Source organism: Anabrus simplex, chromosome 14 (assembly GCF_040414725.1).
Source record: "Anabrus simplex isolate iqAnaSimp1 chromosome 14, ASM4041472v1, whole genome shotgun sequence".
NCBI lineage: Eukaryota > Metazoa > Arthropoda > Insecta > Orthoptera > Tettigoniidae > Anabrus > Anabrus simplex.
In genome coordinates this window covers 78,791,900-78,936,078 of record NC_090278.1, presented here as the reverse complement: position 1 = coordinate 78,936,078, position 144,179 = coordinate 78,791,900, and the positions used below count along the sequence as shown (strand labels likewise).

Sequence of the window (144,179 nt, the reverse complement as noted above, 5' to 3'; positions counted from 1 at the left end):
GTGTATGTCTAACATAAAATTATTAAAATATCCTTGGTTAAAACCGTAGTATCAAGATGCATGTAACAAGTTCACAATATTACACTCTTCGGAGTGCTGAGCCAGTGCGCACAAAACCTTATGAGGGTGGAGCAATAAACAGCTCAGTCTTTATAATGGAGTAAAAATGTGTTTCCTTGAATACTCCTACTGGAGGATAAGGAAAAAGTAAAGCTGACAGACGTTTAGAGATGTTAATTTCGTATGTCTATAGTCGTATTTAACTGGCTTGAAGGAGAGAAAGTCGAATGTGTTAAGATAACAGTCCTCTTTAAGTAATTGTAGGAGCAAGGAAAGGTATTCGGCTGTCTATAGTCGTATTTATTTATCTTGCTTGAAGGAGCGAAAGTTGAAGGTATATTGATGTTGATTAGAGCTTTTTGGTGCAAAATCTGTAACAAGTGGAGAGTGAATGCTTAGGAAAAATATTTTTGAAGAGAAGGTGGGTTTAAAAAGAAAAATATGGAGAATGTATAATCACTTACCTTTTCATCTGTACTCTAAATCTTCTAACTGATATGTTGGTCCACACTGTGTAGCTCTGTTTTCCTTCGGTGTCATTTCATTACAAGATCAAGCTCCATGAGGTGCAGAATCTGTGACAACAAACATACCGGTATCTATTCTACACCAGGTGACTGAGATGGGTTCAGACAGCGATCCTTGATTCTGGACCTGACAAGTGCAGTGGCATAAATGTTTCTTAAAATGTTGCTAATTTCCTGCAGAATTCGGAACATTTCCTGCGGGATTCTGAACGTTTCCACATCATTGTTATCACAGTGCTGTCAAAGCCCTTCTTAAAGTCAATGAATACTATGTGACAAGTAGAGTTCTGTGGATTGTTCCATGACGATTTGCAAGGGTATTTATCTGGTCCATACATAAGTGGCCTTCTCTGAAACCACCTTGATCCCTTGTCAGCTTTTGGAACATATGCTGCTTGATGTATTTTAGGGCAACTTGTCATGGACCTTAATTGGGATGGGAAAGCGAGTGTTGTCTTGCCACTTGTTTCAGTTGGTTGGATTTCCTTTCTTCGGCACCTCGATCAGCAGAACTTTCTTCCGGACAACAAGTAGCTTTTTGTGGTTCCACTGAATATTGGAAACAGGATATCTGCAGAAGTTCCACATTGGTCTTCACTGGATCAGTAGTAATGTTATCTAACCGTAGAGCTTTACCATTTTAAATTTGTTCGATGACCTTGCTAATGATATAGCACACCTAGCTGGTGGAGTTAGGTGGAAAAATTATAATGTCCATTAACGGACCAACTATGTTGGTATTACATATTGATTAGTCGAGCAGTACTATGGGAATCAACATCTATATCATCTGATGGCCAGGCAGGCATCAATTTTTGAAAACGAGACAAAGTCTCTCATAGTGCACTGGCACTGCTGGTGGCTCCAAGTAGTCTACGCAGTGGCCTCCATGGTATGCAATAGCCATGCGTCCTGGTAGGTGTGATATTTACCAACTGATGAGTCCAATTTAGCACACTCAGGCAAAACGCTGTCAAACCAGGAATGAGTTAGCTGGAAAATGTATAATGTCCAATAATGGACCAACTATATTGATCTTACTAGTGAAGATGTAGCAGCATATGCCTATGCGGATGATATTGTGATTGGCTCAAAAAGCTTAAAGAAACTGCAGAACACTATAGACGAAGTGGAAAAATGGTGCATTGAACACAAGTTCGTAATTAACACTGAGAAGACGGAAATGATGGTGTTCAGATCAGGAGGGCAAATACCAAAATTGACAAGAATCACCTTAGAAGGGAAAATAATATCTATCACCAAAGAATACAAATATCTAGGGATAACACTCCAGCCGTCTGCAAAATGCTTCACTAAGCACACAATAGAGAAAGCGACACAGGCAATTAGAGCGATAAACAAAATAAGCATCATCAGAACACTAAATCTTGACACAGCAATGGCGCTCTTCAAATCAAAAATCGTTCCAATACTTACGTATGGGATTGAATTTTTTTTTTTTGGCATTCGGGTCGAAGCCCACTCAGCCAGTGAATTATGAGTGGAAGGGATTTTTATAGGAACTTATGTTTTAATTTATTTATTGCTCGGAGACAGGAGATATGGATTCGTCTTCTCATCATAAGGCCTATGAGGACATCCAGTGGTACGCGTGACTAGGCCGTGGATCAGAAGAAGGTAGGAGTGTTGTAGTACTATAGGGTAAGTTCGATGCTAGGTGAAGGACTTAGATTCGCAGTCCAATGTCAGAAAGAAATGCATATAACTCAAAGTAAGCAGATTGATCACTTTTGTGGAGAATTGACGGGATTGAAATTATATGGACACACCTGAATGAAAAGAACTTAGCAACACTGGAAAGAGTTAAAGCAACATTCATCATAAGAGCAATCGGAGTGGCAAAAACAACAAGATCCAGATTAGTCTACCTTCTCGCGTGGGAAACTTTCCTCATAGAGAATTTAAGGACAATGTACCCCCTACCTAACACAATGGCATCGGAGAACCTACTAAGAACAATAATAAGGAAAAGTGAAGAAGTACCCAAGGAATTCTATGGAACTGGGGCCATGATCGATCTTACATGGACAGCAGCAAATTTTGAGATGAGGCACGTGTTTACAAGACTTGCTGTGCGTGGATTCCACCATGTTATTTGCGAAAACCGAGCGATAAACGATAAACCACGAACCGTCAAATTCATGCAATTGTACATTATGTGGACAGTTATGTGAAGGACATCACTTAGAATTCTGCAACAAGAGGACTAGATCAGTCAGAGACTATGCGACCTATGGTGCAAGTGCTAAATTGTTATAACACCTTTCACTAATGTATGGCTACTTTGCTGCAATAAATGTTTTATTTTAATATCCTGTAAAATAAATTGGGAGATTTGTCTCCTTCACTATCTGTTTGAACGCTACATTAGTGATGTAGGGACCTTGTAAATAGGGAGCTGGAAGCTCGAATTTTGTACCTAACCTTTTCTAGGTTGTTCTGTTTTTCTATTTTGTACCAAACTAGCTCTGTACCTGAAATCTTGTTGTTTGTTAAAATTTAATATCTGAAAAGAAATATAACCTAATTTTTAAAGTTTTAAATGAATTTTTGACTGTCGTAGATAGACCCATTCAGACCAGTACCTTCTTTCAACTTTCTGTTCCACGGAAAACTCTGTAACACTCCTCTCCTTTTTTTTAAATTCTTTAAGCTCACCCTTTTTATTCATTGTCAGGCTCTCTGAAGCGTAGATACCCTTTGGCTTTACCACTGTGCATTAGTGTCTAAGTTTTGCCTTGTAAGATATTGCTCTTTTGTTGTATCTGGTCTGGGTTAACCTGTAAGCTAATTCTAGTTTTCTAATTCTTGCCTTATTCGCCTCTTTATCCAATCCGTTAGGTTCTATCCATTCCCCTCGATATTTACATTTCTTAGTTCTTTTTACAGTCCCATGCTTCACTTCTAAGTGTCTCTCCCCTTGATGTCCATATTTCATGTAGCCTATTACGTCTTCTCATATGAGACTCTGAGACCCATTTTCTCAGCGATCTCATGTAGAGTATTCAGCATAATTTGGGCATTTTCTCGGTTGTGAGCCAAGAGGCTAAGATCACCCGCGAAAGCCAAACACTTAATTTCTAAGTTCTGTCCTTTCTTCCCTAAATGTATTCCCCTTATTCCTTTCACTTCCAAGGCTTTTTCCTAGGTTCAAATGATTATTTCTAGAACAATGCTAAAGATAATTGGTGATAGGCAGTCCCCTTGCCTGATTTCTGTTTTTATTTTGTGACGATTTATAGCAACAACGTATAGGTTGATTAAGATTCTTTGACAAGACGTTCAAGGAGAAAAGAGCTGGGACCAATTGGAGGTTAGTGGATGTAATAATAAGAAGAAAAAAAAGTTAATCAAAACAGTATATTGTTTCTACAAAGGAAATCAATTTTAAATTTTACAACTCAATTTTGTAACCTGACACACACAAAAGAAAACACTCATCGTGAATGACGTACATTAGAATAGAATCCCTAGACCATTTACAAATTATAATATTTGACTAATCAAATGAACGCGGTAACCTATAAAGCCTCGGAAAATATGGACACAAATTTCCAAAAAGGTAAACAAAGAGAGAAGAAAGGCACGGGAAGGACCAAGGACGGGGATCACAATAATGGGAGTCGCCTGAGTATAAACATTGCCAAATGCAGGAACAGTTTTATGTGATAAGTTGTACCGTCCAGGCCACAAGTTCAATCACTCACCAACTCTTGAAATTGGATATTACTCAATGTTCATTTGTTAAGAAAAATATCACTCATATCATACTTAAAAGAAAACCGGCCACAACAATGAAGATAACTCCAAAATCCATAGGAGGAGAATAATAGTGGTAATTATAAAATAAATACTCTGTTGCTCACCCAATGCAGCAAATAAAAGAAGTGGAGCTTCCCAGCAAATACTGGGAAGTCCTCAGACGACCCTCCAACCACACTCGGAATCAGTGCTGGACTGAAGACCGAGTATGTGGGGGAAGCCTTTATACCGCTGCAGAAAGTTCCGGAAAAAAGTACACAAAACGTCGAGAAATATCGGACACTGACGTAGCAGATGACGTAACGCAGAGGAGACTCAGTGTGTAGTTAGCAGTTCACCAGGACGGATGCACGGCGCGGCAGCAGAGAAGGTCCAAGGCCGGTTAGATGAATGAAGTATCGGCGAGTATATGAACATAGATGAAGTTCCAGATGACGGTAGCCGAAAATAGGTGAGTGATCGTTACATATTCCCCCGCCGGCCAGGAATCCGAAGGATTCCGGAAATCAAGATGGACCCGACGAATGGCGACGGGCGAAGAGGAAGGAAGAAAAAGAGGAGCTGGAACAAAAGCAGACTCGGCAAGAAACAAAGTTTAAATAAACATAATAAAGGCACAAGGAAGGGAAGGGGGGGTATTAAAAATTTACAATAAACAAACACAGTATGGTCTAGGGTATTTAACATACATAATATATAAAAAAATAAAACAAAAGAAGGGGAACATTCCCCAATGTTCACCAAGATGGGAGAGTCCAGTTGACCCGGGTGGGGTTGAAGGGTCACTGGGTGGAGCAAAAGAGAAAAGAAAAAGAAAGAAATTACTGAAAATACTGTTTCAACTGCGAAACATGGGCCTTTTTAACAATGGAAGGATCATTTGCATCCTGTAATAAAACAGAAACCGGAGTAGAGAAGTGAATGATTGAAAAAGGGCCTGTCCAACGAGGGCAAAGTTTAGCAGATATATGATCATTCGCGGAACTTTGAGGATGATTCTTTAACAGTACTTTATCTAAAAGTTTAAATTTTGATGGACAGTGCCCACGGTCGTGAACCCGTCGATGGACCTCCCGTGCCTGGTGCAATTTAGTTAAGGCCCTTTTCCACTCCGCTTGAGTGACTTGATTAGGGGGGCAAAGAAGCAAAGAAGGTAGATCCCATGTTAAATCCAAAGGAGTTTGCAAATCTCTACCCAAAAACAATTTCGCCGGGGAAAAAGAGGTGGAGTTATTGATGGCAGAATTAAGTGCTAGGGCAAAGGCAGGTAATTCAGAATCCCAATGGCGTTGATCTTCGGAATGAAAAATGGACAATAGAACTTTCAAATTTCTATGATATCGTTCGACGAGATTGGCTTGAGGATGGTAGGGGGAGGTAAAGACCTTGTTAATACCATTCATAAAGCAAAAGTTGTAAAAGGATTGTGAGGTAAAAATGGTAGCGTTATCCGAAACTAGGTATTTCGGTAGACCAATAATAGGGAAAATTTGGTCATTCAAAAGCCGAATAATGGTCTGAGCAGAAAGCGTACGCAACGGACGCAAAATCAAAAATTTAGAGAAACCATCAAGCAGAGTAAAAATATATGCATTGCCGTGGGAGGATTTAGTGATAGGTCCGACAACATCAATATAATACCTCTCAGCAGGATAAGTAGAAGGTGTGGCGGAATGAGCACCAAAGGACAATGCGTTCCGGGGTTTGTGTTTTTGGCATAAAGTACAAGATTTAACCGAAGTGAAGACATCCTTACGCATATTGGGCCAAAAGAATTGAGATGCCAACCGAGAATAAGTTTTAGCGCGCCCAAAGTGTCCCCCTGTAGGAGATCCATGATAATACTGAAACAGCATCGAACGTAAAGGGGAAGGAATGACTACTCTAGGGGTTGATTTAGGAGTTGGTTTAAAAACCAGCAATTCATTATGGATCCGGAAAGGTCCGTCATAGTTAGTAGCAGAAAGAGAAATCTTAATATCTTTACAGTAAGAATCGGTAGATTGATGCTGATGACACGAGTCAAAAGATAATGGAAAATCAATAAGAGAAGAAATCGCATTGATTTCATAAGAAGGAAGTTGATCTAAAGTTGAAGAGGGAGATTGGTCAAAAAGGCGAGAAAGAGCATCAGCGACTGAATTTTGATAACCTGAAACGAATTTTACAGAAAACTTAAAACGAGAAAGGCGGAGCAGCCATCGACCGGTCCTGCCTATTTTAGGGGCATTGTTGAGTAGCCAGGATAAGGCCTGATTATCAGTTTGAACAAGAAATTGCCGATGGTCAAGGTATTCCGAAAAATGCTCAATAGTGAGGATTAACGCTAATGCTTCCCTTTCATAAACAGAATACTTACGTTCAGTAGGCGAGAGCAAGCGACTAAAATAAGCAATAGGAAGAAGTTTACCGTCTCGGTTTTGATGTAAGACTCCTCCAACCGCAACGTCAGAGGCGTCCGTAAAAACTTCAAAGGGTAAATCAAAGTCAGGTATTTGAAGAACAGGAGCTTTGGTTAAGGCAGATTTGAGAGAAATAAATGCAGTTTGTTGCTGTTTTCCCCAGTGAAATTTCATGCCTTTTCGTTTAAGTAAATTAAGTGGCTCAGATATGCGAGAATAGTGAGGGATAAATTTACTATAAAAACCAACCATACCTAAGAATGTTCGCAAGTGCTTCAAATTTTTCGGTGGAGGAATGCGATCAACTGCAGAAACCCGATCCGGATCAACAGAAATGCCATTATTGGACAGAATATGTCCCAAAAATTTAATGGAAGTCTGTGCTAAAATAATTTTAGAAGGATTGACGGTAAGATTAACAGAACGTAACCGAGAGAGTACTTCACGAAGATGTTTAATATGAGTGTCAAAATCAGGACTATAAATCAAAAGATCATCCACATATGGAAATAGATACTGATATTTTATATCAGAAAAAAGATTGTCAACAAATCTTTGCATGATTTGTGAGCCAAGGTTTAATCCGAAAGGTACTTTCGTGAATTGATACAGCCCAGTAGGAGTAATAAAGGCAGTATACTTAGAGCTACTATCATCTAAGGGTATCTGGTTATAGGCCGAATTGAAATCTAAAAGGGAAAAATACTGTGCATTGGAAAAATGTTGAAACGCAGTTTGAACTTTAGGCATGGGGTAAGCATCGTAGAGGATCTTAGAATTAATTTTACGATAATCAACTACAAAACGAAAGGACCCATCAGGTTTATCAACAACGAACGCGGGAGAGGCGTAGTCCGAAGTGGAAGGTACGATGGTATTATCAACCAGCATTTTCTCTACAAGTTGATTAAGAATTTTCATTCTGGGCGGACTCAAATGATACGGGGGAGATCGAACAGGCGTGGTATCAGTGAGATCAATATGAGCTTGAAAATTGGAAACTGTTCCAAGTTTAGAGGTGACGACATCAGAAAATTCAACTAACAAATTATCAAGTTGGGCAGATTGAGAACGATTACAATACACATGGTCCTTACGAACCGAAGGAAAATGTGAAAGAGGGAAATCAGAACAATTCACTAATGGAATCCTAATATCCGAAAAGGTGAAACGAATAGAGGAAGAAAATGAATCAAGTACCAAACCGGTATGACGAAAAAAATCATATCCTAGAATTAATGGATATGATAAATTTTCTACAACATTAAAAGAATAGGTCCACGAAAAATGTTGAATTTTTAAGTTGAGCTTGACTTGACCAAGAGTCTGAAGTAGATTATTTGATGCAGAAGTACAACGAAGGGAAGACTGAGAAAGTTGAAGACGAGAAAAAATAGTCTGAAGAGATTGGAAGAGTTCTAAACTAATTAACGAAGTCGTTGAACCAGAATCTAAAAGTGCAATAGTAGGAATATTGTGGAGCAAGACTACAATATGTGAAGTTTTGGGTAATGAGCAAAAAATGTGAGAATCATATTTGACGCTCGGTTGAGTGTAAGAAGATCGAAAAGGTTGCCGAGTGGTAAAGGTGTGATGAAAAGCAGGTATTTGATCAGGCAGATTTGCCCCGTGAACGCGTCCACTGCCTACGGACGAGGGTTGGGGGCGTTTCCCGAGATGGGGGAGGCACAAAATTTAGCTATATGTCCTGTACCTCTACAGCGGTAACAGATAATAGGTTTACTGACTGTAACAGAACGAGATATTGGTAATGATAATGACACCGGGGGAGAGGTAGTAGCAGAAGGTAAGACTGGTGGTGGTGGTGGGACACGAGCATAGTAGGAAATATCTGCATACGAGTAAGTCGTATGAGCTTGTGCTGCGGTATACAATTGTAGCAAAGAGGTAGGGGGGGAATGTATCTGAAGAAGTTGTCGGAAAGAAGGTACAGCATAAAATGTAACAATTGAAATTAATTCCGATGGATTATTAGCGATATTAAGAACATCACTAAAAGTAAGAAGTGAGTCTAAATAATCGTGTACAGGTTCGTCAGAACGTTGATGACGGCGGACAAATTCCAAACTCAATGTATGACGTACCTCATAAGGTAAAAAGTAATTATGGAGACATGTGCGAAATTGAGCCCAATCCTGAAAATGTGCCATATTTTCAAGCCAAAAATTCGTTAAATGTCCAGTAGTTTTAGACGTTAATAAACTAATGAGTTGGGAAAATGGGGCAAGGTTAATTTTAAGAAATTTACGGACAAAAAATAGCCATATAGTTAAATTTCGAGGATTTGTATCAGTTAAATGAGGCACTTGTGTTAATGACTGTTTAATAATCTCTAAATTTAATGTAGAAATGAGTGGATTTGGGGAGATAGGCGATGAGGTGAGTGGCCTAGAAAATTTAGGATGTAAATGATAAGCGGTACTTGGAAGTTTTGGTTTTAGGTCTTGATCAGATAAGTCTGAAGTGGAAGAATGCGAAGCCGAAGAAATGGTGGATGAAGGTTCTGAGGACGAAGTGTCATCAAAAGTAATTAAATCCGTATGAGGTGGATTAGGTAGAGACCGGGAAAACGGGGGTAAATATAAAGAATTATCAGAAGAGTTTAATGGAAAATTATCGGAAAAAGTTGTCATGTTGAAAAAGAGAGCACAGTAACAAAGAGTAAAAAAAGAGAAAAATTGAAAAAAAGACAACAGTAAATAAATCGGGTGAGTTACTCTGCTACCATTTTGTGACGATTTATAGCAACAACGTATAGGTTGATTAAGATTCTTTGACAAGACGTTCAAGGAGAAAAGAGCTGGGACCAATTGGAGGTTAGTGGATGTAATAATAAGAAGAAAAAAAAGTTAATCAAAACAGTATATTGTTTCTACAAAGGAAATCAATTTTAAATTTTACAACTCAATTTTGTAACCTGACACACACAAAAGAAAACACTCATCGTGAATGACGTACATTAGAATAGAATCCCTAGACCATTTACAAATTATAATATTTGACTAATCAAATGAACGCGGTAACCTATAAAGCCTCGGAAAATATGGACACAAATTTCCAAAAAGGTAAACAAAGAGAGAAGAAAGGCACGGGAAGGACCAAGGACGGGGATCACAATAATGGGAGTCGCCTGAGTATAAACATTGCCAAATGCAGGAACAGTTTTATGTGATAAGTTGTACCGTCCAGGCCACAAGTTCAATCACTCACCAACTCTTGAAATTGGATATTACTCAATGTTCATTTGTTAAGAAAAATATCACTCATATCATACTTAAAAGAAAACCGGCCACAACAATGAAGATAACTCCAAAATCCATAGGAGGAGAATAATAGTGGTAATTATAAAATAAATACTCTGTTGCTCACCCAATGCAGCAAATAAAAGAAGTGGAGCTTCCCAGCAAATACTGGGAAGTCCTCAGACGACCCTCCAACCACACTCGGAATCAGTGCTGGACTGAAGACCGAGTATGTGGGGGAAGCCTTTATACCGCTGCAGAAAGTTCCGGAAAAAAGTACACAAAACGTCGAGAAATATCGGACACTGACGTAGCAGATGACGTAACGCAGAGGAGACTCAGTGTGTAGTTAGCAGTTCACCAGGACGGATGCACGGCGCGGCAGCAGAGAAGGTCCAAGGCCGGTTAGATGAATGAAGTATCGGCGAGTATATGAACATAGATGAAGTTCCAGATGACGGTAGCCGAAAATAGGTGAGTGATCGTTACAATTTCAAATGGTTCAGAAATTTCACTGAAGAATTTGACTTTTGAGAAAGTTTCTATCAGGGTTTGTTTTATTAACATTCTTGTTTTCCTGTCAATTCCAAATTCCTCTAGGACGTTAAATAGAACCTGCCTGCCAATTGAATCATATGCTTTCTTAAAATCAACAAATATTACCACGGTGTTCTGGCTTCTCAAAGCTCTTATTCTAAGAATGCTTTTCGGGTTAAATATTTGCTCTGCGCATGATCTTCCTTTTCGAAAACCAGCTTGGTACTCACCAATGAGATGGTCTGCTTGTTCTTCATCTCTTCTCATTAGTACTTTAGAGAGTATCTTATATGCTATTGGGAGTAAAGTAATGCCTCTATCGGCTCAGTTATTGATGTTCATCCGGAGACCTTTCTTGTGAAGTGGGTGTATAAGAGCACACTTCCAATCACTGGGGATCTTTTCATCTCTCCAGATTTCTCCTATGATGGTGTGGATTGCTTTTGTTGCAGTTTCTCCTCCAAAGTTCCACATTTCTGCAATAGTTCCATCTTCACCTGGTGCTTTGTTGTTTTTAAGCTCATTATTCCTTGATCTCTTCTAGACTCGGTGGCTTGGAATCTTGGTTATCCTGAGATAGATTTTTCATAGCCAATCTTTCCACAGGTTCTGCACAATTCAGTAACATTTTGAAGTAATCTGCGAGAAACTGACAATTTTCTTTGTTGTTCGTTACTACACTACCATCCTCCCTCTTGAAACACAAACTTGATGGCTTGTATCCCTGAAGTTCTTCTCTAAAGGTTTTGTAAAATGCTCGAGTGTTGTTCTTTCAAAAATCATGTTCTATCTTATCCAACCTACTTCTATCATAATTTCTTTTCGTTGATCGCATGATCTTAGCTGTTTTCTTCCTCTCTTCTCTGAAAGTTTCCCCTCTCTTCTCGGTTTTGTTGGAATGCCACCTCTTCCATGCTTGTAGTCTTCTGTCCAAAGCTTCATCACACTTTTCATTCCACCACCTGTGTTTTCGTTTCCTTGCTGGATTCCCCAAATCTTCAGCTGCTTTAAACATGACATTTTGATCTCTTCCCAGCTGTTCATATTCAGCTTCGATAATTTTTCACAATATGTCTCTTTGTTTTGTTTCAGGGTATCTGTATCAGTTCTAAGCTTCCTCTTGGTTCTTTGTTTGGGTTTGTTTGGTTGGAATCGTACTTCAATCTCCGGGAGGTACCGGTAGTGGTCCAAATCTATGTTTAAGCTTTTTCCCACCTTGACATTCAAGATTTCGCTTTGCTTTCTGGTCGTAATAGCAACATGGTCGATCTGAAACTCTTCCAGCAACGTGTTAGGAGATGCCCATGTTTTCTTCTTGCTCAGGAGTGCCTTGAAGTGTGTAGACACAAGTTTCTAGTTAAAATGTCTGCAGAAACTGATTAACCATTTGCCATTTCTGTTCGTTCTGTTATGTGCTGGGTAGTCCCCCACAATTTTCCTGTACCTTCTTTCTTTACCTATCTGAGCATTGAAATCACCAATCAGAATTTTCACATGGTGTTGTGGAATTTAGGATGTTGTGTCTTCAAGAATTTCCCAAAAGTCATCTACCTTCTCCGGGTTTTTCATGTTATCGTCATTTATCGGCGCATGTACATTTATTGCCAAATCTAATGGACAGAAACGAGATCCTCTCTGTTGGTGAGGTGAAATTGATAATGGACTCCAGAATGTTACTTTTAACCATAAAGGCCGTACCTAGGATAATTATATTTGCGTTGTTTTTTGTTGTTGCTGGTTTCCCTTTGTAAATTCTATAACCACTAGATTCCATGTGATTTTCATCAAGGTATCTTGTCCCTTGAAGTGCAAGTATGTAAATATCTCTTTCTCTCAAAACATCAGTAAGTTTTTTAATTTTCTAACTTTTAAGAGCGTGTTGATATTCAGTGTTCCGAGCAGATTTTTTTGCTTGGTTCGTATCTTTCTTGAGGAGGTTCTGGGAAGCTGCATGATATCCCAGGCTCTTCAGAATCCAAATGCCTGGTTGTACCGCTCCCGGCGGAGGGGGATTTCCGTTTCTGGCTACCCCCTGGAGTAGTCTTTCCTGAAGGTGTTTCCATCATGCCTTACGTTGAAGTTAGTTGGGAGGGTAGGCATTGCCTGCTCCTCCGAATTAAAAATGAGGTTGTAAGCCCCAGAGTTTAGCACTTCCGCCCTTTAAACCGTTGGGAATCTTCCTCTTCTGCTTTAGAGACCATTGACACTTTTCTTTATGCAGAACTCCAATAGTTCGTTCTTTTGAATTCTCAACTCAAAGCCAGAGTACGCCGTTCAGAAATCTTCGGCGTGCTCCGGAAGGGTTCGGCCGTGCAGCCTGAGTACGTCCCGTCAGGGGCTAATGTCGAGTGAATTATGTACATACCTAACCTCAATTTTTATTGATAACTTTCATAATAATATATGCGTTCAACAAGTGGCCTATATTAATAGTACTATGTACACAATGTGTTTAATACTATATTATATAGTACACTATATTAACAGTACTATTGATTAACAAGAGTTATAATACTGATCAGGAGAACTGGTAGAAAGAGCCAGCTGTAAGCTACTTCATGTTATTTCAGTCCACTAGAAAATTAAACTCAGGAAAGCAAGGAATTTCAAGTTCACCAGTTGCAACAGTCAAGTTTCAGGGAGGAAGGGGGTCTGAGACTGCTCTTGGTAAACTGTCAAAGTGTAGTAAATAAGCAATTAAAATTTGGTGGATCGATGGAATCTCTTGAGACTGATGAGGTGATAGGAATGAAATCATGGTTGAGAGAAGGGGTGGGTAATAGACAGCTATTTCCAGAAGGGTATACAGTCTATCACAGAGACCGAGGAGATAAAATGGGAGGGGGGTATTTATTCTGGTGAAAGAAACTTATCCGGCCTACTCACATGAATGGTTTAGCGATGAAAGGGATGAAATATTAGGGGATAAAATTAATTTGTGATAATATGAAGGAAGGGGCTGTCTGGCCGAGGCGGAAAAGGCATGCTCGGTTCGCCCGGAAGGACGTGGGTTCGAATTCCTTTCAGGAAGTCGTAAAAATTAAGACACGAGATTTCCACTTCTGGAGGTGCACATGGCCCTGAGGTTTACTCAGCCTATACCAGAAACGAGTACCAAGTTAATTCCTGGGGGCAAAGGCGGCCGGGCATAGAGCTAACCACTCTACACCACCAAGTGCCGAGGTTATGGATAGTGGAAGCCTTTACTTCCACCCCTCCAAGGGCCTTCATGGGATAATATGAAGGAGGTGGGAATTATAGGAACATATAGGCCTAGAAAAGAGGAAAGGGACATGGAAATATTTGAGAAAATAATAGATTACACTCATAAAAACAATAATAATGATATGGAAATAATTGGAGAAGATCTAAACTTGCCTGAAGTTGAATGAATGGAGCTGCAAGTGAAGCCCATGAACAGAAACTGGCAAATAAGTTAATTTGGGAGGGAGGATTTACACAAGTAGTATAAGAACTGACTCGTCTCAATAACTTACTAGATGTATTCTTGGTTAAACCATGGGAAAATGTTGATAAAACTGAAGTAATTGAAGGAATAGGTGACCATAAGGCTGTAGGACCGGAACCAAACAGGCTTTATAAGAGGGTCACACACGACAAGAAATTGTACAGAAAAACTAAAATTGATGAATTTGGGACTTACCTTAAATCACAATTCAGTTGTTGGTTAAGTGAAGGGAGTAATGTGGATACACTTTGGGCAAAGTTTAAAGGAATAATTTGGGAAGGACAGAAGAGATTTTTACCTATTAAGAAGGATAAAATTACCTTACATCCTGTGTATTATACAAGGGAAATAAGAAAATTTTAAAAAATGTAGAATAGTAAACAGGAAAATCAAATAGGGTAGAGAGAATAGAAAAACTAGAAAACAACTAATGAGGGAACTGGGTAGAGTGAAAAAGGACCCAAAAGAGAATAACATGAATGGCATACTTCATGAGGGTAATGACCACAAAGGGAAATGGAAAAAGCTGTATTCATATATTAGGAATTAAAAGGAAAAAAGGAATCCAAATTCCCACAATGGTGGAAGAAGATGGTGAACGCTTTTTAACAGATACTGAGAAAGTACACCTATTTAGTAGGGATTCATTGATTCAGTAGAAGATTGTCAAGAGTTGGAGACTGAAGCAGAAGATAGAGAGGGAGAGACACATAAGGAAACAAGAAGCTTCTCATTCACAGATGAGGATATTTTCAGAGAAATCCAACTGTTTCAGTAAGGAAAAGCAGCAGGGAGTGATCAAATTACTGGGGAGGTATTAACGATAATGGGGTGGTACATAGTGCCTAATTTAAAATTTCCCTTTGACTATGTGATGTAATACTGTAATACCAAAGGAATGGAGGGAATCTATAATACCAATTTATAAAGGATAGGGTGAAAAAAGGAAATCTGAAAACTGCAGACCAGTCAGCCTGACCACTGTAGTTTGTAAAATACTGGAGAGTTTAATAGCAAAGTACATCAGAGTGGTATGTGAAGATAAAAGTTGGTTCATGGAGAGTCAGTATGGATTTAGAAAGACAGTTTTGTGTTGGGTGCAACTGGTGGGATTTCAGCAGGACTTATCAGATCAATTGGATTCAAGAGGCAAGTTGGATTGCATAGCCATAGACCTTTCCAAAGCATTTGACAGAGTGGAACATGGAATATTATTAAAGAAACTGGTGGGAATAGGATTGGACGTAAGGGTTATACGTTGGATAAGAACATTTCTAAATTCAAGTGTTCAGAAAGTCAAAGTAGGAAATCATGTATCACAGAAAGAGAAAGTCTGGAAGGGAATTGCACATGGTAGTATAATCACTCCCATTACTCTTATAAATATACACAAACGATTTAGGGAACAATATAACATCAGAAATAAGATTGTATGCAGATGACATAAACGTTTATAGGGAAATAAATAACACTGAGGCTTGTTTATAATTACAAAGGGACCTTGACCGTATCCAACAATGGGTTGAAGAGAATAATATGAAGGTTAATGGAGGCAAATCAACTGTTACAACATTCACAAACAGGAGGTTAAAAACTGAACTTAATTATACTTTACACCAGGTGAGCTGGCTATGCGGTTAGAAACTGTGAGCTTGCATCCGGGAGATAGTGGGTACGAATCCTACTGTCAGCAGCTCTGAAGATGGTTTTCCATGGTTTCCCTTTATCACACCAGGCAAATGCTGGGGCTGTACCTTAATTAAGGCCACGGCCGTTTCCTTCCTACTCCTAGGCTTTTCCTATCCCATCATCGCCATTAAGATCTATCTGTTTCTGTGTGACATAAAGCAAATTATATATATATATAAAAAGAACAAAAAATATTATACTTTGAATGAAGTAATTGACCCAAAAGATGGAAAATGCAGATACTTAGGTGTGAGATTTGAAAGTAATTTTCACTGGAAGGGTCATGTTGATGACATTGTTGGGAAAGCATGCAGATCGTTACATGTCACAATGAGGTAGTTAAAGGATGCAACAAGGAATTAAAAGAGAAAAGTTACTTAAATATGGTTCGTCCGTTATTGGAATTATGCAAACAGTGTTTGGCATCCTCACCAGGAATACCTAATAAAAGAAATAGATGGCATGCAGAGAAAAGCAGCAACATTTGTAACAGGGGATTTCAGGAGAAAAAGTAGTGTATTAGAAATGTCAGAGAAACTTGGGTGGGAAACTTTAGTAAGAGAAGGTAGAAAATTAGACTTATAGGATTATCTATAGCCTATACAGCAGAGGAAGTATTGTGGGAGATCCATGAGAGGCTTCAGTTAGAAAATAATTACATTGGCAGGGCTGATCACATGTATAAAATTAGAAGGGATTTTAGCAGAAGCGATTGGGGTAAATTTCCATTCATTGGGAGGAGCGTTAAGGACTGGAACAGTTTACCAGGCGAAGGGTTTGATCCTTTTCCAAAATCTTTACACAGATATTCAAGAAAAGAATAAACAGCAACAGAGAAAAGAAATGAAACAGTAGAGGGCATTTGACCTATGCAGATAGTTGTAAATAAAGAAATTTTGTGAAAAAATTAACTCCATCTCTGGTCTATGGATATTGAATAGTCGAAGTAGGGGACTGCCTGTTGGGGTGAAGTGCAGTGGGGATATCAAGGGTCTGGGACTGCTACGGTAGCTGTGAAGACCCTTCAGGAACTCTGAAAAGCAGTGGCAAAGGGGGCTCTGGTTAAAACGCAGCAGGTCGTTATGCTTGTTAGGTTGCAAAATGGGTTTAAAAAAATGCAACTAAGTTTTAATCTTATAGCAGTTTTATAGTATTATTTGAAGTAATTCCACATACTGTATATGAGTTGATCATGTTTGTAAGCACAGAAGATATTATTAGTAGAATTAAGTAAATAATATAAATTTATTAAGGAAGAGCTGTGTCATTAATAGAAAAATTGTTAGTGTAAGTTAAATATAATATTGTATTTTAGGAAAATCTCTTCTTCTCTTGTTAATTTAAAATTTTGTGCTTGATAATACTGGATTTGTCATTGAATTGAGTGTACGAGTTGGATAAAATATACGGTAATAATTAGGCAGAGGAGAAAATAACTTATATGGAAAGCTTAATCTTTTTCCAATGTCATCCTTAGTTATAAAAGGGGTCGTTATATTTATCGTATTCTCACAGTTGAACTAGATAACATAAAACTTATAAGTTATGGAACTTCTTGTATAATCTGCCTGCGGAAAAGTTTACATCAGGAGCTTATTGTATGGACTGATATTAATAGCCCACTTTTACAATGTAATGAAACATCCTAATTGTATATCACTAGGTACGCTTATGATATAGAGGAAAAATCAGTTTTGTTGTTCATAAGTTTTATTTGTAGCAGCATCTTTCACAACTTTCCCTAGTACCGGCAGTATTTTATATTTTCCTGCTTCATTTTCATATGTACAAATATAAAAATGCACTTTTACTGGTTTTTCTATGTTCTTGGCGGAACCTAGAGATGTCCATTCATTCCTAGGCTCTTTTTTCCCCCCTAAAAATGGCACTTATCACAAGCATTATAAATCCAGTATCAATTCACAGGGAGCACCCCGTTTATCCGATAACCCCAATTTTCAGATAAAAAGTACACGTAAGTTTTTGTTCAGTATAAATAAAATCACAAATCTTTCCAGATAAAGTAGTATTGAGCATTTAATAAATACGATGGAAATTAAACAACCGTAATATTGCAAAGCAGTCTCAGAGCCAATCATCTGCTACTATTAGCTCACAAATTGCAGAAACCAAAAGCAGACACAACCTCAAGCAGAGAGTCTCAGCTGCTCTGGCTCTATCAATGAGGGAACGAGACTGCTTCATGAAGCTCTTTCTTCTGCCTCGCTCATTCATGTCACCGAAAAGTTGTACATTCCCTAACAATATCCTTTTCGCCCTCACCGATGTTTTATTTTACATTACAATTTATCGATAGCAACTTTCATTAGAAACTGTTAACAGCTGATAGCAAACCAAAGAGTATATACAAATACAACCTATGGTACTAAAGTATTTGGTATATACCACAGAAAACATAGGATTATGTAAACAAATCCAAGGAGAATAATTTTAAAACTACCCTAATTGCAATAAAAAAAAAAAGAAAAAAAAAAAAGAAAAAAAGAGAGATAACTGGCTGGCAGCGGGATCCAGCCGGCCATGAGTTGGACCAATAGATGCTACCCACAGCAGCCTATGTGAGGCTGCCAACTTAGGAACTAGTTACAAAACTAGGCTTTGAGAAAAGATTTTTGGTCTGGCTTGCTTAGATCCAGCTTGTAACAAGACATCTGGGCAGAGGTCAACAAAGCGGTCAACAGGCCTCTAGTATCCCACACACTCCACAAAGTATGACACGATTAATCACCCTGTGACTAATTAAAACATATCTGGTGCACATCATGACTTTTAAAGTGCGCAATTTTCTCATTTTCAACGAAGTTGGCAGCCCTAGCCAGCCTATAGCAACACACAAAATGATGGCAAATTTGAGTTTTACAGTGCCTACGTTTTAATTCTTGTAAATAAGAATACTTCTCGGAGTCGGTTAGTGGGTCGAGGAGAAGTGTTGGCGCCAAGAGGCTTGTAGTGAGGTTGTGCGTGAATCATCTGCGCACAGCACTCCAGCCTACGAGATCCTTGCTCAAGACTAGCAACTCTGAATCGCTTGTACATTCTCGTGTAACAGGTTACCGCTCTTATACCCCAAGAGTATTGAACAGTCTCTCTAAATTAAAAAAACTTCAGCGTATATTTTTCTTCCGTACGATCGATCAATGCAGGAAAATTGTAGCCAAGGACAAATGAAATGGTATATGACTTTTAGTGCTGGGAGTGTCCGAGGACAAGTTTGACTCGCCAGATGCAGGTCTTTTGATTTGATGCCCGTAGGCCACCTGCGCTGTGATGAGGATGAAATGGCGATGAAGAGACACATACACCCAGCCCCTGTGCCAGCAAAATTAACCAAATAAGGTTAAAACTTCCGACCCTGCCAGGAATTGAACCCGGACCCCTGTGACCAAAGGCCAGCACGCTAACCATTTAGCCATGGAGCCGATCCCAAGGACAAATAATTTTTCTTGTGATATCATTTCTTATAATTTTGTTAAATACCACCTATTCAATACAATACAAACATAATAAAAACTTACATATTTATTAAGTTGTTGATATGGTACATGTTTCGCTCCTTTTTCGTGAGCATCATCAGCCAAATATCATTTACTTAAGGTTATATAAGATCATGAATCTATTCTATTCGATTAAATATGTACCATATCAACAACTTAATATGTAAGTTTTTATTACGTTTTTATTGTATTGAATAGGTGATATTTAAAAAAATTATAAGAATTTATATCACAAGTAGATCTTCAATACGGACAAAAATGAAATTTATAAACTGCAAAATAATTTTTCGATGATCGATGTGATAAAACGATAGTTCGAGGAACGATAAAAGCGGGGAAATTTAACATTGGTTCATATGGAACATTTTTGGGACCGAATAAGTTGAACGATGAATACGGGAAAACAATACTTCCAGGAATGATGCATTGAATGGGATTAGAAAATAAATTGACATTAGTTGGAATATTATGTAATTACGTAGAAGCCCATAGTCTGAAAAAGAATTAACTGGAGGATTAAAACATAATTATTTTTTGTCCAAGTAGGCCTAATATTTTAACAGGAGATGGTACCTGAATGGGCATTTCCTGTCCTGTGCAATATGCTGTATTGCAATTTCCCTCAGATCATCTTCTGTCCCAACATCTTCCCACACCATTTTTATTATCATACCTACAACTTCAAACTCACTACCATTGCATTCGTCAACATATTAATCCTCTTTACTCAACTGGTTATGTGTTTACATCCAATCAGCTGTCTGTTCTATCTAAGAAAATGTATTAAAAAACATATTTTAGCATTCCCTGCATGTTAGTTGTACCTAGGAAGCATAGGGAATTCACTGGTTCCAAGAAGTTATATGTTTAGCAGACAGATGGCAGAGGATGTGCGTTTGAAAGTTGAGTACGCTTTACTATGAAACTTGCGGGAAAGAGTTAATTAAAGCCATGGCTACTTCCTTCCTACTCCTAGGCCCTTCCCTTTGCTGGTGCCAAAAATTTTTGATGTGTTTTCAATCTTAAACACGCAGCAAGAAAAAAGTAGAAGCTGAACTCTAGTGATGTATAAAAGTGGACAAAAATGCTTATGTTTGCATACTTCAGCTGCTTTGCTTCTGAGACTCTATTTTATATCCTAGCTGGGTTTCCTCAAGATGGTGTGGGAGAAAAAATGGTCTGCTTGCAATGAACTACTGCCTGGACAAATGAATGTGGTGAAAACTCCTCTTGTTGACTTCAAAATTGTGTATCTACCTCCACTGCACATTAAATTTGGTGTAGTCAAAAATGTTGTGAAATCCAAGACAAAAGCATCACATGGATTCATATACATGTGAGAGAAGTTCCCAAGGATCAGTGAAGGAAGTGAACATTTCATTGGAATTGCAGGTTGCCTGTATATTTATTCTCGGAAATCCCTTTTGGTTACGTACTCAACCATATGCTCTCATTTTCGTTATATACACATGGGTACAATCAATTTTACCTATGGCAAAAGGAATATTTGCAGAACTGCAAACCAGGGAATTAATGACTGATGAACATTTCCTTGATTTGTTGAGTGACACTGAAAAAAATGGCAGGGCTGTCTTTCACAAGTGTCTACAAGAACTTTTTAGGGAAATACTATTATAGTCAGCACTGTGTATATTTTTACATTTTAAAACATTCTGCTGTCGTGCACACTTCCTGGCCACTGTGCATTTATGCTAGTGAACATTTCATTGGCATTGCAGGTTGCCTGTTAGGAAATCCCTTTCGGTTATGTACTCAACCATATGCTCTCATTTTTGGTATATACACATGGGCACAATCAATTATACCTATGGCAAATGGAAATACATTTGTTTGAGACCAGCTTTCTTGAGCTTCATTAAACTGCTCCAGTGAACTTGGAAATTTAATCCATATGTTGGCTTTATCCAGTATTTTACCAGTACCTTGTTTGATGACCTTGTATAATGCGCTCTGATGTACGCCAACTTCTACTCCCACTACTCTGCTAGCTGGGATTAGATACGTGCCTCAAAAATATTTCCATGCAGTCCTTGAAGGAAAGTGCACCACCATGCTTCTCTTCTTTTGCACCTAGGAAGTACTCTGTTCATTAAATCAATACCCTTCCCTGTAATCCTAAATTGCAGCATTTTGATGTGAATTGTACTCTTTCTTCTGTACCTTCAACTGTACAAATGGTGCAAGTAATGCACAACAACTGCATCGGCAGCATACAGACTCCTGTTGAAAGGACAGAACGGTTATGGACGAAAATGTAAAGGAGACAGAGAAAGCATATGGAAATAAGGTGATGAAGTTATTACTACTTGAAAATGATGTTGTGGTCTGGGGAATAAACAGCAAAGTATGAGAACAACTTGATGCACTGAATAAAAAAATGGAAAAGTATGGCATGAAAATCAGCACAGAGAAAAGCAAGACCATGGTGATATCAAGAGGAGAAAGACATTGTGAAAATTGGTGGTCAAAGCCTTGAAATTGTTGACAGTTTCAAATACCTAGGAAGTGAATTAATGCAGAATGCAAGGCTGAAGATGGAGAGGGTGCATTCTACCAGAGTGTAAGAAACCTTGTCTGGAATAAGGAAGTGTATAGAGATAATGTACTAAATGTACTGTGCACCCAGATTGACTCATGCAGCTGAGACCTGGACAGTAACAAGTAAGATTCAAACCAGCAAAATGAAATACCTAAGAAGGGTCAAAATAATGGAACAAGAATGGGGGAAATTGGAGAAGAGTCATAAATGCCCCGACCAGGAAGGAGCTGGATAAGGGGGAAAGGAGGATGAGAACAGTTTTCTTCTTGCAAATGTTCACAAAAGCAGCCATGCTGAACGGATGTTTAGTACTTCCAAGCTTCTAATGCCCTGGGTTAAGAAGTTTCAAGCAAAAGCTGGTTAGCAAAAGCTATTGCTTAGCAATTTATGCATGAACCTTTAAGAGGCTTACCAGCTTTTGCTTGCTATTCCAGCAATTACTTAAGGCTTTATTTATAAAATGTCAAGCAGTTGCTGAATGAAACTGAGCAAAAGCAGTTGATTTTTGTTCATCACCCTCACTATGTGTCAAGATATTCTGATGTTGAAAGTTCTTGTTGGGTGGGAATTTACTTTATTAATTGAGATCATTAATATTCTAAATCACCTATCATTATGCTTATTGGTTTAAAGGTAAGCTGTTTTGTGTTTTGCGTAAAATTTCACACAAATAGTACAATTTGATGCTTTGCAAAAAATAGTGCTTTTATGAATAACAAATATTATGAAAAAAGCGTGAACAACTACATGGATACTAAAAGCGACTGGAGGATGCAGATGTACAGGAGTGGAGCTGACTAAGTCCAGAAAACCTTTTTGAATTTACTATGGTGTTGGAATAGAGATTTGTAATATTCATCTCTGAAAATCGTAAAAGTAGTTAGCGGGACGTAAAGCAAATTTTTTCCAAGTTGTTTTATGTCGCACTGACACAAACAGGTCTTATGGGGACAATGGGAAAGAAAGGCCTAGGAGTGGGTAAGGATGCAGCCATGGCCTTAATTAAGGTACAGACTGGTGTGAAAATGGGTAACCACAGAAAACCATCTTCAGGGCTGCCGACAGTAGGGTTCGAACTCACTATTTCTTGGATGCAAGTTCACAGGTGCGCACCCCCAAAACGCATGGCCAACTTACCCGGTCGTAAAGCAAATAACATTATTATTTGTAGTATTGATATTCACAGGACACGTGCATTAGTATGTTTCGAAGAAATGATTAGCATTTTCATGGTTCATCATGTCGGCCCTCAGCTCTTGTTGTAGCTATAGGGACCGTGCGTATAGCGAGTGCTGCCATCTGGTGGCTTAATCTGAAGTAACTGGTAGGAGCATTTTTCAGCATCGAGTTATAGAATAGTGTTTTTTTTATTTTACTAGCTGTAAGTCTTTGACTGTTCACATTGCTTACTGAGGTAGCCTACATTTTGATTAGGTTCTTTCAGCATATTCTCTAAGCATGAACGATACTCACAGTACCGTACCAGTAAACGCAGGAAATGCCACGTGAACTGTTTCGTGTACGGTTGTAATTATACCTACTAAAACAGCCCACCGGGAACGATTTCTTTTTCCTTTTCCAGCCGCAGCTGCCCATAAAATCAGAAGGGAAGCATGGATAACTTCTTTAAAACGTTCAATACTGGATGGAAAACTGTGGGTTCCTTCCAGTAATTCCAGAATCTGCATCCGACACTTCACTGATGCAACACCTACCAGAGACCCTGATAGCCCTGGATATAAACCTACTTTGCATATGTTACCAAGAAGAACTAATGAGGATGAAATACAGAGGAATCTGACAATCAGGTACAAGAGGAGGAAAGGGAGACAAAGTGAAATGCAAGAAAACATGAATTCTGTTCCTGAATCACAATCTCCCCTAACTGTTTGTAGTATAGGTATTCAGACTGATAATTTACCATTTTCATATGACCAGGGAAATGTAAATGTACTATTTTGTAATTTATATTTGCCCAGTGATAATTCAAAATGTGATTCAGAAACGCTGACGATTTTACACACGAAAGTGTTAGACAAACAAAACATGTACGGAAGCGCTGCGACGTAGCAGAAAAAATAGTTGTAAGGTAGTAAAGTATGTATCCATATTACTCTCTTCAAGTAAAATATTTCGTACTTTTTCTTAATTTACCGCAGATTTTACACTTTATTTGAGTAAAAACAATAATTATCTTCCATTTGGGACAAATAATACCGTGACATTTCGTGGATCGGATTCGTTCATGTAAACAAAGGATCTAAATTAAGATTTTTTAAAATTCTTATCTTGATGTTAATATTATATGGGGTTCGACTAACATTTGTCTCTCTCAAACATAAACCAGATACTTCTTTTGAAAGTTTTTCTTCCACCTGATATATGTGATGGCTATCATTAAGCTCTCTTCCTTTCCTCAAAGTAGAATTCCTAAAATACTGAGAACTCCACATAATTTTCTGAAAACCCACAAGAATAACAACATTCGACATAGCTAATTCAAATTATACGTAATCACAACCCATTTCAATAAGTAAACAACGACAGCTGATGTTATTCTGGTGTTTCTCCTACCGATGAATAATCGTCTCCTCCGCTAGGGGCGCTGCGGTCGAAAATTTGTTGTTACGCACGGTCCCTATAAACCAAAGGTAATGGATCAGTGTGACTTGAGCAAATGTGCAGGATGATAATGCATTATGATGCATTAAGTATAACATGAGAAGCAGAAGACAGTGAACAGCGAACAGTGGATGCTTCACAGATGTATGCGAGAACCGTACCTTTAAATGAGTGAGTTTGAAAGAGGGCGCATTATTGGCATAAGAGAACGTGATGCATCCATTTGGGCATTTTGATGCTTATGTGGGATGAAGTGTGTCGGCAGTGCAACAGGTGTGTACAGAATGGTTTACAGAAGGCTGTAGAAGAAATGGGTCTGGTTGCACCACCCAGACCCCTCCCCCAAGAAGACTGACACCTCATCCGAATGGCATTGCAGTACAGATCTGCGTCCTCCTCAGCTCTGGGTGCAACAGTGGAACAGTGTAATACATCGTACACTATCAGGAGTGACAGTCCTTCGCCATTTATTACGGTCTAGGTTACCAGCACGTCGTCCACTTCTCTGCCTACCTTTGACTAATGTGCATAAACATGCTAGACTGCAATGGTGTATGGAATGACGTCACTGGAGACAAGAATGGCAGCAGATATTGTTTTCGGACTAATCCAGGTTGTTTGTTTGAAAATGATGGCTGCATTTTGGTTCGCCGCAGACAGGGGGAAGAGACATCACATTGACTGCATTCGCAAGACATACAGCACCAAATCAAAGCCTTCTGGTGTGGGGTGCTATTGGGTACAACCACAAATCACAGTTGGTGCATATCCAGGGCACTGTGACTAGTTTGACACAAATGCAATAAACTGATATAAACTGAAAACAATATTCTCTCACCCATGGGTAAATAATTCAAGTATCGAGCTTGAATTATTATTATTTTATGATAATCGTTATTATTACTTGTAATGTATAGCCATGAAGTATTTATACATCCATTTAGTGTTAGTATTATTATTACATCATATGTGCATATGATACGTTTGCGTTGTCTGTGGGGTTATGTCATGAAACGTGCACTGTATATAGACATTTATATGAGTTCAATTAATGTAAGAACCTGTTTATAATTTATTCTTACCTGTATATATAATTTGTAATCCACTACAAAATTATGAAACACAATGTAACTTCCAGAATGGTACTGTGTAGACGAGAACGATGGAGAATATTCTGTACTCTAGAATTTTCGAGAAGGTATTTTTTGTAACATATCTTTCTAGAAGCCTGGCCGGGCACTTATAGAAGGAGACGATCTTGATGGTAACGACGAGTTATTGTTTAGTAGAGTTATGGTGTAGCAGGAGTATACTTGTGACCTTGTGTTATTGTGACATGCAGTGCTTGCAGTCTCCATGTTGAAGTCATAGGCAGTTGTTAAAATGGCGGCTTTGTTAATGTGTGTATTTTGCTAGTGACAGCTGTGATTAAGATTATGTGGATGTTTAATTTGTAAATAGATGTGAATAAATAACTGTACCAACTGACAGCATTTCACCTATGTAAATGACATCCTGCGACTCACAGCCATACCCTTCCTGCACAACACCTCAGACGCCATATTTCAGCAGGACAATGCGCGACCAATTGTTGCTGCACGAACACGTGCCTTCTTGTTGTCTCAGGATGTCAGACTTATGATGGCCAGGCTTGTCGCCAATCGAAAATGTGTGGGATATGGTAAAACGATGGATGTAGCCCTGAGACCCAATGCCAATTACCAAGGATGAACTGTGGAACCAGGTGAATGCAGCATGGATGGCTATACCCCAGGACGCCATTCGTCCCGTACACGCGTTGATGCCATCACACATAGAACAAGTTATCAGTGCCCATGGAGGACCCAGTGCCTACTAGGCAAGAGGACACATGCCGAACCTAGGTGACTGAAAAGCTAATCGTTTCTGCACAACATACTAATGAACATATCCTGTGAATATGAACTTCTTATGTGTAGTCTTTGAAGGTGTTCTGTTTTTTATGAACATGAGTGTATTTGTTTACGCTTCTTCAGAATACCACCCAATCATAATGACAAGTTTGTGCAACTTAGACAATATTGTACAAAAATAGGAATGTTTTAAAATGATTTGACAGAAACTAAGGATGCTCTTGTGGAACAAAATATGTCATTCTGTTATTAATGTTTTCTTTTGCAAGTATGTTCATCATTATCATTTCCCTTCTTCTAGCTGACACCTGGTGAGGGCAAACACAGGAATGTTACAGTGTCATAAATATTACATTTTGCATTTCAACAGACTCAAAAATCTCAACCATATAAGGGCGAAGGTTTGGTTGTTACACAGATGACCAAGGGGTGGCTTTTAATGTCCATTATATATATATATATTGTGACGATTTATAGCAACAACGTATTGGTTGATTAAGATTCTTTGACAAGACGTTCAAAGAGAAAAGAGCTGGGACCAATGGGAGGTTAGTGGATGTAATAATAAGAAGATAAAAGGTTAATCAAAACAGTATATTGTTTCTACAAAGGGAATTAATTTTAAATTTTACAACTCAAAATTTTGTAACCTGACACACAAAAGAAAACACTCATCGTGAATGACGTACATTAGAATAGAATCCCTAGACCATTTACAAGTTATAATATGTGACTAATCAAATGAACATGGTAACCTATAAGCCTTGGAGAATATGGACACAGATTTCCAAAAAAGTAAACGAAGGGAGAAGAAAGGCACGGGAAGGACCAAGGACGGGGATCACAATAATGGGAGTCGCCTGAGTATAAACATTGCCAAATGCAGGAACAGTTTTATGTGATAAGTTGTACCGTCCAGGCCACAAGTTCAATCACTCACCAACTCTTGAAATTGCACATTACTCGATGTTCATTTGTTAAGGAACAATATCACTCATATCAGGCTTAAAAGAAAACCGGCCACAGAAATGAAGATAACTCCAAAATCCATAGGAGAAGAATAATAGTGGTAATTATAAAATAAATACTCTGTTGCTCACCCAATACAGCAAATAAAAGAAGTGGAGCTTCTCAGCAAATACTGGGAAGTCCTCAGACGACCCTCCAACCACACTCGGAATCAGTGCTGGACTGAAGACCGAGTATGTGGGGGAAGCCTTTATACCGCTGCAGAAAGTTCCGGAAAAACGTACACAAAACGTCGAGAAATATCGGACACTGACGTAGCGGATGACGTAACCCAGAGGAGACTCAGCGTGTAGTCAGTAGTTCACCAGGACGGATGCATGGCGAGGCAGCAGAGAAAGTCCAAGGCCGGTTAGATGAATGAAGTATCGGTGAGTATATGAACATAGATGGAGTTCCAGATGACGGTAGCCGAAAATAGGTGAGTGATCGTTACAATATATATATATATATATATAAACTGTATATATAAAGGAAGAGTTTTGTCTATACATTGCTCAGAATTTCTATATCGGTCTTGTCCACAGTAACAAGGAAATGCACTTTTTAATTTTCCGTCATTTCTGTCTGTCTGTCTGTCTGTATGTACGTACGTACGGGCATCACGAGAAAATGGCTCAAGAGAATTTAATGAAAATTGGTATGTAAAGTCGGGAAATGAGGCACTACAATCTAGGCTATATAAATTTTATTCACGCTGAACGAAATGGTAGCTTAGCGAAAGGCCTAACATTCCATTCTCAAATATCTATGTTATTAATGGTCCTATGGATAAATACTACATAATTAAAGTTATATAGAATTAAATTTCCAATCATTTATGTCCTTTACATTTTTTACCATACCGGGTATTATGACATGAGATATTCATAAATTTCAATTTTTGTTGCCAAGTCCATATCAAAATGGGTGAACAGAATTTAATGACAATCGGTATACTAAGTTAGGGACTAAATCAATATAGTATAGGCTATAAATAACTTTATTCACACTGGCTGAAATGGTAGTTTAGGGGAAGGCACCTAAAGTTTAATTTTCAAATACCTATATTATTATGAAATTTAATAAAATCTTATTCACAACGTGTACATGACTTTATCTAGAATTCTGTATAGAATTCTCTAACAAAGCTGGATTCTACTGCCATTACAAAATAAGCATTTAATGAATAATTTGTAAAGGAAAACTTCAGTGTAAAATATTAAATTGAAATTCAGTTCACCCAAATATTGGTCACAAACACGAATCAATCACAAATATCTTTTTTGTTGGTCAGCATTATTTTCGGGCTCATATTTTAAGCAGATTATGATTTCATTGCTTCTGACACAAAGTTATCTGTCAAGGAATGTCTCCCATCATCATAATAATTTTTATCATTAACATAATTTGACCCCAAAATTAAATTCACCCAAATATTCATCATAAATGCCAATCAGGCACAAATTTCTTCGTCTGAAGAATCAAAAATATTTTGCTCCACATTGTCCTCCTCTTCCAACATTCTGTTTATTTCTCAACCCACAATTTTTTTTTTGCTAGTTGCTTTACGTCGCACCGACACAGATAGGTCTTATGGCGACAATGGGACAGGGAAGGGTTAGGAGTGGGAAGGAAGCGGCCATGGCCTTAATTAGGGTACAGCCGCAGCATTTTCCTGGTGCGAAAATGGGAAACCACGGAAAACTATTTTCAGGGCTGCCAACAGTGGGGTTCGAACCTACTATCTCCCGAATACTGGATACTGGCCGCACTTAAGCGAATGCAGCTATCAAGCTCGGTCAACACTAAATTAATTTTGATTGATGTTGACTCACAGCTTAAGGAACAATATATAAAAAGAGTATTTTATCTGTAACATTACAATCACACACTAACTGCTAATCTAACAATAACCAGTATTGTTGCTTCTTGTTGTCATTCTTGATTTTATTACCTTTGTCATTATTTGTCCATTCCTAGAACCTACTAATAATAATAATACTTTTTTTTACGGTTTTCGGAGATGCTGAGCTGCCAGAATTTCTTTTATGCTCCTGTAAATCTAGTGACACAAGCCTAACATATCTGAGTGAAGCTATAAAATTGGGGTCAAAAGACCAGCACCTCAACAATCTGAGCCACACAGCCTGGCTGAAACATACTTGGGCAAGGCTGATGTGAAAATCAATGGTACTTATACGTAGACAAACTGGTCTTCACTTGGACCAAGGGTGGGCCTTGCAGGTGCATAGCAGTTTTGATTATCACTTTAAGATAAGAAAAAGGCTTCAAAATTATTTTATTATGGTACCGGTAGTTAACTTATGATTCAAATAAGAATATAATTCCTTACAACCATTGCAAAATGTATCTCATTACAAGAAGCAATTTATTCTGTGGGCCCTGGAGGTCCCCCCTTGGTCCTTGTAGGATTAAGGCCAATATGCTAAGGAGCCAGATTTTCCTGCTAAATATCATTACAATTTAAACATGGGGGGGATTGTAATAAATACACAGGCAGGTTTCTCAGAAACATGATTACAACATGCCAGCAGCATTTGCTTTTCTAGTCTCTAGATATATTGATACCAGAATACAGCATTACACAAAGTAGTTTGAATTAACTCTGAATGATCTGTAAGAAGTCAAATGTACTTTATTTCTCTTTATGCAAATCACTACAAAAGACAAAAGTTATCTAATGTCACTAATAATGATAGCATCACTGCTCACTACAATTAATTTCATTCTTGACATGATTCTATTTAAAGGGTACTAGATTCAAATAATACTTTTCTTGTACATTCCATCAGATTCTTCTAACAAAAATCTTAAAAGCAGACATTTCAACAGACAATCAGCATTCACTGACATATTATATACACGGCATTTTTTTTAAAAGTATGTACCGTTTTGATGAAAAAAAAGTAATGTAATTTTTTAAACAATTCTTTTTTTACATGTAATCCTGTGCCTTAAACTACTTCTCAACATAAGTTCCAGGCATTTCGTGAAGCCAGCTTCTAAATTCCATCCACACAGAAATCTGGTACCTGATGTGCCAGCCACTTCAGCACGGTCGTTTTTAGGTCATTATTGTCGTGGCGTTGACTTCCTAAATCTTTTTCAGGTGCAGGAACATGTGGTAAGTGGTAGTCACTAGACACTAGGTCATGACTGGGGGACACGAGAGAAACCTCCCAGTAGGGTGTATTTGCATGTGATATTGTTATACGTCCAGGTGTCTCCTGGGCAACGGACTAGGACTCTTCCTAGACGGCTGATTCTCTCACACCAGAAGCAGAACTAATCAATCTCAAAATGTATTTTAAGAAACGGCTCTTTTCAGAGCCATCCATGACAATAATATCCATAAATATTAAAGGCTTGTCAGCTGCCAAAGAACAACTCTTGCAAAAACTATGCCAAGATCAGAAATGTGACGTCTTGTGCATTTAGGAAACGCATAGGGATGAACATCAGAAATGTCCAAAGATTTCAGGAATGATTTTAGTTGCAGAAAGGCCACATGCGAAATATGGCAGTGCTGTATTTGTAAAGCCAGACCTCCAGATCAGCAGTACTCATCATACTGAAGATAACGACATCAAAATAATCACTGTGGAGCTATGCAACATTACCATTACATCTGTGTACAAGCCTCCAAATGACAAGTTCTCTTTCTCACCACCTGCAAATTTTGGTAATCAAACAAAGTCAATAGTAATCGGTGATTTTAACAGCCGCAGTCACGTCTGGGGATATGCTCAAGAAGATGAGAATGGAGAGATCGTCATTTCATGGGCTGAAACTCAGGAGCTGTCCCTTATTCACGACAGTAAGCTTCCCTCCTCCTTCAACAGTGGAAGATGGCACTGAGGGTATAACCCAGATCTTCTCATTGTGAGCAACTGCTTTGTGCAGCAATGTTCAAAAGAAATGGGTTCACAAATCCCAAGAACACAACACCGGCCACTAATATGTCACCTCTCTTCATCCATAAGACCACACGAAGTTCGGTTCAGACGGAGATATAACTTTCGAAAGGCTGACTGGAAAAGGTTTTCCAGTATGTTGGATGAGAGGATAAAAACTGTCTCTCCTATATCCCAAGATTATGACAAATTCATTGATATCGTGAAATTCTGTTCACAGGCATCAATTCCCAGAGGCTGCAGGACACGCTACCTTCAAGGTATAACTCGTGAAACAACTGCGCTGCTACACGATTACTCAGGCTTCACGAAGAAGACCCATTTAGTGAGCAAACGATTCAAGCAGCACAAAGTGCTCTATCTCCCAGGCAAAGAAGGAGACATGGATGAAGTTGATGTCTGAAGTCCATATGGGTAGGAGCAGTCAAGAAGCTTGGAGACTTTTAAAACGCTTGAGCAATGATCCTACGCAAGCTAGCACACATGCCAACGTGAGTGCAGATCAAATTGCTTAATGGAAAACCAACACTCTCCATGAAAGTAAGGAAGAATCCTATAGTCAGACAACTAGACGAGAGCAATGCGTTATCTAAGCATTTCACACTAACTGAACTGGAATTAGCTCTCAGTAAGTGTAAGATTGGGAAGTCAGCAGGACTCGATGACCTTCGAATGGAACAAATTAAGAACTTTGGTCCTACTGCGAAGTGCTGGTTGGTAGAACTCATGAACAACTGCATTCAGTCTTCCTTCATACCTAAAATATGGAGGAAGGCTAGGGTCATAGCCATTCTAAAACCAGGCAAAGATAAAAATGACCCTAGGAGCTACAGACCAATCTCCTTATTGTGTCATCTTTATAAGATTCTGGAGAGACTAATCCACAATAGGTTGACTGATAAAATCGAGCCACTTCTGATTCCAGAGCAAGCTGGTTTCAGGAGAGAGAAAAGCTGCACATCGCAGGTGTTGAAATTAAGTCAACACATAGATGGTTTTGAAAGCCGGAAAATCACAGGAACTGCATTTATAGATCTCTCGGCAGCATATGATACTGTTAATCACCGAATTCTTCTAGGAAAGGTATATAGCATGACAAAGGACTTTCATCTGACTTGTGCCATTAGAAACCTACTACAAGCTTCTTTGTTGAGTTCCAGGGAAAAAGAAGCAGGTGGAGGATACAGAAGAACGGACTACCTCAGGGAAGCGTGTTGGCACCAATGATCAGCCTCTTCCTGCCAGGATGAATAGTTTCATCTATGCTGATGATTGTGTCATCACTTCTCAGGGGGATAACTTTGAGGCGATTGAACAAACATTGTCCAAAGCTCTAGACACTCTTGCTGGCTATTACAAGAAGAATCAACTAACACCAAACCCAACTAAGACGCAAACCTGTGTTTTCCATCTAAAGAACAGAGAAGCTTCCCGAACTCTGAAGGTCACTTCGCAAGGCATAGTATTACAACACAATCCAACCCCGAAGTACCTCGGAGTCACTCTGGATCGTGCCTTAACCTACAGAAAACATTGTTTTAACATCAAGCAGAAAGTGGCTGCTAGAAACAATATTGTGCGGAAGCTGACTGGAACATCTTGGGGAGCACAACCAGACACAGTGAGGACATCTGCCCTTTCACTCTGCTATTCCGCCGCTGAATACGCATGCCCGGTGTGGTACAAATCTTGCCATGCCAAAGCAGTTGATGTAGCACTCAAAGAAACCTGCCGCATTATTACTGGATGTTCGAGACCTACACCTTTGGAAAAAGTGTATTGCCTTGCAGGGATAGCACCTCCCAATATCCGCCGTGAAGTGGCAGCCAAGAAAGAAAAGAGAAAGGTGTTGACATCAGAAGCCCACCCTTTGTTTGGATATGAGCCACCACGCCAATGGCTTAAGCCTAGGAAAAGCTTCTTGAGAGCAACCGAAACACTTGCAGGAACAACGCAGCAAGCAAGAATTCAAGAACGGCGCGTCAGGAGTCAACATACGAGGATCAGTCAATGGATGACCCCAAAAGAGGAACTCCCTCCTGGCCATGTCACAGATTGGGTGAATTGGAGAGCACTGAATAGACTGCGCTCTGGTGTTACGCGGTGCAGGGCAAACCAGAGGAAATGGGGTTTCGAAGTGGACAGTACCTTGTGAGTATGTGGAGAAGAGCAGACCACAGCCCATTTGTTGCAATGTAGTTCATGCCCATTCAGCTGCACAACAGAAGACCTGGTTAAAGCGAAGCCAAATGCACTTGATGTTGCAAGATTTTGGGCTCACATAGTTTAACGTGGGTCTTCGTCATTTAAGTATTTATATTGTTTTATGTTTTTTTCCTTATATTTAATTTTAAACTTGTGTATGCTTCTGACACGATATAAATAAATAAAGGTCATGACTATACGGAGGATGATCAAATTGTCCCCAACCAAATGAAGCAATGAAGTCTCTGGTTCGATTAGTCGTGTGAGGTCATACACTGTCATGAAGCAAGAGTCCTACTTGTGCATATGACAAGCTGTTTTTTTTTGGATTGCATGAGAACAACTTCCGATAATCTAAGCGTCCTGATACAATTTCATAAAGAACACTCCTTGAAATTTCAGGCAACTCATAACTTAATGGGAAATCATACAGCAACTGTTTTCTCAAACCTCTGCATCTACTTTTTGCACCAAGTCTTCAGTATTGACATATGGTCGGTCACTACGCTTCTCGTCGTAGACATTAGTATAGCCTTCATTAAATGCTCTAACCCCATTTTCTTACAGTTCTTTTGCTCATAGTGTATTCTTCATATACTTCACTAATCGGCCAATGAATTTCAACAGCTTTCATGCCTTTTCCATTTAACCCTTTCGCTCCCAGCATCCGTACATATGGACGTCAGCGGTATGTGCAAGATATCCCAATTTCTGTATATACGGACGTTTCGTAAATAATTTTTTGAACATATAATACACTCTCAAATATACGTGTAACATACATCAAATTAATTGGGTAGAAATGTTCTACTCATATCAACCACTTAAACAAACTTTAGTATAGTATACACTGCCAAAAGAAGCGAGCAAAATATAGAAGGCATTGATCTTGTGCGCCAGCTGACTACGTTGTTGGAGGGAAATGAATGGTAGTGATGCCAGTAGGCGGGATGTAGAGAAAGTTTTTTGAAAAACTACCTCTCAAAAAAGGAAAGAAACTGCTGTGTATGTAGTGCAGCTAGCACCAAATCTGGAGGCAAAAGGAAAAAATCTAATTTTATATGTTTAAAGTGCAAAGAGGGATTGTACTGTTTATGCTACCCTCTGCACAGATGTTAAAAGTTATCGGCACATATATGTTTGTACATATACTGTATACTGTAAATATCATCATCATCATCATTTCCCTTTATCCAGCTGTGGCCAGGTAGGTGCACTGTAAATATATGAACTGTAAATAGTAAAGTATAATTTAAAAAAGTTAAAATGTTATTTTCATGAAAAGTGACATTTTTGTGGGTTTTCCTTTTATTTACTATTGTTATTTTGAACATATGAAATTTATGTGCAGAGGAATACAAATTGCTGGTGAATGTTTAATCTTCAATAACTATGTTATTTCTTTAAATAAACTTTTGAAATTTAGTGGTTTTTGTTCATTTTTAAATGTTCTTTTAAGTGATATGGATGGTTGGAGGCCAGCTATGTTTTTGTATTTGAAATTCTGAAGAAATGTGAAAAAAATAAAAAACTTTCTGATTTGGTCAGTAAATTTTGGAAAATTATATATCTTTCTTGCATGACTATTTACCGTTTGCATTTAGTACCTTTTAGGGCCGATTGTATAAACATCACTGACTGGAGATCAGTTTTAGTCTAAGTTCAGAAAATGATCTGAGATCAGACCGGTATTGTGTTGTAAAACACTGATCTAAGATCAACTAATCGAAGTTCAATTTTGATCCCAGTTCATATGTGAGCGCTTTTGCAACAGCGCAAAAACAAGTCGAGTGTCGCGAGTCGCAGTTGAGCAGTGTGAATGTTTTCATTCGTATTTGTATTGTGTGCCGAGCGAAAGACAGAAATAAAGAAAAAATGATTGAAATATTTGTATTGAACAAGTAAGTAGAGAAATCATACATTAATCCTGTATTATGTAAGTTAAATTTGTCGGCAAGCAATAGGCCTACACTTCATTTCTTCTATTTCAGGCTCCTGCTTCCAAATCAGCTGATCTCAACACCTCGACCTCGAAAACAGCTGATGTGCTCACGAAGTCATGGTCGCCTAGCATAAAATGAAACTGAGACCTTAAAACTTGATAATGAAAATTAAAAAATGGAAATTTTAATGAAAAGGAGAAAGTCAGGCCTGGACAATAAGGAAAACTGGGTTTAATTGCATAGTACAGTGGCGTTATTAGACGCATAGAGTTGTAAAGTACATTATGTTTTTGGCTATTTTTGTTGCAGATATACTGCTCGTATAATTTAGTTTGAACCACTTTTCGTAACAGCCAACTGCAAATTTTTTGTAAATACAGTATTAATAATTGCTGCCCTTATAGCAGTGGTTTCTCTTCCATGAACGTAATTTGTAGCAGGTACTGGTTTCTTCGAATGCTCTTCTTACAGCGAACACAGCAAAACTAATGCTGCAACTATGTTTACTGGAACACGAGCTAACTTCACTCTTATTTCCATACTGAGACAAGGGAACCATCTTTTCACAACAACAAAGGTTCTTTCTATTGCTGACCTGGTTGCTTTATGGGCTCAATTATAAGCTACGATATTTAGGGACCTGAGCCTAGCATAACAAATAACTTGAACATTTTACGAAAACCACCCATGACGATTCCTACAAACTTCTGCGTTATTGCCCCCAGGAGATATTATAGATATGTGGGTACAATTTATAGCACCTATAACACCAGGGAAGTGTTTTACATCGAAAAAATCACGCATGATTTTCCTCACGTCATGTTGTTCGGAAGGCATTTTGATAAACTCGTGTTTCAGTGCAGCAATAAGATTAGATACGCGATGACTGGCTCTGCAGACTGTCACTGCATCTACATGCAGTAAGTCACCAACGACTAACTGAAAACTTCCCGTGGCAAAGAATCTCAAAGTTAGTAACAACATGTGCATTGGAATTAGTAGGTTTTAAGTAGAATATCACGGAACCTGAGTTCTAGCTGTTCCACGGTATCTTTTTCCATGTGATCCCTCAGTTTTAACTTCTTATAACTCAGTCCTCTCATTGAATTTCCTCTTTCACAGAACACACGAGGAGCCCGACGAAATTAATCATTTTCATCATCAGAAGAAATATCCGAGAAATCAGAGTAATCAGACATCTGTAAAATACGAACAAGATAAGACAATAACGTAAGCAATTTATCGATGTTATGTTATAGAATTATTACATTACACTGCGGAAAAAGAAGCGTAATATTGCCTATATACGGACAACTATAGCTAGCAATGTATGAAGTTAGACTTCAGTGTATTTTTTTAACCATTTATCGTAAAAACACAGGTAATATTTTATTAAGAATCAGCTGTTCTTGTATCTCAAGTAGGAAACAACTCCTTGAACTAAGATCAAAGAGTTTGATTGGAGAAATTTCTCCAATCAAAGTTGATCGTAGTTCAGTGTGAATTGATCTCAGAATAATGTTTATTCAATACAAATGTACGAGTCTTGCGTGAACCGAGATCAATTTTGTCTCTGATCTAAGATCAAACGGTTTATACAATCGACCCTTAGAGTATGTATTTACAAATAAAACATTAAAAAAATTCTTCAGTTTGGACAACAAATAAGTGAAATATGCATATTTTAGTAAATTACTACAATAAAGCAAAAAAAGGGCCTGGGATTTCTTGCACATTCCCTGCCAAAATGTCTGGGAGCAAAAGGGTTAAAAATCGAATCACAGCGTGTACCTCATACTCGGAGGGACCATTAATTGTCGGAGGCATTTTCAATATACACAAATACGGGCGAATGTTTTGTAATGGCGTTTTTGGCTAACCTTCAGATATGTGTACTGAGCGTGCATGCTCTGAACGACGATCGAAGGGCTGCAGTGGCCATATTTAAAAATGGTACTTACTTAAAAAACACCCTTTGTAATATTGACAGAGGTTTTTTCGACCTTTACTATATATACACACTTCCTCAATTTAGAGGCTGCCTAAAAGAGAAATGAGATAAATATTAAAAAAAATGTCCCTCCTTCAATAAGCATTACCACATATAATAGAAATATTAATATACAACAGCACAAGTTATGAAATTTATGCTGAAAGCTGTAAATAAGGCAAAATAACAAGGACAAAACAAATTAACTTAGAAATAGCATCTTTGCTAATTTTAGCCTCTACGATTGTGATACCCTTGCCCTTCAGACATTTCAATCTTCGCAACTCTGTCTGAAAATACTTCATTCATTATGGCTGAACTTCCTTTCCTGTATGACTAAAAAGATGCTGCCTAAGAGCCACAATCGAATCAAAGATTTTATCACAAATTTCACATGGGAATTTTGCCTTGCCTTCATGACACCGAAGATGAAGTCTCAGCGTGCGAATCTGTCTAAATGCCTTCTTGCATATAAAGCAAGAATAAGGTCGATCTGCAGTATGAACAATCATATGTGAGTCAAGATCTGATTGCTGCACATAAAGGGAACCACACACATTGCATTTAAAAGCCTGATCTCTATGATATGCCATATTATGTTTCTTATAGGTCTGTATGTTACTGAGAAAGATTCCACACTCTTTGCAAGAAAATTCTGGTCTTTCTTGTGTTGAGTCAGACTGTAAACTTGAAGCGTTTTTTCTTGTCCCACCATCAACAGATATTTTCTCATTAAGAGGCAAATTTCCACCTTCACAATTATTTGAATTAGTGTGCATTTGAACAAGTTTCTTTTCACTTGCCAAGGGTCTACTGCACTGTGGGGATGTAAAATGTTCTTTCCCTTTTTCAGTAATGTTCTGTCCTTCACCAGAAGATGACGTCTCACCCTCATTTCTAGAGTTGGGGTATGAAACTTCATCGATATCAGTATCCAGCTCAATAGTGGTTTCGATTCTTTTCTGAATGGCACGATTATCAATCGCTCTCATCTGAGCAGTAGCAAGAGACGGGGTCTGGTGTCTGAAAGAGTAAAGATTAAGATCAAAACAGAATGTCAATATGTTCATGTATTTGGTATATTTCACAGTCATGAAAGGCAGCAACAGATCAGTCACTTTTGAACACATAACAAGAGTCTGGGGATAAATTTACTTAATGAACGTTGACTATTGAATTTATGACATGTGGTACACATGGTAGACTGATCCAGTTCTCAATTAAAAGTTCAAAAATTACATACATACATACATACATACATACATACATACATACATACATACATACATACGTACGTACGTAAGATTTAAAATTTAGAAGAAGGATCGCATCCAGATATATGAGAAGTGTAAGAAAGATGGTGACACAGAATGTAGAAAAAACAAAATTCATAACAGAGACCTATTATTATATGAAGGGGAAGTAGAAATAAGGGGAAGGGATTTCATCTTAGGTCAGGAAAAACAGTGCTAGATCTATTTGTGAGCTACTTTTATATGAACAGAACGAGATTTAGGTTACGTTAGTTAGCAAAGCTTGGTTGCTTAAATTATCATACTGTAGTACTCTGAATATAGCACAAAAGAAAGATTGGGTTCTAAATAATGTGTGTTAGCCCATAAGTCAGTAATACATGTAGATCTGTAGTCAACCAATAAACAATCTAAAGCAAAAACATTGATCCAAACATGAATTTAAAAAAGCTAGCTAAAGCACAAAGATTAACCAGAGACAGCTTAAAAAACAAGAAAAAGTGCCTATCCTTACACACAAAACTAAAACACAATAACAGCTATAAAAACCAGAAGCAACATACACTGCAGAGACACTCCTTCACCTGAATGACCAATGAAAGACCGACAGACCCCAGAAGATTGAAAGAGGAGTGGGAAGAACCTGAATCAAAAAGAATAACAGAAAGTCAGAGAGTGGTGAATCGTATTTTAATGTGTATTTGTCTCTGTCTATTTTACGTATCTTACAAGTATTTCGGCTGATGATGTCCGCCAAGAAGGACAAAACATGTTCCGACATTTGTTAATTGCTAATTAAACAACAAACTTTTAGTATTGTAAAGGTGGAACCTTTGACTGTACCTTTAAAAAAGTGACTTGTGATGTCCGTAATCTTAGTTGGCTTTGGCCGTGAGTTATATAAGGGGCAGTACCAGGTCTTGTGATCTTCCATCCTTCCTCCTTTCTATTAAAGTTATTCAGATTTTTGTGTGTTTCAATAGATGGGAGTATGGAAGTGGGATGTTATATATCAGTATCCTCGTAACGGATCTCATGCTTTCGTCGCCATAAGACCTATCTGTGTCAGTGCGACGTAAAGCCCCTAGCGAAAAAAAAAAAAAAGATCTCATGCTTTTCGTCAAGCATTGCATGTTCCGCTACTGCTGATACTGCTGATTTGTCATACTGCATCAGGTGACAGTTCCTTTTCGTGTTCCGTCAGGCAAGTCTTAAGACACTTCTGCCAGTCGTGCCAATATAAATAGCTCCACAGCTGTACGCTATCCTATAGACTCCAGTAGATGTTAGAGGGTCACATGGATTTTTGGCAGAAGTAACAGCTACAAAATATGTTCTCAATCATATCAGAAAGTCTCTATTATTATCCCTAGAATTTATATAGTGGATGTAACAATACTGTAAGTGCCAAGGCTCAATAGTCTATTGTAACATCAACAAACACAAAAACACACTCGGATATAAATACAACTGCCTCCCCAGCAACCATCACAGTCGCCAGCGGGACACAGGAAAAAGTACATAGACGATGACTACGCAGGGGTAGTTGAAACATCTGGCAGGAATGACAGGAGTGGACAACAGCAGAATAGCCCAATTTTGATTATACTAATTTTGAGTAATAAAATTTATAAACTACCTGTAAGAAAACATATGGTGACAGTATTAAACATGAAAAAGAAACAATTAAAACAGAATAACATTTTGTTCTTAAAAGAACATCATGAGATTCTATCAAATCACATTCAAATATTTAGAAATGTGTCATATCCAAGGGAATGCATAGGTTGAGCACTAGTGTTCAAATATGAGATTGAACTAAATTAAAACAATTTCTGACACCATAAAAAATCTTACTCTAATTTATTCAAATAAATTCTAGAATATATCATCCATGCAATTGCACTTTGCAGCACTCCTGCAAAATATTCTCTTCTCAAAATTGGTTTGAATAATCAGTTTATTAGTCTCTGACACCTTTAGAGTACACACTAGTGATGGCTCGAACTAGCTCTTTTGAGGGAGCTAGCTCATTTGCTCCCGCTCCTAACTGAGAGTCGTTCAAAAGAGTCGACTCTTGGGAGCGGGAAGGTAGGAGCGAGCCAGGAAGTCAGAGGCCGCTCTCCGCTCCAGGTTCGTTCGTTCATTCGTTCATCCGGTTTAGGGCAGACGGCTCTTTATGACTTCCGGTCGCTCTGTATGACTTCCGGGAACGAACGATATAGCACAAATAGTTTATATTTTCCACAACAGATGGCAGCACAACGTCTAGTTCAGAAAGCTTCTCTTGAAATAAACAAATGCACTTCTGGCAACATTGGCAAATAATCTAACGATAAAGCTTTATATACAGTAACGAAGAAATGTTTAACAAATATGCAGTATTAATGGATAACATCTAATATTACTTGCCCATGTTCTTTTCTTCTTAAAATGATGCTTTTCAAGACTGAATGCACCGTGACGAGACGTATGTTCATGATATTGGCAATACTTACACGTTAATAAATAATTGTTTAAGAATGTAATGGGATGTAAGTTACTATAGTATACACTAAGCCATGAGTTTTTTATTCAGAAGCGCCCAAAATAGCGTGATTTTACATCTTCTAGATTAATCATGACTCCCGTCTTTATTTGAAGGAGCGAGATGGTGAGAGATAGTTCACCTTTTACACAACAGATGGCAACACAATGTACAGTTTGGTACGCTACTCTTGGAATGAAACAAATGTACATTGCTGCCAACATTCGCAATTAATCCGATGATAAAGTAACGAAGAAACGTGTCACAAATATACAGTGTTGATTGATGAAATCTAATATTACTTTGCCTAAGTTACATTCTCCTTAAAATGATGTCTTTCAAGATTGAATGCACCGTACGGGACGTATGTTCGACATATTGGCAATACTTCCGTTCGACCCCGGCAATCCAGATAAGCATAAGAAGAATCTCTATTCCTGTGCACGTAGTTTACATTTCACTCAAAAGATGTCATCAGAATATCCTCTTTTGACTGGAGCTGCAGAAAGTTTCTTACTTGACACTCCGCGTTGGGACAACAGATTCTTTCATTCATTAATGCAGCGTAGGAAACATAGCTGATTAAACGCGATCTTTAACGTGAGCTGATTAAACTACTATCAGCACAAATGTACATATAACCAAGTATACTAAAGTACGCATAGCATTTTGCCTATTTTTCGTGTACAGTATGGTCACACTCTCTTCTTTTTTTTTTTCAAGAACGATTAAACCGTATGAGTCGTATATGTTCGATATATTGGCATTCCTTACACTATCTAAACTTACTTCTTCTTCCTCTTCGACCACTTTTCCTACACTTGTGGGTTCGCGGGTGCGAACTGTTCCGCAAATGTGGATTTGGCCCAGTTTTATAATAAGTAATAATGTTACTGGCTTTACGTCCCACCAACTACATTTACGGTTTTCGGAGACGCCGAGGTGCCAGAATTTAGCCCCGCAGGGGTTCTTTTACGTGACAGTAAATCTACCGACACAAGGCTGACGTATTTGAGCACCTTCAAATACCACCGGACTGAGCCAGGATCGAACCTGCCAAGTTGGTGTCAGTAGGCCAGCGCCTCAACCGTTTGAGTCACTCAGCCCGGCTGGCCCTGTTTTATGACCCGATGTCCTTCCTGACGCTAACCTTATGCGGAGGGATGTAATCAATATTGCGTGTTTCTATGGTGGTTGGTATTGTGGTGTGTTGTCTGAATATGAAGAGGAAAGTGTTGGGACAAACACAAATACCCAGTTCCCCAGCCAGAAGAATTACATTCCCGACTTGGCCGAGAATCTAATCCGGGACCCTCTGCAGCGAGGGCCTCAATGCTGACCATCCAGCTGAGGAGTCGGACTTCTTACACGTCAATAAAAAATTATTTGAAAATGTACTGCGGTAGGTATGCACGTTGGTATGAGTTATTTAGCCTATATTTTAAAGCCAAAACTAGTGTTATTTTCTATTTGCCTTAATTCGATTTAAAACTACGGTATATTATTTTATCCACTGTACCGTAAAACCGAAAGATTTTGGCAATATGTTAATTCATAACTACGAACTCATTTAAGAAACAGATGAGGATTTATCAGAGTATTTCTTAATTATTTCAGACAGAATAAAACTACGCCGTTTCTACTTGCCGAGTGGTATATTCAGTATTCTGGATAGCGACTGTTTGTTCGTGCTTAGTTGAGGTTAGTTAACCCGAACTTCGTGTCGTTTATTTGCTCCTAACCTACTGGATCTATACTAGGCCCTACATCCTTCATAGATTATGAGTGCATACAGGAAGTGAACAGGTAAGTATTGCTCAATAACATGTTTATTTCATTTCATTGTTTCGTTACGTTGCAAGTTGCCAGAACAATGGCACAAAAACGTACCTAACAAACAACCCACAACCAGTGCACTCAGAGCACTGACTGAATGCGGGAAGAGGCTAGACTGGGCAGCCTATAAAAAAGAAAGCGGCTTCAGTACGTCACGTGATTATCTGAGGCATGGCATTGGCTAGAAATGAACGAGAGTCGATGTGACGAGCTAGCTCTTTCTTGGAGTCGCTGCTGATAAAAGAGTCGGCTCGTGCTAGCTCTCAGGGAGCAAGGAGGGAGCTAGCTCATACAAGAGTCGACTCGTAATTGAACGACTAGCTGTTGATAAAAGAGTCGGCTCGTGCTAGCTCTCAAGGAGCAAGGAGGGAGCTAGCTCTTACAAGAGTCGACTCTCAGTGAGTCGTTCAAAAGAGTCAGTTCGTTCATGAACGACCCATCACTAGTACACACTTATAAATTTCACTTTAAAACACTTAATTTTCCTTTAGTCTTTAAAGTCACTTAAAACTAGTAGATACTTAGCTTGGATAATGAAAGCTTCTTTCTTTTTGCTTCTCTCTTGATTTCCTTGCTGTAGGACTCCTCTGGCTTCCTCTCTGATGAGTTCAAGACTCGAACACAGAACTCTCTCTAAGGTTGATACGGACTGAAGCTACATTCCCCTTAAACACTCGGTGAGCTTTCTACATACTGTGTTAGTGCTTTACCCTGTAGGACATAGATAACCAATTCTACTGTTCGGCAGGCCCAACTGCTGCCTGTTCTGTCTAACTCCTCTGACTACTTCCTGCCAAGTGACTGCTCCTTGCCAAGTGGTTGCGTCCTAGTGACTACTCCCGAGTGACTCTGAGTCTCTCTTGTCACTCCCCTTTATCACTTCTCTGAGTTTCTACTGCAATGTTCTCTAACATCACTAACTTGTTAGCTTCCTATTGGTTACTTCAAGAGCGGCCCCACTCCTCTTCTGCACATACACGTGACCAGTAACCTTCCAATAAATCTTTCTAGAAGAAATTGTTGCACCACTAAGTGTGTTCATAGTTCATAAGGCACATGCCTACGTGCTTGTTTTCCACAGGTCCACAAAATTTGAGCCTCAAACCACGACCTTCTGGTCTGTTTACTACACTTCCTGAAAAATATCCTGATTGCTTAAGATTGCTTCACTCACTAGCTCACTGAACGTTCCAAGTTGAGACTAGCTTTAAGAATGCTTTTAATTATAATTTGTAATTCTACACTTATTCACTGCACTGATATTTAATTCACACTTGATCACTCACTTCCACTGTTTCTGCTATATCTTCTTTTCTTATATTATACTTTTTTTTTTTTTTGGCTATTGGCTTTACGTCGCACCGACACAGATACGTCTTATGGCGATGATCGGACAGGAAAGGGCTGGGAGTGGGAAGGAAGCGGCCGTGGCCTTAATTAAGGTACAGCTCCAGCATTTGCCTGGTGTGAAAATGGGAAACCACGAAAAACCATCTTCAGGACTGCCGACAGTGGGGTTCGAACCCACGATCTCCCGAATACTGGATAGTGGCCGCAATTAAGCTTATATTATACTTAACCTACTCATGATGATTAGGGATTTCTGTCTGGGAGGTTACGGATCGAACCCTGTTCGAAGCACTTGCTCCATAATTCCACACAAATGGACGTGTTGCAAATCAGCACTCGTGACAAACGTATAAACACTTACGTTTATTTCTGAATGCTGGAGTGGAAAGGAAACAGGACTTCATTAAGATGAGTTCCAGATTTGCAAGTTCAAAAGTATTTAAACAGAAATAAACATGAATGTTTATACATTCCTAAATATTTGAGTCTGATCTGATAGAATCTGATGATGTTCTTTTAAGAACGAAACATCATTCTATTTTAATTTTTTCTTTTTTAGGTTTAATACTGTTACCATATGTTTTCTTACAGGTAGTTCATAAATTTTATTACTCAAAATTAGTTTTGGCAGACTGAAGAACTTAACGGTTATAAAATAACTGATATAAGAAATAAATTGACAATACAATATATCAAACAAATAATATTACATCAGTCTTGGGTCTAGTTTCAGCCACTTAGTGGCCATTTTCAGCCAAAATAAAAATTAAACAGATCATGTGATAACTTAACCCACGAGTGGTCGCTAGCCGAAATGTAACGTGAGTGGTCGTGCATGAGACTTTCTCTCACATTAAAATAAATATGACATTTTTCACAGTTTTGTGGGGCATAAGGCTGAAATTTACTACTGAAATGAAATGCAAGTTCTACCTTATATATTTTAGATAAAAATGAAATGGGGTATGGCTTTTAGTGCCGGGAGTGTCCGAGGTCAAGTTCGGCTCACCAGATGCAGGTCTTTTGATTTAATGCCCGTATGCGACCTGCGCATCGTGATGAGGATGAAATGATGATGAAGACGACACATACATCCAGCCCCCGTGCCAGTGAAATTAACCAATTATGGTTAAAATTCCCGACCCTGCGGGGAATATAACCCGGGACCCCTGTGACCAAAGGCCAGCACGCTAACCATTTATCCATGGAGCCAGACATAAAAATGAAATGTTTATTAAAGACACAAATTACTACTTAAAATGACATATGCAATGTACATAAAAATAACTTTCATCCCGAAGTTGTAAAAAATCTCACACATGCATTATATCTAGTAATATTTACGTAAAAAGCAAGGTTTCTGGACACAATAACATTTTCAAAAACAAGAAGTGCTCATAATACAAATACTAACGCGTACAACAGGAGTAAGTTTCCCGCTCCACTTCAACATAACACTAACACCATTAGTCGCATGATGACAGAAACTCCCACGCAGCAAGCACGGACACATAAGAACCTTTGTTTTGACTAGGGGAAGGGGTGCCTACCCTTCAAATGTGAATCACTCTACTCATGACAGTCATAAACTCAGCTAGAAGAGGGAACACTCACCTCCCTTTCATCACTGTGAAGTAATATCCCAATAAAAAATAATGTGAGAGAAAATCTCATACAGCGACCACTCACGGGCTAAACATATGTATATAAGATGAAGTCAATATTGCAGGAATAATTAAAACATTAAAATACATAGAACAACAAAAATTATGCTTGCGATCTTCTTGTCATATATGATGTCCTTTTAAGTTGGGTTAAGACCTTAGGCAATGAAGTAAATCTTTTTTGTTTCTAAAGCTTGCCTGATTCCTCTAGCATGTCAGTGTTTTCTTCTACATCAGACACTACATGTACTGTATATTTCACTCTAGAGATTTACTTCATTGCCTGAGGTCCTAACTCAACTCAAAGACATCATCATAATATGACAAGAAGATCACAACCATAATTTTTGTTGTTCTATGTATTTTAATATTTTAATTATTCCTGCAACATTGTCTTCATCTTATATACATATGTTTTAGTTATCACATGATCTGTTTAATTTTTATTCTGGCTGAAGATGGCCATAAAGTGGCTGAAACTAGCGCCAAGACTTATGTAATATTATTTACTTTATATATTGTATTGAAAAGGTGGACCCTTTATTTCTTATAACTGCACTTCAATACGGAACAAAAACAAAATTTATAGCTTATAATAAAATAACCGACTTGAAACTGAAAGGAAATGGATTGAACACATGCCTGTCAGACAGCTGTTAAGAGCTATGGTTCAGAATGTTGGTCCCTTAAGAAACAACAGAAGCAGAAACTCCAACCAATATGTTTAAAGACAGAGAGTATATTAGAGGGGCCTTTCAACTGAAATGTTTCTGAGAAGTTATTCAAATCTTGCTTGCATTACAGTTTGGTCATGTTATGAAGATCTTATGTAGATATAGTCGATAAATCACAGCCTGCTACTTTGTCACCGATATTTTTCTGTCACCGATATATCAGAAGTATCTGTGACAAAATATCCTTTAAGCTCACAGGGCTATGTCATCTGCTGTAGCTCAAGACCTACATCCATTTTTCATTTACCAGTTACCTACTGCGATATTAAAGGCGTTAAATCAAACATTTCATCACAGTGTATTTATGAGCACAGTAGAGAGAATACCTATCTAGCAACTCTATACGTCAAGAGCTCTCTTATGTTTTATACGTAGCAAGAATCAAACAGATCAGTACTCAGCTGGTGAATGAGGCATGTTTGAATACATAATACTTTTTTGAGAAGTACTTGTCTGATTTTCAAAATAATTATGGTGCTGAATTTGTAATGCTTATAGATTTAAGGCTATGTGTACAAAATAGTGTGGTACCATTAAATAAAACGGTGAAGTTAGTACCATGATCTCAGAAAATATTAACATCATGACACAGTACTAAGTCCGATTATTAACCCTTTGGTACCATTACTGAACGTGAAAATAAAATGTCAATATCTTTAACCATTCACAAGTTATTTGAAATAGACAACTTTGCTGAATAACCCTGTATATGGGAAGAATCTCTGTATTAAGTTCATAAATTTATTATTTTTATTTTTAAAGCTACATTAAGTAGTGTATACAACTGGTATACCGGAGACACAACACGGCTAATCATAATGCATTATTAAAACTTCAAATTGTAAATGTGAATATTATTTTTCCCACTTCCAATGTCCCGTTTCTTCAGAAAAATACTATCCAACATTGTCATATCAACTAGAAATATTCTCATACTGACCGCCCGCGATCAAAGAGTGACCGTGACGATGATCATATGCTCGTGCTTCCTGTGATTGAATCAGAGATAAAAGTCACAGATATTTTTGTGTCGTGTCACAGATATCCTGAAAAATCGTCTATTATTATAACAGAGTCTATTCCCACAAAAATCAGGAAATGTGGTAGACTCTTCTTCACTTTGGGAGACTTTAACCAACAGAGAACTACCAACAGCACATCTTACAACAAAGTGATGCCAAACCATAAGCTCTGGAAACTGTTTCAGGAGAGTCAACCCCATATAATACAGGACGAGGAAGAGAATAAAGAATATTGAAAAAGCTGTGGGAAATCTGATGCATGCACTCATTACTTGACATACTCACATGTCTGAAGAACCTCTGTCAATATTGCTTTCAACTTCACCCATGTCCTAGAAAAAAGAAATGTAAACATGTCAGTATGGAAGTTTGACAACAGATATATTTCACAATTTAAATAGTTTTCAGTTTAAAGGGAGGTGGAGGGGTTACAATGTAAATATAGCAAAATTCAAATTCTCACCACCCAGAAATACTACTTGCACAAAATTTTGCACACTTATGTTCACTATCATTAATGAAATAAAGTTTAGATTTTTAAACTCCTAGAATATACCTGTAATTTTTTTTAAAATCTGCTTTACGTTGCACCAACACAGATAAGTCTTATGGTGGCAATGGGATAGGAAAGGGCTAGGAGTGGGAAGGAGCGGCCGTGGCCTTAATTAAGGTACAACTCCAGCATTTGCCTGGTGTGATAATGGGAAACTATGGAAAACCATCTTTAGGGCTTCCAACAGTGGAGTTTGAACCCACTATCTCCCAAATGCAAACTCAATGCTACGTGCCCTTAACCACATGTACAACTCTCTCAGTTGTAAAAATGTTAATAATAATAATAATATTGGTTTTACATCCTAATAACTACTTTTATGGTTTTTCGTAAACACCGAGGTGCAAAAAATTAACAGGAGTTATTTTACGTCCCAGGAAATCAACTGATATGAGGCTGATGTATTTGAGCACCTTCAAATACCACCAGACTGAGTCAGAATCGGACCTGCTAAGTTGGGGTCAGAAGGCCAGTGCCTCAAATGTCTGAACCACTCAGCCCAGCTGTAAAAATGTTATCCTGTCATATTCGTCATTTATGGTAACAGGAGATGGTTGGTACAGGAAAAAGTCAGATAATAAGGAAGAAACAAAAGTCTTTATCACAACACAGAGAGAAATGCAACATAGTTTTATAGTAATTAGAAACAAAATTACATGTAACAGAGTTAGTTACATATTTTTTTAAAAAAGTTCTTCCAAATGTCTTACAAAATGAACAGACAAAAAGAGTAGGTCATACACTACATCTGATAAAATAACTTTATAGACTCTAAATTATCTGTACTTGTATTTAGTGTCAAATTAGATATTCTTGACTTTGCAGAAACGTCTTTCCCTTTCTTTACCCACAACACATCCGTAGGTGTTGCCATAGGATGTTGCTCAACGTAATTCAGCACAACACTAAATGCTTCCTTGGCTGCAGAAGTGATAAATCATTTTAATCTCTATCTTTATTTCCAGGCAGACCCAAAAAGTCCTTTAACTTTTGATGGGGCAATACCCTATGGAATATTGGAGGTAGAGAGGTAATAATTGACACACACGATTGGCATGACATGGGGTTTTCATTGACACAAAAATAAAGTACACAAAGTGACCAATGGATGGCGCTTTATACGATATACAAGCAATAATTAGCATAACAATAGAGGTTTAGCAAAGACGATGTCTTCATAAAAACACACATGCTCAATATGTCGGCCATCATTCATCAACAATACCTGTAGTCGAGGGACAACGTTGTGAACAGCACTGTACAGCATATCTGTAGGTGTGGTGAGAAACTGCTGTCAGATGTTGTCCTTTAGCATCCCCAATGAGGCCAGACGATTGTGGTAGACTTGCGACTTCAGGTAACCCACAACCAATAATCACACTGATTGAGACCGGGATACTCTTTATATTGTATATTGTACAGTAGTATATTATAGTGTATATTGTATTGAATAGGAGGTTACAAATAAAATTGTACACAACTTTTATTTATACTAACTTCAATACAGTCACATTATAAGATTAACCACGTGTAATTGAGATCAGGATATCGAGGAGGCCAAGCATGACATGCCATGATTGCAGGCGCATCTGACAACCTCTCTCACGACAGCTCTTTTTATAATGTACACGGGTCTCGAGCGGCATCACTGACATGTTGCTGTCCAGCGCCATCTGAATGGGAATTATTACCTCTCTACCTCCAATATTCCAAGAAGTGTAGCCTCATCAAATGATAACAGACTTTTGGATCACCCTGAACATCACCAGGGTTGGCTAGAAAACAATAAGCAGCTCACTTTTACATTATGGCAAGCACAGCAGGCAGGAGGATGCACAAGGGCATACAGCACTAAATGGTCTTTGCTCTACAAGTATTACATTTCATTTAATATTTATATAAAACTTTTATTTCAATAGCATACTGTTCAACAGGGCTGCCAAAACTACAGCCTGAGGTCATATCTGGCCTGCTAAGGCTTTTCCTGTGGTTGCTCACACTGTAATTGAGGGATTGATATGGGAAAGTGCCAAAAGCAATTACAACATTCTCTGCACCAAGAGTATGGTTCTTGCCACAGGAACGATCTAATGGAAATGTTTTTCAGCTGTTCTAATTATGTGGTGTTGGCCTTGGTCTTTCTCAGGAAAGAGATGAAAAATCAATTTTTGACACCATCTTTCCCATGTCAATGTCTCAATTACTTTATATCAAGTATGTTGGAGTATAGTTTTCAGTGGTAATAAAAAAAATTCCAATTTCAACTGTAATAATTTAATTGCACTCTATCAGTAATTAATAAGATTATCTTTGCCTTGTAATACAAGGTTCAAGCAAATCAAATGTTTGATCATGTCTACTAGAATAACCATTTGGAGTCTCATATCAATTCACATGTATGATGACATTTCTTCTCTACAAATTTGCAGATTTCACTTCACAGAGCAAACATTCTAGCCAAGACGTGACCACATCTTAGCCATTGTATTGCATGGCAACTGAAGTCACCAAATTTCAGCATTTTATTAACACATTGTGGACGGAAGCCAAGTCTACTTGTATTTGGCTGGCCGAACATTGCAGACGAGTCCCAAGTTAACTCGTGTTCAACGATAAGGTATCTATTAGGTTCAACCATTTCAATACTAATTAGGTATGTGTTTATGTTACAAATACCTTTTATTCAACTTGGGGACCAGTTTCGACATATATAATGTCATCATCAGCCATAAAATGAATCACAAATATATAAGCAAAGACATAATAATCAAAACTATTGCGGATACATATTGAAATATGTTCATTAAAAATCTATAACTGTCCATTCACACCATGTGTTAAGATAAATCACTATAACAGAAGAGCAACAGCATAATAATTAAATCTGGCGCAGTGACACATTGAAGTAAGCATATAGTCTCTCACTATTCAAAGAATAAAAGAAGGTTCTTCAATATGTAGTCTTTGTGCATCCGTTCAATAGAAGGCTCCAACAGGCTTCCAAAGTAAAGAGTCATTTAAAACACTCTCACATGCTATGCATCAACCAGAGCATCGAGAACTTATTTGAATCACTTGGTATGTAATTTATTCCTACATACAACATACATTATCATTATAGACTGTTATGCCTTTCAGCGTTCAGTCTGCAAGCCTCTGAGAATTTACTAAACGTCGCCACAATCCTCGATTTGCAACTAGTGTTGTCGCTTCATTTAGTTCTATACCTCTTATCTTTAAATCGTTAGAAATCGAGTCTAACCATCGTCGTCTTGGTCTCCCTCTACTTCTCTTACCCTCCATAACAGAGTCCATTAATCTCCTAGGTAACCTATCCTCCTCCATTCGCCTCACATGACCCCACCACCGAAGCCGGTTTATGTGAACAGCTTCATCCATTGAGTTCATTCCGAAATTAGCCTTTATCTCCTCATTCCAAGTACCCTCCTACCATTGTTCCCACCTGTTTGTACCAGCAATCATTCTTGCTACTTTCATGTCTGTTACTTCTAACTTATGAATAAGATATCCTGAGTCCACCCAGCTTTCGCTCCCGTAAAGCAAAGTTGGTCTGAAAACAGACTGATGTAAAAATAGTTTCGTCTGGGAGCTGACTTTCTTCTTACAGAATACTGCTGATCGCAACTGCGAGCTCACTGCATTAGCTTTACTACACCTTGATTCAATCTCACTTACTATATTTTCATCCTGGGAGAACACACAACCTAAATACTTGAAATTATTGACCTGTTCTAGCTTTGTATCACCAATCTGACATTCAATTCTCTTGAATTTCTTACCTACTGACATCAATTTAGTCTTCGAAAGGCTAATTTTCATACCATACTCATTGCACCTATTTTTAGGTTCCAAGATATTAGACTGCAGGGTTTCGGCACAGTCTGCCATTAAGACCAAGTCGTCAGCATAGGCCAAACTGCTTACTACATTTCTACCTAACTGAATCCCTCCCTGCCATTTTATACCTTTCAGCAGATGATCCATGTAAACTACGAACAGCAAAGGTGAAAGATTACAGCCTTGTCTAACCCCTGTAAGTACCCTGAACCAAGAACTCATTCTACCATCAATTCTCACTGAAGCCCAATTGTCAACATAAATGCCTTTGATTGATTTTAATAATCTACCTTTAATTCCATAGTCCTCCAGTATAGTGAACATCTTTTCCCTCGGTACCCTGTCATATGCTTTCTCTAGATCTAAGAAACATAAACACAACTGCCTATTCCTCTCGTAGCATTTTTCAATTACCTGGCACATACTGAAAATCTGATCCTGACAGCCTCTCTGTGGTCTGAAACCATACTGGTTTTCATCCAACTTCCTCTCAACGACTGATTGCACCCTCCCTTCCAAGATGCCAGTGAACACTTTGCCTGGTATACTAATCAATGAGATACCTCGATAGTTGTTGCAATCCTTCCTGTTCCCTTGTTTATAGATAGGTGCAATTACTGCTTTTGTCCAGTCTGAAGGTACCTTACCAACACTCCACGCTAATTTTACTACTCTATAAAGCCATTTCATCCCTGCCTTCCCACTATATTTCACCATTTCAGGTCTAATTCCATCTATTCCTGCTGCCTTATGACAATGGAGTTTATTTACCATCCTTTCCACTTCCTCAAACATAATTTTACCAACATCATTTTCCTCCTCCCCATGAGCTTGGTTGTTTGCAACACCACCAGGATGATTTCCTTTTACACTGAGAAGCTGTTCAAAATATTCCCTCCACCTCTCCAGTGATTCCCTGGGATCTATTATGATTTCACCTGAATTACTCAAAAACATTGTTCATTTCCTTTTTCCCTCCCTTCCTAAGATTCTTTATTACTGTCCAGAAAGGTTTCCCTGCTGCTTGACCTAGCCTTTCCAGGTTATTACCAAAATCTTCCCACGACTTCTTTTTGGATTCAACAACTATTTGTTTTGTTCTGTTTCTTTCATCTACGTATAAATCCCTGTCTGCCATGGCCCTTGTTCGGAGCCATTTCTGATAAGCCTTCTTTTTACGTTTACAAGCTGCTCTCACTTCATCATTCCACCAAGATGTTTGCCTTTTCCCATCTTTACACACAGTTGTTCCTAGGCATTCCCTTGCTGTTTCTACTACAGCCATTCACTTTCTATATCCTGAATCTGCTTACTGTCTATTGTTCGAAACTTCTCACTAATCATATCCATGTACTTCTGTCTAATTTCCTCCTCCTGAAGATTTTCTACCCTTATTCGTTTGCAGACAGATTTCACTTTCTCTACCCTAGGCCTAGAGATACTTAGTTCACTTCAGATCAGATAGGGGTCTGTATCATAGAAAAATCCGTGAAAAACTCGTACATTCCTAACAGATTTCCTGAATTCAAAGTCTATTAAGATATAGTCTATTATGGATCTGGTACCCCTAGCCTCCCATGTGAATAGCCTTATGCTTGAAGAATGTATTCGTAACAGCTAAACCCATACTAGCACAGAAGTCCAGCAAACGCTTCCCATTCCCATTAGCTTCCATATCTTCCCCCACATTTACCAATCACCCTTTCGTATCCTTCAGTTCTATTTCCAACTCTCGCATTGAAATCGCCCATTAGCACTATTCTATCCTTGCTGTTGAACCTGACCACGATGTCACTCAGTGCTTCATAAAACTTGTCAACTTCATCCTCATCTGCACCCTCACATGGTGAATACACGGACACAATTCTTGTCCTAATTCCTCCAACTGACAAATCTACCCACATCATTCGCTCATTTACGTGCCTAACAGAAACTACGTTGCGTGCAATGGTATTCCTGATAAAGAGCCCTACCCCAGACTCTGCCCTTCCCTTTCTAACACCCGTCAAGTACACTTACCCCTTACTCAAATATCACTTACTCCTAGCACATCCAATGCATCCTCTGTGCTGACTCAGCCAGTTCTACCTTCTTTCTTCCATAAGCCCCATTAATATTGATAGCTCCCCATCGAATTCCGTTTTGTTTGCCAAGTTGTTTCCAAGGAGTCCCTCGCCTGTTAAATGGGAGTGGGACTCCATTACTCCCATAGGTCCGAGGCTTGCTTAAAATGTTCTGAGCTCGGTAAATTCATGAAGCAGGATGCTACCCTACTTGCACATAGTCCAAGTGAGGATCTCTCCTCTAACAGGTTATGGACCACTGGTGAATTGTATAGTCCTAGCCACCTGAACACAAGGAGGGCCACGACTCAGAATGTCCGAGATGCCCACTCCCATTCCATAGCAACTGGTATCCCGACTCTCAGGACCACTTACTAGGCCACTCAGCCGTTGCCCATGGTTCACGAACTAGGACGTGACTACAGTAACCCACAAACATGAACCACCTGATAAAATTTTAACACTGATGAATATGAAATCAGTCAGTAGTAAAAGACATTAGTCTTGTGAGAAGGAGATATAAAATGTTATATGTGGTAGGTCTGGAGGGGATGAAAATTTAGGGCCAGATTTGTGGATGACACACTTGTTATCCTTGACGAAGGAATTACTGATGCAGCTACCACTGTTAGCAATTTAAACAATATTGATACGCAGATAAAGTTTACTCTGGAATATAAGACAAACAGAAGCATAAATTTTCTGGATCTCAAGTTAAACAGATGTCCTTCATAAATAGAATACGAAATTAACAGAAAACCAACACAGAGAGCCACTACTATCAAGAAAAATTCTTTTCATCCCAAAAAATACAAGTATGCTACCTACAACAGTATGGTAGACAGGGCATTCAGTATACCACTTAATACAGTAAATCTAAATAAAGAATTGAATACAATCCACTTCATAGCCAAATATAACGGTTACGACAATACATTTATAGAGCGCATTATCAACAAACGAAAATTTCACCTAAGTTCAACTCTAACTAGAGAGAAAATTAAACCTGATTATTATTCAACCTTCACATTCAATGAAGATATTTACATTGTTACAAATATTCTGAAGAAACACAATACCAAAATCGCATATCGAACTAACAATAGAAATATGGATATCATATATAATACCAGCTCAATTAACAAGACTAACATTTATCAAAAATCGGGTGTCTACAGATTCCAATGTCAAAACTGTCAATCCTCGTACAATGGTCAAACAGGGAGGAACTTCAAAATCAGATACATGGAACATGTTAATTCTACAAAATATAATAGATACTCGGCAGTTGGCCAGCACATTCAAATTTCAAAGCGTAGCTTCAGTAACATACAACAAGATATAGAGGTGCTCATGAATATGGACAAAGGCCCTATTCTTGACATTGCAGAAAATTGCTTCATTCACTTAGACGAGTTCTTCAACTCCAATTTGAATCTGAACGAAATCTCAGAAAAAACTAACATTCTGTTTGATTTTTTAATTAAAGTATTTAAGTATTCTAATCTTCCAAATAGGAGGTCAATATTTACCGCGATACACAGTACCCTATCACGTTACAAACCCCCACCACATTGTTCACAAGACCCACCTTAAACTTACCATCTTCCTCCCCTCCAGACCTATCACATATAACATTTTATATCTCCTTCTCACAAGACTAACGTCTTTTACTACTGACTGATTTTATATTCATCAGTGTTAAAATTTTATCAGGTATAAATTACATACCAAGTGATTCAAATAACTTCTCGACCCTCTGGTTGACACATAGCACGTGTGAGTGTTTTAAATGACTCTTTACTTTGGAAGCCTATTGGAGCCTTATATTCAACGGATGCACAAAGACCACATATTGAAGAACCTTCTTTTATTCTTTGAATAGTGAGAGACTATATGCTTACTTCAATGTGTCACTGCGCCAGATTTAATTATTATGCCGTTGCTCTTCTGTTATGGCGATTTATCTTAACACATGGTGTGAATGGACAGTTATAGATTTTTAATGAACATATTTCAATATGTATCCGCAATAGTTTTGATTATTATGTCTTTGCTTATATATTTGTGATTCATTTTATGGCTGATGATGACATTATATATGTCGAAACCGGTCCCCAATTTGAATAAAAGGTATTTGTATCATAAACACGTACCTAATTAGTATTGAAAAGGTTGAACCTAACAGATATCTTATCATTGATATCAGTTCAATACGGAAACATTAATGAAGTTCATATCTTTGATTAACTCGTGTTCACGAGACTTGTACATTTGTTGACATCTGGTGGAACTTCTGAAATTAGCTAAGAGTCTTGGTTTATAGAATCTCGCTGAAGGTTTTTTTTTATTCCATGCTACCTTTACCTTTTGTTCTTCTGTTTAATGCTTCAATTACTTAAGTTTTCTGACCTACTGTTTGCGTCGTTTAAAGAGCCATGTGGTGGGTAAGATGGTGCTTGCCAGACTGAGCGCATTTTTAGATCAGGATGAAATATTTAACGAACTGTATGCAGATAATTTATTATATCAATACGTGTTCCCTCGTCACAAGACTTTTGCCACCCACGCGCACGCACGCACACACACACACACACAGACCTACACGTACATGTAGAACAACTGTGCTTTGCTTACTTCTTGTGGAGGACGCTGTTGGGCAGTGCACGAGGCTGCCAAACTCTCTACTTAAGAACTAAGGGGTGGTGGTGGTGGTGATTATCATTTTAATGGGAGCTATAGGATGTATGGGACTAGTGGTGGGAAGGTGAATTAAAACATTTTTGCCATGTGGATGATTAGGGTAGGGCCTGGATGAGACTAGTGATATGGGGACAAGCAAAGGGGGTCTGGGGGCGTAAGCTACCAGGTTAGAACCATGAAACGGTCCTAGGCCTCTGGTTTCTTGTGTTTCCACACCAGTGGTCTGGAATGGTTAGAGTAGGGCCTGGGCAAGATCATTGGTCATCCTTCACAAGTTCTATTTACTTGTCTTTTTATGTATTGGGGTTAGTAATGGAATCTCATTGTCATAACTGATGAGAATGACATCACGTGCCCCTTTATGTTGGCCAATAGGCTAGCTACTTTAGCAAGGAACAATGGTGGGTGCTGCTCTTCATTAGGTTATAAAAGTAAATGAAACGGTGGGTTATTGGACAGCGCAATGAACACATCTCTCCTCTGACACTCATTTCAAGTACGATTTCATTAATTTCTACATACTTATAATGTTACAAACATCTTGTGATGTTTTTACCTTATTCGGATTGCCCAAAAAACGATGAGGAACATGAGTTCGATACTGAAAGCTCATCTGATGGTGTGAGTAGTGATGGTGAAAATTCACACAGGTGAAATTTGTATAAGTTGCCATATGTGCCTTCACTGAGATACACCACGAATCTACTACACTGGCGTAGCAGGGGGAAAGGTGATACTACCACGTGGTGCGTCCCAGGTGGCGGATACGGGGGTCCTAACCGGCTTGCCTGTGGACTTGAGGGAAATAAAATACCTCTCGCAGACCAAACACACTACCCCCTGTGGGTGGGGGACACAGATGAAGAATATACCCACGGTATCCCCTGCCTGTCGTAAGAGGTGACTAAAAGGGGCCAAAGGGGCTCTCAACTTAGGAGTATGGATTGGCAACCACGGGGCCCTTAGCTGAGTCTTGGCATTGCTTCCACTTACTTATGCCAGGCTCCTCACGTTCATCTGCCCTGTCCGATCTCCCTTGGTCAACTCTTGTTCTTTTCCGACCCCGACGGTATTAGAGCATTCGAGGCCTAGGGAGTCCTTCATTTTCCGAAGTGACGGATCCCTTCTTCTTCTTTTTTCTCTCTCTCTCTCTACCGCCTGTGGATGGGGGACGCAGACGAAAAATACACCCACGGTCTCCCCTGCCTGTCGTGAGAGGGATGATCGTCACAGAACCATTTAACTACTTTTGATTGGTACCATCATGTGGGGAACACCATGGGTCGCCTTTACTTGCGAGTAGAGCCACTATATTAGGTACGAAATAGGTTTGTGATTAGTAGCAGCAGAGAATGGTTCCCCTGTGGGTTTCCAGTACCCGTGAGTCGTACCCATGTGAGCAACACCGCAGGGCTGGGCGTTGCCTGCGAGTTGTACCACTATGTGAGGAACACCACGGGAATACCGGCGCCCGTGACTAGTACACCTAGGTGAGGAACCTCATCGGTTTGCATTGGCTATGAGTGGCGCTATTGTGTGAGAAACACCATAGGTCTGCGTTACCTGTACGGCGTACAATACTTGTGAGTAGTACCATAATGTTTGGAACACCGTGAGTTTATGCTACCTTTGATTAGTACCGCAACTTGAGAAATACCATGGTTCTCCTTTACTAGCGTTAAGTACCATTTTGAGGGGCCGTTGATCTGGATTTGGACCCCTTTAGATATCAAGCATCCTCGATTCAGGGTTGTGCTTTATAAGTGGTCCCTTGGTCAGTAATACTATTATTTATGATCGTTTTTTGAGTCGGACCCACTGATTGTTTTGGGTTCATGTCCATCTATTCATTCTTCATGACTTTTTTTAATTATCATTTTGGTCAGTGGATGATTTTGAACTTTTTGTTTGTCATTTCATTTCGTACCATTAGGGACCAATGACCTCGATGTTAGGCCGCTTTAAACAACAATAATAATAATCATCATCATCATCACTGAGATACATGCTACACAACTTACCACACCAGAAAACATTACTAGGACTCCTTTAGAAGGTTTCCAGTAAATGTTATCACAATTGGTACAAGCTTAGTGAAGCCAGGCTCATTTGATTGTATGCAGTGTGTTTTCACATTAAGTTGCTCAGGAAATGGCCGGGCACTGGGGATGGGCAGTGTGACGAGCATCCGATCGACAATGTGTTAACTTAAGTTCCACACTTCTCATTACATATGTCATTTTGCATGTGCTTTTACACCAAGAGCATGAAGTCTTGTAAAACTGGTTAATACACCTGATAAATTCACTTGAAAGCACTGACTAAAAATAGCATTAGCCACTTTGACATTATTTACGTTATTACTGGCCTAGCACATAAGGTAGTCTAAGCAGCCCTGCACTAGGATATCAAAGACATTCCATTAAAAAATATATCTTCTTTAATTGCTACGTTTAATAACAATTTTATTATGTGTTGCACCACGAGATGGCCTTTTTTTCTTCATCTGCCTAGAATTTCAGGTGGCCATAAGGACTGAGAATACCAATGCAATGTATGTGCTACAAAGAGTTAATGAAATGTAAGGTGTATGACACTCACATACATACATCTTCATTTTGGAGTGTTATACATTTCAGCATTCAGTCTGCAAGCTTCTGTGAATTTACTAAATGCCTCCACAATTCTCTGTGACCTCATTTACTTCCACATCTCCCATCTTTAAATCAAACAAAACTGAGTACAACCATTGTTGTCTTCGTCTCCCTCTACTTCTCTTATCCTTCATGACTGAGACCATAACCAGGCAAGATGTCCGTGTGGTTAGGGGCACGCAGCTGTGAGCTTACATCCAGGAGATAGTGAGTTTGAACCCCACAGTCAGAAGCCCTGAAGATGGTTTTCCGTGGTTTCCCCATTTTCATACCAGGCAAATGATGGAGCTGTACCTTAATTAAGGCCACGGCCACTTCCTTCCCATTCCTAGGCCTTCCCTATCCCATCGTCCGGGAGGTTGTGGGTTCGGATCCCACTGGTGTCCGGCTGGCCATTTTTGTTCTGTACTTAACATCTTTTCAACATGTACTACATGTACGTAACACGACCTAATACGTTGAAAGTCTGTTTCGATTACAATGCGGTCGTGAAAATTCAATATTCATTAATATAACCTAGTTTGAAATAATGTAAATAATTCTTAACTGAGGTGTCAATAAGCTATTTACCACGTGGTTAAGTGGAATCTCGAATTTATTTTTGTAACAGAGGAAGTAGGAGAAAGTTATATGTCAATGAGATTGTAAATACCGGAATAAGTTAGGAAAGGTTCATCGTCATTTAATTTTCGATTTTGAAGCCTCTGAAGGCCTAATTTTTGGTTTGTTAACTTTTCAGAGCATAACCTTTTGCGTATGCAGAGGAAGAATTTATTCAGTTTTGCTGTACATTCAAATCAAATATATCAACACCATGAAAATGTTCAGTTTGAAAAGCAGCAAGAATATTTTGAGATTTATTTTCTTATGAGTGCTTATGGAATATGTCAGAAATTGTGTTTTGAATTTGTTCTTTTGTATGGAAGCCAATCCTATCCCTTTTAAATGCCTTTAATAGAAGGTCAGCCTGCGATCTCTCGTGCACAGGCTGGGCTAGTTTGGGAAAAAAGGGGCAATATTGTAGTCGCTTTTTGTTGCTATCGATAGATCGAAGATTTGTAATTTGTGTTTTTGCAGTCTTTTATTCCGTGGATAACTTGGTAAAACTGAATGAAATAAGTATTGTTTTGACAATCATGTAAACAAACATGGCGGTGGTGAATGAAGATATCCTAGTCTTTTTCAACAAAAGTGAAGATGAAAGTAATCTAGTGGCTTCTAAACATGAAGGAAGTGATTTTAGTACATCACAAAGTTCCAGTGATGATTCTGATGAAGATTCCAGCACACTTACACGAAAACCTACTGGAAATGGACTTGCATCTCCTGCCATAGCTGTAGCAGGTAGGCCTAATTCAAATAGCAAATGTATCTGGACTCATTCCAATAATCAGCCTCCTGATAATGTGCATAATAATGCTCTCTGCAAGATAAATTCTGTTTTAAAAGGACGTCTTGGTGAAAATACTAGTGAATTTGAGGTTATGAACGAATTTCTATACTAGAGTTAACTGTGTATTGAAAAATAATGGTGTTCTTGTGATAATCCTATTCCTAAACAACAGTGAAAGGGTTAATGGAAAAAAGACTAGGTATATGGAAGAGATGATGACATCCCTTGATTTAGAAAAAGGTTATAGTGTACCCAGAGCAAAGGTATGGGAAGCAATGCAACAGAAAGGATTTGGAAAACAAATGATACAATATGTGCAAGCCATTTAAAAAAAAAAATGTTGCAGCAATGTCCAGGAAGTTACCTGAAGAACAGGATATGACACTCCATCCTTTACATACAAAAAAAAAAAAAGTCTTCCCCCAAAGTTTGACGGAAGAACACTATGTAAAATTATGAGAAATCAATCCTTTCAGTCGTGGTGCCAGTTGCCACATAAAGGAAAGGCGTGTTATATTCAGACTGCCCAAAAGCAAACTTTTGGATGACTCATAAATCACCTCTGTCCTCTTCTGAATACATAAATGCAGTGTAGATGTCATGCAACTGCACCGCAGTCAGGTCGGTTCCTAGTAGGTCATTCAACACAACCCACTGCCACCAAAATGACTGCAACAAGACAGAATCCGTTGGATATGTGCTGGGATTCTGCCAAAGCACTGAGTTAATGCGTAACCACTGCCACCACTGTGTAAGAACGTCGACTGCCCAAGGCTGGAGACTGTGTGGATGGGAGCTGCACAAGGAGGTCACTGCATCTCTACCGATGACTCTAATCGGAGGGCTGACATCATAGCCATCAACAGAAAGGATATTAAAGCAATGGTCTTAGATCCCACCATTCGCTTTGAAAGATACCTAAATCAGGCTCAAGAAGTGGACCTAGAAAAGCAAGTTATTTCAGGGGAGGTGTTTAGCCCCACTGGGTGAAAAAAAATCAAAAAATAAAATTTGTGTGCTGTGTCCCTTATAACTCACTTACATGACCAAAGCAAAATTTTACATCTAGTGACCCTCTAGTAGATTAAATAGGCTTTTAATAAGCATGTGGCATTAGATGCCACACCCTCTTTTTCTTTCGCTCCTCAGTTATCTTGTATAATTCTGAAATGCTTCATTATTATTATGCTTTTGGTTGAGAGACATTTTATTTTCGGTGTAATACATGTTGGCTACTCTGTAAGTCATCTAGTACACTTGCGGACATCGCTATTCTTTTGTTCCTTTGTTACAAATTTTGTGGCGGTATCACTGTTTTGTGTTCTTACTTTTTCATATTGTGTGTTTCGTGCTTACTTCAAATGATAAAACCAAAGGTTATTTTTAAGAAGAGGAAAGATTTTGGAGGGAAAATAAATGTTGTCTAGTGCAAAAATAGAGGTCCACTTGAAAATGTGAGGCTAGATCCAACACCTGATAATGATACTAGAAATAAAACATCCAAATCCATTGGAAGTGCTTCTAGACGTAAACTATTATCATTTGACAACTCGTATGAAGATGACCCACACAACGTAAATATATTTGTATCATTGGATTTGCTTAATAATGCAATCAGTGATTTTGCTGGTTGTAAACAGTGCAAAGACAACAGAATAAAATGTGTTGAAGATTGTAAAAAGAGAGCTGCCCTGGCAAGAAATCTGATTTTCATGTATACAAACTGTATTGCTGAACATTCCTTTTCAACTTCCTCAGTACATAACTCAGTGCATGATATCAACATAAGACTTGTGTATGGACTGCGGTGCATAGGCAAGGGATTTGCCGCAGGGAGGATTTTGTGCGTGGTTTTCAATTTACTGAAGCCTCCAACACAATTTAGGAAGTACAATAAGGACATTACACTGAAGAAAACGGAAATTGCAACACCCAGAAGGAGTAGTGCTACATTGCTGCAATTGAACATGCAGGACGAGTGTTCAGTTGTGCTTCGAAGATTACACTTTCAGGTCCCTCCGATCGCAAGTTTGGACAACAATCAATACAGGATGTGCCCACCATGAGCTGCAATACATTGATGAATTCGTCCAGGCATGGAGTCAATAAGGCCCCAGATCGCTTCCTGAAGAATTGTGGCCCATGCTTGCTGTACTGCACGGGTCAGTTGGTCAAGAGTTGTGGGTGCCTGAGGACGGTTGGCCAGTTGTCGACCCATCATGTCCCACACATGCTCAATAGGACTGAGGTCTGGGGATCTGGCAGGCCATTCTAAGGTTGTGATGTTGTGGAGAGCTTCTCTGGAGATGCGTGCAGTGTGAACCCGGGCAATGTCCTGCTGAAACATCCCATTAGCAATGTTCAGCATCATAGGGACAACCACTGGATTGAGTACTCTATCAATGTACTGTCGAGCAGTCATAGTGCCCTCAACAAGCACTAATTGTGATTTCACATTAAAGCCAATAGTTCCCCAGACCATAATGCTTGGTGTTGGCCCTGTGTGCCTCTCAACCATAAGATCTGGGCGGCCCCTCTCTCTGGTACGTTGGTGCACACAATTCCGGCGATCACTGCGGGCAAGACAGAAGCGCGATTAATCACTAAAGACGACCTTATGCCATTCGTCGACCCACGTCGATCTTTCTCGACACCAGGCCAGCCTTACACGTCGCTGTTGTGGGGTCAGTGGATCACCTTCTGCAGGGACATGGGCTCGTAAGCCAGGTGCACGCAGGCAAATACCAACTGTTTGTTGTGTAACGTGGGGTGCCACAGCTGCTTGAATTTACGCTGCTGTTGCATGGGGTTCCATCCGGGCCATCCGAATGATGCGGCGATCCTATCTCACTGTTGTCTGTTGCGCTTGGCCTGTGCCAGGTCTACGAGTATGGGTACCTTCATTTGACCACTGCTGCCATTTACATTGTACCATAGATGCCTGTCGGCCAACACGTGCAGCGACAGTCCTTAGCGATAATCCAGCCTTACACAGCCCAATTATCCGAGCCCTCTCAAACGGCGACAGTTGTTGATAGCATGCTCTTCTCTATCGTCGAGCCATGTTTGAAGGGGAACACTTCACTGCACAGACTGCAAGTCAACTACGCTACACCAGAGTCCGTATACTGGAGTTGATTCCTCCGTGACCAATCACGTGGGGAGACCTGTAGCAACAATCCAATGGGTCTGAAACTTTGATCGTTTACATACCTACTTGGCATCATTCCATATCTTGAAAATCAACACAAATAACCAATGCCTTCATGGTGTCGAATTTCCATTTTCTTAAGTGTAATAATGCTGTAAAATTTTGTGCTGTGCAATCTGTCTTCTGCTGTAAAGGAAACTATTGAAATGAATGAACTATTGATCTCAATGTTGCACTGAACGGTACCTGGAAGAAGTGCAGATATACTAGCCTATATGATGTTGTATCTGCTAAAAGCATGGAAACAGGTTAAGCGTTGGATGTGGAAATTTTAACCAAGTACTGCCAGACATGCCTCAATCTGAAAAACTCTGATGAAAAGTTAGCATCCCACATGAATGGGAATGAGTGCAGGAGAAATTTTGATGGCAAAAGAGTAGGAATGGAATCGGCAGGTGCAGCAGCTATATTCAACCGGTCCTTGGAGTGGTACGGCATCCGATATGTGAATTACTGAGATGATGGTGACAGTAAGGGTTTTCATCAAGTGGTACAGAGCAAGCCTTATGGGGAGATTAGTAATGAGAAGCTTGAATGTGTACGAAACGTTCGGAAGAGGATGGGTGCCTGCTTGAGAAAACTGAGAAAGGATATGAAAGGCAAGAAACTTGATGGGCATGTTTTATCAGGAAAGGGTAGACTGACTTACAAAGAATTTGACATTCTTCAAAGTTACTATGGCTCGGCAATCGGAAATAATGTGGATTCCTTGGAAAATATGAGACATGCTGTGTGGGCATATGTATATTTCCACAAAATTTCAACCGACAAGCTCCCACAGAATTATCTCTGTCCAAAAGACGAATCATCGTGGTGTAAATATCAGAAGTCACATGTTACTGGAGATCTATACAGGCATGAACATTCACTTTCTGTGGCAGTTGGAGATATCATAAAACCAGTTTACAGGGCTCTTGCTGATCCAAATTTGCAGAAAAATGTTTGCACAGCAAGACGCAAAACCTCAACAAGTCTTTCAACAAAGTTGTGTGGACTCGAATCCCTAAAAATGTGTTTGTTGGCTTGGAAAATCTATGCATTGGTATATTTGATGCTGTATTGACCTTTAATGATGGTAATTTTGGAAGGATATGTGTTTTGAAACATTTAAACATTGAACCCAGTAAAATCAGTGCGAGAATGCTTAAAGAAATTGATCGTTTTAGAGTTAAATCAGCTGATAAGGATATCGAAGAGTTTGTTACGGAAGCTAGGAAGCACAGGAGGCAAAGTAGGAAGAATGAGGATGATGATGATGACAACCCAATGTATGCTGCAGGGATGCACTGATCTATGTTGAAACTTAAATTTGTTTTTCTGAAAACATATATTTTTTCAGAAACTTCTCATCATAGAAAAGTGATACTAATGATAAATGTACTGAGTTACTTCTAACATCCATCTTGCAGTTGTATGGATGTTACAGATACAGTTTTCATGAAAAATGTACAAAAAATGAGTACTACAGAAAAAGATCCCTTAAAATTTCATATTCAGTAAGAACTTCTTGAAACAAACTCAGTGTATGTACAAGGTATCAACATAAGAGCATACCAAGTGGGGCTAACGATTTTAGAGAAAATGGAGCATAAAGTATGGCAATTTAACATTGTTAGTACAGGGGCTGACACCTCCCTTTAAGTTCCATGCTTGCCTTACCTGTCAACAAAGTATAAGATACCTATCGATCGGTGGACTGCCAGAGGCCTGTTATTACAAGACATTACAATCATTCTGTATTGATGGTTTTCACTTTACAATGGAGAAAAAATGAGTGTATCCTCCTTATTCAATACATTATATATTCCATCATTAGACGGAGTAATCAAATTTAAACATGTTTCGGCTCGTTTGAGCCATCTTCAGTGAAAAAGGGGGGTAAATAATTTACATAATATAAGCTAAAAATGCCAAAAAACATAAGAAAGAACAAATGAAAAAACAAAAGAGAGCCTAGATAGAAACTAAATTAGCACAATATACAATATTTACATCATGCGGAGCAAAAAAACTCACTGCGGCAGAATTCAGTGAAATAAGGGTTAATATAAAACATAATTGAAACTAAAAACTGTGTTACCCTAAGAAGAAAAGAAATGAAAACAAATGAACAGATGGAAATGAACAATAAGTGCACATGGTGAGGTTGTGGACCTCTTAGTTTACAAAATATTGGTTTTGTAACAATACAAAACAGGAAGGGTTAATATAAAACATAATTGAAACTAAAAACTGTGTTACCCTAAGAAGAAAAGAAATGAAAACAAATGAACAGATGGAAATGAACAATAAGTGCACATGGTGAGGTTGTGGACCTCTTAGTTTACAAAATATTGGTTTTGTAACAATACAAAACAGGATGAAATCACTTTTAAAAATTCAGGCAGATAATCTATCTTTGTAGAAATCCATCACATCAAATTGGCTAGGAGGGGAGCGAAAAAATTTGAGAAACCAAGCCTGACAGAACGTGCAGGCGAAAAGCCTGTGACAAGGAGAAACAACAATGAAATTTAAAGCTTTAGAACAGCAGCATTCTCAATATCTTCTCAATCTAGCGGTCCCATTCTTGATTATCATTTCATAATGTTGGCTGGCTGGTTTGCCTTATTATAAAAGGTCAAAGGGCCGCGACATAAAATAGAGAAGCTGTGTCAGGCAGATGACAGATGCATGGTAAACTGTAAGTGACCTAGTGGAAACCGTCAATGAAGTTCCAATCTGTAATGGAAAAAATGAGGTTGTGTGAGAAACTTGGGCTGATAAGTAAAAAGTGTGGAATAGGTGTGTAGAAAGCTTAAACTTACGCTGTTTGGAAGATGGTTGTCCTTCGAACGGCCTGGCTTACTCAAAGTAACGGTCTCATTCGTGCAATTGAGTTTATTGTTGGTTCAGCTGTGTTTGCGAGGCTGGAAGGAGGAGAGGGGGAAGGGGTGGTGCGAGGCTGGTGTGGGGAGGGGGAGTGGAGGTGAGTCGGAGAGATGGAGGTGGGGCTTGTTTATATTATGGAAGTTCTGACAAATATATGGAATGAATGTTTGAAGCAGAATGTTCTTTTCCTGGTTGACTTTATTTAAATTGTGAGAGGGGTTCCTATACTGATCTAAATCGATGTGGATGCTCTCGAGAACGTTGAGCAAGGTGCCTTTTTGCTCATACTGCAAGATCTTAAGATCTATATCTATTGAAGTGTATTCATGGCTGGATGCTTTATGATGTTCACTCATAGCTGAAATACGATTATATTTGAGTGTGTTGCGATGTTTGGCATATCTTATGACAAAATTGCGGTCTGTTTGACCAATATAGCTGGAATTACAGGACTGGCATTCTAATTTGTAAACGCCGGAGTTCAAATATTTGTTATTAATGTTGTTATTGTTGACAGTGTGTGGATTGAACATGAGTTTGGAGTTGGTGAGGGAGGTTCTATATGCAATTTTGATGTTGTATTTCTTAAAAATATTGGAAATTTGGTAAATGTTACTATTATTGAAAGTGAATGTGGAAAATTTTTCTTTAGGAGCGGAGTCTTTTTCTAGGGTAGTCTTGGGCTTGCTCTTATATCTATTGATGATTCTGCTGATGAAGGTTCTACTGAAACCATTGTGTTCTGCAATATTGTAAAGAGTATTAATTTCTTTTTTGTGATTCTTGCGATATAAAGGAACAGTTAATGCTCTGAGGACCATGCTATTGTAAGCTGCTTTTTTTGTACGTCTAGGTGCACAGAGGTCTGATGGATGGTATTGATGGTGTGGGTGGGTTTCCTGTATATATTGAAGGATAAAGTGTTGTTGCTGTTGCACATAATGGTTAAGTCCAGGTAATTAAGGCCATTGTTGTTTTCTGACTCTATTGTGAATTTTATATGTGGATCAATGGAAATGAGAAATTCAAGTACTCTGTTGCTGTTGGTAACGCGGGAGTCTAAAATAACAAACGTGTCATCTACAAAGCGTGTCCAGTGTTGAATGCCATTATTTTGCCAATGATGTGAGAATGCTTTAAATGATCGATGTAGATATCTGCAAGATTCCTGAAGCTGGTGACCCCATGGGAAGGCCTATCTGTTATTCGGAGCAAGAGGCACCCTCCCTAGTCAGACATTGACCTTCCTTCAAATTTTGAAAGTTCCATTCTGCAAAATAGAAAAAATAGTAATACAGATACAGAGGGACTCTCTACAAATCATTTATATTCATCTTTACCTGAGAACGGATTAACATTCCAGCCCCACTAACCCTGGAAAATAAGGAGATAACAGCATTAACAATTAAATTTCCAGGTTTTGATATTTCTAAACTACAATGAAATTATAACTGTATTCCAGATTCGAGTGGTCACCCTCACTGGAGGACGGATGATTTAATTCTTTAATAAATCTCTCTCTCTCTTTGAAATGAAACTAGACTATACCTAGGAAATGTGCTGTCACCACTGTTATTTATAATGGTTTATGGGTGGAATTGTGAAGGAGACAAAGGAAAAGTATGGGGACAGGCAACTCAAGGTCACACACACACAAAAGTCAGTGTTGTAGCAGCATGCCCATACAAATCAACATGTCACAGTGTCACAGTATAACAAACCTGCTTCCCGGGGACCTATAACTCTGCCCACTTAAACTCGTTTGCATCCTGATGTATCACCATTGACATTTATGAGCCACAATGTTACTACCATGATTGACAGCTCTTTGCTGACTATATACTTCTAACAGGATACTGTCAATGAATAAGAAACTTACCAAGGATTTGTCCAGAGAACCATTAAATGTTGCTGTAACTTCTTTAGACAACCCATCCTGTAAATTCCCATGAAGTTCAGATTTTGACAAAGTTCTCCTGTGCATCAATCGATGATGTGACTTTAAAACATGAGAGTTAAAAAAGGGTTTGCCACATAACGAACAAGCAAACAACATTCCATGTAAACTGAGGCGCATGTGATATCTCAGACTGGAAACTTGTGTAAACTTCTTATTACAAACAGCACAGGAATTACTAGGTTGATTGTCAGAATGAACTAGAACATGCCTTTCCAGATGAACCAGGCTGCTAAATTGGACTCTGCACACAGCACAGGAGTATGGTTGATCTCTGGAATGAGTTTCCAGGTGTCTGATGCAATTCGCATTACTGGTGAATTTGATCTTGCAAACTGGACATGAATAAGGGAAGATTCCTGTATGCTGTGCCATATGATTTAAAAGACCTTGCTTCCGACCAAAACCTTTCTTGCATATATCACATGTAAAAACATCCTCCTTAGTATGTGTTACTAGATGATTCTCCAATTGGTATGGCCTTTTAAATATCTTACCACAGAATCTGCATGGAAAATCATGCTGCTTTTCCAACACATTTGCCGTAATCAAAGCATCAGCAGAGGCATGTTCTTGCATATGTTTAAAAAGCCTTGTCCTATCTGTAAACGTCCTATTACAAATATTACAATCGTTTTTCCAATTACACGAATGAAATTTCATATGATCCATTAATTTAGAACGATGTAAGAAAGACTTCAGGCACTTAGGACATTTATAAATGTTTTTCGGACGACGATCATGGGCATTTGATAAATGCATTGTTAATTCCCGTTTTGAGTTATACAATTCACCACACTGATTACAGACGTGTATGTTCTTTTTTTGAGCAATTTCACATTTTTGCTGAATTGAAGGCAATTGGGTTTCACCTACTTGGTCTGAGATAATGTGACGAACATGCTTACGGTGAATGTGAACACGAAAGTTTTTTAAGTTGGCGGTACCTTTAGTATGTATAAACATATGTTTATTCAGATCACTATTACCGGTAAATTGTTGATCACAGACTATGCAAGTGAATGGCTTGGCTTTAGAGTGAATTTTAATATGTTCAAAAAGTTTTGACCGAAACTGAAAAGTTCGATCACACTTGGGACACTGGAAACGATTAATTTGCTTGTGACACTTGGCCACGTGACTATTGAAATCGGACTGTCTACGAAATGGTGTATCACACCGTGCACAATAGTAACTCTCTCCAATCCTAGTATAAAATGTCTGAGGCACTATTTCTTCACTCTGAATTTCAGGAGCTGATGACGATAGCCTCCCTGCCCTGTAAAGGAGAAAAGTTAAACAATTTAATTAGACTTCACATCTTCCCTTACAACTGTAAATGGATTACATCACTGGGGCACTCTGTATTGTTTGGAGAATGAAAATCCACAGCCTGTTTAAAGCCATTCAACCAGGTGAGGAATGTAGCGAATGAAAGTCTCATCTAGCAGCGAGGATAGGAATTGTGCTGGTTGCTGAAGCCTGATGAACTACTCTGGGGCAATGATTAATGACTGGAGATGAAATTTAGCAATACTGGAGTGTTGACAATGGCAGAAAAAACTGTAATACCCAGAGAAAAAACTGTTCTGCCTCTGTTTTGTTCTGCACAAATCTCACAGGGAGTGACTGGGATTTGAAACACAGAATCCAGCTGTGAGAGGCCAGAGTGCTGCTGCCTAAGCCACGGATCTGTGCCATTTTGGAAACTGCTGCAATAGGTGACTGAGGTTGAATTTTCTGCCCATTACCAGCATTATGACTATAGAGGCTCAATTTGTATTAGTGACTCAAATTGTGTATGTCCACTGTGAATAGTCTGTGATATAGCTATTCATAATTAGAAGCACAGACACATAGAATCAGAAAAGATCAAGATACTGGTGTATGCTGTCTACGTGGTTCTGACTTGCAGACAGAATTATAAGCCGCCTTTGAGTGAGTGACAGTAATGAACTGCGACCAAATGGCCAAAAGAGAAAAATGTAACTCTTGTTAGGTCTGCTCCAAACAGGCTCAGTGCCATAGTTGCCTAACCCATATTTACTTCATTTTGAGATATTTTAGGTTAAAGTTAGACTACGATTGAAAAATGACTAGTGCATCTTTAATATTACTTTTTATTGCATTACTTAGTACAAATACGTTTTTTCACATACATAAAAAAAATGGCACTAATTATCTCCAGCCAAATTAAACCACAAACTTATAGGCAATTTTGGCTCTGAACTAGAACACACTTCACAAACAAAATTGTTGGTTAGGCAACAATGGAGATATAAGGAACTATTTAATGCTCATTTTCAGCAGGAACTATTGAAATACAGTCTTTACCTCTAAAGGAATTTAAATGACATAAATTAATAATATTTGAATCTGCTCTTGACAATACATAATCTACGGTAATTCCTTATTGTTTTCAATCTTCGTCTACTTCACTTTCTTCTTGTTTCTGAAGTGATCTGTAGAAATGGCGGTGTTGTGGTGGAATATATTTCATCAGATCCAGTAAATCTTTTAATTTCTCTTTTGATATTTTCCTGCCTGTGGGGTAGAGGAGCTCTAGAGAACTTGGTAATTGGCGGATGGGTCGGCCTCGAACAGATTTCTTTCAGAGATCAACTGTCTGGAATATCCCATCTTCATGGCTGTTGTAGATATAAAACAGGGTCTTTGGGTACTCTCTCTGTATCTTAAGCCACCATATCTTCAACCATTCCACTTTTTCCTTTTGTACTTACTTTCCTGTTAGTAACACTTTCTTCCATAGCCTTTGTGCTGAAGAACAGTTCACTAGTCATTTTATGAACAACAAATTCTGGTCGTTGCTTCTTAGCCTTCTCTATAACATCACACCAATCTTCTGGATGAAAAATGTGAGGATGATATTTCTTTTCTGTTTCTATAATTCCAAAGTCTTGATCACAAGTGGAAAAAATATGCCCTGGTAAAAAGAACTTCTGGTGGATCACTTCAATATTTTCTGAAGTTTGAATGATATAATGTAGTATCAGAATTTTGATATTGCGGTTTTGACCACCACAACTGTCACTGTACAGTACAATCTCCCCTGTTGTTGATGGAAGACAGTTTCTGATGTGGTATAAAAGACATGAAGCAAATTTTTGAGGACCACGAGAAGCAATATGTTCTCCCCAAACATACATGTGTCCACAGTTGGTAACCTCATCATGGACTCCAAGGTTATACACCCACAGCTGCCGTTTACAGTATAGTAGGCTACTCCTGTTGTTAATAATGGAGTAGGGAGAGTTTTCTGAATATCAAATACAAAAACGTGTGTCTTACCGTTAGAGGCACGAGCTTCCTCAATATCATTCTTTTTAAAATCTTGGATGCCATCTGCCCTCCGCAGGGGAAGTTCATGTAGCTCAAGTAGCTTCTGCTTTTCAACACCATCTGATAATCCAATCATCTTAGCTAGAAGTTTATCACATGTGTTGCACGTGTCTTTTTTTTGGTTGTGTGAAGTGTAAATTAAGCTTTGTATTGAAAATGTGGCAAAACATGTAAAGTAACACAGCTTTGTGTCCATGATTGGAACATTCTCCTTTGTAGAGCTTAAACATTGTAGCCATATTCAAATCTGGGGATAAATATTTACGGGAACTGTCTCGACAATAGTGACTCTCGTAAGTTGGGATTTTATTTACAAAGTCACTAACTTTCTTTTCATCACCAGGGCTGGTTTGTTGTGTGGTACATGTTTTCCTCTTTTATCACTTTCCGGTGTACCACTGGCTTGTTTCCTTTTAAGAGCATTAGTAATTGTACCATCTCAAATTGCTAATGTACCTTGAAAAATTTCTTACACACTATCTTATCCTCACCCTTCTCATCCTGGAGTCTATACACTCTAGTTTTGCTTCGTCGAGATACCACTTTCTTAGTATAGTCTCTTGATGTCTCTTACTTCAAGTTGCCCACTGATAAATGCATTTTTAGAGGCCAGTGCATTCGGTAGAAAACATCAAAAATTTGCTGTTGTCTACCTGAAGAAATAAGTTTATCACACTGTAGCTGGCAACAACATGAATCCAAGGAACACTGTTTTCTTGGTACTAACTTTCCAGTAACGGATACATATTCCTCACCATGGTTACGTTTGTTCTTCCTAATACATTTCTTACGATTTTCTGGCTGCTTTGGTCTTATCCTTCCTCTAGGTAAGTCAACATTTTCTACTTGATCATTCCTATCTTCATTCGGTGTCATGTTTGGCATTTCATCAGGAACTATGTTATGAGATACTTCTGCTTCAGATGCAGCTCCTTGTGGTTCTGAGTTACGTGTAACCAAGTTACATTAACTCTCAACAACAGGTCTCTAGAACATTATCTCCACTGCTCTTATAGTTTCATTGTAAGGTACGATTAAAAAAACTATTTCATATAAAATCTATCTTGAATTTCTGAACCTAACAGTTATAAAGAAATTTTACCTGAGGTTTGTCAAATAGAATCACATACAGACGTAACAGCTGCAGGCCCATCTTGTCTTCCTGCATCTGAAAATGCATCGGCAGATCAGAGCCAGACTTGCCTAACCAACATAATATTTATAATGGACTTTCTGAATTACTTATATTAATACGTTTACAGCCAGAACTTATCCTCTTCAGTTACTCATTATGTTAGAAGTAGTACTAAATTTAATACATAACATAATCACCATTAAAGGATCAATCAGTTATGTCTAAGCACAATACAATTTCATTTACTTCAGTCACAGCTAGAAATGCCTAACGAACTACATGTATTCCCTATTAATCACAAACCATTCAACTTATTACCTAATATTATCAATATGTGTACCTATTTATTCTAAATTACCCGAGGATTTGAAATCAGCATAGTGATGCTCGTAACCTTGGTCCTTGCCGTTGCCATCATAATTATCCTCCAGGAGCATGTCCACAATCCAGCTCTCTTCAGCCATTTTGATGTTGGATAGGCACAGCAGGCACTAAAGGAACTGAAGGTTATGGAACTTGCCTAACATAATTGCAGGTGGCAGCACCAATCAAGCTACTGGAATGTAGTAGGCAAGTCTGGTCCTGATAGAGGCAACTATTAGGAGTTCATTATAGCACATTAACAGCATTTTTTAAATTTGTGGGTTAGCCACCTATGGCATTGAGCCACTCATATATAAGAAAGAGAATGTAACATACATAGCATACAATAGTTCATGTACAGCAGACTTTGTGGTTTATGAAGGAGCAGACCTTTGACTAATATTTTAAACTATAAAAGAGATGCACAGATTCCTATAAGAACAGCTAAAGTGTGATATGACGCTGAATGCTATAGACTTTCAAGTGATACATTAGACTTACTTCGCCAAACAATTTGGTACTCACAACACTCAACTAGATTATGCTAAGAAAAGCAACAAATATCACAGTTACCTTTTGAAAAGCAGACACCTTACATGAAGGATCAAGTGAAACTACAGGGACATGAAGCACAAGATGGTACTTTTATATCAAAGAGAAAGAAAGCACCAAAAGTCACTCCAGATATATTTATGGAAACATGGAAGAATAATTTCTCCTCATTCTTAAATAAGAAAAGCATCACTGTAGCAGTACATTATACGCAACCAATTCCAAATGTAGTGCAGCCAATCACCAAGGAAGAAGTAAGGTCAGTCATCCTCAGCACAAAGATCAAGAAAGCTGCAGAGCCTGACAGAATATACAATGCCAACACCTGAAAGAAAGAACTGATGAGCTAACTGAGTCGTGGGTACTAGTACTTAACAAATGTTACACAACTGGCAACCATCCCAAAGTATGAAGAAACTCGCAAACATTTTATACAAAGAGAAACTGGAGAAAAATGATCCAAACTCAAATCATACTGGGGAACACTACCTATAAGATATACCAAAAAAATTTAATAATTATGCTAATTATAGAAATGGGAAATGCGACGTCTTTAAACAGAATAAAAATTAACACTCAAATTGTGGAAGGAGATGGTTCTTTTACTTACTTAGGTTTTATCCTGAACACAACTTAAAGCTGAAAAAACCATGTATCTCATTTAGAAGGTAAGATCACTGCTGTTATAGAAGTGTTAAAAAGATTACAGGACATAGGATTCACTACACAGCAGCTTAAAAGCATTTACGGAGGGTTGCCAGAGTTAATACAGGACGAGACCTTGAGCGCACGTGCCACTCCTGGAAGCAGTTGCATATCGATTATTTGTTCTGTCTAGTCAGTGTGATTTAGAGAAGTGCTGTGTAGTCATATCATGCCATTATAGCCTCATGGCTTGCCAAATTACAGATATAGACTACATTGTTGGTCTTTCTGATGCTAATTCCTCATTAACAAGGATTGTACAACAGTGTAAAATGAAAGGTCTCAACACTAGAAAGTTCTCCGTAGGGAATGCAATAAAATTACATCAGAATGGTTTCCCGCCAGAAACAACAACTTCGAAAATTCTGCTAAGGAAGAGAATGAGACCCTCCAGGACTCCGGACATCATGAAGAAAGTAAAGGCTGCTGTCCTAAAGGAAAATCTACAAACTCAAAGACAACTTGCCAGCTACACAGGCACATCTAATGGTACAGTTTGCTGTATAATTAAAGATCTGAGCCTTGTAAAGTGGAAAAGGCACATCTACCTGCTTCGAAAACAACGCACGTTAAAGAACGGTTCACTAATGCCAAAAAATAATACAAAAACTACCTTGCAGGGGAGTAAATGGCAGTCGGTTCTAGCCCTGGATGAAGCTTCGGTTTATTTGGATGACACCAACAAGGCCTGCCAATTTTCAGTCATCCAAAAGAACAAAAAGGGGCTCTCAAACTTTGTCAAGGAAAACAAAGAAAAGTTCTCTAGGGGGCTCATGGTAGTGGCAGGATACTGTGCCTAGGGTAAACTCACAATCCTCATAGTGACAAAAAATATGAATATCAATGCTACCTACTTCCAGAAGAATGTCACAGACCCATATTTTGATGAAAATATCCCTTGGCTATACGATGAGGGAGCTTCAAATGTCGATAGCCACATGGATAAAACATCCAGTCATCTGCCAGACGACATCACCTACTATGAAAGAAAAGAAGCAGAGACGGGTGTCAGTGTCATACACTTTAGTGACATCCCTGTCGAATCCCCGGATGCCTTGCCGATGGATTTCTGTGCCTTTGGTCTCCTGAAAAAAGAGGGCTTACTTTTAGACATCCCACCACTAGTGAGTGTCTTTGGAAAGTGTGCAAGGAGCTATGGGACAATATTCCTCTTCCTGTAGTCCATCACAGTCTTCTATAGTGGAAATTGAGATGTAAGGCAAAGGACTAGGAGTGGGAAGGAAGCGGCCGTGGCCTTAATTAACGTACAGCCCCAGCATTTGCCTGGTGTGAAAATGAGAAATCACGGAAAACCATTTTCAGGGCTGCCGACAGTGGGGTTCGAACCTACTATCTCCCGAATACTGGATACTGGCCGCACTTAAGCGACTGCAGCTATCGAGCTCGGTTCACCTCCGCTTTGTCCAGCACAAATTTCACATGAAGTGACCGGGATTTGAACCACGGCAACCAGTGGTGAGAGGCCGACGTGCTGCCATCTGAGCCACGGAGGATCTTGTATTAAGAATATTTAACAATTTTACCATTGGTTGTACAGCCAAAACAGTGAAGGGCTAATGGCTCATTGGGACAATACTCGAAATAAATAAATAAATAAATAAATAAATAAATAAATAAATAAATAAATAAATAAATAAATAAATAAATAAATAAATAAAGAAACAAACAAACTGTTACTAGCACAATGAAAAATAAACTAATATAATTTTTAGGGCATCTAATATGGTTACCAGAAAATAGAATCAGTAGGAAAATAATGGAAAAATTATGGAAGTGTAAGAGTAATATTAGATGAATCACAGAACTTAAAGAAGACATGAGAGAGTACATATTATAATAGATTTAAAATACAAAACAAATGCATTCAAGGTACTGAAAGATAAATACACTAGACTACAGACAAAAAACAACAAGCAGAGAATAGGAAGAGTGATTCCAGAAACAGAAAGAAAATTACGTTCAGAAAGGATGAAACAGTATAGAGCTGACAAAAATAAAAAACCTCCACTGACCTGATGGAAGTAGTCCTATGTTGGCTAAAAAATTAAAATAAAATAATACTTGTAGAAAAATTTGGCTTTTAAAAGAACAGAGGAACGTGACATGCAATTACAGACTTAAGGACATCCTATGACAACCTACAAAGCAGCTTTACAAATTATTTTTTGACTTCATCAAAGCCTTCAACCTTCTAGGCAGACAACCAATAGCCAAACTAGGACAAAGGATAGCAAAAATAACTCATCAACAGCTACAATCAATGACATTCTAACTTTCAATTACACAGAAATTACTGACGGAATATGTTTGCCTGCATGACTGATTCAAATTCAGTACAAGGCGACCCAATGATCCTAATCCTATTTAATGAAACTACTATCGATATCGCGAGGATCATTAATCGAGGCATGGTCACCTTATATTCATAGGCAGATGACTTGGCCCTGTTATCGAATGAGAAAGAAGACCTGCAAGAAACTATAGTCTACAGACATGGCAGAGGACAACAGATTACAATTTAAAAAAAAAAAAAAAAAAGACTCATCATCCATTTAGCTTGTCCAACTCCCATCGGGTTGGAATGTTTATGACACCTTTCAACCTTCCTCAATCTGATCTCCATTGTTCCTCTTTAAGTGTCTCAGGTAAAATTATAAAATAATTTCTTCCAATCAGCTTTGGTGAAATTCCATCTTGGTCGTGGAGCTGATTTAATGAGAGGAACTGTTATACCAATTTTAACTAATACTGGTCTGTGTTGACTATGTGGGAAGTCATCCAGAACTTTTCTGGAAGAAGGTAATGGACAACCATGTTCATTACAATTCACGAAGCACAAATCTGGATTATTCTCTTTTCTCCAACCTGCAGACTTGAAAGTTGATTATCTTAGGCATCAAAAAATCAAATCAATATTGTTCACTTCTACCCATTCAAGGAGTCTCAAGCCACATTCATAATTTGATTCATATTTCCACTCCTGGAGATGACTGCTGGAAGGGTGTTCAGTAGTAGGTATAAGAGAAACAGGCCATGGTATATTAGGAGGTTTATAAACGTTTGTGATAATAATATCATTTACTTTAATAACAACTATGTGAATATTCTCATCTACACTTTCCCGTAGCAATGTAATATTGGCGATAGAATTACAAACAAATGTTGCTATACCATAGGAACTGTCATAAGTTGCAGTGTAACCAGGAATATGAACTCTTTTGCAGAATTGATCTTCATCTTGCACATGCATCTCCTCAATGAAAACAATATCAACATCATTGGCATGCAGTAGCAATTTTGACAGATATTAACATTTTGATTTACTGATCCCTTCTGTGTTCAGCTTACATATCCGCATGCAAGGTCCTAGTTTCCTACATTGAAAATAAGAGCTCTGAGGAGACTAGCTTTCTTGATATGACAAAGTCATGTATAAATAACCATGAGATCCTAAGTAGACTGGCTGTTTGGAAGAAATTTTCTACTGAACTAGATAAATGTATTCGTTGGATACCACCGAAGAGTAACAGCTATAAACGTTTCATTGGAACAGTATATTGTGCTGCCAAGAGAAGTATTCCAAGAGGCTTTTGTAAAGAGTATATTTCAGGAAGGTCCGCGGTGAGTGAAGTACTCTTTAATCAAACTGGAATACAACAACCCAGAGACTGTTCATGAGCTCACCTTCTCAAAAAACTTGGAAGTAGTGCCCCAGCAATCAGAGAACAACATAAAGTTACTCCAGATCAAGTTGCAAATCATATTATCTCAACATCATGTGTTCCATCTAATAAAAAACATACAAGATATGAAGATTATGAAAACTGCACCTGCCCCTATACCAAATTTTGCTCAACCTTTCCCGGTGGAAGAAATTGATCTTTCTTTAAGAGAGCTGAAATCTGGAAAAGCTCCTGGATTGGAAGGCATTCACCCAGAGTTCCTAATACATACAGGAACATTCACAAGGAGTTGGCTTGTTCAGTTTTACACAGATACATTCCAGACTGGGATACTACCTCCAGATTTCAATACAGCTAAGGTAATCACCATATTAAAACCGGGAAAATCAAGTGATCGACCAGATAGTTATAGACCTATAGCACTTCTCACCTGCTGCTACAAACTGTTTGAAAGACTTATTTACAACAGGATCAGCTCTGCCATTTTCGATCAAATCCCATCAGAGCAGGGAGGTTTTAGACCAAATCGAAGCTGTTGTGATCAAGTTCTATTGCTAGCAACATACACTGAAGCAGGCTTTCAAACGCAAATGAAAACCAGCACAGTATTTACTGACACTGTTTGGAGAAAGCGTCTTATATACAAACTTCTGAAGATCATTCCATGTAGAACAACAGCTCACATCATTAACAAGTTAAGCGACAGAAAAATTTGGGTCACTATGGGAAATGAAATGAGCACCGTAAGGAAACTAAAAAGAAAAAAGGTTTACCTCAGGGCTCCATTCTCTCCCCACTATTATTCATCCTCTACATCAGTGATCTTCCAGTCACCATTTGTAGAAAGTTCTGCTATGCTGATGATATTGCAATAGCAACTCAACACAGTCAGCTACACCATGTTGAGGAAAGCTTGGAAAGTGATCTAAACACCTTGGAAAAGTACTTTAAACAATGGCGGCTTTCTCCTACTGCCAACAAGACTGAAGTTTCATCCTTTCACTTGAACAACAAACTAGCACATAAAAAGCTTAATGTCACGTTCTGCAACAGAGCTCTAAAATTCAACCAGTTTCCCAAATATCTAGGAGTCACCTTTGATCACACATTGTCTTTTAAGAAATATTTTTCAAATGTATATTGACGCTGATAGAGCTCTTTGGTGTGAAGTCTGTAACCTTAGACTTTCGCTCCTTCAAGCAAGATAAATACGTCTATAGACAACCGAATGCTTTTTCCTTGTTCCCACAACTACTTAAGGAAGACTGTTATCTTATTGTAATGCATTCGATTTTCACTCCTTCAGCCAATTAAATAGACTATAGGCAGTTGAACAGCCACTTAAGAGGGCTGTTGTCTTATCACAACATACCAAATCGGCATCTTTAACAGTCTATCAGCTTGGCTTTTTCTTATTTTCTAACAGGAGTATTCAAGGAGGCACATTTCTGTTTCTGTTTCATTATAAAGATTGAGCTGTTTATTGTTCTACCCCTAACAAAAAAAAATTTCTGGGTGCATTGACTCAACGCTCCGGAAAGTATAATCGTGAGAACTTTTGACATGCAGCTTGATACTGCGATTTTAGCCAAGGACATTCTAATAATTTTTATGTTTGGACAGACACCTACATTGATATCCTCTTTTTATGACTTGTAAGAGCAATCAGGATCCTGATTTTTCACCATACAGGTTTGAGTTTGAGGCTGATGATGCCCTTAATACGGGCGAAACATGTCCCTTAACATTTTATAATAATATTTAATTTCTAAAAAAGATCTCCTTTTTACTGAATAGGTGGATATTAAAAAAATAATAATAATACTTGTAACATACTTTGTATATACCTCGGCTTTACGAAAATAATAATACTTCTGGGCTACAAAATACAATAATTCATGCTTAAACAGGATACTTCAATGAAACCATATCTACTTACATCATAGGCCAATGATTTGTAGATGAACTTAACAATCAAGAAAATCAAGAAAAAATCCATGTTAAACAGCAGCAGGCAGCGATAATTGAAAAAGGGTTTGCACAATAAAACTTGTTTAACATCACGAGCAAGAAATAATATAATACACACTGCAAATCACACGCTAGTTTGACTTTAAAGTCATAGTTGTGACCTTTTTAGCATGCTGCAAAAGGTCTTGAGAAAATGTTTTGTCATAACAGGAACCAGAACTCCTGGTCTTCAAAATTGAAATAGTCTCCAGAGATTCATTGGATGTGCATGATCTGAACTCTGTTCTATTTTTCTTAACAAGGCTGAAAACACGTTCACATTCTGCATTGCTATGAGTTATGGTGAGAATAGAGAGCATTACTTTAGAAATTCGGTTGTACTTAAGAAGTCCATCGGCTACACAAATTCTTGATATTTGTGCCCAACAGGAATCACTTGCAGCATCTTGATTTGCAGCCGAAGTGTCATCTACCTAAAGAGCTGTGAAATGCCTCTGAAGCTCATTCATCACCTCATCTGTAGTTTCATTCTCTTCCTTGAATAACATGATAGGAAACTTTTCCAAGAAAAAACGAATGGAAGAAAACTGTGCATCTGTGGAAACTTGTTGATGATGATGATGTCACAGGCAGTACAAAAGTAGTTTCTTACCGATGAAAAGAAAAGAAATTTATCTGTAGCCCATCCTGGAGATCGTTCACTATGTTCGAAGTCTGAATACTAATAACTAACTCATCATCACTTAAGTCGTTTCGTCCACCATGTGCAATATTAGTAATACTCCCACATACCGAGCAAAAGGCAAATTTTTCCTTTCTTGATTTTAGTATGCATGGAAAATCAACAGAATATGATTCTTTAAATGTCTGGAAGTACTGTTTCTTATTGGATTAATTCATGATAATCTACAATAGGAATGTAGCGTAACAAAATGTCCAAGAACAAATGTTTTGATATGTATTGAAATTCAAAATGAACCTGGATCAATGAACGTCACATAAAATTATAACATAACACTCAAGTCAGTCAAACACTTGATTAAAACATGTCAAAGCACACAAAGTCTTAAACCATTAAATGAAGACGATGCCAACCTCATGAACAAAGAATATGCACATGGTAAAAAGCATACACACACGTGGAACGAAAGTAATTCTTCTTCATTTTCTCCTTTATAATTTAATGTGCTTTGCTAACAGCGGTATACCCAGTCACTGGAACGAATGTAATTAGTTCAGCGAATACAGGACTCTGCGGAGCATGAAGTTATAACACAAAAACTCGAAACACTTCATTAAAATATGTCATAACCTTAAAAGGCCAAAACTCTCGAGGAACGCCAACTTCGTAAACAAAGTACGTCAAAGAACATAGGTTAAATCACAACAAGCGAATGGAGCGGAACAAATAATTTTCGGAGCAAAGCCTGTTGACACCTAAAATTCACACGAAAGAACTGTTATCCCGGCTTTAAATTCAATTCCAATAACGACACAAACATCACACGGTTAAATATACCAATCATATCAAAGAATGATTTATCGACTATCATGGACTTGCCTTCGACCAAGACCGAGCGTGCTTCAACCCAGGCTAACAATTGATTGTATGGAAGTGGAGCAATTATCGAATGTTAACGTTTCAAATTTCTGTCCGCAAAATCATAAAATGAAACCGTCCATCCGTAAAACTGTCCAATGCTGCAATTTCTGTAGATTTTACCGATAAACCGTAAAAGTTGGCAGGTATGCATTGGTCTTCATCAGGGCATTTGAAGGTCTGCCTCCAACAGTGAGCAAAGAAATTCTTTGAAGGAACATGGAAGTCATGACTGTACTATGTACGGCCTCTCCACAAACTGGACGCAATGATCGTCGTGCTATGCTGTTTCTATTTAAGTACATATTCTTTTTCCTTTGAAACTTCTTTTTGATATTTTTATATTATGTTCAATCTCGTGTTATCATCTTACAGTAGTCGGCCCTTTGAAGGCAACCTAAGCTTCTTTTTTCCTTTGTTGTCATGCTAGACTCAAATTCTTTTTCCTTCATAAGCTTGCGAATATCAGGACCAACAAAGACTCCCTCTTTCAACTTGGCTTCGGTTAAACCCGGAAACTTGTTGCACAGATATTTGAAACAATCACCATTTTTTGGAACAGCCTTAATAAACTGTTTCACTACATCTAATTTGATGTGCAGAGGGGGGTAACAAGACATTTTTGGCTCAACTAAGCTTTTCCGAATTACATTTTTAGTGCCTGGTTCAAGATTTTGTGTTTTTGGCCATTCTTTTTTTTTTAACCGAATACTCAGTCATATTGTGGCTGTCCCACTCACAAATGAAACATGGGTACTTTGTATATTCGCCTTGTTGACCAAGGAGCATGGATCATACGTTCAAATCACTGCAGATAGTCCAACCATGGTCGGCATATTTTATTTTGTAGAGGTCAAGTGCCAGGTTTTCATAGCATTCTTCTACATGTACCGAGTGTCCAACTGGCATAGATCCATATTGGCTTCCATTATGAAGGACAGATTTCAGGTTCCTTTTTGAAGAAACTATAAATAGCCTATATTCATCTTTATCGTAGGTGACGTTAAATTTACTTATCAATCTGGGAACATTAGAACAATAGACCAGTTTCTCCTTTTCCTCAAAACATTAACAATTTCCTTTTCTCGATTCCTTTACCAATAAAAAAATGTTCCTTTGGCCAAAAAGTTTTTCCTTTCAATCTGGAGCCCAACAATTTAGCTACCTCTTTTGAAAGGCCCAGATCTCTAGTCAGATCAGTCTTCTTACCTTTGTGCCACCAGTGTAAATCATTGAGACACTGCACACAACTTTATGAGGAGCCCAAGATTTGTCCTGGTCTCCGAGTTTCATACAAAAATATGCAAGATAAAATTGTCTAACATAGTCTGTGATGCTCTCATACGATTTTTAATAACACTATATTCGCCACATATATAACAAAAGTCATCTGTCACATTTTCACGTCTCGAACTGGAAGCCATGTTTCATGAAACGCACACAGAAAAGCAACTGTTAAAATATTTTCTGTGAAGAAGTTTCTACTTGTCACTGTATCACAGCACGCACGACTCTGCGTGGTGAGTCTTCCTGCGAGGTCAGGTGGCACATTTTCATAAAGTCTTGAACTGGAAGCCATGTTTCATGAAGCGCACACAGAACAGCAACCGTTAAATAAAATTAAGAATAAAAATAAAAATAAGAATGAGAAATTAGGTATTGTAATAGTATTGACTAGGTGGAATATAAATTATCAGTGGTATATTTGTCAGCAGGGTAGGCCTCTAATCCAAGCCAGAGGTAGGGTACATCATAGGTGGCCTGTTTACATGGGATGAAATGGACGCCTGGTACATCTGACAATGTACCTCACCGATGAGTAATGCAAGAACCTATTGTCAGATCATGTCCATCCATTCTTCTGATTCTTAAGACGCCATCTCCATACGGAGCCAGCTCTGATCTTAGCAGTCCAAGGTCACCTGACCTGAATCCAACTGAGCACTTTTAGGATGCTGTCAAGAGCTGACCCTGCTCTGAACATTACGGGAGCTGTGCAGAGGTCAGGGAACAGTATGCATGCCATTGTTACCAGGGTGAAAGGTGCTGCTACATGCAACTAGCCAGGTATTTCTAAGTCAACTGTCCATACATAACTATAAAACTTACTCTTCAGATGAACTTGGTAATGGATTCTCATCTTCAATTATGAGGATATCTTCCTTCACATCCTAAAAATAAAAATTTATATGTTATTATTCTGAGATTAGGTAAACAAAGATAAATTTGGAAAGCATATCAAAGTTCAGGGAGAGATAATCAAAACCCCGCAATTTGCCTTTGGTATTGTTGCTTTTTACAGAGTCTGCAAAAGATCTGGGGTAATTGTTGAATGGTATGAATATTGTTTTGGAGAAGTAGTTCAAGATGATGACAAATAAACCCAAAACAAATGTAATGGAATGCAGTCAAATAAAGGCAGGTGGATGAATATTTTTTTTTGGGCAGTGGAGTAACTAAGAATGGCAAGAGGAGAAGATAAAATTCAGACCAGCGTAAACATGGAAAGCCTTTCTTAAGGAAATAAATTTGTTCACATCAAATATAAATTTGCATATTATAAAAATGATTTTGTATACATCTGTGTAGAACATGGCATTGTATGGAAGTGAAATATGGACAATAGCTGGTATAGAATGAAGGGAAACAGAAACGTTCAAAATATGTTGTTACAGAAGAATGCCAAAAGTCAGGTGGGTAAAATGTATTGCCAATGATGGGATACTAATCCAGTGGGCAAGAGGAGAACTAACAAATCTGACTAGAAGAAGAGGGATTGATAGGACATATTCTGAGACATCCAGGATTTGTTCAGTCAATTTTTGAGGTGAGTGATGATCGTAAAACCAGTCAAAGTAGATCAAGGCACGAGTATGACTAACAGTTCATATGGAGATAGAGGAGGTAGCAACTACACAGAAATGAAAAGGTTAATACAGGACAGGGAGCATCAAACCAGTGTATGGACTGATGACCCAAATAACAACAACAGTTTGAGATTATTCTTTTAAGAGAAATATGTATATACACATTAGTTAATCTAAAATTTATACACATTTCTTACTTTTCTCTGTAACTTCAACACATACCTGAGATAGTGAAAACTGACACTTAGAATTTCCAGTGACTCTGTAATATATTTAACTATTGATAATTTGAATTACATTTGGTGTAACAAAATCAAGTTTCAAAACAAAGCTCTAAATTCAGTCTATATAACAACACAGGTACATTTGATGGGTTATGCACAACAAGCTGACACACTAAATGAGGCATGTAAATTGATAAGAGGGTGTTTGAAACCAACTCTTCATGACAGCTGGCATTACTCAACCTTGTAAATATCTAGTGAGAAGCAGTTGTTTTGAAGGAGAGACTTAAGGTGATCACTTCTGAATGAGACCCACTGCACAATTACCAGTCCATTCCATTACATGATGTCAAAGTCAAGGGAAAGTTTGATGAATGAAATAGCTGTCACCAGGGGCCTATTCCACAAAAGTATGGTCTTGTACATTACAAGTTACTAGTGTGGGTTCTTGTAATGTATGGAGTTGTACATTTCTGTTCCACAAAAGATTGATAGTCTCTTGTATATTACCAGTGAATTGTTACAAGTTTTACAAGTGACGACATATCAATAAACATACTACGTCATAGCATGAATCAGCTGTTTATCTTCGTATTCCATTCGTTGAATTAGGTTATGCTTGCCTCATTTATCGTAATATCGTATTTTACTGTAACTTATGCAGCAAAGATTGAAAGAACTAATATTCCTGTGAATTTTTTAATGCTACGATGTTATTTTTCAGTTTATTTCTTTGATGATAGGAAATTACTCCGTTATTATCACCCATTCTGTTCTTCCGCGATCCTCGCGTATGTTCTACGAGAGTCTAACATACCTACCTTGGTCTGTCATTAGGAATCAGATGCCGCTAATAATGATATTCGGCCGCCAAACTTAATTGTTACGAAATTGCAAACTCTGCATGAATTGTTAAAATGATGTCAAGAGAAACAAAGTTATTCATTTTGAAGGAAATAGAAGGTAGGAAAGATATTCGTTTCGGTGGATTCAGCGAGAGTCTGAAAAAACAAGACAAAATAAATGGTAGGATGGAAATATTTGACTTGGGAAAAGCTCATGGAGCTTTTGAGGGGAAAAGTTGGACGTATGTAAGAGATATTCTGCTCATTAATGATTCCAGGAATGTCCTTCTTGGAATATGTTTTTTTCAGTATTTTCAGGCCAACAAACAATTTGAGGAAATTTTATATCATTTATTGCAGCTACCACAGACCGAAGATTTTGCCATCCCAAGCATATCTGCAGTACCATGGTACTGACCACCATTTCCTAGCCAATGTAATGTTGTTAGTAAATGTTGTTTGGCAGAGAGAGATTTATTTCTGTTCGTAGGATATTTTAAGCTATGGGCAATATCTATCAAAAGTTCTTCCACTTGTATTGTGCTTAACCTGAAACGTTCATTGTATTCAAATACAGTGTTAAACTGGAATTTTATTCTTTCCCTGTACATACGATAGTTTTCATTTTCATCACCATCACTATCACTACTGCTAGACCACATATTTATCAAAATGTATCCAAAATAAGCGTATTTAAATAGCACTAGTACATTTATATATTATTGTCCTTTCACTGGTAGAGAATTCTTCTCAATTCGCTAGTAAGTTACAAGTACTAGTACTTTTGTGGAACACGCCTATAAAAATTCACTAGTAATTTGTAAGTATGGAGTAGTAAAGTACAACTGTAGAAAATTCTTTTGTGGAACAGAAACTCTGGTATTTGTACAAGTTACTAGAGAATTTACCTGTAATATACAAGACCATACTTTTGTGGAACAGGCCCCAGTCAGCAGAATATTTCAACAGTACAGATATGGTAAAACAGCTCAACACAACACTGGATGACATATCAGATAAGAACTTTGAAAATTATGTAATTTCTATGTTTATGCCTTTATAACATCTCCATCACATATGATCCATATTACCTTGTCATCCATGGGAGCCTGTTAACTTTGTAGGTATAGATTTGACATTTCATTTTACGTAGTCTTAGAATAAGACATTGGCACTACGTAGTCGACAAGCGACTCAACATTCAAATAAGTTGTAGACCCTGAGCAACATGAACGAATGATGGTAAAAGGTTCGCTTGTAGGAGATTGGGCTCGAGTGTGGGTCTTTTGCCGTAAACGTTTGCCTTGATAGTAGTAATAATAATAATTATTGTTTTTTTGTCCCACTAACTACTTTAGAAGTTTTTCAGAGATGCCGGAATTTAGTCCTGCAGGAATTCAGTTAAGTGCAAGTAAATCTATCGACTTGAGGCTGCCGTACCCGAGCACCTTCAAATACTACTGGAGTGAGCCAGGGTCAAACCTGCCAAGTTGGAGTCAGAAGGCCAGCATCTCAGCCATCTGAGCCATTCAGCCAGGCACGTTTGCCTTGATGCTCAGTTTTGCCATTGTCTCAGATATTCTGAAAATATGTATCCAAATTATTTCATAAACTGTTGACTCAAATGTCAATATCTTGTTTATATGCGAAGTTGTCTCAGAGTCGATTTGTTGGAGTAGTGTGCCATACATGGTATTTGCAGCAGCCTTCTACAGCAGCACAGTAATGATGATAATGCCTGGAGTTTAAAGGGGCGTAACATCTAGGTCATCAGCCCCTACAGCACCATAGCACCTAGGCATCGAACCAGTGACAGTCTGCCATTTTCACAGTCCAAGTTTCTGCCACATAAATTGCAACAGAAAAGATGAGAGTTCGAACCAATCTGACTTTTGTATTGATGGTGATGGACATGGTCTTCCAGATGCAAGTCAGCTTAGCTGATGATTTTCATGCCACTATTATGCACTTGCGGATTTCAGGCTTACAATCGCCCGTATTAGTGATGACGGATCCCAGATATTCAAAGCGTATGGTGGTCCTAGTTCATGCTGATCATTGGCTATAATCCGTATCATTAGTGTACAGTAGATTGCAAATATTTTTGCCAAGAACTGTGATACCATTACTCCAGTTTTCGGGGACCTCCTTCATGATCTGCTTGCTGAATATATTGGGGGATGGGGAGTAAAATGCATCCCTGGTTCACTCCAGCTGTAGCTGAGATGATATCTGAGGTGGAGGAAGTTCTTTAGCTCCTCGTTCGATATCATGAGCATGACCTTGCTGGCGTTAGAGATAAGGGCTAGTGTGTAATCGCTTCTGCAATAAAGTGGAAACCTTTCTTTGACAGTGGCATAAAGATCGAGTGACGCCACTCTGGGTAGATTACAGACATCCAGATCTTTCAGCACATGCTGTGGAGAATGTCTACACCCAGCATGCCTATATTCTTCACGACATCACCAATAATTCCATCAAAGTCTGGTGCTTTCAGATATCAAATTTATGTTTTCTTTAAATGTTGCACTTCTTTGCTGTGGATCATTGGTTCTAGGTCTTCGATCTGGTCTCCTGGCATAGGTTGAGAGTCATCGTGGTACAGACTTTTGCAGTACTTGCCCCATACTCTCAGTCTTATGCAATACTCCCAACCATATTTCTGCAATTCTCTTTGCAGTCTTGAGTCGGGTTTTTCACTTTGATTTGGAACTCTTCACAGTGGTTCTCAATTGCAAACTTCGCCCACTCTGCACACAGTGTGGCTAGTGCATATAGTGGAGGCCACTGCATAGGCTACTTGAAGCCACCAGCAGTGCCAATGCATTATGAGAGACTTGGTCTCTATTGCAGAATTGATGCCTGTTAGGCCGTCAAATGATGTAGATATTAATTTCCTCCACTATAGTGGCGTCCATTATATGCAGTAGCCACACACCTTGGTAGGTGTGCTAGTTACCAACTGATGAGATCAAACTGATACAATGGGGCAAAATGCCGGCAACTAAGAATGAATTAGCTGGAAAATATGGTTTTATATTTAAAATAAAAATAAAAGAAAGTTAAATTTTAAAAATTATCTTTGAAATAAGGGAGTAACTATTATGTTTTACTTCCTTGGGGCCCTAAAAGTTTAGGGATACATACTTCTTCAAAATTTAACAATTTTATTGCTTTTTTTTTGTGTCCCCTGTAAACTTTTTTAAAATTTGGATCTGTTCAATTCTAGAACAGGGCTCTTCAATTACACTTACAAAGACAAGAATTTGAAAATAAAAACACAAGAAACATCTGAATTATGAACTTACCAAATCTGCAGCCTCATCTATCTCATCCTCCGAATCTTTTTCACACTTTACAGTAGCAAACTGCATTTCCTCAGACTTATGGATATCCTATGAGAAAAGAGAAAAACAGACAAGTAAAAGCTTCTCTACAACATTTAAATAAAAACTAGATACCTCAAGTATTTCCTTCATTATAACAATTTTTATATTTTAAGACTCCGATGACCATGCCAGTAGATTCTATTAAGCAAAAGATTTACTTTGAAGTCCCTCTCTGCAAATTTTATGGACTTGGTTATTGCTACATGTTCACAGTACTATGTAGTAACAAGTTCTATCACAGATGGCACTTGATGGCAGGTTTTCTTATATTTTTTCACTAGTCAGAAATGCACTGCAGAGAACTGGAAGAATGTAATACATCATCTATGACTTCAGTAGTAAAGATGGCATGAAAAATAGATTACTGATGTGTTTTAAGGTACCACTTTCATAATCTGCTATACCCACCGTCGATGGAACAGTTGTTTAACATGCACACAATTATATTTTTGCCCATCATATATTGAGGATTCTGTACAGAACACAATTAAATAAGTGTACAACAAAAACAATGTATACAATACAGGGTCTTTCATTAAACTAAGACCATCGAAACTGTGTTTCTACTCTGCAAAGCGTAAGCTACAGTATGGGAGGTGCGCAGGCAGCCTGCACGTGTTCAACGTAGCAAGCATCAGTTGCTAGTCTGAACCTCAGCTGTTAACATGCGAGACGGTTATCATGGTAACACCGTATTTTCATATGTAAAAGTTCTGGTTTCATCTTAATTCCCTTCTTAGAATCTTGGAAGTGTTTGCAGACAGAGTGATCAGTGCTGGTCTATTTCCCCCTCGTTCTCCAGATGAAACAGTGTGTGATTTTTACTTGTGGGGTAAACTAAAAGAAAAAGTATATCGAACAAATCCTCACACATTGGAGGAACCGAAAGAAAATATTACGAATGAAATCAGAAACATTACAGTGGTTGAATTCACTCGCATCAGCCAGAAAGGACGACACTTCCAGCAACTTTTATAAGGTAAGATTTCATATAAGATTGTACACACGCTTAAAAGCAGGGCGGCCAAACGCGACGTAAGTTCGGCTGAGGCAGCTGCTGTAGTGGAGTGTACAAGCACCGTGCGTTCAGCCTTACTTTATAAAAAAGACCCTGTACATACCTACATATGATAGCTCATGTTAGCTCATGATATCCAAGAGTCCAGAAATACACTTACAGCTGATGCCAAGAGAATGCTTCTTGAATCTATTTATTAGAAGTAGTGGTTTGCAACTGATGAAGAAGTTGAAGCAGAGGTGAAGCCCTGGCTACAGAGACGAAGGTATCAAAAAACTGCTACCAAGATACCAAAAGTGTTTGGACAAGATAGGGTGACTATGTGGAGAAGTAGTGTTTGAGTTGTAGACTGAAAATAAAATATTTCACAATTGTAAATAACCTGCTTTTCTTATACATATACTATATATAGTATTGACTAGGAGGATTAAAACAGTTTTGTACAATTTTGTAAGAAGTTCAACCGTCAATACGGATTTAAAATGAGATTCATAGTCTGTAATTAAATTCTATGTAAGCATTAAACATTTTAATCAGAAATGTGCATTTGTCCAATTTTTTTGAGTACCAGATATGGATGTCCAACCCTATCTACGAGGGCCATTCGATAAGTAAGTTACCCTATTTTACAAAAAATACAAGCAGGTTATTTACAATTCTGAAATATTTTATTTTCAGTCTACAACTCAAACACTACTTCTCCCACTTTTGGTATCTTGGTAGCAGTTTTTTGATACCTTCATCATACCAAGTCGGGTCCTGTCTCCGTAGCCAGCGGTTCACCTCCGCTTCCACATCTTCATCAGTTGCAAACCGCTGCCTCTAAGGTGCAACTTCAGTAGTAGAAAAAGATGGAAATCACTCGGGGCAAGATCCAGAAAATAAGGTGGATGGGGAAAAAGGTCCCATTTGAAGTTCAGCAGCAAACCTGGATTCTTTGAGCTTAATGGGGGGTGTGCGTTGTCATGAAAACGCGACACTTTCCCGGACAGAACACCAGGATGTTTTTGTTTGATCGCAGCTCTGAGATTCGTAAGAACCATGCAGTACCTCTTAACTGTGACCGTAGTGCATCAGGGCAGGTATTCAACCAATAGAACACCATTACAGTCTCAAAAGACAGTTAACATAACTTTGCCCCCAGAGGTTTCTTCCATACTATGCTTTGTCATTTTGTTTCTGGAGTTGAATGATGCATCAAGCTTTCATCTCCAGTGATGATGCAGGAAAACATTCTATCTCTCTATCTTTGAAACATTTGCAGAAAAGCTGGGGCCGCCACGATCCGTTCTTGCTTGTGAGCATCAGTAAGCAAACGTGGGATCCATCTTGCACAGACTTTTTGATACTGCGAGACATCTGACAGGATCGTCGCAATAGAGGAGCAACCAATTTCCATACCAGGAGGCAGTCGATTCATTATCTCATCAATGCTGATGTGTTGATCTTCGTCCACCACATTCTGAACTGCAATAGTGGCTGCATTGCCTGAAGCGGTAACGGCCCTGCCACTGTGCTCATCATGATGCACATTTTACTGTCCTTCCAGTAGCCATGAATGCCAGCGGCGAACCACTTGGATGGTCATGCATCCTTCACCATAAACACACACTAAATGGTGATGAATGATAGCCGTTTCATTTTTTGCCATGTAAAAGCAAATAACAGAATAGAGTTTACAAGCAGACACACTTTCAAGTGGTAGCTCGATGGCAGCTGGTGCCATACTGGCGAACGCGGAGCAAGAATGTGCTGTTGAAAGTCAAGCGCAGCCACCATACCACAATGACAGTTCCAAAAGTACCAACTTAATTTTAAAGCATGTGGTTTGCAGAGGAAAAAATAGGGAAACTTATTTGTTGGATGGCCTTCGTTATAGTGATATTATAAATGGAGGTATTAGTACATGTAGTTCCCTTAGTATTCAGGCCTTCAATTCTGCTCCCTTTTCTTATATATTTATCACAAAATTTGAGTTGAAAACTAATATTCAAGAGAAAGTCCAGACAGATGTAGAAAGCCTTTGAAACATGGCCAGAAATCTCCACAGTGACTCTCCAGACTAATATATATATATATATATATATTTTTTTTTTTTGCAAGTTGCTTTATGTCATACCGACACAGATAGGTCTTATGGCGATGATGGGACAGGATACGGCTAGGAGTGGAAAAGAAGCGGCCGTGGCCTTAATTAAGGTACAGCCCCAGCATTTGCCTGGTGTGAAAATGGGAAACCACGGAAAATCATCTTCAGGGCTGCCGACAGTGGGGTTCGAACCTACTATCTCCCGAATACTGGATACTGGCCTCACTTAAGCGACTGCAGCTATCGAGTTTGGTAGACTAAAATTTTCACATTACCACATCTAATATTTCTCTTATATTTTCACTCATCCAAAAATATTTTGTGCCAGGGAGTATAAGTCATGTTATATCAGGTCCAAGTAGTACAAGTCACTGATTTAAATTTCAACAGTTAGCAGAAGAAAACGAGTATTAAAAAATGAAAAAAACAATTTTCTGAAATATAAGGGGCAGACAAATGGAAACCGAACACCCAATACAATGTGATCATGGAAGACTTTTATTCAAAAATAATTACCAAACGCGTTAATACATTTACTCCACTGGGAAACGAGACAATCAGTACCAGTTTGTAGAAGGAAGTAGGTCCCTGACGGATCCCCAACGGCACCCAATCTTGCACTTCCTTGTCTGAATGAAACCGACATCTACGAATGTCTTTCTTTCTCCGCGATTCATCGGTCTTCCCGTATAAGGCCATCAATCAGCCCTATCACATCAGGAGCAATGGCTTGACGGGGCTTTCCTGAGCGCGCATCATCTTGCACTGATGTGCGCCCTTCTCGGAATTTCCTATGCCACTCGTGCACACTCATGATGGACATGCAGTGTTTGCCGTACACAGCAGACATGCGACAATGAGTTTTGTGTACTCCAGCACCCTCCAGCTTGCCTCTATTTCTACAGCTCGGCGAACATGCTAGACCATTCTGTGCATCAACAAAGACATAATCCAACAACTGCGTTCACCTATGAGTTTTCACTATGTAATTCTCCTACCACAGTGATGGCAGTATAGATACGTAACAACAGTGTTGCCACCTTTCATGCGAGATGTGTGTTATGGCTGGTGTTCGGTTTTCATTTAACTGCTCCTTATATGTTAAAGGAGGCCTACTCATATGAATGTACACTGACTGACAGAGCAAATGCAACACCAAGAAGGAGTGGTCAGAACTTTATGCCAATTGCAGGGTAGACTGACGTCACTGACGTATGCTCATGATGTGAAATGCGCCGCTGTGCTGCGCACGTAGCGAACGATAAATGGGACACGGCGTTGGCGAATGGCCCACTTCATACCATGATTTCTCAGCCGACAGTCATTGTAGAACGTGTTGTCGTGTGCCACAGGACACGTGTATAGCTAAGAATGCCAGGCCGCCGTCAACGGAGGCATTTCCAGCAGACAGACGACTTTACGAGGGGTATGGTGATCGGGCTAAGAAGGGCAGGTTGGTCGCTTCGTCAAATCGCAGCCGATACCCATAGGGATGTGTCCACGGTGCAGCGCCTGTGGCAAAGATGGTTGGCGCAGGGACACGTGGCACGTGCGAGGGGTCCAGGCGCAGCCCGCGTGACGTCAGCACGCGAGGATCGGCGCATCCGCCGCCAAGCGGTGGCAGCCCCGCACGCCACGTCAACCGCCATTCTTCAGCATGTGCAAGACACCCTGGCTGTTCCAATATCGACCAGAACAATTTCCCGTCGATTGGTTGAAGGAGGCCTGCACTCCCGGCGTCCGCTCAGAAGACTACCATTGACTCCACAGCATAGACGTGCACGCCTGGCATGGTGTCGGGCTAGAGCGACTTGGATGAGGGAATGGCGGAACGTCGTGTTCTCCGATGAGTCACGCTTCTGTTCTGTCAGTGATAGTCACCGCAGACGAGTGTGGCGTCGGCGTGGAGAAAGGTCAAATCCGGCAGTAACTGTGGAGCGCCCTACCGCTAGACAACATGGCATCATGGTTTGGGGCGCTATTGCGTATGATTCCACGTCACCTCTAGTGCGTATTCGAGGCACGTTAAATGCCCACCGCTACGTGCAGCATGTGCTGCGGCCGGTGGCACTCCCGTACCTTCAGGGGCTGCCCAATGCTCTGTTTCAGCAGGATAATGCCCGCCCACACACTGCTCGCATCTCCCAACAGGCTCTACGAGGTGTACAGATGCTTCCGTGGCCAGCGTACTCTCCGGATCTCTCACCAATCGAACACGTGTGGGATCTCATTGGACGCCGTTTGCAAACTCTGCCCCAGCCTCGTACGGACGACCAACTGTGGCACATGGTTGACAGAGAATGGAGAATCATCCCTCAGGACACCATCCGCACTCTTATTGACTCTGTACCTCGACGTGTTTCTGCGTGCATCGCCGCTCGCGGTGGTCCTACATCCTACTGAGTCGATGCCGTGCGCATTGTGTAACCTGCATATTGGTTTGAAATAAACATCAATTATTCGTCCGTCCCGTCTCTGTTTTTTCCCCAACTTTCATCCCTTTCGAACCACTCCTTCTTGGTGTTGCATTTGCTCTGTCAGTCAGTGTATGTATGTTGGGTATTCAGCCTGAAGGCTGGTTAGATTCTCAACAGGTGGCAAGATGTAGTGTTTACAGTGCACTATGTCTTCTGGTATGGGCTATAACAAAATTGTTACTTTCATTGATCTGTCTCAGTCTTATACTTGGTTTTGACAATATGAAAGTGGCTGAGGTATGAGTGACGCTAGTAATGCCATTCCTTATGCAGCCAGTCCCTGCTATGAATGGTGTGAGAATGTCGCTGATGGGGTTGGTTGGTGCATGGATTTCAGTGGGCTTGGCAGACAGATGTGCAATAGCAACTTCTGGCTCATTGAGGAAAGCAACGGGAAACTACATCACTCCTCATTTCCCAAGTACGCCTCTTCAGTGACACCTAGGCCATCTATGACTCATATGAAACCCATAATTAATACTCTCTCTGTTTTTAAAACTTATGTCCTGAAATGCAGCTCCTTTTGGCTTCTACTCTTCAGCCCTGGCAGAAAGAAATGGTATAGATCGAAAAAGTTAGGGAATAAGATAGTAAATAAATTTTGTAATGAGCAATTTTACAGTAAAACCAACTGTAAGAGACACATATTGAGTTTTATATTTTAGACATCTCTCTGATGCCCTCTGAAGCTCTATGCCAGATGCCCAACAACCAGGGAGAATGAAGAGGAGCGCCTGGCAGCTAAAGCCTTTCTGCTGTATACTGGGATGACAACTGACAGAATAGGGAGGTTACTGGGGTAAAAACCATATACAGGCCAACAAAACAAATCTGGGATACAGATAGGTCTTATGGCAACGATGGGACAGGGAAGGGCTACGAGTGGGAAGGAAGTGGCCGTGGCCTTAGTTAAGGTACAGCCCCAGCATTTGCCTGGTGTGAAAATGGGAAACCACGGAAAACCATCTTCAGGGCTGTTGCTGGGCAAGCCAAGGCCCTTTCATGGGCGTTAAGTGCCGTATGTGTGTGTGGGGGGGTTGAATACAATACTGTCAATTCTTATTGATACTGAATAATTTTCATATCAGAAATCTTCCAGAATTAAGAAGTGCTAAATGTGATATTGATGATGGTGGATACATTATGGAGGCTGAACAAAAAAATCAGCGGCTCTTAAACATGGATTTGGTACGAGTTTAAATTAAAGATTATATAGATGTTGATTCCCATAGGGAATCAGAAATATTTGTCCCGAATGAGTAAATTTATAATACCAATATAAATGGTCCGTTATTGGACCAAGCAGGCATCAATTTTTGCTGATGAGACAAAGTCTCTTAGTGCATTGGCACTGCCGGTGGCTCCAGTTAGCCTACGCAGTGGCCTCCACGGTATGCACTAGCCAGCGTATTGGTAGGTGTGCTAGGTACCAACTGATGAGCCCACCCTAGCACACGAGGGCGAAACGCTGGCAACCAGGAATGAGTTAGCTGGAAAATTTATAATGTCCAATAACGGACCATTTATATTGGTATTTTAAATTAAAGGACTTTTTTAAATGGGAAAATGTGTCAGTGTTATCAACTACTCTTCTACACACTTTCTTTGTCTATACGCTTCTGTAAAACTGACAGAATGAAAACAGTAACTGGTCAGAGGTTGCTGAGATACTAGTTCTTGATCAGTAACATTAACACATTCATGACCAAGCCCGTATTTTGTACTTGTCGCTAAACAATAATTTTAGTGATTGTCAAAAAATTCTTTATCTGTACCTTCTCAGTGAATCTTAACTTGTGATAGACCATCAAGATGGTGCAGACATGTACATGTATACAGAGTGAGTTGGTTGTGAGGTCTAGGTTACATACCTGTTAATTTACGTTCAAGGGATGGTGGGTTTGAATCCCACTGTTGGTAGCCTTGAAGATAGTTTCCTGTGGTTTTCCATTTTTTTTTTTTTGCTAGTTGCTTTACATCGCACCTACACAGATAGCTCTTATGGCAACAATGTCTTAGCTGATAATAGTGAACTTATGGTTAGTATCACGATCTCCAACTGGATTAAAGTTTTAATTCTCGGAATCTCCTATGCCACTCGTGCACACTCATCATGGACATGCAGTGTTTGCCGGACACAGCAGACATGCGACGATGAGTTTTGTGTACTCCAGCACCCTCAAACACCAGAAAATGAACCACACGTCTCTGCAGTGGAGTTTGAACCAACTATCACCTGAATGCAAACTTACAGCTGCACGGCCTTAACGACACGGCCAACTCACTCTGTTATAAGCTAAAAATTTCATTTTTGTTCCGTACTGATACTGAAGTGCAATTATAATACAATACAATATAACAAGTAAATGATATTACGTAAGTCTTGGGACTAGTTTCAGCCACTGTTGGCAGCTAGGCGCTTGTATTATCTATTCTATGCGTGTATTTGTATTTTTTGCTAGTTGCTTTACATCGCACCTACACAGATAGCTCTTATGGCAACAATGTCTTAGCTGATAATAGTGAACTTATGGTTAGTATCACGATCTCCAACTGGATTAAAGTTTTAATTCTCGGAATCTCCTATGCCACTCATGCATACTCATCATGGACATGCAGTGTTTGCCGGACACAGCAGACATGCGACGATGAGTTTTGTGTACTCCAGCACCCTCAAACACCAGAAAATGAACCACACGTCTCTGCAGTGGAGTTTGAACCAACTATCACCTGAATGCAAACTTACAGCTGCACGGCCTTAACGACACGGCCAACTCACTCTGTTATAAGCTAAAAATTTCATTTTTGTTCCGTACTGATACTGAAGTGCAATTATAATACAATACAATATAACAAGTAAATGATATTACGTAAGTCTTGGGACTAGTTTCAGCCACCATTGGCAGCTAGGCGCTTGTATTATCTATTCTATGCGTGTATTTGATGATAGACGTTATGCTACCTGTTACGATTACTGTTATACATCAATTTTCATTGAACAACTTTATTTGATTTACGGTCATCTATTCTAGATTTAAATAAATTGCAACTTGTTAACATATATGCAGCTACAAAACCTTGTTTCCCTTTATACAGGGACATTACGCTCCAAGAAGTATTAGATATTCTTGAATCGGACGAACCAATTGGAGATGTTAACAGCATTTTTATTGAACCTCCGGAAGCTAATAATCACTCCGATGAAGATTCAGGAGATGAAGATGTTGGTGGTTTGGTTGATAACCTCACAGGTCGCCAGCTTTCAAGTAAGGCAGATCGTATAGGAGGCGCAGGCGATGATCCCGTTTCAGCAGGTATTTTAGATCAGTCATCTAGCAAGAAAACTAAACTTCAAAGAATAAATCCTGTGTGGAGTAAGGATGACAACCGAGATTCAGTTGGCATATTCCCAGAAGCCGATTTTTCCACTTTATCTGGCAAATCTCCTACAGAGTGCTTTGAACTGATGTTTGACAACGAAGTGATGGAGTTCATGATTCAAGAATCAAGCAAGTTTGCCTTGTTTAAGGATTGTGACGACCCAAAAATATCTAAGGAGGAATTAAAAGTATTTCTTGCTGTGCTAATTCTTTCCGGTTACAACAATGTGTCTAGCAAACGTTTGTATTGGGAAGCAGCGGATGATGTACGTAATACACTTGTAAATGCTATGAGAAGAGACCGCTTTCTGGAAATTTGTCGCCTCATTCATTGCGTGGATAATACTCAGCCTGAAGAAAATAAAAACCTACAACCTGTTTTCCAGTCATTGACCGGGTCAGGGATGTAATGAATGAAACTTTATAGGCTGTTATTACATTGGGGTCGCCACTCCCAAGGTGATTTATTAATGAGTGATAAATGCTATGAAATGATAATGGAGAGTGTTGCTGGAATGAAAGATGACAGGGAAAACCGGAGTACCCGGAGTAAAACCTGTCCTGCCTCCGCTTTGTCCAGCACAAATCTCACATGGAGTGACCGGGATTTGAACCACGGTATCCAGCGGTTAGAGGCCGACGCGCTGCCGTCTGAGCCACGGAGGCTCCTGTACTCAGCCTGATATGAATGATAAAATGTGGAAATTACGACCTCTTATAAACGTGCTGAAGAAAAGATTCCTTGCGAATTTTCGGCCTGAAAAGGATTTAGATTTTGATGAATGCATGGTGGAATATTATGGTAGGCACAGCTGCAAGCAATTCATCCACGGAAAGCCCATCCGCTTTGGTTATAAGGTCTGGTGTTGGAACACTCCCTCGGGCTATCTCATGAATTTTGACATATATCAAGGAAAGAATCCTCATGGTAATACCAAATATGAGCAACGATTTGGTAAGTGTGCTACTCCAATGGTACTGATGCTGGAAGAACTACCTGATATGTCACACTTAGCCTTTTAACTATATTTCGATAATCTTTTTTACTGGAATGGCACTTTTGGGTCATCTAAAACACTGCGGATATGGCGCTACAGAAACCATTCGAGAGAACAGAATTCCCAAAGACTGCTCGATCACACCTTCAAATGAAATGAAGAGACAGGCTCGTGGGACATACAACATGGCAACGAACTCAGAGGGTATAAGTATTGTTCAGTGGGTTGATAACTCCGTGGTTCACATAGCATCAACATGCCATGGTGTTGAACCAGTTTCTATGGTAACACGATACTCCCAGGCAGAGAAAAGGAAAGTGTGTATAAACCAGCCGGCTGTGTTTGGAGCTTACAACAGTGAAATGGGTGGAACAAATAGGATGGACCAGAATGTGTCGTATTACAGAGTAGGCATACGTGGAAAGATATGGTGGTGGTCGCTATTCACATGGCTCCTGGACGTATCCATTCACAATTCATGGTTACTGCTAAGGAGGTCTGGATTGGATTTGTCACATCTAGAATTTCGTCGCCACATTGTTCAAACATATCTACATAAGTTCAAAATAACGCCAGTAAGAAGAGGTTGCCCCATCACCTCAAGATACAGTATCCAGCAGAGAAGTGTCACTGACGATGTACGACTTGATGGGTTGGGCACCTCGTAGCGCCCTGCAATCGACGACGCTGTGCTGGAAAGGAATGCTCCAGTACTGTTCGCACTGAGTACATAAAATGTAATGCTGGACTCTGTGTTCAATGCTTTGTCCTATTTCATACAGTGTGAAGCATACAGTTCTTATATTTGTTCCTATTCTGTAATTTCTGTGAATTAGATAACTTGAATGTAATATATTATGAATATCTTGAGACTTTCATTGCTTTATTTATGTACGCACATATTGTAATTAATATATATTCTTCATAAATTATCATCTTTAGTTTATTTTAGTGTATTTTGTTCATAATTTATCAATATTAATACATAAAATCTATAAATACTAAAGAAATGCTATTTAAAGATAAAAATTTCATTGTTCCGTATTGAAATTATTGATATTAAAAATTAAATAACTGGAAAGGAGGTTCAACCTATTCAATACTCAAAAGAAAGAAACATAGCAATCACATTTCTATTTAAATGGGACCGGTTTCGACCTTAGTCTAGGTCATCATCAGCCATAAAAAACATGTAAAATGTTTATGAATGTTGGAGGTCAGTTTCACACTCTGTTAGGCACAAAGACACGACACCACATTCTGTCCTGCACAAAGTCACAACACTACCAATCAACATGCGAAGATCAAAAAGGCTTGAATTCGCAGACGAACAGATCTGTAGTAGAAAGCCGCCAGCTCCCGGTGACCAGCGCGGCACACTCAAGGTCACGCGCTGCGGCCAAACACCAAAGTAGAGTGGAGAACGTTTCGAAGGTCCAGAACCTGTCACGGCTGCGGGAAGCCAAGTACATATATAAAAATATACGACACCAATTAGTACAACCGAATGAGCACCCGTACTCCAGTTAAGTTCTTGGTAAACAGTTGACTTGAAAAAACAATTGTAGAGAGAAGAAAAAAATGTAGTAAAAAGCGCAATATCAGAAAACAAATGAAAACTTATATGCACAGTGCGCTATTTTTTAAAAAGAAAAAATTTTTAGGTTATGATTGAAGTAGTCGAAGTTGGCGCAAGACAAAAATTTTTGAAAGAGGAGAATAAATTAAACGAGGAAGAGTGATAGTGAAATAAGAGAAAGAATAAAAGAAATTGAAGTTAGATGGTAATAATAATTTCGTGTGGCTATTTCTAGCCGAGTGCAGTCCTTGTAAGGCAGACCCTCCGATGAGGGTGGGCGGCATCTGCCATGTGTAGGTAACTGCGACGGTCGGGGATTTTAACCTTCATTGGTTAATTCCAATGGCCCGGGGGCTGGGTGTTTGCGCTGTCCCCAACATCCCTGCAACTCACACACCACACACAACACTATCCTCCACCACATTACCACGCAGTTACCTACACATGGCAGATGCCGCCCACCCTCATCGGAGGGTCTGCCTTACAAGGGCTGCACTCGACTAGAAATAGCCACACGAAATTATTATTACCATCTAACTTCAATTTCTTTTATTCTTTCTCTTATTTCACTATCACTCTTCCTCGTTTAATTTATTCTCCTCTTTCAAAAATTTTTGTCTTGCGCCAACTTCGACTACTTCAATCATAACCTAAAAATTTTTTCTTTTTAAAAAATAGCGCACTGTGCATATAAGTTTTCATTTGTTTTCCGATATTGCGCTTCTTACTACATTTTTTTCTTCTCTCTACAATTGCTTTTTCAAGTCAACTGTTTACCAAGAACTTAACTGGAGTACGGGTGCTCATTCGGTTGTACTAATTGGTGTCGTATATTTTTATATACGTACTTGGCTTCCCGCAGCCGTGACAGGTTCTGGACCTTCGAAACGTTCTCCACTCTACTTTGGTGTTTGGCCGCAGCGCGTGAACTTGAGTGTGCCGCGCTGGTCACCGGGAGCTGGCGGCTTTCTACTACAGATCTGTTCGTCTGCGAATTCAAGCCTTTTTGATCTTCGCATGTTGATTGGTAGTGTTGTGACTTTGTGCAGGACAGAATGTGGTGTCGTGTCTTTGTGCCTAACAGAGTGTGAAACTGACCTCCAACATTCATAAACATTTTACATGTTTTTTATGGCTGATGATGACCTAGACTAAGGTCGAAACCGGTCCCATTTAAATAGAAATGTGATTGCTACGTTTCTTTCTTTTGAGTATTGAATAGGTTGAACCTCCTTTCCAGTTATTTAATTTTTAATAAAGAAATGCTATACAGACTGAAATGCTAACGCATCCGCCTACCGTGATCATATGAAAACGCCATCTAACGACAAAACCATGAAAAGTATGAGTTTAATATTTTGTAGTTATGTTATACTATGGACCTGATGTGATTTAGACGAATTTCAAAGAAAACGGACGCAAAAAATAATTTCGGTGTTAAAGGGTTAAATTTAGCTATACTGCGAATGGTGTCTAATTCTCTTTAAGTTCTTTTTTAGACAGTCGGATGCTAAAAGCACGTGTACCATACTATGGTATGCTGCACATTTATGGGCGTGTGGGTGTATGGAATCTTGATGGATTGTGTTAGGGGTTTGTGTTAGTTTTCTAAAAATCTTATAGCTCAATGAACCAGGTTGTCTGATGATCGTTCGATCTAGATAATTGAGTTTTTTTATCGTTCTTTGATTCTAGTGTAAACTTGATATGTGGGTCAATGTGATTAAGGTTGGATACAGTGGTGATGGCGCCAGTTGCACTTTCGTTCATGATCACAAATGTATTATAAAAGTATCTTGTCCAAAAAATAATATTATTAAAGATGTTGTTATTATTAATTTTGGAGTCTTCTAGATGATCGAGACAGATTTCAGCTAGGATGCCTGATGTCAGCGATCCCATAGCTAACCCATTTTGCTGATAAATGGTATTATCAAATATGAAATAATTGTTATTCAAAACCATTTTCAGAATAGAGATGAAATCTTGAATTTCTAGTGGGCTACGGTGGAAGCCGACTTAGCCATTAGTAAAATGCCGGTAGATAAACAAGAAGAAATGCAATTTTAAGCTAAAAAGAAACTGGATAATATCTTCAACTCTATATCTAACAGAAACCCTTCCATCCCAATAATCAATGCCAACAGTAATAAAATATGTCAACCTAAGCTCCCAACACAAAAACAAATATTAGATTTTAAGAAGAAAATCACTGACAATGATCTTATAACAAAAGCCAATGAAGGCAACTCCACTGTTCTTATGAATAAGTCAGATTACATAGAAAAAACTAAACAATTCTTCACAGACAGCTCATTTTCTATAACCAAACGAGACCCTACACTAAAAATTCAGCATCAGCTTAAACAAACACTAAAGAATGCATCATGTCTAATAAGAAAGAAAGAAAGAAAGAAAGAAAGAAAGAAAGAAAGAAAATATGAATCCAGGCCTGCCAACTGCCTAAGCAGTTCACAAAATACATAAAACTGATGTTCCTATCTGACCCATCATTAATTACAGACTCAGTCCTTTATATAAAATTTCACAGTTCATCCAAAATTTCCTCAAAAGAAATTACCATTTTTTATCTGGGAATTGCCTTAACAACACTAATGAATTGGCTGAAAAACTAAATTATGTCACTATTCAACCCAACTATTCTCTCCATTCCTTCGATATTGTTACCATGTACCCAAGCACCCCAATTTCAAAAATTTGTACCACTACTCACAACAATTTAAATAAATACAGTGGTCTGAGCCCACTAAAAATTCAAGATTTTATCTCTATTCTGAAAACAGTTTTGAATAACAATTATTTCACAAGTGACAATACCATTTATCAGCAAAATGAGTTAGCTATGGAATCGCCGGCATCAGGCATCCTAGCTGAAATCTATCTGGATCATTTAGAACACACCAAAATTAATAATAACAACAGCTTTAATATTATTATTTTTTGGACAAGATATGTCGATACATTTGTGATCATGAACGAAGTGCAACTGACACCATCACCACTGTATCCAACCTTAATCACTTTGACCCACATATAAAGTTTACACTAGAATCAGAGAATGATAAAAAAACTCAATTATTTAGATCTAACGATCATCAGACAACCTGGTTCAATGGACCTACAAGATTTTTTTAGAAAATCAACACAAACCGCTAACACAATCCATCAAGATTCCGTACACCCACACGCCCATAAATGTGCAGCGTACCATAGTACGGCACACCGTGCTTTTAACATTCCGCTGTGTACAAAAGAACTTAAAAGAGAATTAGAGACCACTCGCAGTATAGCTAAATTTAATGGCTAAACCAGCTCCTTTATAGAGAAAATCATTAATAAACATAAACACCAACCTTTTATCACCTTAACAAAAGAAAAAACTCAAAACAATTTTTTATCTACTTTTACGTTTAATAATAAACAAGTCTACCAAATCACAAACATATTTAAAAAGGAAGATGTCAAAATAGCCTTCAAAACGTGTTACAAAAACACAGATATTTTACACAATACCAATTCTCTTAATCATAGCAATAAGTTCACCAAGTCAGGTGTATATAAACAATTGTAATAATTGTAACGCATTTTATGTTGGTCAAACAGGTAGGAGCTTCCATACAAGATACTAAGAGCATGTTAACGCCCTGATATATAACAGATTTTCGGCCATGGGACAGCACATGAGTGATACTAACCATAAGTTCACTAATATCAACTAAGACATGAAAATTCTCAATGTTACAAAAAAAGGCCCCCTGTTTAATATTATGGAAAATTGTTTTATCCACCTGGAACAGTTTTTCAATCCTAACTTCAATCTAAATGAAATTTCAGAGAATTCAAGCATTTTATTTGACCTTTTAATTCCTAAAATAGTAATCATGTCTCAGATAAAAATAATTCTTTCTTTTATAATCTCTTTAAATTCCCCTCTCAGCAGCAGTCTTTCTTTTCACATTCTTCAGCCCCCCCCCATACGACACCCCTTCTCCCTTCCCTCCACACCCTACCTACTCCTTTGTTTACACTGCTTGCTTCCTACAGCAGGTCTGTGCTTGTTCCCTGCCCACTCCTTTGTTACACGGACTGCCTGCTTCTTCCAGATTGTTCTACATCAGACATTAGAGGTAAGTCTCATAAATAAATAATTTTTCTTCTTTTTAATTTCTTTTCTGTATGTTTATTAATTCCTAATTCTGGCTATCATTCCAGATTTACATCTTTGCCTGAGGTCCTAAGTGAACTTTAAGACATCATGACAAGAAGATTATAACCATAAATTTTGTTATTATATGTAATTTAATGTTATAATTATTCCTGCACGATTGTCTTTGTCTGTTGTAATATGTTTCAGTTGTCACAATCTGTTAAATTTATTTGGCTGAAGATGGCCACTAAGTGGCTGAAACTAGTCCCAAGACTTATGTAATATAATATACTTGATATATTGTATATATTCTTACAACTCACTCTGTACCAAGGCTGTATTATCTGCTACCAGCCGATGAAAGAAAATCGACCACATTTCACATTGTACTGACCAACTGGTTCACATGAGGATTCTAACAGGACTTCTATTATGGTAAACTCCTGTTCAATCTAATCACATCTGGGCTGAGTGGCTCAGACAGTTGATACACAGGCCTTCTGACCCCAACTTGGCAGGTTTGATCCTGGCTCAGTCAGGTGGTATTTGAAGGTGCTCAAATAAATCAGCACGTTGGTAGATTTACTGGTATGTGAAAGAACTCCTGTGGGACTAAATCCCAGCACCACATTATCTCCGAAAACCGCAACAAAGTAGTTAGTGGGATGTAAAACTAATAACATTATTATTATTATTATTAATAATTATTATTTTTTGCTTGTGGCTTTACGTTGCACCAACACAGACAGATCTTATGGTGACAATGGGATAGGAAAGGGCTAGGAGTGGGAAGGAAGTGGCCGTGGCCTTAATTAAGGTGCAGCCCCAGCATTTGCCTGATGTGAAAATGGGAAACCACCGAAAATCATCTTCAGGGGTGCAGACCCACTATCTCCTGGATACAAGCTCACAGCTGCGCGCCCTTAACCGCACGGCCAACTCGCCTGGCATATTATTAATCTAATGACAAAAGAATGGCTCAGTTTCAGTTAACAGATCCTTATATTTTTTCTGCTTTCAAATATTACACTGGATTTTATTTATTTACGCCTATACAAGAGGTGTTATGTTAAAGGCTGTTGGCTCTCTCTTACACTTAACTTTTATTCATGACTAAGGAAACTATGTCCTAAATTGCAGGATCAGGAGCGTGTTTCAGTCCAAAAGAACATACTCTCACAAAATAAAACAAGCAGATCTTTAAAGAAAATATGTTCCTGCATCACTTACCTCGCCTCCACCTTCTTCTGATGACTGAATGTAGTCAACAGAAGCTGGAGTCTCTTCTAGCTTGCAATCCTCTTGTTTCAATGGTAGCATGATTTCATGACATCCCTACAACAATGACAATCACACAGCTTTCATTAAAACTCCATCAAACTGCTCAGTATTCATATTACAGACAATCTAAACTGGAATAAACACGTGGAGGAAGTGAGGTGTAACGCATACAGAGCACTAGGTTTTGTGCATGGATGTCTCTCGGAAAGAAGAAGTAAAGCCCCACGAATGGCTTATATTTCCCTGGTGTGACCCAAACTACAATATAGTCTTCCTTTCTGGATCCCAATGACAACAGAAAGTATGAGGAAACTAGAAGGTGTCCAGCAACGAACAGAACATGTAATTAACAAACACATCTAGGTCATTGCCACCAGTGAAATTGTTACGTAAACAAATAGACGTAGCCTTCCTTAAGGAATCCCTGACAGACAACACACACCTCTCCCCTTTCCACCACCCGCAGATTAATTACCGCTCTGTTAAGAAAGGCCAAGGAGTTACCCTTGTCCCTCCCCTAGCCAGAACAACCTCATATTTAAATGGATTTTATGCAAGGTCTGCTCGTATCTGGAATCTTCTACCATCTGAAGTAAAACTGCTTCCTCTTCCTCACTTCCTCCATGCAGTAAAGAAAATGTATATGTAAATAGAAACCCATATGTGATGTATATAACTTGTATAAATTAGAATTTCAAGAATGTTGTGTGCAAGTACAGTTGAATGCAGGTGAATCTGTATGCGTGGGGGTATAAAAGACTGGGTTTTCTTACTCTAATATTTATAGTATAAATTAAAATATTAATTATTCTAAGAGTAAAGTGGTTGGAGTCTAAATATGTAAATTTGAAATTATCTACACATATGTAAATATTCAGTAGAGTTGATGAAAACATACATGTGGGGAAGGAGGCACTTCCGTGTATGTAGGGCTTTCCCTTTCTCCATCTAGCCCTTTCTCTTCTAGCTTGCAATCCTCTTGTTTCAATGGTAGCATGATTTCGTGACATTCCTACAACAATGACAATCACACAGTTTTCATTAAAACTCCATCAAACTGCTCAGTATTCATATTACAGACAATCTAAAATGGAATAAGCATGTGGGGGAAGTGAGGTGTAAGGTATACAGAGCACCAGGTTTTTACGTAGATGTCTCTTGGGAGGACACTGTACATGTACAGTTTAAGTAAAATTAATAATAATAATAATAATAATAATAAAAACACATACAGAATTTTTATTTAACCCTTTCGCACTCAGCCCATACGCAGGGGTTTGCTCTAAGCAGCTCAAACTAATTTCTGTGATGTTCCACCAAATTACAAAAAATCAACACGGAAATTGTTTAACACATATTAAAATAAAATAAATCACACTAATATAGGAAACTATAAGCATTTCAGAAATGAATATACCTTGGACGTATTATTATTGGTAAAGCCAAAAAATTATTAAATTTTGAAAATAATTTTTGAAAAATAAATATTGGTTTTCAATGACAGAATGATCAGACGTTATTGCACCTTTCTACTTTACTCTTAAACCTGAAAGAAAGAACATTTAATTCTGATTAATTTAATATTAATATGATGTATGTGCTGCAATTCACTCATGAAGTATGATACAAAGTTATTCACTGTACACGTAACTGTCATGGATGTCAGGTTCTTCGTGGTCCAATACACAGTAAGCAGCTGCAACTGTGTGAAAATCTTCAGCAGTAAAATCGTCGCTTTCCACATAATGGGAATCACTTTGACAAAAAAAAAAAAAAAAAATAAATGTCTAAATCATCTGAAAATTCAAGGATATCAGAATCATTCGGCCTTGAACATGGCCCAGTCATGAAGTAAGCACATGCAACAACAGAGTAATGAGAAGTATAGCAAACATACGATATACAAGAGAAATGAAATAACCTCTAAATTAAACTGATGGCAAGATCGAATTGTTGTTTTGATAAGCCGACCAAAAACAGATCCACAGAATAACATCTTCAAAGAACCACAACATAAACATTCACGGTCAACAGATTTCATTTGTCGAAAATAAAAATATTTTGTTGGGCTGCTGGATATATCTTCTTCTGTTGAATAAACTGCAAATTCAATGGTTTAAGTTACTGTCAAGATCATCTGTTATCATTTAACAGCTACAAGAATGACCAAAATCCCTGAATAGAATACAGCCGATGTATCGGCGCCACGAGCATTCTCGCCATAACCTCTTGCGCCGATAGATCGGCACATTGAGTGCAAGAGGGTTAACAATGAAAACCTACAACCTGTTTTCCAGTCAATGACCGGATCAGGGATGGGATGAATGAAGCCCCCAATTTGCGGTGAGGATAGGATTTGTTCCGGCTGCTGAGGCCTGTCGCATTCCTCTGGGGCGATGATTAATGACTGACAGATGAAATGAAATGATAGTGGAGAGTGTTGCTGGAATGAAAGATGACAGGGAAAACCAGAGTACCCAGAGAAAAACCTGTCCCACTTCTGCTTTGTCCAGCACAAATCTCACATGGAGTGACTGGGATTTGAACCATGGTATCCAGCGGCGAGAGGCCAGCGCACTGCCGCCTGAGGCGCAGAGGCTTCAGGTTAACAATAAAATGAAAATTTTAATTTACATTATTTTGTTATAAGACTTTACTCGCTCCTTTCTAGTGGAACTCTCACTTATCTCAAGTATAAACTACAGAGCGATTAAGCCTGAACATTAAATAATTTTGTTCATATTACATAAAAATGAAATGGCGTATGGCTTTTAGTGCCGGGAGTGTCCGAGGACAAGTTCGGCTCGCCAGATGCAGGTCTTTCGATTTGACACCCGTAGGTGACCTGCGCGTCGTGATGAGAATGAAATGATGATGAAGACAACACATACACCCAGCCCCCGTGCCAGCGAAATTAACCAATTAAGGTTAAAATTCCCGACCCTGCCGGGAATCGAACCCGGGACCCCTGTGACCAAAGGCCAGCACGCTAACCATTTAGCCAAGGAGCCGGAAAATACGTGTTTATAATTATTACCACTATGTCTGCATAGAGCAGGTAGGGACCCTCTTCGGAGGCAGTCCTACCCAGGGAGCGGTGCCCCTGCCTATGTCAGTTCCAGAGCACACTGCCCCGGAGTGTAGCATCTGGTAAGGGTTCCAGCTCACACCTCAACGGCGTCTACAGCGGAGATGGTGGACTTTGGTACAGTGGAGACAGCGAAAGAGGCAGCTCTGGACTTGGGGATGAATATGAGTACAATTTAAAGAGGCCAATGGCTTTGGGCAGGGAGCCATGCTGAGAAATCAGCATCAGACAAAAACACACTTACTTTGGTGCGATCCTATCAGCTCGGAAGACTGTATTCAAAGCCCTCTCCATGCAACGTATCATTCTTCGACTGGTGCTTGTTTTTTGCAAGTTGCTTTACGTCGCACCGACACAGATAGGTCTTGTGGCAATGATGGGACAGGAGAGGGCTAGGAGTGGGAAGGAAGCAGCCATGGCCTTAACTAAGGTACAGCCCCAGCATTTGCCTGGTGTAAAAATGGGAAACCACGGAAAACCATTTTCAGGGCTGCCGACAGGGGGTTCGAACCTACTATCTCCTGAATACTGGATACTGGCCGCATTTAAGTGACTGCAGCTATCGAGCTCGGTGACTGGTGCTCGTTAATAAGCCACGTAGCAACATCGCCTCTCACAGCCCATTTGAACGTGCCTGTGAAGTGATCTAATTGGCTAACTTCAGCAGCTGATACAATGACAACGGTGTGATGTATCAAATGATTTTTTTCAAATTATTTATCAGCATATACCCGATTCACATTATTTCTGACCACCCTGTACATAACAATGGTTTATGGTAATATGACCATGGCAGAGTACATGCATGCGCTATATGGCTGTTGATAACGCTTTATTTTTGAGAGGAATTTGAACTGCAAAGAAGTGCCATTTTCTTAGAATAATCCATAGGCACTGACCGGGATAGACACTTTAGCCATCTTGGTGAGCAGCTATAGATAATGATGTTCAGCTACCAGGGGCAAGATAAGGAGTAATTAATAATAATAATAATAATAATAATAATAATAATAATAATAATAATAATAATAATAATAATAATAATAGTAATCACTGATGAAGAAGTAAGTCCTGAAATATAGGGCCAAATTCCTGGACACAGCTATTCATCTCAGTAAACTCACTCACAAGTTCAGGTCAATGTCAAGGCAAAGCCAAATAATGATGCAAGTTAGGTTATGTGTATAACTGAAGATAATTTTTCAATAAGACAGTAATGATGATCTTCTGAAAAGGAGGGAGAGCTGCAACAAAGAACAAAATTAAATTTCACAACAGAGACCTAAGCATAACAAATTTCTTCAAATACCTTGGAATCACCTAACAAACGACAATCAACTCCCACAGAACATACATAAAGTCAATAACAACCATCAAAGTGATATACAGAATTAAAGACATTACAAAACTGTCTTTAAAAACAGCAACAGAACTATTTCGTGCTGCAATAAGCCCAAATGCCACAAATGCATTGAAATTATTTAGGAAAAGTTATCTGTGGCTGACCTTAGGATTCTAGAGAAACTAAAAGCCAGATTTATAAAGCGAGTATTAGGTGTACCTATGGGCACGAAGTCCAGATTAGTGTACAAGCTTTGTAAAGAGCCATTTTATATTGAGGACCTAAGAATCAATCTAGTGCTGCCATTCACAAGACAAAGCACAAAGATACTTGAAGAGAGAAGAATGAAACGGGCCCAAATCCGGCTAGAATTCTATGCCACAGACGCCATGTTGGACCGGAAATGGACAAGCCAACTATGAACAGTGACATGTAGTTACAAGGATGGCAGTCCATGGCTTCCCTCATAAGCTATGTGCGACTAAGCAATTAGGTGAACGATGAGTGTGTGTGCTCTCTATGTGAGGAAGTGTGTGATCGCTACCACACACTTAAGTGCACAAAATGAACAAGGTCAATCAACAAGTACAGTAAGGACAAGTAACTCTTAATCTCTTTGCATATTTGTGCGCATTTCACTTATTATTATTTTTCAAATATCATAGGATAGGTTATGTATTTAGGTTTACTCATGTGTGTATATATCGGTCATATGTGAGAAGTTAGATTATGTTTATCACTTATAAATAATCTTTAGTGTGTTCTGATCATTCAGGAAACTTCTAGTTGTATGTGCATTGACTTAAGACAATGCTGGATTAAGGTTACATTATGCTTATCAGTTGTAAATAATCTTTAGTGTGTTCCAAGATGCTCTTAAAACTTCCAGTGTTTTGTTTTGTTTTGTTTCTGAAGGTAGCCTTGTGCTGGCCCAACTAGCTGCGTAGTTGGTTTGTGATTGCACAAGCGTGTGTATAATTGCGTTCTGAAGTGTAACCATGGCATGTAGGGACAATATAAATGATGCAAGTGGCGCGAATTTACAAAGCACAGTTTTTCAGCTGCTTGAAAATTATCTTGGCCAGGGGTATACAGTCTATGTGGACAATTATTACAATAGCGTTGGACTCGCGAAACAATTACGGGAACAGAACACTGCCGTATGTGGAACAATAGGTCAAATAGGGGTGTACCAAAAGATCTAAAGGAACATCAGGGAATTCTCAAATGGGGGGAAAAGTGAACCCGACATACAAGTACAGTCACCTCTCTCTGACATTTCAGCTCCATCTACTTCATTAGCTCCAAGTCAACGTCCTGCGATTTTACTGCCAAAAAGGGCACCGGCCAAGAATCACCATTTAGGTTAGATGGGAAGAGAAAAGAGCATATTCACTTGAAGTTTCCACCATCAAATAAAGTCAAGTTCCCCTCAAGAAGGTGCAAAATGTGCTTCAAAAAAAAAAAAAAAAAAAATTTATTAGTGAAACACACTATTTTTGTGGAAAGTGTGGTGTTCCATTCACCCAGGAAAGTGTGACATTACCTACCACACCCTGCAGAGATACTAGAGGACTTCATTAAGATATGTGGAAAATTTTGTTTCCATATCTTGTTTAGTTTAGAACTTATTGTGAAAAGAATTTGTTGTTGTTTGCTCTGCCATTAACAGCTGGAATTGCTGGGCCAGCCCTTTAAATAGCCCGCTCAGATGATGGGCGTGAATGTGTTAAGTGAACTGCGGAATCTTGATATACCAAGGACATCTATTTATATAGTAGCTCTAGGTCCTTCCATGTGCCATAATGACAAACTTGTTCCAATATAATTCTAGAACAAGAAGTTGCCTAAGACTTCTGGATGTTAATTGTAGAACCTTCCAGGTATTAATACTATGTTGTAAGAAATGAGAATGATAGTATATTATGTACTACCCAATCTAAAGTAACTGGACACCGCTTTGTAATGCGGAATTGAACCCTAGATGTCACAAAAGGTGGATCTGCCAATATAAAAGGAGGTGGGTGTATTGTGTTGTCAGTAGAGAAGTAGTAACAGCAGAATGAGTTGGTCAGGAGAGTTGAGTGACTTTGAATGTTGACTAACCATTGGATGTCACCTGAGTAACAAATCCATCAGGGAAATTTCAACCCTTCTACAGCTGTCTAAGTCAACTGTTGGTGATGTGATTGTGGAAGTGGAAAAGTGAAGGAACAATTGTAGATAAACCAAGACCAGGCAGACCTCATTTAATGCCAGACAAGGACCGTCAAGCATCGCGAATGTTGGTTGTAAAAAATCGCAAGATATCAGCAGGAAGAATCATTCATGAGTTGCAACGTACTACCAGCTGTCTAGCCAACACAATGACTGTATGTCAGGAGCTTAAAAGAATGGGGTATAATGGGTGAGCTGGTTGCTTATAAGCCAAACATTTCTGTAGTCAGCGCTTGAGGTGGTGAAAAGAGCAACAGCGAATAACTGGAAACAACTGATTTGGAGTGATGAATCATACTGCTACACTCTGCAGCAATCCAATGGAAGGGTTTGGGTTTGGCGAACGCCTGGAGAACATTACTTGCAATCATCTGTAGTGCCAACAGTGAAGTACTGAGGAGGTGGTGTTTCTTGTAGTTAGGGTGTTGTCCCGTTATTGTGCTTAGGATAACTTTAAATGCAGAAGGATATGAACACATTTTAAACCATTGTGTACTGCATACAGTAAAGGACCAGTTCAGAGACAATGACTGACAGTATCAGCATGACAATGCAACCTGTCAAAAAGCTGCATCTCTGAGGCAATAATGGTTTGCGGACAATAACATTCCCGAAATGGATTGGCCAGCCCAGAGTCCTGATCTGAATGCAATGAAACACCTTTGGGACGAGTTGTTCTAACTACAAAGATTCACACAAGAAATGCTGTAAATTATGTACAGTTTTATTTACAAATTTTATACACCCACCCACACACACTGATAACTGCCCTCTTGAACAAAACACTGTTATGAAGAAAGGGAAGAAGAAGACTGCAACACTTGCATGTCAACCAACAACCAACCCAACAAAGTTCACATACTTGACTAACGACTTCCACTACAAGTCTCATTAAACAACTCAACTCCGAAGACTGCCTCTTTATATACATTGCCTGACCAGGCTTCTAGAAGAATATGACACATGTTTTTTCGTAATTTTGAGTCTCCAATAGCCTATTTACAATGAAAAGAATTTTCTACACAATTACAGTAGCAAGATGCATTGTTCTCAACTATTACCATGTGTTACACAACATTACGCTGGATTTATACACATCATATTTACAGGTAATAATAAATAATATACTATTAATTATATGTTCTTACATTAAATAAACTCATATTAATACAGCAGATGTTTCATGACATAACCTCACAAATAATACGATCATAATTTATACAAAAAACATCCATACATAACTACGTAAATAATAATAGTAATAGATGTAAACAACTTCACAGCCACATTTCACAAGCCATAATAATAATAATAATAATAATAATAATAATAATAATAATAATAATAATAATAATAATAATAATAATAAAGCTTGATATTTCCATTATTTACCCATGGGTTAGAGAATTGTTTCCACGAATACTAGTTATACTATACTAGATCATCACCTTTGCTCCAGACCCCAGCATCCAACATCACTACCTTCTCTTGTTTCGGCTCTTGAGAAGGAATGGGCTGCCATTCCCCCACAGACATTGAGACAGCTCATTGAGTGTCCCCAGCACAGTTAAAGACGAAAGGGAACAGAAGATGGGGAGGTATCACCGTTATTTCTTCTTGACTTCATACCTCAGGTATGAATAGTCTGATTTTGGGACCCATCGCATTCAATCCTCTCTGTTTGATTTTTCCTATTATTACATAATGGGGATAGCAATATCTGAGCATTCACTGGATGTACAAATCGTAATATTCAATGAGTATTACCAACGGGATAGAATGTATTACATAAAACACTCGACACTTGTTAATCCCACCATTCCTTGCATAGAAGGTTGCTAACATTAGAGAGAATGCCGGATTATTGAATGTCTGGTAAATTTACTTTGTTACCGCCCTTAACATATCAATTTGTTCCATTCAAACATTTAAGAAAAATGTAATGGAGAATTATAGCCTTAAGGTTTATACAAGAGGTGTTACTAACTATGCAACTTTAGTTGCCGCAATGAAGATGTCCGCTGGCGGCATTCTTTGTCAAGCAACCAAGCATTACGCCAGTTCTGACATATTTATTTTTTTCAACAAAATAATGTAATCCAGGAAGATATCTGAAGCTTCGGCACTATCAGTGTAAGAAATGGTCTCTACGTCTGCTAAATATATAAATGATATGAGTAAAGGAGTGGAATCGGAGGTAAGGCTTTTTGCAGATGATGTTATTCTCTATACAGTGATGAATAAGTTACAAGATTGTGAGCAACTGCAGCGTGACCTCGAAAATGTTCTGAGATGGACAGCAAGCAATGGTATGTTGATAAACAGGGTTAAAAGTCAGGTTATGAGTTTCACAAATAGGAAAAGTCCTCTCAGTTTTAATTACTGCGTTGATGGGGTGAAAGTTCCTTTTGGGGATCATTGTAAGTATCTAGGTGTTAATATAAGGAAAGATCTTCATTGGGGTAATCCCATAAATGGAATTGTAAATAAAGGGTACAGATCTCTGCACATGGTTATGAGGGTGTTTAGCGGTTATAGTAAGGATGTAAAGGAGAGGGCATATAAGTCTCTGGTAAGACCCCAACTAGAGTATGGTTCCAGTGTATGGGACCCTCACCAGGATTACCTGATTCAAGAACTGGAAAAAAAATCCAAAGAAAAGCAGCTCGATTTGTTCTGGATGATTTCTGACAAAAGAGTAGCGTTACAAAAATTTTGCAAATTTTGGATTGGGAAGAACTGAGAGAAAGAAGAAGAGCTGCTTGCCTAACTGGTATGTTCTGAGCTGTCAGCGGAGAGATGGCGTGGAAGGACATTAGTAGACAAATAAGTTTGAGTGGCGTTTATAAAAGTAGGAAAGATCACAATATGAAGATAAATTTGGAATTCAAGAGGACAAACTGGGGCAAATATTCATTTATAGGAAGGGGAGTTAGGGATTGGAATAACTTACCAAGGGAGTTGTTCAATAAATTTCCAATTTCTTTGAAATCATTTAGGAAAAGGCTAGGAAAAAAAAAAAGATAGGGAATCTGCCACCTGGGCGACTGCCCTAAATGCAGATCAGTACTGACTGCTTGATTGATTGATTGATTGATATATATAAATAAAATATAGCAATGAAAGAGGAACGCTACTGGATAGATTCCATGTATTAGTTGAATTCAGTTTGTTGAGGGACTGTGAGAATCCCATTATATAGCCAGGACAAACTTGTGATCCTTAGTCAGACACTGAACCACTGAGGCAGCTTATCACTAATAAATGACAGGGTGAATAGAAGTTAAGCTTTTGGAGAATACATTTCTCACCAAAGATTACATCCTTACCTCCTCCACCCAAACGATCTCAGTCTTCACAGGAGAGTTCTCCATACTGGTTGAGATCCAGAGAGCTGGAAAATAAAAAATAATAAAATATAAAACATTAATCAAACAAAGTATGACAGCTAATAATCAGGATAGTAAGCATCAGCACACAATTAAATATGCACAAATTTAACACTCTTGTCATTTCATTTCATCTGTCAGTCACTAATCATTGCCCCAGAGGAGTGCGACAGGCTTTGGCAGGTGGCACAATTTCAATAGGAAAAGTCCTCTCAGTTTTAATTACTGATTCACTGGAAAAGACCTTAATGCTGGGGAAGACTGATGGTAACAGGAGAAGAGGGCGACAACGGATGAGGTGGATTGTTGACATCAAGGAAGCCACGGCTCTCAATTTAGAAAGACTTCGGAAAATAGTATACGACAGGAAGAAATGGCGTACTTTGGTCCATGGGGTCACGGAGAGTCGAAAGTGACTAAACGACTAACAACAACAACAACAACAATTTCAATCCTCACCGCTAGATGGAGGCTTCACTCATTCCATCCCTGACCCAGTCGAATGACAGGAAACAGGCTGTGGATTTTCAACACCTAACAGCACATGGTACTGTATATGAATAATAATAATAATAATAATAATAATAATAATAATAATAATAATAATAATAATATCAGAAGAGAAGCAGCTGCCAACAATGAAAGGAGAAAATCATCTACTATGACCTCACAGCCACTCTACGGATATCCACCTGCTGAAAGGAGATTAAAATTGAGAAAGAGCTTCCTAACAACTACTCACAACAAGGAATAGCTGTAAAAGCACAAGTTGCAAAGTGGAAGGAGAGAACTAGTAATTTGTCTGAATGGATGGAACCAAAGGAATCTCTACCTCCTGGCCACACAGAGAACTGGCCAATCTGGAAGTCCCTGAACAGACTGCAAGCTGAAGTTGCAAGAATAAGGGACAACTTATATAAGTAGCATTTTATGACCAAGATAGTTCTATGTGGTTGTGATGAATTTCAAACAACACAACATCTCTTATGCTGTCCATTATGCCCATCCAGATGTACAACGAGTGGTTTGACTCAACATATGAGTAACAACACAGTAAAGGTTTCCACCTATTCAATACAAAATATATTCACAATATTTTAAAATTACATGGTACTAGTTTCGACCCATCTAAGGGTCATCATCAGCCATATCAAAGCAAAGATCGCTCTTGACGAAATGTTATTCTCAGTTCAATACGGACCAACAACATGAAATTTATAACCCTTAATGGTTTGACTCAAGCTAATTCAAGTGCTCTCGAAGTGGCTAAGTTCTGGGCAGGAACTGTTTAAAGTCACTTGTACTTGTGTCCATTTCATGCTTCTTTCTTTATGTTTTCTTGTTTTGTAATAGATAAATAATTAAATAAATAAATTTATTAATTCACTTTGAATATAAAATGCTACAACAAAAAAGGATTAAAGGAACTATTAGAGATAATAATAATAATAATAATAATAATAATAATAATAATAATAATAATAATAATAATAATAATATTTGCTTTACGTCCCACTAACTACTTTTAAGGTTTTTGGAACCTCCAAGGTGCCAGAATTTAGTCCCACAGGAGTCTTTTACGTGCCAGTAATCTACCGACACGAGGCTGACATATTTGAGCACCTTCAACTACCACTGGACTGAGCCAGGATCGAACCTGCCACGTTGGGGTCAGAAGATGAGCCCCTCAACCATCTGAGCCAATCAGCCCAGTGAAGTAGAGATTAAGGAACATGAAGTTATGAGAAAAATCTTAGGGCCAGAACTTTGAAAAATTGAATTCATTACACTAAACCTAATCGTGAAATATATCAATGTGTTTCCAAACTCACAGATAAGGTGAGACTACAGCAAATCCAATTTACAGGGCATATAGAAAGAATGGATCCTATCACACTTTCCCATAAAATTTACGAATTTCTGGAAAATAAAGCCACTAGAAAAAAGTGGTATAGCCTAACGTAGAAAGACCTTATATAACTAGGATCATCAAATCTACCAGATCAGAACAAAATCAGAATTATAGTCCAAACAAGGGGATTTGAGGAAGAACAGGAACATACATGAGGTGAATGGTCAGAGGAATGGAAACTTACACAGTCCTTAAGAATGAAGAAATACTGGGCAAGAAGAAAGGCCAAAATGTGTCAATTCCACATGGTCCTAGGTGATCCATGTGCAAAGAAGAAACAGCAAGAGCAATGTACAAACTGAATCTTTGGTGTATATACATTTTCAATCCTCTGACAATGGCTTCTAAACTGGTAGAAGAATGTTTCAATGCACTTTCAAGTCTTGTGCAATACAATAATGCAAATTTGTTGTGGATACCAGGCCAAAGAGGCAACGAGGGAAATGAAAAAGCAGATGAACTTGCCTGATAAGGATCTCATTATGTTTACTAGGACCAGAACCAGAACCAGCTCTTGGAGTACATCAGTGTTCCATCATGGAAGTGATAAGTATTGGTCCAGGGAAGAGCACCTCAAAAGGTGGAAAGCAACCACAGTTATCAAACATGGAAAAATATTCATTAAAGGACCATGCAAAAAAATATGAAGCACTACTTACGTGAATTCAGTTAAGGATAGATAACAGTAGCAGTCATCACAAGACATGTGCCTGTGAAGCAGTACTTGAATAAAATCAGAATTCTGAAGAACAACCTAGGATACAGAATGTACAGGAAGAAGACAGAAACTACCCATCACATAAGCTGCGCATGTAAGGCTCAAGCCTTCAAGAATTATGATTGATATATTTGAGAATATAATCATTGAACCAAAGGAATGAAATACAGATTCATTACTGGGACTGTAGACTCAAGTTAAGAATGTGGGAAAAATGGACTGGGGTTAACTCCAAGCAGTAATGATGGGACCTATCTTAAAAAAGGAAAAACCCCACTTTAAGAGAGCGATGCATTCAGAAATTTAGGAAAGTCAGCAATAGGTTGAAACTGGAGAAGAGTTGAATAAAATTTGCTTATTTGACAATTTTACAAGTAGACCCACCATCTCAATAAATTATTTTGTTGCTGTTGACAATTTGCTTCATGTCGTACCAATACAGATAGGTCTTATGGTAATGATGGGGATAGAAAAGGGCTGGGACTGGGAAGGAAGCAGCCATGTTCTAATTAAAGTACAACCCCAGCATTTGCCTGGTGTAAAAATGGGAAACCACAGAAAACCACCTTCAGGGCTGCCGACAGTCGGGTTCGAACCCACTATCTCCCGGATGCAAGCTCATAGCCGCGCGCTCCTAACCGCATGGCCAACTCGCCTGGTATAAGAAAAACAATTAAAGCAGAAAAGCTGAGTGATAAAATCAGTATGAACAGGTTGAGATGGTCTGGACACACCAAACAAATGAGCATTGAGAGGATGACAAAACAGAGTTCAGAACTGCAGTTGGAAGGGAAAAGAGTTTGAGGAAAACCAAGAAAAAGGATAAATTTAGTGAAGAGCAGCCTTAGAAAACACAACATGTACTGGACCACGGTACTGAATGAGTGGTGAGAAAAGTAGAAAGGAACCATATTAGTCTAACATGCAATGAACTTTGCAAAGGGAAATGATAATGACCACACACACCCCACACATATGTTCAGAAACTGCAACTCATCAACAACAAAAACAACAACCACTACCACCACCAATGTTAACACATTAGCTACCCAGCCATTTTGGCTTCTCCCTCTCAATAAATAAATAAATAAATAAATAAATAAATAAACAAAATTTAAAAAAATGGGGAAGATACTGTCATGCTGATCAGCTTGACTCGTATACTTTTCTCAAGTCAATAGTTCTATATCGTCTTTGTATCATCCTTAAAAGAAATACATTTTTCAACTAATTTATATTAAAAGTACATTTCATCTCTTGCTGGGGACACCTTCAGCTTAGAGAAAATACATAGCAGATACGTAACAAATACTCTAAAATTATTTAAATGTTTGAAATACTGCTTTTCAATGCACAGTTATTGCATAGTATGTCTTATGCCAATGGCATTTCTGTTTATAAAATATGTGATATGATAATATTTAAAATTTGTTGAATTAAAATCTCTTCTTGGAAATTGTTTATTTGTTTGTCAACCCTTGTCTTGTATTTCTACGGGGTTGGGTATGAGGTGAGGTGAACCTGTCGTGGCAGGTTTTTATGGCCGGATGACCTTCCTGATGTCAATCTCATCAGAAGAGTTAATAAAATGAAATTAATGAGGTGATATATGCTAGTAGGAAGGGAAAGGGTGAAACCTGGTGCTGGCACATAGCCTACTCCGGTGGAATAGCCCCAAGGGGTCTTCCCAAGGCTCAACGTCACCATCCGACGGCTGAATCTCATATGCCCTCACTCCAAATGAGTTCTGCACAGAGGTTATGAATTTAATCCAGGCTTTTGGCAGGCAGTACAATAAATTGTATATCACATCACCCCTACCCTGCCAGCCAACATTCTGATAGTGAATATTTTTAGACCAACAGGACTCAAACCAGTTAACCATGGCGTCAGACCATGCAGACTTCAACGCCTTAATGACCATGACCACCAGGTGGGCTTGAAAGTTGTTTATTTGTACTTAAAATTGATGCCTTGATGAATTTTGAGTTTCCCTGGTTGAACTTAAATAGAATTTGTTCAAAAATATTTATTGAGGAGTCTAGAAAAAATAAAAGAAATAATTTTTACTGTAGGGAGTATTGAGACTCTTGTGGTTACTTGAATGAATTAATTGACAGAATTGAGTTCTCACATCCCAGCTGGTCCCTTTAGAATGGGGAACACGTAGCAGTTTACCATTATTATTGCCGGTGGCTGAATGAGTGCGTCAGGCAGCAGTTAAGGAGACATTGTACGGATAGGAGGGGTAAGGCTGCGGTCGGGAAGAGATGTAGGAGGGGACTTTGTGTCATCATTAATAGTTTTATCACATTTCCTTTTCTTAATAAGATATTTCAAAAGAAAATGGAGCCAAAGAATTTGTGATACAACTAGAGTTTCACCAAGATGTCACCCAGAATCTGATCAGCTGACAACGTAAAACACTCCATACAAAAGCAGTAAAAATAAGGAGTAAAGTGACACATCTGATAGTCAAGTCAGATGTGAGGACGGGATGTGTTAAAAAAAACACACACACACACACACACACACACACACACACACACACACACACACACGCACGCACGCACGCACGCACGCACGCACGCACACACACACACACACACACACACACACACACACACACACACATAAAAACAAACACAAACACTGAACGAGTAACAGTTGTGAGCTTGCATTCGGGAGATAGTGGGTTTGAACCCCACTATTGGTAACCCTGAAGATCATCTTCCGTGGTTTCCCATATTCACACCAGCCAAATGCTGGGTCTGTTCCTTAATTACGGCCGCTTTCTTCCCACTCTGAGCCCTTTCCGATCCCATCATCTCCATAAGACCTAAAGCAGATTATAAAAAAGAAGTATAGGCATTATGTGAATTTTGGGCCACACTTGTTGTTTGAATCACATGTCTTACTTTTATACGAGTGGTACAACATTTGTGGTAGATAACTGCAAATCAGTTTGTAACAGGCTTTAATAATCTTTACCCCTCTGTGGTTGGAAACTGTAGAGTAACATCCACAGTATCCCTGTCTGTTGAAAGAGATGATTAAAAGAGGCGCAGGGACTCTTGGAGCGTGGGTTGGTGACCATGGGCCCCATAGCTGAGTCCTGTTTGTTGTGTTCTTTTTTACTTAATTGTGCCAGGCTCCTTACTTTAATTTTATCTAAACGACCTCTGTTGGGTAGGGTTACGGTACGTAAGTCGACCATCGCCAGATCAGTTGTAGGACTATTAGATATATTCATTAGGGCACAAGGAAGGAGTAGAGGTGCGAAACACTCTAATCCTGCAAGTTGTCTTATTCTGAAAATTTGGTGTAGTGCAGTATCCCATTTTCCTTCAAAATGCAAATATATTTCACATTATTATATCGGGCTCGCCCACATTATAACGATGCTTAAGACTCAATATGGCCGTCGCAGCAAAGGATTGTGGTACCGTGTCCAGACCTTGTACAGAATGCCACAGTCCTGAATGCCGCTTAGTGGTCCTAACCCTGGGGGTGATTTGCTTTGGTCACAGTCCCTTGGTTTTGTCACTAGCCCAAATGATAAATTAATACATTTACAGAATGCTAGAAAGAAAAAAAATGACAACTGGAGACAAGATTTTTCTAATGTTATAAGCAAGTGGAAATTAATGAAATCTTACTTGGAATGTGTCTCAGAGGAGAGATGTATTCATAGCGATGTTCAGGAACCCACCATACCACCCCCACAAGTACATTTACTTTTATAACCTAATGAAGAGAATTACACACCATTATCATTGCTGAAGTAGCTACTTGCATCCCTATTGGCCAACGTAAAGTGGCACGTGATCTCATTCCCGTCAATTATAATAACCGTATTCTGTTACCAATCCCAACACAATAAAAATGCGCTGCTATTGCCTCCAGTCCCACTTTGCTTGACCCTATATCACTGGTCTTATCCAGGTCCTATACCGGCCGCACGGCAAGAACCAGTTCAGACCAATAGTGTAACAATAATCACCACCACTATCATCACCTATCGGAGCACCACTCACTCATTAGTTTCTAAGTAGAGAGGTTGGCAGCATTGAGCACCGCCTGATAACATCCTTATGTCATGAAAGAAAGAAAAGTTCCACCCAATCAATACACATAAATACACATACATACCTTATATGTTATAATAAATGTATATTGATTGGGTGGAACTTTTCTTTCTTTCATGACATTTGGTAATTATCAATGCAGAACAAAATGAAATTTATTAACCAAGATAATCAAGATGACAACATCCTTCCCGAGAAGGCCGCGAGCGTGTAAACCACCACTGTCTCAATCTCTATGTACTGCCTGCTCTATGCTATGCGGTTAACATGCATCTTAGCGTGAGCTCTCAGTATCACAAACCTCCGTTAAGAGCGCCAGCTATCGCACCCAGCTTATCTCCATACCCACGTTGAGTTCAGTTCCCGCGTGTTTACTTAGAGTATTTATGTGTGTGTTTCTGGCTGTAAAATGGTGAATTGTTGTGTTCCTCTCTGTAAATCAAAAGCAAGGGAATCCAAATTCTTCACGTGTGAGGTTTCATGAAATCCCCTCAAGTAAATAATTTAGGAAAAAGTGGCTTAACGCTATATCAAGGCAAGGATCAAAGGAGGGTAGTGAATGGATTCCATCTGATTGTTCTCGTGTTTGTAGGCTGCATTTTAGTAATGGGGATTACCGAGAAAACTGTAAGAGAAAGATACTGAAGCCAAATGTTGTACCTATCCAGTTTTGTAATTATCTCTTCAAACGAGAAAAATAGCTCCATGAAAGAGCAGACAGCGACAAAATATTAACAAATTCTAATGTTCTTCAACCGCCAGAAATACCTTGGATATCGAACATGAAATTCATGTGAACAATGATGTCTCAATCCAAGTCGATATCCCATCGAGAAATAAGGAAGCAGTCATCATAAGATCATAAATCAGAGGCTCCGATTGAGAATTCTTAGAATGCGAGAAAAATTGATGAAGAAGGATAATGAACTTAACGACTACAGAGGAAATTCAAAGACAGCCTAGAACTTGATCATCTGAAGAGAATAAAGGAAGCAGCTAAAGAGGATGATCAAAAGGCCGTTTCTCTTTTAGATCAAATCAATAATTTCCGCAAGACAGAACCCATGTGGTCAGAACAAACAATAAGGAACTGTGTGGTGTGGAGAATAGTATCCCCAAAAGGTCATGAATACGGGAGGACTTCTAGTCTAGTGTCAGCTCCATTGCAAAGTACTTTGGACAGGTACATGGGAAATGTTGAGTGTGGTGTCGGGATTTCCCAGTTAGTGAAGGAAAGACTTAAATCCAAATGTGAAACTCTCCAACCAACAGAGAGGATCGTAACAGTGATTGCCGGTGAAATGACTATTAAAGAACGGCTCCTCTACGACCGAACCAGTGACAAGTTTTTAGGCGTGGTCAATGCTGATGATGTATACAACACAGATATTGGAAAATCTCCACCTCTTGCGAATAAGCTGTTGTGTTTTGTTTAAACGGATTTCCAAAAAAGTTCACTGTTTCTGCTGGTTACTTCCTTGTTAAAGGCTTACAAGGCTCCGATCTATTCCCTTTCCGATCCTATCGTCTCCATAAGAGCTATGTGAGTCGGTGCGACGTAAAGCAGATTATAAAGAAGAATAGGCATTATGTGAATTTTGGGCCACACTTTTTGTTTGAATCACGTTTTATTTTTATAGGAGTGGTACAACATTTGTGGTAGATAACTGCAAACCAGTTTGTAATAGGCTTTAATAATCTTTATACCCCCTGTGGGTGGAAAGTGTAGAGTAACATCAACAGTATCCCCGTCTGTTGAAAGAGGTAATTAAAAAGGGGCCCAGGGTATCTTGCAGTGCAGGTTGGCAACCATGGGGCCCTTAGCTGAGTCCTAATTGTTGCAGTTTTTTTTCACTTAATTGTGCCAGGCTCCTTACTTTAATTTTACCTAAACGACCTCCGTTAGGTAGGGTTACAGTACATAAGTCGACCATCGCCAGATCAGTTGTAGGCACCGTCAAATACTATTAGATATATTCATTAGGGTACAAGGAAGGAGTAGAGGTGCGAAACACTCTGTTCCGTATTTAAAAAAATCAATCCTGTTTTGAAAACAATACATGACATTGTGATACCATCCCTCTCACAGTGCGCTTTGCTGAAATGTGATGTTCCAGTTCACGAGCAAATGGTCAGCGAAATAGTGATAGAAAAATTTGTACGTTCACTGCTAGTAAATAATCGGTAAGGAAAGGACTGAAAAAGGACTGATAAGTGAGAGAAATTTGTAAATGTAAAAAGAAGGCGTATCAGAAATTACTCCAGAGTGAAACAAATAGTTGTTGAATCCATGAAGTTGTGGGAAGATTTTGGTAATAACCTGGAAAGGCTAGGTCAAGCAGCAGGAAAACCTTTTTGGACAGTAATAAGAATCTTAGGAAGGGAGGGAAAAAGAAAATGAATAGTGTTTTTGGTAAATCAATACGGTCAATATGAAAATCACTTGAAATCAGGTGAACCCATAACAGATCTCAGGGAAGCACTGGAGAGGTGGAAGGAATATTTTGAAAACCTTGTCAGTGTCACAACCGAGTTCATAGGGAGGAGAACAATGCTGTTGGTGAAATTATGCTTGAGGAAGTGGAAAAGGTGGGAAATAAACTTCATTGTCATAAAGCAGCAAGAATAGCTGAAATAAGACCTGAAATTGTGAGGTACAGTGGGAAGGAAGGGATAAAATGGCTTCACAGAATAACAACATTAGCACGGAGTGTAGGTAAGGTACTGGTACCTTCAGATTGGACAAAACCAGTAATTGCACGTATCTATAAGCAAGGGAACAGGTAGGTTTGGAACAACTATTGAGGTATCTCATTAATCAATATACCAGGTAAAGTGTTCACTGGCATCTTGGAAGGCAGGGTGCAATCAGTGCTGAGAGAAAGTTGGATGAAAACCAGTATGGCTTCGGACCACAGAGGGGCTGTCAGGATTAGATTTTCAGTATGTGGCAGATAATTTAAAAATGCTACGAGAGGAATAGATAGTTATGTTTAAGATGTCGACCGCCAGAAAGAAAGAAAGAAAGAAAGAAAGAAACGAACGACAATGCAATCGTGCGTAAATGTCTGCGCTGAAAAAGTGGCGTATTATCTGAACTTTTGCCGAGATGCATCGTTAACGAGCGTATTGTTAAACCTAGAAAAACACTACTTTGAATTAATGGAATTAATGCCGGGACCAGAATATTTTATCGTTCCAAAGGGAATTATTGTTGTATGGCGATTTCACTGCACCTAAATTTCAGAAAAATCCGCTGTCACATAACGCCCACTTGAGAAGAAATCTCGCATACCTTTCGTAACAGCTGCACAAAGTTTTATAGCCTTCTCTACAGCTGATCGGAGCTGGCCAATAGGAACAAAGATAATGGTGGCAATTCGTTCTTTCAATGCCGTCCCGCTTTCAATTCTCTTATATAACTAACAATACATATGGGGGCAGGATGGTGGGTTTCTAGCAAGCGTAGAGGTAGGGCCTCTCCTCTCTGCTGCGTCAAGTATTGTAAAACATCACTTTTCAATCTTTCTTAACGGAAGAGTCACCACAAGCAAGGGTATGCATATAGGTATTTTAGAGTGCTTGTCACCCTGACAAATACTATTTTAGGCCCTCCCACCTATGTTACTCGAAGTCTAAGGATAGTATCTAATAAAACTGGATGTTTAAGAGTTAGGAATAGTTGATTTTATATCTACAAAAATCATCATTTGTACTGTTAAATCATAAGGTAAACATTGAAACCATACGCTAACAGGCTTACAGCAAGAACAATGTTTACATCACAAGCCGATCTACTAGGTTAAGATCTAGGAAGTTCTCGATTAGATTCTTTCCAATATTCCAGTACTTACCTCTGAACTTAGAAAGGAACCAGCTGTCTAGCTATATGCACAGGAAAAGTCTTCATATGAGCCAATTATTTTGAAAACATCATCCTTTTATTCTTACAAAAGACTGGGAACCAAGCGTATGTATGATATGATGCGAACTAGTGATGAATGCCTCATTCGCGAATCGGATCTTCTATTCTATCCTCTTTGAACCGGATCTTTTGAGCGGCTCTTTTTGATGTTTAACTGCAGGGGGGTGACAGTCGCATAGATCCTACGCTTCCGAGGGCTAAGCCCAGACTGAGTAATTTTTCCCTACGACCAACATGCTTCGAGGTTGTACCTGACGTCACTTCACCAAACTTCACGTGACAAATATGGGAGCTCCTATTGGTAGAAACAACTCCCGATTGCTATTGGTCGATTTCGAGTTGAGAATTCCCGGTCGATGGGGCAGTTTGTCGCTGTCGTAGTTTGTAATTATGTGTTTTGAAGTTGCCAACCCGTTTTTAATTTCGTTTTCACTATATGCGGGTATGTTATTAATAACAATAACATGCGTAACACATATTTATGTCACGTTATGGTCTTTCGGCTGAAATAAATTCGTAATTATTGCTTTGATAACCACGTGTGAGACCAGTCTACTTTGTCATCTTTGTTTATCTTTATTTTCGTTTTCATGCTCTGCGGGTGTTTTTCAGTGAAATTCTGAGTGGAATTTCTTGTTTGAAGAAGTAGAAGATATTTGAGGTAAGAATTCCTTATTATTCTTGTTTTATTAACCTCCTGAGGCCGGAATATAAAATGCATATCACACCAATTAAAATGAAATTCCAATAAATATAACACCGACTTTTCGGCCTACTCAGAGTTATATTTAGTTTATTGTTTAAAATATTTTTTGCGGGATATTTGATTCTATTTTAAACAGTGTCCTCTTAAAAGAACACTAGGCCACAGGAGGTTATGTAAGTTATTAAGTTGATGATTGATAGCTGTTTCTGTTCCCCAAAATATCTTTTTTTAAAGTTTTTTTTCGTGGTGGTTGTTATTAATAACAATAACATGTGTATCATACTTATTTATGTCATGTTGTGGCCTTTCGGCTGCAATAAATTCTTAATTTATTAAATTCAGTTGATGTAGTCCTATTATTTCTGATAAGCCACTGTCGTTTTGATGGTATTGAATTTAGCAGTAAAAGTATAAACTGTAGATAGTGCTCTTAATTATTTCCTTCTATTTCTTTTTATTCCTTAGATCATGCATGGAAAGTGCCAAATTTGTGGGATATACACCAATAGCGAAGAGTTCTGGCAGCAGGGAATCTTATCTTATTTCACCATTTCCCTGTTCCTAGACGTGATATTTGCAAAAAGTGGCTGGACATTGTGGGAATCCGAAAGTTGCGGCAGCTTTCTTCAAAGCAGCTGAGGAACCACACTATGTGTTTGAGACATTTTCGCTGCTCCAGCTATCCAGGACCTCTATCGAAGATACTGTCTCAGATAGAAGTAAGTAATTATTATCATTATTAATATTATTAATGGTCACAGTACTGTGACATATCAAATTTTCCTGTTGTTTATTTCAAATTGCTCTCTGGAGGTAATTATGGTAAATTCAACAGTGGCAGACAAGGTTGAACCTCGCTTCTCATAATGAAAGTCACTGTAATGTCCGTCATACCTAGTCTTGCCTTACCTAGCAAGTTGAAAAGAGCAAAATCAGTCCTTTAATATCCCTCAATACAGTCAAGTGCTTAACGAATTTTGGTGGACAGCATGCTCAGTGTAATTTTATTCCTGTTATTCCTACCTTAAGAACTGTAGGAAGACCATAATAACTATAGATATATTTATAAATGAATGATGATTGCATTCACTGTAGTAGGGGAGAAAAAAATTCATATCTTAGTGATTTTTTTTTTTTCCATATAGATGTGCCTCGACATAAGTCTGGACGTCGGTCAGGTCCTTCGGCTGCTATGAGTTCCGCTGCTGCTGCTCCCACTGCCTCCACTCCTGTTACCGGTACTGCTGCTACTTCTACCACTGTTACTATCACTTGTAGTATTGCTGTTTCTACTACTACAGCCAATAGTGATACTGTTGAACCCTTACCAAAATGCTTAATTCCTTTTCATTTCCTACAGGCATTGGCACGGCTTTCTTCTAAGTGTTAGAATCTCGAGTCAGAACTGTGAGTAGGCTAGTGATCAAAAAGTTTGGTCCCTCATTTGTAATGAAGTTTCTTTGTCTTCTAGACTTCATTACAATGTTACTTTGGATTAAATTGGTGGGTACAAAGGCTATGGACACCTAGGATGTACCAATGGATTTGCTGTCATGCCACCGGGCGAGTTGGCCGTGCAGTTAGGAGTGCGCAGCTATGAGCTCGCATCCAGGAGGTAGTGGGTTCGAACCCTACTGTCGGCAGCCCTGAAGATGGTTTTCCGTGGTTTCCCATTTTCACACCAAGCAAATGCTGGGGCTGTACCTTGATTAAGGCCACGGCCGCTTCCTTCCCACTCCTAGCCCTCTCCTGCCCCATCGTTGCCATAAGACCTCTCTGTGTCGGTGTGACGTAAAGCAACTTACAAAAAAAAGTTACGTCCCGCGAAATCGACTGCTTGCATGCTATTCCACGCTAATCCAGACACTGCTCGCGCACGACACTACGATGTAACTCGTGCAATTATGCTGACAATGATGAAGATTTTTCATTTAAATAAACAGTTTTACAGTGTTTACATTTTAATTTGGAACACATAATGACTGAAATATGTGTAGCCTCTGTAGCTCAGGTAGCAGCGCGGTGGCCTCTCACCGCTGGGTTCCGTGGTTCAAATCCCGGCCACTCCATGTTAGATTTGTGCTGGACAGGGGGGAGACGAGACAGGTTTTCTCCGGGTACTCTGGTTTTCCCTGTTATCTTTCATTCCAACAACATTCTCCACTGTCATTTAATCTGTCAGTCATTAATCATTGCCCCAGAGGAGTGCGACAGGCTTTGACAGCCGGCACAATTCCTATCCTCGCCACAAGATTGGGCCTCATTCATTCCATACCTGGCCAGCCCCGTGGTGTAGGGGTAACGTGCCTGCCTCTTACCCGGAGGCCCCAGGTTCGATTCCCAGCCAGGTCAGGGATTTTTACCTGGACCTGAGGGCTGGTTCGAGGTCCACTCAGCCTACGTGATTAGAATTGAGGAGTTATCTGACGGTGAGATAGCGGCCCCGGTCTAAGAAGCCAAGAATAACGGCCAAGAGGATTCGTTGTGCTGACCACTGACACCTCGTAATCTGCAGGCCTTCGGGCTGAGCAGGGGTCGCTTGGTAGGCCAAGGCCCTTCAAGGGCTGTAGTGCCGTTTGGTTTGGTTCATTCCATACCTGACCCGGTCACTGACTGGAAAATAGGTTGTAGGTTTTCAATGACTGAAATATGTATTAATATTATGTAAACCTAGTGAGTTAGGAGCACGCAGCTGTGAGCTTGTTTTTTGGGAAATAGTGGGTTCAAGCCCCACTGTACCGGGCGAGTTGGCCATGTGGTCAGAAGCACGTGGCTGTAAGCTTGCATCCCGAATCCGACTGTCGGCAGCCCTGAAAATGTTTTTCCGTGGTTTCCCATTTTCACACCAGGCAAATGCTGGGGCTGTACCTTGATTAAGGCCACGGCCACATCCCTCCAATTCCTAGGCCTTTCCTATCCCATCGTTGCCATAAGACCTATCTGTGACGGTGCAACGTAAAGCAACTAGCAAAAAAAAAAAAAAAAAAAAAACATTGTCGACAGCACTGAAGATGGTTACCGTGGTTTCCCATTTTCACAGCAGGTAAATGCTGGGGCTGTACTTTAATTAATGGCCATGCCTGCTTTCTTTCCACTCCTAGCACTTTCCTATCCCATCATCGCCATATGATCTATCTGTGTCGGTGTGATGTAAATTAACCTGAAATATTGTATAATTAGCAGATATCTAGGTTATGATAGCCGGGCGGTCCGTGAAAGTTCCTAGGGAGAGCACTGTGTATGGGTTCAATATTGTTGAAGACTTAAAATTAAACAATTTCAATTTGCAAAATCGTAATGATTGGGTATTAAAGTTTTTAATTTTGTATTACAAAACACCCAGCACGTAGGCTACACAGTGTGGTCACATATCTGTGAGATTGCACTTGGGCAGTGGTGTGTTCGAGTCCCACTGGCGGCAACAGTGAAGATGGTTTCCCTTCTTTGCAATAGGCAGGCAGATATACTAAGGCCGTACCTTAATTAAGGCCACAGCTGCTTCCTTCTGAGACCCATTCCATCGTTGCCATCAATCGGTGCTATATAAAACTCATAGCCAAAAAAATGAGACATCGTTATGAAGCCCATAACATGATTATAATTGTTCATAAAGGTGGAAAACAAGTATATTCATGTTCTGTGTTCTTATTCAAAATATGCCAAACATCTGCATGTTTCAGGCTCCATTTGTCTTAATTGCATTCATAATGACTTTTGTAAATTCCTGCCGTAGAGTTGTATAATCGAACATTTTATTTAAACTTCATGGGACATTTTTTATTATTATTAATATTATAAGGAGCATTAAGCATATCTGCTAAATGGGAAGTGAAAAACTGTGACGTTATTTTTCAGAACAATGAAAGTTTCAAACGTGTGGTTTACTGTCCTCATAGTCTGTTCCTTTATATGAGCTCATAATTTCTGTAGAATTGTGTGATAATGATCAAATACTCAAGTGGAAGTGTCATGTGGTATTGTCTGGATGAATTTTATAAAGAAGTCTTAGTTTTGGTTTAAGCATCCATTTCGAACAAAGGTATTTTCACTGAAAATTTTGTATTTTGGAAACAATTTCTCATCAGAACACAGGAAATATTTTATGATCTCTCTCCTCTCTTATTTGCAATTTGTATGCACATCTTCCTCAACTGAAATGTGTACTGGTATGTATTCAGTGTGCAAGTAACTAAATTAGTATTTGTGAATTTTGTGATGTTGGTAACTCATTTTATGTGATGGTAACAATTGTGCAAACTTTCCTTTTTTTTTGCTAGGGGCTTTACGTCGCACCGACACAGATAGGTCTTATGGCGACGATGGGATGGGAAAGGCCTAGGAGTTGGAAGGAAGCGGCCGTGGCCTTAATTAAGGTACAGCCCCAGCATTTGCCTGGTGTGAAAATGGGAAACCACGGAAAACCATCTTCAGGGCTGCCGATAGTGGGATTCGAACCTACTATCTCCCGGATGCAAGCTCACAGTCGCGCGCCTCTACGCGCACGGCCAACTCGCCCGGTCAAACTTTCCTTACCGTAGTTCTCCCCCTGTGAGTGGGGGCAGTAGAATAATACCCACGGCATCCCCTGCCTGATGTAAGAGGCAACTATAAAGGGTGCCATGGGAGCTCCGAGCTTGGGTAGGCATCCGTGGAGCCCTTAGGTGAATCCTGGCATTGCTTCCACTTGTGCCAGGCTCCTCACTTTCATCTACCAAAATCCCATCTACCTCGGTCACCACCTGTTCTTTTCTGACCCTGACTGTATTACGTATGGAAGCCTAGAGAGTCTTATTTTCACGCCCTTCATGGCCCTGGTCTTTCTTAGGCCAATACCTCCATTTTTTTCGTAGTGTCGACCCCCTTCGATTTCTTCTCTCCGATTAATATATAGAGGATTGTTGCCTAGTTGTACTTCCTCTTGAAATAATAATCACCACCACCACCACTCTTATCGTAGTCGGTGCGATAAAACTGATTAAGACAGAAATGATCGGAAATTGCATTCTTTATAACTTTTGTTATGTAGTTCTTTTCAATAGGACCAATCATCCAGGGTGAATAAAATTATTTATAGCCTACATTGTAGTGGCATATTCCCCGACATAAAATACCAATTTTCAATGAATTCTGTTCAGCCATTTTCTTGTGACAGAAATTATGAAAATTTAACACCCGGATAGTACGAGTCCCTGTGATTAGTACACCTAGGTAAGGAACACCATAGGTTTGCGTTGCCTGTAAATGGCGCCGCAATGTGAGAAACGCCATGGGTGTGTGTTACATGTGCGCATTACATTACCTGTGAGTAGTACCATCCGCGAGTCTACGCTACTTTTGATTAGTATCGCAACATGACAAATACCGTGGTTGTACTTTCCCAGCGATAAATACCATTATGAGGGGCAGATGACCTGGTTTTTGGACCCCTTTAGATTACAAGCATCATCGATTCAGGATTGTGCTTTAGAAGCAGTCCCTCGGTCAGTAATACTTCTGCTTAACGCTAGTTGCTGGCAATGTGGGGCATTACAGGTCGAATCCACTGATTGTTCTAAATTCATATCCATCCATTCATTCTTCGTCATTGTGTTTTGAACCCTGGTCAGTAGATGATTTTGGACTTTGAAATTGTTATTATATTTATCTCATTTCATACCATTAGGGGTCGATGACCTAGATGTTAGGTCCCTTTAAACAACAAGCATCATGGCAAGGAGATTTGTGGTGAAGGCGAGATGTTTGGTGGCCTTGACATATACTAGGAACTGTCCCATCATTCACCTTACTCCAGGCGAAAGGAAAACCGTTCTCAGGACAGCCAGTGGTAGGGAAACAGCCTCTTTCTGTGTCTCAAATGCAGAGGTGTAAAGCCATGGCCACCCTTCCTCTGTTCGGTTGGCCGGTCAGAGTGCAGTGCTGTCAGACCACGGATTAGCCTACTCTGCAACCACTGACACAGATTTCTGCCTTTGATGTACAGTAGGTACAAATGGCGCCGTATTTGAAGTGAATTTCCACCGCCTTTGACTGGCATTTTGATTAGGTCACAGCAAAGCCCCTTGCACACGGTAATGTTGTGGAAGGTAGCAGCATGTTGTTCATAATACTGTACATAAATTAGCGACCAATTCCTTGAACGTAGATCTTAATGGGTTGAGCTATTTTGTGACGTGGCATGCGATTGTTTTGTGCTGGATCAGCTGCCATATTATTGTACGTAGATCCTGATGCTACATATTTCTTTCAATTTATTGGAACTCTCCCCTGCGGATGGACTGAAAGGAAGCATTATTTGTACTTCCTGCATGTTGTAAGAGGGGAACAATCACAGAATCTGTAATCGCTTTCTTGTCTTTTAAGCCCATATACATATTCATGATTCTATCCTTTTCCATGTAACAGAGAAATATAGATATATCTTACTGTCACATGAAATAGAACATTTTTAAGTACTGTAAATACAAGGATTGCATACATTTTTGTAGCTTGACATGGTTTATTATCTAAATGCAGATGACTGATTGAATGATATGCTGTGTTTTGATGCAATATGTAGGAACAGAGTATGTGCTATCCTGTCTTGGTTTCTTCAAACACTACTCTGCCAGAGACTTGCCATCCTCTAGCAGATACAAAAGTACAAATCTCAATATTCCTCAGTGTGTGGCCCTACATGCCTCATTTGACAGACTGAAAGATGTATCATATAGTAAGTTTCTTGAGATAATACAAATGATGTTGCCATAAGCTTTTGACTTGTGTTAGACTCCAAAAAGAGAGAAAAGTATTTATTATGTTGTAACTTGACAGTTCCAGTCTTTCTTTCATAAATGAATGATTTTGTGTTGTATTGTATTGTTTTCTGGCTGATGAATATTAATTCATGATTAACACTACTGAATGTAACTTAATGAAATTATGATATACTATGATCACAAAAAATTTGTGGCAATTTCTACACAATTTTTATACCTGTAATACTGTGGATAGTAGGTAGAATATAGCTCCATAAATCAAAAGATCATGTTTAATTTCAATTTACCTTTGAATCCTACAAACTCCCTCCTTAGCATATGAGTTTCCTTTAATCATTTTGGTTCCTGTGTATAGCTTTCTTTCTTACATTGTATTTATATTTCATTTTCTGCATAATACTATTGACTATTGAGGTTGGCTCAGTGTGTGTTAAAGGGGACCGAGGTACGAGGTGATGTTAGTGTCTATTTCTGTCGTAGTTCATAATCAGAGATAATTATTGCCAATCCCACTCACCTTCTGGTCACTTCCTCCCTCCCACCCTTTGCAAGTTAGCTCCTTTTTTCCTCAGCAGAAAAAAGCAGCACAGGTCAGTCCAGTTAATCCCTTCCTTCATGGCTTTGTGAATTAGTAAAAATAAAATTATAATAAGCAGCACAGGCTGGTAAGCTTCTTTTCTCCAGCAAGAAAAAAAGAAAAATAGAAATAATAATAATAATAATAATAAAGCACAGGCCAACCTTTAGGTGTATCATTGTTCAGAATGAAGTATTCCAAAAAAAAAAGGTAAGAGAAAGAAAGGAAAGAAGAAGAAAGATATGAAAGAAAAGAAATGAATATATTTAAGAGAGGGGGTGGGAGGGAGGGAGGGTGAGAACCTGGGTACCCGACGCGACCCGCGCTAAACGATTTAAATCGCCCGCCCGGTAATTTTAGTTTTTCCCTACGACCACTACGAGCGCTAACGTGCAATTCCTGGTAGTCGTTGCGTCAGCCGCTGTGTACGGAAGTTAAAAATAACGTTGAGTGTCGACTCTTACTTATTCTCTTTGTTTAACTGAGCTGAATTAGTGAGAGGCAAGAGCACTGCCGAGCCGACTTGATCTATCGGTGTAGTTAGCTTCTTCTCTTTAGTTATTGGATTCCACTAGTCACTGGTCATTAAAATAATTCTGTAGTAAACAGGTTTAAATAACTTTATGAGATATCTTCTTATGTATATTAATATTTCAATACAGTTGCATCAGGGACACAACGCCAATGTGATCGATCCATAATGGAATTTGACTACTGACAAACTGGACCGAATCACATATAAGGGTTAGTTTTTGCAACATTTACACTGTTAGTTAACTGTCACGTTAAGAAAAAAATCATTTCTGATCCACGAAATATTTATGGGCCGATGACTTACAAGGTGGGAAAAAAAAAAAAAAAAAAAAAAAAAAAAAAAAAAAAAAAAAAAAAAATGCCGCACGTGGAGGTCGGCTTGCGGTTCCTCGTCGAAATTCACGACAAAAGTTTATCTTGCAAAACCTAGTCCCACTGATAGGTTTAATAGAAATATGAGTAAAGAAACGAGGCTCTGGCAACGCTGTAACGGCGTGCAGCGTGGCCAAGCACAGGTCGCATGAACTCGGCGCCCTGCCGGAGCTGTCTCATTAGCTCAAAGAGACGAGGTAATAATAAAGCCAATACGTAGAACATAATAGTGGATACAGTAACATCGTCTCTATCCAATGCAGTACAAGGAAACACAATACAGTACAGTACAGTAGGTAGGCTACACTGAATTGCCCATTATGCTACGCACAATAATTCCATAGTGTACGTGTGACGTCCAGTCTTATCTTCAGAGAGCTGGTACGTACACTTATGAGCACCGCAGGAGCATACTTTGTCGGACCCTACGAAACACACCTGCATCCACGATTGCCGATGCAGCATGCACGCGAGCTATTAGGTCTTGTACATCCATAGGTGGAGTACTATAAACATGTTCCTTTAAGTGTCCTCACAAATAAAAATCTAGTGGATTAAGGTCCAGGGAACATGGAGGCCAGAAGATTGGACCTCCACAACCAATCCATTTCCCTGGAAATGCTTCATTTAACCAGTTACACACAGCCATTCCAAAGTGTGGCAGTGCACCATCATGCTGAAACCATAGCTGTCGCCGAACACCAAATGGAATGTTTTCTAAAGCGCCAGGCAAAGTATTGACCAGAAATGTATGATAGCGGGGCGCATTCAACTTTTCTGGCAATAGGTAAGGGCCTAAAAGCACTCCTCCAACGATTCCAGCCCGCAGGTTTATGCCAAAGCATGCCTGTAAGCCACATTCACGGGTGACGTGGGTTGTGGTCAGACCAATACTGGGTGTTGTGATGGTTGAAAATATACCTTCCCGAGCGAAGCTACATTCATCACTCCATATCACATTCTTTATAAAATGTTTGTTATCTTCAACTTGTTGAAAAAGCTATTCACAGAACTGTACTCGTTGAATGCGGTCTTCTGGCCGCTGTTGTTGAGTTAACGTGTATTGATATGGATGCAGTTTTTCGTCGTACAACATGTCAACAGCCAGCTTTTGAGATACCTGGAATTGCCTTGCAATATCATGGGTACTTCGCCGAGGTGATTGGTAAACGGCTTCAAGAATGTCGTCCTCTGTCCACTACTTGTGGACGAAGATTACCGGTTTCCTGCAGGCGTTGCTCAAGGTGATGAAAAACATTCTTATCGGGATGGCGCCTTTGAGGGTAGCGTGCTGCATACTCACAAGCAGCAGCAGAAGCTTGGTTATCAGATGCACCCAACACTAAAAGGATATTGACGTATTCGCCGTTTGTGTACTCCATCAGGAAGCCACCCTACATGCACTTGACAGGACCCATTATGGTTGTGCAGTGCATGGTTGGTTGACTCATGCGTTCAGTTGAATGAATCACACCGTCATTTGTTTGACTATTGTCATGTGACAACAGGATGTCATGCTTACAAATGCAGTTACACAATGAGAACTAGGGTTCTGACGTCACACAAACAAAAGAAAAAACCACCCCGACGTAGATTCGAGCCGTAGCTCCATGGTGCATGTGGGTTTGATAACCGATCCATCTACTCAGTGAGCTGCGATGGTGGGTACGGTAGAGGGGGATGATGCACGTTTCTCTATTACATTCCGATGTGCTGCAGAATATGACAGTGTTGCCAGCTTCTCGTTTTTGACTTGTTTTCCAACAGCACCAGATCCGATTTGGCTATAGAAACTTCTGTCTTGCAATGGCATGAGGAATCACATGTCGACCTCCAAGTGCGGCATTTTTTGTTCACCCTGTAGATGTTAAGCCCCTTTAAAAAACAAGCATCATCATGTATATTTATGACATTGAAAAAAAGAAACGGGCGAGTTGGCCGTGCGGTTAGGGGCGCACAGCTGTGAGCTTGCATCCGCGAGATAGTGGGTCTGAACCCCACTGTTGGCAGTCCTGAAGATGATTTTCCGTGGTTTCTCACTTTCACACCAGGCAAATGCTGGATCTGTACTCCTAGCCTTTTCCTATCCCATAAGACCTGTTGTAAAAAGAAAACAGTTGAGTGTCCCAATTCTTTCCCATATATGCATACTCTTTATACAAAACAAATGTCCAGGGGTACATTGCGTGATTTAATCTTGGTCGTATGATTGTGGCGATGAGTCGTCTTGCGTATTTACCAACTGCAGACAATGGTTTTGTTTTCTTTAATATTTCAAATAACTGCCTCCTTTGTTTCTTGATTTTTTTTTCATTCTTTATTCCATTGATTCCAAATGTGTGTAAAACAATATTCCCAGAAGTTTGAATGTGGAAGCGCTGATACGAAGGTGGTTTGAAAAGTCCTGCAAAGTCCGAGAGATGGCACCACCGGTATGTATCGAGGTCATGTTTAGTTAGTAGCATCTCTTGAATGAACACACACCAGTTTCAGTCATATTGGTCTATTTCTTTGTGTTTGGCATTCGTGTGAATCAAGGAAGTCGAGTGATTTTCAAGAAATGGACGAAAAAGAATTTCGTGTGGTGATTAAACATTACTCTATGAAAGGCAAAACGCCTCAGGAGACTAAAGAGAAGCTTGATGAACATTATGGTGACTCTTCACCTTCGATTAGAACAGTTTATAAGTGGTTTCAAAATTTTCGGACTGGCCATATGGGCACAAGTGACGCTGAACGTTCTGGACGGCCTGTGGAAGTTACGAATCCAGAAATCATTGATCAAATCCATGATACGGTGATGGATGACAGAAGAGTTAAGGTGCGTGAGATTGTTAGTGCTGTGGGCATCTCGACTGAACGGGTACATAATATTTTGCCTAGTATCAAACATGGACAAAAGCCATTTTGTTAATTTTTCAGTAGAGCCACATTTTTTTTTTCTCTACGTTAAACCCCCGTTACATGTATGGACATTTTTGTGTGTCATATTTCCAGCCCTATGGACAAGAAAATCATGGTCGACACTTAGGAATTTCAGTCTAAGTCAATGTAAAACACGTTCAAATATGACATCGTCCATTTCTGAAACCAAGATTGGCTTTTGTCCACGTTTGATACAAACATCCATGTAATTGTCCACTTTTGAACGAACTATCCCAATATTTGGAAAAAGAGTTGCAGGATGGCATGGAAGTAAACTTCTATTAAACAAATATAATTAAAATATGAAAGAAACAAGGCTATTCTTATACTTTGTTAACATTTTAAATATATCTTTCAGTTCTTGCTTCACTGTATTTCTGGGCAAATAACCTCTGGTTCATCACAAGGGCCTTCAAAACAATCACATTCATAAATAATCATTAAGAGCTTGTTCATTTTCGCTACAAATGTTCTTATTGATGACTTCGACATACCACTTAAGAGAGGCATTAATTTCCAATCTTTTCCGAAGTGCTTTCCTAGTAATTTGTCAACATCTTTAAGTTTGGGTTTACATTCATGCCAATATCAGTAGGTAAAGGATTCATTAACATTAGACTTACCTGTCATGCTGTTGTGATCTTACGCTCGATACCTGTTTCCAAATACCGAGTTTGATAGCTGCAGTCACTTAAGTGCAGCGAGTATCCAGTATTCGGGAGATAGTGGGGTCAAACCCCACTGTCGGCAGCCACGGCCACGGCCACTTCCTCCCCACTCCTAGTCCTTTCCGGTCCCGTCGTCGCTATAAGACCTATCTGAGTCGGTGCGACTAGAAAAAAAAAATGTTTCCAAATAGTAGCCTACTTCACCTTTAACTACAACATTGCCTTTTTTCGGGCTCCTGAGTACAATTCTTTTACACTGTGAAATCTTAAAATGAAGTTGACTAGCAGGCACACTTTACCAGTCAGAAAGACCTTAAGAAGATGACGACCTTGAATCTGAGGATCGACATGGTTCAGTGCTAATCATTTCTTCAGAGTCCGACTCATTGGCTGAACGGTCAGCGTACTGGCCTTCGGTTCAGAGGGTCCCGGGTTTGATTCCCGGCCGGGTCGGGGATTTTAACCTTAATTGGTTAATTCCATTGGCACAGGGGCTGGGTGTATGTGTTGTCTCCATCATCATTTCATCCTCATCATGACGCGCAGGTCACCTACGGGAGTCAAATAGAAAGACCTGCACCTGGCGAGCCGAACCTGTCCTGGAATATCCCGGCACTAAAAGCCATATGATATTTCGACATTTCAACATTTCATTTCTTCAGAACATACTAATGCACATACCCTGTGAATATGAACTTCCTATCTCTAGTCTTTCAAGGTGTTCTGGTTTTTATGAACATGAGTGTATGCATCAAATTGTGTCGAAGTGATGAATTTTGTTTGCTTTCAAGAAAAGTGGCAGTTTCTGACTTAGTTTCTTGATTGCATGATTCATTTCTTCTTCCCACATGCTTGCAGTTATTCTAGGAAAAATGTGGCTTCAATACTACTTTGTTGGGTTTCATTTTGAAGTACAAGATGCTGCTTGTTTGTACTATTCATTCTGAAAATGTTTAAAATCATGACATCTTGCTTAGCAGTCTTAATTGTACATCTGCAATTTCTTTTGAAGAGATTTACTAACTACTGCCCTTGTCCGGCCCCGTGGTATAGGGGGCAACGCATCTGCCTATCACCCGATGGCCCCGGGTTTGATTCCCGGCTGGGTCAGGGTTTTCTAATTGTAATGATTAATATCCCTGGCCTGGGGACTGGGTGTTTGTGACATCCTTAATCTTCCTTTCCTAACACACAACATTCTACACTACCATCATTCCAATTACATGCAGGTTTGTAGAATATGGTGCCAGTAGGACCAAAAATTCCACATGGGTCGACACCCCGAACAAATAGCATTTAAAAAACAAAAACCAACTACTGCCCTTAAAAATACTGTTCCTATATTTCTACAATTTGCCTCACAAAATTGCAAACACATATTCTTTTGGATAAAACAGAACGACTAGTTTGATTTTGTCATTGTTTCAAAGGTTTCATAGTTGTAGCTGTCACTTCTTTATGTTGAGGAAAGTTTGTTAATACTGAAGGTACAGATTTAGGCAGAAGAAACCTTCTTGTTGTGTTCACATTATAATTGTCTGCTCAAAAATGTCTACCACAATGATCATTCTGAAGGAATCCACACAGTACCTGGTTAATCAACTTGTCGAGAAACAGCTAAAATCCACTTTTATGCCACTTCTTGATTAACAGGAAAGGAATAAAACAAAATGTATTTACATTTTCATAAGATATACAAAATGGTACACAGCAGTGAATCATTTTACAGTAATACTCATTAAAGTAACCACTATTTGCAATGTCTGTTTTTGAGTTAAAACGGTATGAATGCTGAAGTTAGGGTGATAAAATGCAGTTCTAGCAACAGCTGGTGGACTTCATGGAGCATCATTTTTAGGGCAGAACTGCTTGCTTTTCCTGGCTTTGAATATAGTCTAGGCCAATGGTATTCAAACTTTTTGGATGGCATACCCCCCGAAGTAGGAGTATATTGCGATTACCCCAGAAATAACAAATGATTGTTGCTGGATTTCAAATAATATTAACTATCACTATCATCATCATCATCATCATCATCATCTCCCGCAGCTTACCCTGCTTGCTCAGGGTCCCTGCTCGCGCTAGGGCATGGAGGAATTGTAGCCAGGGATTTAAGGTCGCTTGCCCTTCCTGACACCATGGGAGAAACATGTTTCTTCTCGTGAGTGCATTTACGAGGTACAATATTATTAATGTAACAATTACTGTTGTTCTATGTACGGTGCTAATGATGAAAAATTGAAGTGAATGAGCAGATTTCAAGATAAAAAATGTAAAAAATAAAGCAGGACAAGTAAGAATTTTTACATGATGTTGTTTGAGTCATCATTCCATAGGCTGGTTTAATGGAGCTCCCCATGCCACCCTATCCTGTGCTAATCTTTTCATTTCTATATAACTATTTCATCCTACATCTGCTCCAATCTGCTTGTCATATTCATACCTTGGTTTACCTCTACCATTCTTACCACCTACACTTCCTTCAAAAACCAACTGAACAAGTCCTGGATGTCTTAAGATGTGTCCTATCATTCTATCTCTACTTCTCATACAGTTTAGCCACATCGATCTCCTCTCACCAGTTTGATTCAGTATCATTTCATTCGTGATTCAATCTATCCATCTCACCTTCAGCATTCTTCTGTAACACCACATTTCAAAAGCTTCCATCAATGCCACGCTCCAGATGAAAGTCTTCAGAAACATGTTTCTAATTCTTATATCAATGTTTGAAGTGAGGAGATTTCTATTCTTAATTTTATGCCCTCGTTACTTCTGCCATCGTTAGTTATTTTACTACCCAAGTAACAATATTCATCTACTTCCTTTAAAACTTCATTTCCTAATCTAATATTTCCTGCATCACATGCCTTCGTTCGACTGCACTCCATTACTTTTGTTTTGTACTTATTTATTTTCATCTTGCACTCCTAACCCAAGACTTTGTCCATACCATTCAGCAATTTCTCCAGGTCTTCTGCAATCTCAGATAAAATAACAATATCATTGGAAAATTTCAATGTTTTGATTTCTTCTCCTTGGATTGTGATTCCCTTACTAAATTCCTGTTTGATTTCCTTTACTGCCTGTTCTATGTAAACTCTGGAAAGGAGAGGGGTGGGGTGGGGAACTGCAGCCTTGCATCACTCCTTTCTGGATTGCTGCTTCTTTTTCAAAACCCTCGATTCTTATCACTGTAGACTGATTTTTATATAGATTGTAGATAATTCTTTGTTCTTGGTATCTGATCCTAATCACCTTCAGACTGTTCAACATATCGTCACAGAGTGCCCACTCCGAAGATTCAGTGGGACAATAAAGGATATCCACGAGGCCAGTGATGAAGCTGTGAGTTGGCTAACAAAACTGGACATTCAGCTTTAGCAGCAATGCAGATATTGATGAGCTCAAATGTATAAATATAGTTAATAACCAAATTGTAACAATGTATCCTCATGCCATACGAAATAAATAAATAAACCTTCAGACTCTCAAATAGCTCATTACAATTGGCATTATCGAATGCCTTTTCTAGATCTACGAACGCCATGTACGGAGGCTTGCCCTTCTTAATTCAATCCTCTAAGATCAGGCGTAAAGTCAGGATTTTTTTTTTTTGCTAGGGGCTTTACGTCGCACCGACACAGATAGGTCTTATGGCGACGATGGGATAGGAAAGGCCTAGGAGTTGGAAGGAAGCGGCCGTGGCCTTAATTAAGGTACAGCCCCAGCATTTGCCTGGTGTGAAAATGGGAAACCACAGAAAACCATCTTCAGGGCTGCCGATAGTGGGATTCGAACCTACTATCTCCCGGATGCAAACTCACAGCCGCGCGCCTCTACGCGCACGGCCAACTCGCAAAGTCAGGATTGCTTCACATGTTGCTACATTTCTTCTGAAGCCAAATTGATCTCCTCCTAACTCAGCTTCAACTTGACTTTCCATTCTTCTACATGTTAAAATTTTGCAGGCATGAGATGTTAAGCTAATGGTGTGGTAGTTTTCTCACTTGTCAGCACCATCTTTCTTGGGAATAGGTATAACAACATTCTGCCAAAAATCAGACAGCACTTCTCCTGTCTCATATATCTTACACACCAAATGGAATAACCTTGCCCAGCTGGTTTCTCCTAAGGCAGTCAGTAATTCAGAGGGAATGTCATCAATTCCAGATGCCTTGCTCCTATTTAGGTCTCTCACAGCTCTTA

The 144,179-nt window shown here is 39.0% G+C and overlaps 2 protein-coding genes and 1 long non-coding RNA gene across 3 annotated transcripts; 1 reads left to right on the top strand and 2 right to left on the bottom strand.

The window, feature by feature from the left end:
- Nucleotides 1-37,702: 37,702 nt before the first annotated feature.
- On the bottom strand, nucleotides 37,703-69,201 carry LOC136885568 (zinc finger protein OZF). Its single transcript, XM_067158212.2, has 3 exons — nucleotides 68,972-69,201; nucleotides 48,072-48,118; nucleotides 37,703-38,423 (listed from the first exon to the last, which is right to left on the bottom strand). Exons 1-3 carry the CDS (start codon nucleotides 69,167-69,169, stop codon nucleotides 37,709-37,711), a joined length of 960 nt encoding a protein of 319 aa, XP_067014313.2. The 5' UTR covers nucleotides 69,170-69,201; the 3' UTR covers nucleotides 37,703-37,708.
- Nucleotides 69,202-69,249: 48 nt separating this feature from the next.
- Nucleotides 69,250-127,487, bottom strand: LOC136885589 (uncharacterized). The gene is made up of 8 exons (XM_067158256.2): nucleotides 127,363-127,487; nucleotides 116,731-116,795; nucleotides 107,653-107,766; nucleotides 106,704-106,808; nucleotides 89,684-89,770; nucleotides 84,549-84,610; nucleotides 70,143-70,328; nucleotides 69,250-69,415 (listed from the first exon to the last, which is right to left on the bottom strand). Exons 2-8 carry the CDS (start codon nucleotides 116,773-116,775, stop codon nucleotides 69,250-69,252), a joined length of 765 nt encoding a protein of 254 aa, XP_067014357.2. The 5' UTR covers nucleotides 116,776-116,795; nucleotides 127,363-127,487.
- Nucleotides 127,488-127,787: 300 nt separating this feature from the next.
- LOC137503003 (uncharacterized) lies at nucleotides 127,788-129,826 on the top strand. Its single transcript, XR_011018979.1, has 3 exons — nucleotides 127,788-128,094; nucleotides 128,605-128,858; nucleotides 129,285-129,826. It is a non-coding gene; the product is annotated as an uncharacterized lncRNA (long non-coding RNA).
- The last annotated feature ends 14,353 nt before the right edge of the window (nucleotides 129,827-144,179 follow it).

Bases quoted from the DNA above. Each gene is read 5' to 3' on its own strand.
- LOC136885568 (XM_067158212.2), bottom strand. From the start codon at position 69,169: ATGCGCCTCAGTTTACATGGAATGTTGTTTGCTTGTTCGTTATGTGGC. The intron at 48,119-68,971 runs GTAAGTTTCTTA...TCTTTTTTCTAG, and splicing joins GTTCTCTGGACAAATCCTTG to GACATGGGTGAAGTTGAAAG. The intron at 38,424-48,071 runs GTGAGTATGTCA...TTACTCTTTCAG, and splicing joins GACAGAGGTTCTTCAGACAT to ACACCAGACCCCGTCTCTTG.
- LOC136885589 (XM_067158256.2), bottom strand. From the start codon at position 116,775: ATGGAGAACTCTCCTGTGAAGACTGAGATCGTTTGGGTGGAGGAG. The intron at 89,771-106,703 runs GTAAGTGATGCA...CTTTTCTCATAG, and splicing joins CAGAAGAAGGTGGAGGCGAG to GATATCCATAAGTCTGAGGA. The intron at 69,416-70,142 runs GTGTGATCGAAC...CATATGGCACAG, and splicing joins AATCGTTTCCAGTGTCCCAA to CATACAGGAATCTTCCCTTA.